Source organism: Eucalyptus grandis, chromosome 7, assembly GCF_016545825.1.
Source record: "Eucalyptus grandis isolate ANBG69807.140 chromosome 7, ASM1654582v1, whole genome shotgun sequence".
NCBI lineage: Eukaryota > Viridiplantae > Streptophyta > Magnoliopsida > Myrtales > Myrtaceae > Eucalyptus > Eucalyptus grandis.
The window spans coordinates 52173474-52312453 of record NC_052618.1 but is presented as its reverse complement, the minus strand read 5'-3'; the positions used below and the strand labels follow the sequence as shown (position 1 = coordinate 52312453).

At 40.3% G+C, this 138980-nt stretch overlaps 13 protein-coding genes across 21 annotated transcripts in view; 8 read left to right on the top strand and 5 right to left on the bottom strand.

Annotated features, from left to right (window-relative positions):
• Positions 1–1979, top strand: part of LOC104454124 (probable phytol kinase 1, chloroplastic) — a 2379-nt gene extending 400 nt beyond the window's left edge. Inside the window, exons 2-6 of the mRNA XM_010068871.3 lie at positions 695–762; positions 864–995; positions 1117–1232; positions 1305–1419; positions 1511–1979. Coding sequence (XP_010067173.1) covers positions 695–762; positions 864–995; positions 1117–1232; positions 1305–1419; positions 1511–1697 — 618 coding nt within the window. The 3' untranslated portion in view covers positions 1698–1979. The remainder of the gene's footprint in view (positions 1–694; positions 763–863; positions 996–1116; positions 1233–1304; positions 1420–1510) is intronic.
• Positions 1980–24105: 22126 nt separating this feature from the next.
• Positions 24106–30547, top strand: LOC104454123 (glucosamine inositolphosphorylceramide transferase 1). Of its 2 annotated transcripts, none has more exons than XM_010068870.3 (4): positions 24106–25049; positions 25810–25932; positions 28078–28245; positions 28396–30547. In XM_010068870.3, the coding sequence occupies exons 1-4, from the start codon at positions 24684–24686 to the stop codon at positions 30076–30078; spliced, it is 2340 nt and encodes a 779-aa protein (XP_010067172.2). In that variant the 5' UTR covers positions 24106–24683; the 3' UTR covers positions 30079–30547. The 2 variants fall into 2 exon arrangements, with proteins under 2 accessions (XP_010067172.2, XP_039173080.1); XM_039317146.1 differs by lacking the exon at positions 24106–25049 and adding an exon at positions 25387–25710.
• Positions 30548–32031: 1484 nt separating this feature from the next.
• Positions 32032–35511, bottom strand: LOC104454122 (uncharacterized protein HI_0077). The gene is made up of 4 exons (XM_010068869.3): positions 35175–35511; positions 34920–35039; positions 34027–34257; positions 32032–32630 (listed from the first exon to the last, which is right to left on the bottom strand). Exons 1-4 carry the CDS (start codon positions 35373–35375, stop codon positions 32265–32267), a joined length of 918 nt encoding a protein of 305 aa, XP_010067171.1. The 5' UTR covers positions 35376–35511; the 3' UTR covers positions 32032–32264.
• Positions 35512–40150: 4639 nt separating this feature from the next.
• Positions 40151–45508, top strand: LOC104454121 (mRNA cap guanine-N7 methyltransferase 2). Of its 2 annotated transcripts, none has more exons than XM_010068866.3 (11): positions 40151–40390; positions 40529–40607; positions 40732–40826; positions 41084–41155; positions 41275–41384; positions 42505–42627; positions 42715–42807; positions 43108–43176; positions 43281–43369; positions 44130–44246; positions 45118–45254. In XM_010068866.3, coding segments are annotated over exons 1-11 (951 nt in total). In that variant the 5' UTR covers positions 40151–40288; the 3' UTR covers positions 45120–45254. The 2 variants fall into 2 exon arrangements, with proteins under 2 accessions (XP_010067168.1, XP_010067165.1); XM_010068863.3 differs by having other exon boundaries at positions 40159–40390; positions 44130–44227; positions 45118–45508.
• Positions 45509–47792: 2284 nt separating this feature from the next.
• LOC104454120 (pyruvate kinase 1, cytosolic) lies at positions 47793–54445 on the bottom strand. Its single transcript, XM_039317318.1, has 16 exons — positions 54227–54445; positions 53425–53521; positions 52838–52935; positions 52484–52639; positions 51933–52010; positions 51610–51741; positions 51040–51120; positions 50775–50846; positions 50551–50640; positions 50295–50439; positions 50022–50110; positions 49266–49361; positions 49045–49112; positions 48784–48883; positions 48300–48359; positions 47793–48119 (listed from the first exon to the last, which is right to left on the bottom strand). The coding sequence occupies exons 1-16, from the start codon at positions 54428–54430 to the stop codon at positions 47967–47969; spliced, it is 1719 nt and encodes a 572-aa protein (XP_039173252.1). The 5' UTR covers positions 54431–54445; the 3' UTR covers positions 47793–47966.
• Positions 54446–57691: 3246 nt separating this feature from the next.
• Positions 57692–60698, bottom strand: LOC104454118 (GABA transporter 1). Of its 2 annotated transcripts, none has more exons than XM_039316820.1 (7): positions 60281–60697; positions 59464–59694; positions 59241–59338; positions 58904–59090; positions 58649–58779; positions 58309–58542; positions 57692–58225 (listed from the first exon to the last, which is right to left on the bottom strand). In XM_039316820.1, the coding sequence occupies exons 1-7, from the start codon at positions 60411–60413 to the stop codon at positions 57845–57847; spliced, it is 1395 nt and encodes a 464-aa protein (XP_039172754.1). In that variant the 5' UTR covers positions 60414–60697; the 3' UTR covers positions 57692–57844. The 2 variants fall into 2 exon arrangements, with proteins under 2 accessions (XP_039172754.1, XP_010067163.2); XM_010068861.3 differs by having other exon boundaries at positions 57894–58225; positions 58612–58779; positions 60281–60698.
• Positions 60699–79651: 18953 nt separating this feature from the next.
• LOC104454117 (GABA transporter 1) lies at positions 79652–82594 on the bottom strand. The gene is made up of 7 exons (XM_010068859.3): positions 82152–82594; positions 81329–81559; positions 81106–81203; positions 80779–80965; positions 80523–80653; positions 80183–80416; positions 79652–80100 (listed from the first exon to the last, which is right to left on the bottom strand). The coding sequence occupies exons 1-7, from the start codon at positions 82282–82284 to the stop codon at positions 79720–79722; spliced, it is 1395 nt and encodes a 464-aa protein (XP_010067161.2). The 5' UTR covers positions 82285–82594; the 3' UTR covers positions 79652–79719.
• A 6426-nt stretch (positions 82595–89020) lies between these two features.
• Positions 89021–93240, top strand: LOC104455806 (probable ATP-dependent RNA helicase ddx5). 4 transcript variants are annotated; one of them, XM_039318254.1, is made up of 6 exons: positions 89021–89290; positions 90001–90603; positions 90859–90947; positions 91113–91212; positions 91541–91786; positions 92889–93240. In XM_039318254.1, exons 1-6 carry the CDS (start codon positions 89135–89137, stop codon positions 92928–92930), a joined length of 1236 nt encoding a protein of 411 aa, XP_039174188.1. In that variant the 5' UTR covers positions 89021–89134; the 3' UTR covers positions 92931–93240. The 4 variants fall into 4 exon arrangements, with proteins under 4 accessions (XP_039174188.1, XP_039174190.1, XP_039174189.1 ...); XM_039318256.1 differs by having other exon boundaries at positions 92783–93240; XM_039318255.1 differs by having other exon boundaries at positions 92724–93240.
• A 1973-nt stretch (positions 93241–95213) lies between these two features.
• LOC104454116 (glucomannan 4-beta-mannosyltransferase 9) lies at positions 95214–99571 on the top strand. The gene is made up of 9 exons (XM_010068858.3): positions 95214–95576; positions 95824–95922; positions 96383–96635; positions 97144–97254; positions 97383–97519; positions 98164–98277; positions 98375–98574; positions 98785–98976; positions 99098–99571. The coding sequence occupies exons 1-9, from the start codon at positions 95262–95264 to the stop codon at positions 99258–99260; spliced, it is 1584 nt and encodes a 527-aa protein (XP_010067160.3). The 5' UTR covers positions 95214–95261; the 3' UTR covers positions 99261–99571.
• An 872-nt stretch (positions 99572–100443) lies between these two features.
• On the top strand, positions 100444–107097 carry LOC104454115 (CWF19-like protein 2). Of its 2 annotated transcripts, none has more exons than XM_039317242.1 (10): positions 100444–100621; positions 100987–101082; positions 101204–101796; positions 102662–102862; positions 102938–103105; positions 103243–103647; positions 104799–104878; positions 105169–105529; positions 105951–106163; positions 106639–107097. In XM_039317242.1, the coding sequence occupies exons 3-10, from the start codon at positions 101701–101703 to the stop codon at positions 106966–106968; spliced, it is 1854 nt and encodes a 617-aa protein (XP_039173176.1). In that variant the 5' UTR covers positions 100444–100621; positions 100987–101082; positions 101204–101700; the 3' UTR covers positions 106969–107097. The 2 variants fall into 2 exon arrangements, with proteins under 2 accessions (XP_039173176.1, XP_010067159.2); XM_010068857.3 differs by having other exon boundaries at positions 101201–101796.
• A 917-nt stretch (positions 107098–108014) lies between these two features.
• Positions 108015–110435, top strand: LOC104455805 (eEF1A lysine and N-terminal methyltransferase). 2 transcript variants are annotated; one of them, XM_039316269.1, is made up of 2 exons: positions 108015–109540; positions 109884–110435. In XM_039316269.1, exon 1 carries the CDS (start codon positions 108019–108021, stop codon positions 109435–109437), a length of 1419 nt encoding a protein of 472 aa, XP_039172203.1. In that variant the 5' UTR covers positions 108015–108018; the 3' UTR covers positions 109438–109540; positions 109884–110435. The 2 variants fall into 2 exon arrangements, with proteins under 2 accessions (XP_039172203.1, XP_039172202.1); XM_039316268.1 differs by having other exon boundaries at positions 108015–109786.
• Positions 110436–112009: 1574 nt separating this feature from the next.
• Positions 112010–114336, top strand: LOC104454114 (uncharacterized RNA-binding protein C1827.05c). Its single transcript, XM_010068856.3, has 9 exons — positions 112010–112168; positions 112528–112635; positions 112743–112857; positions 112964–113019; positions 113301–113348; positions 113442–113539; positions 113696–113765; positions 113863–113973; positions 114175–114336. The coding sequence occupies exons 2-9, from the start codon at positions 112531–112533 to the stop codon at positions 114223–114225; spliced, it is 654 nt and encodes a 217-aa protein (XP_010067158.1). The 5' UTR covers positions 112010–112168; positions 112528–112530; the 3' UTR covers positions 114226–114336.
• Positions 114337–121852: 7516 nt separating this feature from the next.
• LOC104455804 (RING-H2 finger protein ATL38) lies at positions 121853–126680 on the bottom strand. The gene is made up of 3 exons (XM_018859839.2): positions 126061–126680; positions 125218–125315; positions 121853–122953 (listed from the first exon to the last, which is right to left on the bottom strand). Exons 1-3 carry the CDS (start codon positions 126217–126219, stop codon positions 122524–122526), a joined length of 687 nt encoding a protein of 228 aa, XP_018715384.2. The 5' UTR covers positions 126220–126680; the 3' UTR covers positions 121853–122523.
• Positions 126681–138980: the final 12300 nt, after the last annotated feature.

Below are 138980 nucleotides of genomic sequence, written 5' to 3'. Positions count from 1 at the left end.
AATGCATGTGTAGGCAAATTGCGGGATGAATTCATCCGCTGTTTAATTGTACACTCCATCTAGAAGCGCGCTGTGAGTTGATTTCTGCAAGAACTCGGGCAGCTCGTGTGGTACGCTTAGACATTAGAATGGATCGGCGGGACTTAGGATTTGGATATCGCCGATGCCATAACTAGCTGAAGAGCATGAAAATGATCGGGATACTGTCGCTACGATTGACCACTTCATGCGAATGAAAGACGCCCGATGTGCTTCCTTATTTTTTTCCTTTCTCGTCCGTCCGAAATTTGGAAAAGAAAGTCCGGTCTCTGCTTGGTCTGTCCTAAAGTAATGGTTTTTAGCTGCTTTCGTCAACTGCATTCGTGATTTCATGAGTCTGTTTCTATCGAATCCCCTGTAGGATGTCGTCTCACATGCAATGCCCGACAATTGTTGGGTCATGTTTTATAAGTTATGCCGTAGTGTATGAATCGTGGTAGCATACCTTGCAAGATCATCTTCTGCCTGAAAATCCTGACAATTGTCCGGTCATGTTTTATAAATTATGCCATAGTGTATGAATCGTCGTAGCATACCTTGCAAGATCATCTTCTGCCTGAAAATCGCATTCGAGCAATTGAGATAACCCTGTTTCTTATTATCTTTCAAGAATTAGCTCACTGTTTGGCTTTGTTGACCTTTCGAACTGAAGCAGAGTCTGAGCAGAAAATTAGTCCACATATTGTCCGGGTTGCTTTTCATGGCTGCTTGGCCGATCTTCAGGTAATCCTCTTGTTTACAAAGCCACACTCAAATTGATTCTATTGAGCACGCATGATCAAAGCTTCGAAATTTTTCAGCTGATTACTTTAATTCTAGAATAGCAACTCCATGGAGGCTCGCTACTTTGCTTCTTTGGTGCCCCTAGTGAATTGCTTTAGGCTTGTTGTCAACGGGTTATCGCTGGCTGCTGATAAAGGACTTGTGAAGTCCGTCACCCGAGAAGGAAGTCCACAGTAAGCTTTCTCTCATTCATTTTGAGTTCATCATCCCCTTTCCCCCTTTTGATAAGTGAGTTCATCATTGTTTTCTTAGCGATCCTGCCTTAGCTTCTTTTCTGTCATCTGTACCTCTCAGGGAATTGTTAAGAGGCCCGTTATACTATGTTTTGATACTGATTTTATGCGCTATTGTCTACTGGCGTGAATCCCCAACAGGGGTGATCTCATTGGCAATGATGTGTGGTGGGGATGGTAAACATTTCTCTTTATGACAGGAGATTTCATTATTCTTCGTATTACTTGGTTCTAACATCGCCTATGCAGGTATTGCTGATATAATCGGAAGAAGATTTGGATCCCAAAAGCTTCCTTATAACCACAAAAAGAGTTGGGCCGGTAGCATATCCATGTTCGTATGCGGCTTCCTAATATCAATAGGGTGCGTTGACATTGCAGTTTGGCTTTCAATGTTACTTAATTGTCTATATCTATCTCAAATCTGACAGCGGGAAGTTGTCCTCCTGATGTAGGATGCTCTGTTACTTCTCATCTCTCGGGTATTTTCAATTGGACTGGACAATGACGTTGCAGCGGGTTGCGCTGGTCTCGTTGGTGGCAACAGTAGTGGAGTCTCTTCCAATTACGGAGGTGCTCGACGACAACATATCCGTTCCTCTATCGAGCATGCTAATGGCCTTTTGGAGTTTCGGCTATTAGTTTCCCATCCTGCCTTCGTTTAAGAAAATGCGAATCTGAAGTGCCCTCAGGGTCTCTGTGCACCTGTTTTCAAGAGGAATCGGACCTGGTTAATGGGCCGAACATGTCGGATCAGGCCCATCCGAATGTATTAAACGGGTAATCGAGCCCTCTTTGCTTGGGCCCTTTACTGTAGATCTAATGGTCAAACCCCCATATGTTGAAACAATTCAGAATATTGGACAGAGAAGTTTTACAACCGTGGATGAAACATGGTCAACAAAACTCTTAGCACTTTTTTTTTTTTCAAACGGTGATGCAATTGTCACGATACTCTATTCGAACTCATCTCTTCGGTCGAAATTAGAGATTGCCCGGGGAGTCCGCTAGGAATTCCACCGGAGATTTCCTTTCTCAGCGGCTTGACCTTAAGGAAACTACTTGATAGTGGAGCAAACTCGGGTTCTTATTCCATTCGAAAGAAAATCCGATATGGTGTCTGTCAAATCATGACCGCAAACGTAGCCCACACTGCTCCATCTCCGGGTTACGTTACTATGGTCATATTGATATTCTCTCATCGAAGCATCGTTCTCCTTCGATAAAATTTTCAGCATAGCAACGCCGTGGCTCATACGCCAGATGCGGCTATATGTTGGACATGTAGCTGCTGCTAGAAAAGGCAGTACCCGCTCATGCTTTAAGAAGTAGGTATCAGTGCGGTTCAACTTGATTTACAAAATCAGAGCTAGGGGTGGCTCCCATCTTGACACTGCAAGTCAAATTCATCATCGTCATCGATCTGTCCAAATATGCAAAACAAGTCAAAGCGCGGCAGATGACATTGAATCAGACCCACTTACTTAATCCCGAAGAGGTATATCTCAACAATAGGCAAAGAGAACAACCTGAATAGGGAAGATATGCACGACCGGATGAGGCACTATCTAGGCAGGAAAATCTCAGTTAAGCCTCGGCCAGGTCACTCGTTTTCTGCCCCACTTTCCACGTTTTGAATGCATTGTTCCAGTTGGCATATGGCGACCAGATGACCCTGCTGTCCAAAACTGGCGAGATCCATTACGTCGCTCGGCCCCACTTTCACGTTTTCTATGCTTGTTTGAGTCATTATGGCGACGAGACGACCATCCGGATTGTTGCCCAAAACTGACGAGATCCATTACACCGCTCGTTTTTTGCCCACTTTCCACATTTCGCATGCCTAGTTCGAGTCATCATATGGCGATGAGATGACCCTTCGGAGCTATCCAGGACCGATGAGATCCATTATATCACATGACAAACTGAATTTCTATTCCAGCTACCCATTTTGCATCACATCCAATTGAGAAATACGGAATAGAATAAATTATCTTCATGATTTAGAAATGGTATGATCAAGTCCAAATTGTGAGAGGGGCAATGCAAATGTGACTCCCCCCAAACAAGTTCTTCCCCACATGTTGTCACGACCTTGGAAAGACCGAGTCGATGCATGTGGAATCCTGCCTTTCTTTTCTGTCTATCTGTGCCTCTCAGGGAATTGTTAAGAGGCCCGTCATACTATGTCTTGATACTGATTTTATGCGCTATTGTCTACTGGCGTGAATCCCCAACGGGGGTTATCTCATTGGCAATGATGCGTGGTGGTGATGGTAAACATTTCTCTTTAGGACAGTAGATTTCGTCATTCTTCGGATTCCTTGGTTCTATGCGGCTTCCTAATATCAATAGGGTGCGCTGACATTGCACTTTGGCCTTCAATGCTACTTCATTCTGTCTATATCTATCTCGAATCTGACCACGGTAATTTGTCCTCGCGATGTAGGATGCTCCGTCACTTCTCATCTCTCGGGTATTTTCAGTTGGACTGGACAACGACATTGCAGCGGGTTGCGCTGATCTCGTTGGTGGCGACGGTAGTGGAGTCTCTTCCAACTCCGGAGGTGCTCGACGACAACATATCCGTTCCTCTATTGAGCATGCTAATGGCCTTTTGGAGCTTCGGGTATTAGTTTCCATCCAGCTTTCATTTCTCCAATGCGAAACTAAAGTGCTTTCAGGGTAGGGGTAGGAGTGAGTGGTTCCAAATTCCATATAGATTTCGTCTAGAATCTGAAACTTACTCGTTGGAACGCGTTTATCATTTTTTGGAACCTAGAACCTACCCTCTATACCCCCATAACTCATAACTTACCCTATCACAGATTTCAGGGTCGGTTCCAAAATCTATCAATGTTCCACCTATATTATTATGATTAGGGGTGTGCAAAATACTCGAACCACTCGGATTGCACAGGAACCGGACCGGACCGCCCGAACCGGCGGTTCTTGAGGAAACCGGTCCAATTCCCGGTTCCATGGGCGGATCCGCCCACCCACCCACCGGACCGACCGGAACCTTTTTAATATTAAAAAAAATTACTAAAAGAAACCCTAGATCTCATCTCACTCCCTTCGTTTCGGCTCCTAATCCTATCACAATTTCGCTGCGTTTACTTCTCCCGCCATTCGCATTTTCACGTACTTAAATTTAGTTTTTCTTTCTTTGGCTTGCTTTGATGTCACGTAGTCGTTCTATGTTGAAAACCAAAATTATTTCATGTCAAGATTGGTTCCATGGATTCACCCGGGAATCGAACCGAATCCATGCAATAAACGGGTGAATCTCGGTTCCAATTTTTCGGAACTGGTCCTTAGCGGGCAGTTCCCAGTTCTAGGTCGGGAACCACCGCCCGGACCATGCACACCCCTAATTATGATTATAATTCACTAATCATAGCTTGTATTTAGATACACGAAATTATGAACATTAATAAAGTAAAAATCTTAGTTATAAAATGGAAATTTGGACTAGTGCTTCCAAATTATACATTTATTATCGAATGACATGAAATATCGGAAAATCGTACGAAGACATGGAATAAGAAAAACATTAAAACTTATTCGAGATTCTAGATTATATGTTCTAGGTTGCTCCAATTATAAACCTGAAAGCTACTTGTTGAAACAAATTCCTCACTTTTTGGAACTTGAAACCTATTCTACATACCTTGGAACTTGGAACCTATAGGTTCCTACCAATTCGGTTCTCAAATTCCAAGATTGACCCTAAAACTATGCTCACCCCTATCTTAGGGTCCCTATGCGTCCGTTTTCAAGAGGAATTGGACCTGCATAAGGGGCTAAACATGTCGGACTAGGCCCATCTAAATTGTAGTAAGCGGTTAATCGAGCCCATGCCTCTTTGTTTGGGCCCTTTAGTGTAAGATGTCATGGTCAAGCCCTCATACGTAGAAACGAGGGAACATGCCACCAAAAATCTTAAACTTTACTCAATGTGACAAATTTAGCTTAAACAACCAAACTTTACCAACTATGACACTTTTACCATAATTTTTTTTTCGATACAAAAAACCCCAAATTTATATTCACGTGACATACTTACCTCAAACTACAGGGTATTTTCATATTTTACTTTTTAAATTTTTTTCTTTTACTTTTCCTTTTCCTATTTTTTTTTTCTCTCTTCCCTCTGCTAGCCATGACGGAGGGAAGTTGGCCCTTGTCGACATTGGCTGAGGGTCGCCCTCACCTACGTGGGCAAGGATGACCCTCCCTTGGGTCAAGCAAGGACAGCCCTCGCCAAATCTGGCGAGGGCAACCCTCGCTTGACGCAAGTGAGAGCGGCCGTCACCACGCTAGCGTAGGCAAGGCAACCCTCGTTTGGGCTGGATTTGGTGAGGAATGCCCTTGCCGGTGTTAGCTAAGGCCACCCTTGCCGAATCTAGCAAGTCCTGCCCGACCCAAGGTAGGGCCACCCTCTCTTGCCCAGGCAAGGGTGACCCTCCCTCAACGCTGTTGAGGGCCACCCTCCCCCGCCCAGGCAAGCTACTCTCACCCGACGCTGGCGAGGGCCATCCTCGCTTGACGCCGATGAGGGCTACCCTCACTTGAGCCAGTTACCCTCTACTGGCGGTAGAGGGAAGAGAGAAGAAGAAACAGGAAAAAGAAAAAAAGAAATAGGAAATATAGAAAAAAGGAAATAAAAAGAAATTTGACGAAAATGCCCTTCAGCCATAGAATTGAGGTAAATGTGTTACCGTTGGTAAAATTTGGGATTTTTGTATCACAAGAAAAGTTTGAAGTAAATTTATTACATTAGATAAAATTTAGGGTTTTTGGTAGTTTTTTCTCTAGAAACAATTCAGGATATTGAACAGAGAAGTTTTACAACAATGGATCAAACATGGTCAACAAAGCTCATAGCACTTTTGCTTCGGAGGGCGATGCAATCGTCACAATGCCTTGTTCGAACTCATCTCCTCGGTCCAACCGAGCAAGTCCGTTAGGAATTCCGCCGGAGATTTCCTTTCTCAGCTGCCTGACCCTAAGAGAACCACACGGTAGCGGAGCACACTCGAGTTCTAAATCCACTCGAAAGAAAATCCGACGTGGTGTTTATCAAATCGTGACGGCGATTGCGTCTTTGCTCCTCCATCTCCGGGTTACGTTGTTATGGTCATATTGATGTTCTCTCGTTGATGCATCGTTATAGTTCAATGACCTGTTCAGCGGGGTAATGCCGTGGCTCATACGCCCGATGCACGCGAAAGGCAAGACGACGGTTCACGCTCACGCTTTTTAGAAGCAGATATCGGTGCTTTTCAACTTGATTTACAGAATCAGAGCGAGGGGCGGATCCCATCTTGACATCGTGTTAAGTTCATCGTCGTTATCGATTCAAATATGCAGACAAGTCAAAGCGCAGTAGATGACATTGAATCAGACCCACTTGCTTAAACCGAAAGAGAGGTGTATCCCTGCCCAGCGGGGCAAAGAGAGCAAGCTTAATAGGGAAGATATGCACGACCAGGCACGGCATTATCTAGGCAGAAAAATCCCAGATAAGCTTTGGCCAGGTCCATCGTTCTTTGCGCCAGTTTCCACCTTTTATTCTTAGTTCGAGTCGTCATATGGCTACGACGACCCTTCGGATCGCTTTCCAAAACCAACGAGGTCCATTACCATCGCTCATTATCTGCCCAGTTTCCCCATTTTGTATGCTTTGTTCGAGTCGTCATATGGCGACGAGACGATCCTTCATATTGCTTTCCAAAACTGACGAGATCCATGACATCGCCCCTTTTTTGCCTACTTTTCACATTTTGATACTTAGTTTGAGTTGTCATATGGCGATGAAACGATCTTTCGGATCTTTTCCAAAACCGACGAGTTCCATTATATCGTATGACATGCTGAGAAATGCTCACTCACCACACATCACACGAGATTAAGAAAAATTTCTCTATGGAATAAAAGAAATTATCTTCATAATTCAGAAAATGTTATGATTAGGTCCAAATCGAGAGAGAAGGACAATGCAAGTGCGAATCCCCCCAAACAAGCTCTTCCCCACATGTTGTCACGACCTTGGAAAAGACCAAGTCCATGCATGTGGAACGAGCATGCATGAAGTGGTCCGAGGTCAAGCAACGAATGAAGCTTCCCTTGTGAAACCTCAAACACGGCATAAACAAGAGTCCGACGTTCTCACACGATGCCCAGGGAGAAAATTACCAAAAAAGTTATAGATATATTATATAATTGTCAGTTTGGTCCTAAACTTTTTGATTTAGACAATTTAGTCCTACATCTTTTGAGAATTTGTCAATATAATCATTTCAATCAATTTTGGCTGAAAATTATTGATGGTATTGATATGGGCAATTTTGGGAATTTTTTAATTTTTTTTTTTCAAATTTTTTTAACGGAGATGAGGTTTTGCGAAGTGAGACTATCAACAAGCTTAATGTATGCCATAAAAACGTATCGACGTTTGATGCATCGCTGTCTTTAGAAAATGCAACCTTAGATTTTGGTATGCATGAAATGTCTAGGTGGACACATCTCTATAGTTGAAACTATATGAAATTATAATGTCAACGACCCTCTTTCTTTTTTGGTTAGGGTTTTAGGGTATCCATTTCGATGATCATTCACGATCAGTTTTAGTCATTCAAAACCAACTAGCTATAGCTCAGGTAGCTAGCAGAAACGGCCAAAAAAAAAAAAAAGTAGCTAGCAGACGGCATCAAGAAGGGGCGTATATACAATATACGAACGAACATTAATTTGACACCTCTTCTCGGAGTATGATTCTAGATCGTTCACATTATTATTAGGCTATATATATTTTGAAAAAAAAAAGAGAATGATTTTAAAAAATATTTTCTTCAAAATGATCTCTTATCATTTATGAAAATGAATAAAAGGATTTTTTTAATTTCCCAAGAAAATAATTAGACATAAATTATTATCGACTATGAAAGTATTTATTATTGGTTAATCATTTTAAGTGATTATTTTTATAAAAATATTTTTCAAATCCTTTTCTTTTTCTTTTAAAATAAACGAAGTTTCAGTTGATGTAGGTCTTGTAAGAATAAAATAAATATATTTATAAAGAGTCCACAAAACTTAGGCTGATGAACCCTTTGAAGCAGCGAAAGATAAAAATTTATTCGTGTTCTCGAAAACTTCGAAGACAAGGTACCGACCGAAGCGGTTTCGAATCCCACCGGTCAATGGTCAAATCGTGTTGTTGGGAGCAAAGAAAACCCCAGCGGATTAATAATTTAAAAACACAAAAGAGGGGGGAAAAAAACAAAAATAAACAAGGCAGACATTGACCCTTGAAAAGAGCAGTTCCCTATAATAAATTTCCTAGAAATTGCGCTCTAAATAGCGTCCCGTCGTTCTTACGCTTGTAATGTCATTATCCATTCGAATCGGGTTCCTCGAAGAAACTTCAACTCCTCAGACCCTGTCCGAAATAGTCGTTGTCTTTCTTTCGTTTTTTACGCCAACGGTTAAACCCGTCGCACATCATACAGCGCACTCGGTCCATTCGAAGTCATTGGGTCCTTTTCATTATTCACGTTAATTTCGTTTTTGTCCCTTTCCCTCCACAAAAAAATCGCAAATAAACACGACTAATCTCACTTTAGACAAAAGGAACATCATCGTTCATAAGGAAGGTATCATCCTTGAAGGCTACGTTTGGTAGTGAATAAAAGTCATTCGAATGAGTTTTGGTTTTATCCACTTTCCCTCCACAAAAAATCGCAAATAAACACAACTAATCTCACTTCGGAAAAAAGGAGCATCGTTCATAGGAAATGTATCATCCTCGAAGGCTACATTTAATAGTCAATAACATTCAATCGTTGGAATGAGTTTTGGTTTTGTCCACTTTCTCTCCACAAAAGATCGCAAATAAACACAACTAATCTCACTTCAGACAAAAAGAATATTGTTCATAAGGACGATATCATCCTCAAAGTTTACGTTTGGTAGTGAATAAAATTTAGTCATTCGAATGAGTTTTGGTTTTATTCACTTTCCCTCCACAAAAAATTGCAAATAAACACGACTAATCTCACTTCAGACAAAAAGAATATCATTCATAAGGAATATATCATCCTCGAAGGTTAAGTTTGATAGTGAATAAAATTCAGTCGTTCGAATGAGTTTTGGTTTTATTCACTTTCCCTCCACAAAAAATTGTAAATAAACACGGCTAATCTCACTTTAGACAAAAAGAATATCATTCATAAGGAAGATATCATCCTCGAAGGTTACGTTTGGTAGTGGATAAAATTCAGTCGTTCGAATGAGTTTTGGTTTTATTCACTTACCCTTCACAAAAAATCGCAAATAAACACGACTAATCTCACTTCAGACAAAAAGAATATCATTCATAAGGAAGATATCATCCTCAAAGGTTACGTTTGGTAGTGAATAAAATTCAGTCGTTCGAATGAGTTTTGCTTTTATTCACTTTCCCTCCACAAAAAATCGCAAATAAACATGACTAATCTCACTTCAGACAAAAGGAACATCAGTCATAAGGAAGATATCATCCTCGAAGGTTACGTTTGGTAGTGAATAAATGAGTTTTGGTTTTATTCACTTTCCCTCCACAAAAAATCGCAAATAAACACAACTCATCTCACTTCGGAAAAAAAGGAGCATCGTCCATAGGATATGTATCATTCTCGAAGGCTACGTTTAATAGTCAATAAAATTCAATCGTTGGAATGAATTTTGGTTTTGTCCACTTTCCCTCCACAAAAAATCACAAATAAACATGACTAATCTCACTTCGGATAAAAGGAACATCGTTCATAGGAAGGCTACGTTTGGTAGTCAATGAAATTTAGTCATTCGAGTGAGTCTTGGTTTTGTCCCCTTTCCCTTCACAAAAAATCACAAATAAACATGACCAATCTCACTCCGAGAAAAAGGAACGTTGTTCATAGGAAAGGTATCATCCTTGAAGACTACATCTAATAGTTAATAAAATTCATGATAAAATATCCCGTCTTGATGCCTGCTCAGGACAAATAGGATAAAGTCGGATATAAAATAGAAATCATCTGAATAAAATTACCCCATAAAGAAGGTAACATAAATTGTGAATATGGTTTCTAATATTCCTAATATAAAGTTATTTTTCTCGAATAACAAAGTTCTTAGATTAATAAAATTAAAATAATATTTTAATATAATTAATATTTGAATTCTAATTTTTAAAATAACAAAAAAACAATGATTTTATTTATTTATTTATTTATTTTTCATTTATATATTCGCATTTCTTTCTATCTTATAATATATATTTTAGTCATTTTGATATTACTAGTATTCTTCACTATTTAATAAAATTTTATGGAAGATAGATGGAAGGAAAAAAAAAAAAAAAAAGGGAAAATAAAAATGAAGTAGGTAAAAATGTCACGAGAGATCCTTATTATTTTGTTCTATGCAACTCTTAGGCTCATTGATGTTAATATGCCATTCATATCAAATAATAAACATGAGGATGTGAAAATATTTGATTTTACTGTTGCGATTCACCAAACGGTAATAGTATATAACAAAACTCTTGAATTTCATAGAAAATGCATGATGACGGCATACGGAAGAGCTTCAAACTAACTTCAAGTAGCTCATTGCATGACAACCCCCAATATGCCTTGTCGGCCACAGCATACGCATATTATATAAAAGCACTTTGAATCGAAGGCCAGCCTGTTGCCCAAATCACTCTTCCTCTTTTTAGCTCTCTCTCTCTCTCTCTCTCTCTCTCTCTCTCTCTATATATATATATATGTATCTATCTGATTTCTAGGGTTTAACTTGAGCAAAGGATATCTTAAGTGCTTTTCCAAAGCTCCTGATCTACTTTCCCGCTGGAATCATCTCCATTTTGAATAGAATAAGAAGAGATTATTATAGCACACTAAGTGCTGCATCTCCCTTTTGCCCTCGTGCCCTTCTGTGATGAAACTAAAAGGCTGTAAAAGGGTGAGAGTGGGTAAAAGCTAATGTCACTCATCCAACCCTAAGCCAACCAAATTGGATCACGCACGTATTTTATTTGCATTTTTCCATTTTTTCTTTCCCCTTCCCAAATCCTGGATCATCGCCTGGAAAAGGGTAAATTCATTAGATGCTGACCTCGTGAATTGTATTAAAAGTAATGAGATCAACTGGCAGATGCAAGTGACCTGGAGAGGGCAGCTCATTCTTACATTTATTTTATTTTATTTTATTTTTCCTGCATCCTTTTGAAAAAGCCAAAGAATAAAAGATCTTTTCGAGCAAAAATACACTTCAAGTGCCAAAAGTTGGCACAAAAAGATATTTTAAGTGTCAAAAGTTATGAAAGTGATATTTAAGTACCAAAATCAATGAGAAATTGATCATTTAAGTGTCAATCCGGCTAAAACCGACCAAAATATTGACGTGCACAATTTTCGGAGAAGTAACTGCAAAGCGGCGTCATTTTGCATGCTTTGTATGCTGACGTGACTAGATAATGCAAAAGCGACGTCGTTTTGGTGTTGACGTGGTAACAAATTAATATAAAAATTATTAAATTTTATTTAAAACTAAATTTTATTTAAAATATTTAAAAATACAAATATAAATATTAAAAAAAAAATTAAAAAGGGGCTCAGCCCTCGGCCACCCCTTTTTAAATTTTTATTAAATTTTTAATTAATTTTTACTACATTAGCACCAAAACGATGCCGTTTTGCATTTGTTTTGTCGGAAAATTGACACGCCTGCGTTTTGGCTGAATTGATACTTAAGTGATCTATTTTGCTCCGATTTTGACACTAAAGTATTACTTTGTAACTTTTGACATTTAAATATCATTTTGTGCCAACTTTTGGCATTCAAAAATCAGATGTCAATCTTTTCGATCAAATTATGTGTATATAAAAAGTAAATAAATCCCGTGATAACACACGTCCTTACGTGCAGCTGCTATTCAAAAAGATGAGATGAGGAAAACTCGAAACAGGACAAGTGACACGAAAGATTCTATCGCATCAGATCGGCAAAACCTAACATAATAGAATATGAGATAAATACAACCTCGGATATCTTGTGAGATATCCTGTCCAGTTCAGCCTTCCTTAGAGACATAATGCGCACTGTCCCTTTTTTTTTATTTATAAAAATCATTTTTCAACCAAACCTTAATATATTCGAAGTTGAATTGTTTATGTTCGACGTTATTTGGATGACTATTGTCAGAGATATGCATCTGAGGGGTCACGCAATTTTTGTTACTCCATTACTTTATATATATCTCACATGTGCATGTCATGCTACATTCAATAAAATAAGAGCTGCAAGTGTATATCTTATAGAATATGAGACGTCCTCGATTAGTTTACTCACATTTGTACCAAAGGTTTGCGATGTCCAACGAATCAAATCATGTGTTTTGAGATGGTCAAGTGTTGGATGATGCGAAAAGTAAAAATGTCGATAAAGAAAAGGATTCGTGACCTTTCTTTATCCATGTGACTTATTGGAAATATACCATTGATTACGAAATTACCAATCCTTTTTTTTTTAATAGTATGCAAATTAAGAGTTTTTGCAACAACTCACCGATTTTATTTGAGTGACTTATTAGTACTTTGAATTCATTAACTCTTCTATGAACTTACCAATTTGAACTAGGATGTCTTATCACTAGTTTTTGTCCAATTAAGTTATCAACCGATCTTGGGTTATCAACTCTCATTTCGGTTGGGTAGTAGCTCCTTATTATTCACTATTCTCAGAAATTACAAACTTAAATTTGCGTAACTCAACAGCTATTCTCACAATTAATTACCACTTAATAGTTGAGTTACCAGCTCTTACTTATCAACTCTACTTATCTTCGATAACAATTTTTATTTGTCTTTTCTTAACAATGTCTTAAATTTGCCAATTATTATGTAAAAATACTAACTTTTTTTTTAACCAACTTATCAACTTATCTCAGTTTTGACAAAAAGAAATATCTCCAATTAAGTCATCAATTAGTTTCGGGTTTCCAACTTTTATTTTGAGTTAGTTACCTACGTTTATTTGTTTCTGTTAATTGACCAACTTTTCTATCATGTTACTTGATCTGAAGAAAAAAATTGTTGAATGTCTCCATAGGTTGGTGATTTTATATAATAATTGGTTAACACAGAGTTAAGAAAAGATAAATATATTAACGTTGGGTACTCGATAAATTGCATCCCAGGATTCGCAAGTCAATGGATGATACTTCCTTAAATTATATATATCTATCATGTGCATGTCACGCTGCATCACATAAAATAAAAAGCCAAATGCATATTGTCTATATAATAACATAGTCCTCGACTAGATTACTAGCACTTGCACCAAATGGTCTGAGGTTCAACGTCCAATCATGTGTCATGATATGGTTTTTAATTCCAAGTGCGTCACTTGTCTATCTAATCTAATCCCACATATGAAATGATTGGAGCTTTATGTCAACTAGACAGGCTTGCTGCTGAAAAAAAGTCATCAGTTGGTAGAATCTCAGCGAAAACATATGGATTTTTATTTTGCATGGCACTAATTTTCATTAAGTGTTCAATAGCGTCAAGAAATGTGTTGGTAAAGAAAACGACCGGTTACTCTATTTTTTTCAAGATAATTTATTGGTAACCTAGCAGTATCATTCTTTCTCATAGTTTGCAAATTACAAAATTCCATACTAACTCACCATCTTTATTAATAGTGCTGATTAATGTTTCGAATTTTCTAACTCTTCTAGGAAATTACAACTCTAAGAATCCGAGTGAGTTATTATCAACTTTTGTCCAATTAGTCATCGATTAGTTTTGGGTTATCAATTCTTATTCGAGTTAATTACTGATGTTTATATCTTCTCCTTATTTACAAATTTTTTATTTGGCGTTATCAATTTTTACATTGGACATCAGCTCCTTATATTTATTGACTCCTCCTAGAGATTACCGACTAAAAATAGCATAAGCCACGGACTTTTCTTCTATTAAAGTACGAGCACAAAGTAAAGTGCGTCACAATTTAATGATCTTTGTTAGATTTAGGGATACCATAATAAGTCGAACCAGTATTCTTTTTGTATCATTTCAAAAAGGGTGAAATTGACAAGGGAAATGACACGGAATCATCTTAGCAAAATAAAATGAGGGAAAAAAGAAAATAAATAGATGCTCGGGAGGAGCTTATCCGGAAGGAAACAATAGTAAAATCTGCCGACTCGTCGTCTGTCCACATGCAGCACCCGGTTCGACGCACGTGGCTTCGCATGCGGCACAAACCCTAAACTATATGCCAAGTTGAATCCTTAGGAAATCGACACAATAACCAACACATTCGATCCTTCCCCAAATGTCACCCGAGGTTTTTACGTAAGACCCGCTCGGATTCTTCACAACCCAATCGGACGTATAATTCAAATTTGAAAAATTCAAGAGAAGTTACTGGTGATGACGAAGAAGTCGCAGGCAGAAACCATTTCTTCTTTCCCTGCTTTAAATTAAGATGCATTTGATCATAGTTTAAACCTGATCCAGCTAATCCTCCACCGGATAACAGTCAGATGACCAGCTAATCCTCCACCGGGTAACAGTCAGATGACCACAGGCATATGGAGGTCGATAGCTGAAATCAGCATATCAAATTCGATCACGCGATGGATTGCACTCAAATGATGCAGATGAGGGTGCTGCGTGACGATCATCTGATATATACCGTTTTGTTATGTCAATTGTATAATCCATAACACGATTTGTCGTGTCCGGTGTCCGGAGTTTGATATCGAAGCATGTAATTTAAGACATTAATACGTAATCCTTGGCTAATTGATTAATATGCGAGGTTGGTACACACAGTACATGCTGATGGTATATTCTGGATCCAAAAAAACAAAATTTGCAGAAAAGTCAGGTTTCTATTTCTGACTTTATTTATTTTTTTCCTTTTTTGGTCTGATACTTCTGACTTAACCAGCGGCGCTTTTGACTAATATTAAATAAGCTTAATCATAACAACATAAAATACAATATTATATAATACAACATTATATAATATGATATGATAATAAAAGAAAAAACAAGAAATAATGATCACAACCATCGCATAGATGGAGGTTTCGAAGAATTTGCCGGCCTATGACTAGAAGTGTTTTGTACGCAGCCGAATCTTGTAGTTATCTATGCTAAGCAAACAAGTCTCGAGATCTCGATATTACTTTTGTCTTGGCACACTTGTTAACGATATCAGAAGACACTCCCAATTCTCTCGTGAGTCTTTCTTTTTTTATCTGTTTGAAATGATTGTGAAAAGTGATGTCGCCACGATCTAGGAGATGAGAAACATATTTGGCCTGAAAATCTTTCCCTCTTGAAATAGACAATTGAAATTCCCATCACCTTGGTTTAACGTCTCCAACTAGCAAAAGCCATTAATTGGTAATCGGTTATGTTACTTCAAATTTCCAAATCAACTGCTCCTACTTTGGCCCGCTTTCTCTTGACCGCGACATGAAATATTTCAGAGTCGGTAATTTTTTATTTCGTCAAGAAGGTAAAATTTGATAGATGTTTTGATCATTTCTTGTCTCTAATATTATCCCATTTTTTTTCTCCAATCAATGGATTACAAGTTGTTGGCATCATTGACATGTGATATTAATTAGGTATAAATATGATCGGTATTCATAGTTGTATAGCTACCAAGCATATTCCTCTACTTTGACTACAATTGGAGGAAATTATTGAAATATGATATAGCAAATTAGGAAGACCACCAAAGAAGAGGCCTTGGCCTGCCCAAACAAATCTCTTCTCCACCACTATATACCAAATCAAATAGATCCTTTATTATGTCCCAACAAGTAACACAAATGTCCCTAAGTATTTGAATCATTCAAGGGATCTCATAAACATTGGATTAAAGATTAAAATATCCGCAAGCCTATTACAAAACATAATCGCCCTTGAGCACTAAGTATTCGAATTAAAAGTTATAATCACATCTCCACGACTTTAGGCTCTATGATCATGTTTACAATTCTTTAGTTATCACTAAACTCAATTGCATCTCCATGATTTTTTGCTTCATAATCATTCTCCATGATGCAAGGTTGATCTTTTCTACAAGCTGTTATGACTTCTCAATTGTCTTGATTTAACCATCAATCGACATCTTTCTTGTCTTCAATTTTAGCCTCCAGCGCTTATCCAAATTCATCTAAGCACCATTGGACAACTGGCTGTCATTGTATGTCGACATTTGTACTCTTAGTCATCAATGATCCTGGTCATCAATTATTTTCCCTCTTAACAACAACAACTCATTGATAACATAATTGCTTACATGGATTTGCAAAAGCAAAAACATTATGTTGAACAATTTTTAATGGTTATTTTGGACTTGTAGTTTTTTAAGCTTGGTGAATGCCTATTGCCTAGTGATTGAACTAAAGCATAAGTTTTTTTTTTTTTTTTTTTAAATTAATAGGTTATGAATTCTAAGTACTCAATTATTTTCACTAGGGACCCGTAGGTAGTTGGTTCCGTTGGTGCCTCCCCCTCGCATTTGGCTTGTTTGGTAGCCGGCTGTCCATGCCTTGCTTCTCTTTTGACTTTGGTATTGTAGTGTGTGTGCCGCACTTAGTGGCTTTTACATCTCGTCACCCTTCCACTCCCTTTGTTTCTTGCATTAGGAGTGTAAGTTTTTGGTGACGTGAGCTTTTGTACATTTGATCCTTCCTCAATATATTTATTACCTTTTACCAAAAAAAAAAAAAATCAAAGTACTCAAAATAGTCCATTAATTATTTTGAAGTGTGATCGACTCGATTTATGGAAGTATAATACAAATGTCAGCTCCGATATTCAACAACACCATTCTACATGCTCTATAGTCACAATTTTAGCTATTAGGCAATAGTCAACCAAGATTTAGCTTTCCTGTAGAAAACTAGATATGGACCCACCTTCATCGCGAAACAAATAGTGAGTATTGATGTCATGTCAATTTAGAATACTGTCATTTTTTGGTGTCAACACATTGATATAAGCTTTAATATATCCTTATTTGATGGTTGCATCCAAGACTCTTAACTCTACTTTTTATTGATTTCTTCAAGTTGTCGATTTTTCAAGTTCTTGATGATTATGTTCATAAATAACTAAACTCCACTCTTATCGGCTGAGTCCATCACACATCGATAATAACTAAAAGTTTGTCAATTTTTGGCGCTAACATCAGCTTTATATTAGCCAATTCAATTTCTTATAATCTCTATTAAATATTTGTGCAAACGAAAAATAAAATACTATATATATATTTTTAAACTCTCAATGGAAATTTGTAATTACATAATGCCAAAATGGGCCAAAGGATAGTTAGCTTAAAGTTTTTGGAGGACTCTTGATAAACTTTTCATTTACGGCTTTTGGAGCTCGAGGGAGCTACCAACGAAGTGGAATGTTCGATTTCGAGTAGAATCATTCGTTCTTCAAGTTCAAACTATCTTCAAAGGTATCAATCAATAGGAGAACCGGCCCTCGCATACTTGTTTATTGTAATTAAATAAATCGCTTGCCGTTTCGATAATGAAAAAAAAAAACAATTCGTGGGGAAGTTCTAGTTATAGAGGGTCCACATGGAATTTTCGGCACGATAATCATGCGTAGGCATTATTATAATTCATATAAATTAGGTTTTCTAGCCAATCCTAATCATGTTTAGCTGCTGCTTTCTGCTTTTGCATTGGCTGCGGAAGGTAGGAAATGTGTAATTAATCAGCCACGGATTAGAGTCGGCTATTTAATATGCCTATATAACTATACGTCTCAAATTTTATATTTTGCTTTCCCCGGCCGTCCTTCGTTTATTTCTTATTTTTTGTAGTTTTACTTTCCATGTAAGATGAACTTTCACTTATAATTAATTACCACGAGAATGGATTGCATATCTTTTATTCTAAATTGCAAAACTTTTGAAATTTCCTTTTTGACATCCAGAAACTTTTAGAACCTTCTGAATCGACTAAAATAATGTATTTAAGTCATTCTATTACGATAGTTAAATTAATAATAATTTGGGATTGAGAAGCTGTTTTACCAAAGTTTAAAATTATGAGGTAAATGAGATCTTATTGAAAAATACATTTGACATTAGTTAGATTGGACTTTAGAGAGCTGATCTCAGCAGGGATTTACAACTGAAAAGATCCACACGTCCATTTATAAAATAAAATAAAAATATATATTATTTTTTATGCTGTGCTTTATGTTTTTCAATTTAGTTAAAAATAATTAAGGTGCTTTCAATTTAAGCTAAATAAAATCTTACGTTAAAAAAATTAAAAAATTCTTAGAAATTTAATACAGCTCTGATGAGGTTCATGAATCTCGACCAGGTCAAAGATTGTCAGCCCCGTACTTACCACTATACACCCAAGAACAATTTTAATCTATGTCACGAGAAAAAATGAAAAGACAAAGAAACGAGGTTTTCAAACTTCAATGAAGATAGAAAATGAGAAAGGAGTGTCTGATCGTGCGCGTCGATATGGAACCACATTAGCTTTTTGTCCAGTAATATTCCTCTTTTTCTTTCTAAATAATCTTTTGAATATATAAAAGGAGAAGCGTTTTATTAATTTGTTCGTGCTTCAGCGATTCAAGATTGGCTGCTCCGACGAGGACCATTACATAAAGATGAAAGAGCTTCTTTTCCCCTCGGTGCCTTGGCCGCTGGCGAGGATTTATTGATTTGGAGAGGCAGATTCGGATATTTGAATAACTCTTTATCACGATGGAGTTAAAGTATATTTCTTTTCTATAATTCAGGGACACGAGTGCCGAGGCTATGCTACTTAGACGTGTGTGGAATGCTCTATGAACTTCTTGAATCGGTTGAATTTGACCCTTGAGCCTGTGCCAACGATCATGATTCAGAACAGTTTGCGTGCTAAATGTACATTAATTAATGAATTTTCCACGATTAAAATGTTTCTAGATGTTCATTCTTGTCAAAGAAGTAATAGAGTTTAATTCAATTTTGACCTAGATTTTGATGGAGACTTTCTTCGAGGCCAATCAAATGCCAATTTGAATTCCGAGTGGGGTGTCCATTATGTGTTCTTCGTTCTAGATCACTCCATATTAATTGCGTTTTCAGTGCGTATCTCGTGCATCTTGGCCTGTCGACCCCATCACCAATGGCGACGGCTTTGTGGTCAAGCTATCGTCAATTCAACGAGTTCGGCTTTGGGTCCAAATTCAACATAATCAAAGTCCGAACAGAAAGCCAAATCCAGAACAAACTTTGAGAGCCGGATGATGGGTCAAACTTTTGTTCCTATCTAGTACGATGGCCTCGCTCCTGATAATAGTTTATTGCGATCGAGTTTTTCCGAGTGGACTTTTTATTCATTGTAGAAAAATGGTACAACAGAAGGAAAATAAAAATAGTTTCTGATGTCTTTTGTCATGAATATTAGGTACATCTGACAAGCAAAGATTATGTACAATTGTTACTCATGCCGGTATACAAGATCATTTTCCTCGTTATTAACATACGAGACTTCAAAATGTCAAACTACATGGTTTTTTTTTTCTTTTCAAAATCTCTTGGTGGGAAGTGAATAGTTTCTATAGTATGGAATGTAGCATGCATGTAGGAACTGCATTTTCCTTGAATATTTCTTTTTTGTTTTATAGGTAATATAAAAGAGAAGGTAAATTAGTGAATAGGGTATTTTTTATTGGAGGGAATTAGAGATGATCACTTCCTGATCCGATTCAGTTCCAAGGTGGAACTAGGAACTAGGGACTGAGGATGGACCGATTGGTCCCAGGACCAACTGTTCAGTCTAATGGAGCCGGTTACTTTTTATTCCTATAACTTGATACTATATATTATGAAAGGGAAAAAAAGCTGGTTTCTTTTAAAGTATATGTAGTTGGCTTGATCTGATTCCCCTTGGAACCGGAAAATAGGGAAACTTGATCGAACCGTCCGAATACTGGTTCCACTTTTAGGAGTTAGGAACCAGACCCAATCGGCAGGTTCAGTTTGGTTTGGGTGGTTCATTTTGCACACCCCTATACAAAATAAACCCAACTTAGTGAGACTTCTTCCTCCAAAAGAAAAGGAAAGGAAAAACAGCAAATTAATAATAATAATAATAATAATAATAATAATAATAAGATAAGGAGAGTGGGATGGATGACTGGTCAAAAGCAAGCATGATTCAAAATGAGACAAACCCCTTGGTTCAATTCCCACCCCTGGAAATGCCCTCCCCCAAGTTCAACCAGCATTAGATCGACCTCTCCTACTGGTCAACTCAAACCCCAAGACACGCTCATCTCCCTTTGGTGGTCCTCTCCCAAAATCCAATGTCCCATTATTTGCTGTTGTAATGTTTTCTTCACCAATCGGGAGCTACCCAAATCCTCTCTCGTGCATAGTTCAATCGCGCTTAGCGGAGCTAGCTTTTGATCGACTCAGCGTGTTACTGCGAACCTTTTCCCCTTGACTTATACTCATGGTCATATGCAAGTGGCTCAAGCCACGGGGCGTTACCAATGAAAGGACTTCCTTTTGGCGACTCAAAAAATGGGGGGGAAAAGAATTCATGATTGACGTTAAAGCGGTCCCCCTTGAAAGATCACATTTGCTATATAGTGATATTTCATTCTTTGTCATTATATACATTTGCCAGAACATAATGAGATAGATCTCGACGTGACTATACGGACAACATTCCACAATGAACGTATGGTACACGCATTCTCATCACTTGGACCAAAAATTTGCTGGGAAAGCCATTTCCTTTTACCCCTTTGGCAGATGGCGATTGCATGAAATTGTAATGTGAACCATTTTAATGCTCCCTCTCTCTCTCCCTCCAAATATTCTTGTTATTATTTTTGCAAAATAAATAAATAAATAGAGCGTGCGTTGCTCACGGAGACAAAGATGAACTCATCCATCCACGGGTCAAGGATTGTAGCTCCTCATTTACTCTAACTAATAGTATCGGAGATTGCCTAAATAGGTTTTTTTTTTTTTTTTGACAATGCATGCTATAATTACTCTCGTATCATTTATAGGTGATCATCCCGAGAGCCACGCCAATTGAAAAGCCATCACAATGGGTCTCCCCGACTTTTAGAGCCGCTTGGGAAACTTCCTTGAAACCTCCGAATCGGCTTATTTTCCCTTTGGTCTTTAGCGACATGGTCGAACTTTAGCTCAGGAGCAAGGTCCAGCTTTTGTCAGGAAAAGGGAAATTCCTAGCCTTCCGTCTCGTCACACCAAGTTAAAGGCAAAAGTTTAACCCCAAAGATGCTCCTATTTTTTCCCTAATTGATGCTATCGTCTTTATAGGATTCGATTGAATTGATGATTTAATGAGACGCGTAGTTAAAGATATTGCTTTGATAATTTCGGATGAGTTTGTGACAACTTTATAAAGTAACTTCTAATTTTGGGCGAAAGTGGTTAATTTGAGCTTTGACAAAGCAGGGATTCAAGTTAAAAAGAAGTTTCCGGAAGCAAATAGGTAATCCAAATATTCTTTTCAAAGTTCTCGAAAAATCGGTCATTCTTTGAATAGAAGGACGCGGTGGTTTCTTGGTTATTATTACTATTTATGACTACGTTATCTCTTCACATTAAGAATTTGGAATCTATCCTATCGAAGATGGTTCCCCATTAAGGAAACGAAGACCAAGGGAGTAGACCTGACTTTAAGCAATATTACTATAATTATAGGAAAATAAACCATGCAACCAATTCATGACTTGTTGATTGAGGTATTGATAAATTTCCTAGAGTTCCTAGAATAGATATCCGACCTAGATTTGATATTACTTTAAGTGATTTTACTATATGTTTTTAAGGTTGATTCTCTAATAGAATAGAGTATTCATTGTATCGGGAACCAAACTAGTTGAGGCCAATTTTCTAGCATTTCACTTAAAAACCTACCCGGTCCCCACGTGGACCGATCTAGAATTGGTTGAGGCATAAGTTTGGTAATAACTTTCACAAATATTTCCTATGCCTTCGTATTTAAGGTATTTGTGGTAAGAGGAAGTTACTATGATTGTGAAAAAAATCATCAATCTCCATTCAAGTGCCGTGTGAATTGAAAATATATCATAGCGTGTGTTTGTTTGAATGAAAGAGTTTTCCGTAAATTAATTTTTTGAACTTCCACACGTTTATTTTGTTGAAAATCACCGATCAGCAAAAAAATCATTTTTTTATCAAAGGATATAGGTATGCTTAAAATTAGAAAAAACGAATTCCCTAACCTTAAAAAGGGAAATATATTGATAAATTTTCTCCAAAATAAACGCACCCATAATTTCAAGTAATGGGACCATTTTTATTTTTATATTTTACAATTAATTTTTTATCAAACAAAACGATAATGAAGATTCATGGCAAATAACTTTAAGAAAGGTACAAACTTTATGATATATGTATTCTACCATTTGCGTGAAGGGCGTCCCAATTCTTGTCGGTTTTCTAATTGAACTTTTTAGAAGCGAGGAGGGGACTTCCCCACCCCACGTTGCCGATAAACCTTTAACCTTAACATTTTCGAATGGCCCCCCCACGACTAATTCTAGAATGACCAATGGAAGGAGTTAATATAAAAAGAAAATGAATCGGGCATTAAATTAAATCTGACCCCACGGCATAAGACATCTCTGATAAATATATTATTTTTCTTATCTTCCTTAACCAATAAGCATTGCCTTGGTGACCGGCTCTCGTGATGTATCCCATGATGTAACGTAGTGGAAGTGTCCGGCCGAGGAGTTTAAGTTTTTCAAATTCATATTAATCTAGTTCTAAATCTTGGTACAAAATTTCAATAAAATTATTCAAACTAATTTTTTTTTGCGTGAAAATTGCTTATACCATGTGGGATGACGAGCAATGGCTAGACTGCCACGTTAGCAGTTGGACAAAAGGACAATATTGGTATTTTGAGCAAATATTCAGGACAAAATTGGTCAAATGATAAAATTTAGAACCGAATTAGTATTTATATAATAAATTTAGGACGAATTGGACAAATTTTCTAAGTGTTCAAGGTGCCAATTAAATGAGGGACGTAAAGTCAATTTTAATTTGAGGGGCATTGGCTCATCCAGTTATTTGGTAAGTATCAACATCCTGTCACTATCATAAATGTGCATAATTATTAGATCATTAAAGGTACATTGTTCAAATTGTTGAAAAAAAGGGTATTAAGAGGAAGAAAAAGAGAGGGAGAACCTATTCATGGGTAGCGCAGTTGATTGAGAATTTCTCCTTTATTGCTAAGGTCGAGAGTTCGAAACTTTATGTTGCTAGTGATTTAAGTGGGAGGCCATAGCGGTGAATTGCTGTACTAGTTTTCTCCAAGGTATAGGTGTCCGGTCCCATAAGTCGTTTGAGCACAAGAAAGTGAGGAAAAATACGAAGACCGAGATTCTCCTATCAGTAATTTTTCAGGATTGGTTATGGCGGGGCTGCCTACGCTCTCGTAGGAAGCACGCTCTTGCGCTCATTGGCGTGATTAAACTCGACGTGATTTCTTTCGCAATCACAGAAAAAGGCCAAAAAAGAAAAAAAAAAAAAAACAGACCATATCATCAACCTATATACTCTATACAGAGCCCAAAAAAAAACATACGCGACCCCTTTGGGTTCCACTTTTCGTCCGACCCAAAAAAAAAAAAAAAAAAAACCGGCCCTGTAATTCGTCTCCATATAAAAAGAAAATAAAGAAAACCCAGAGATTAATAATGATAATTCGATATATTCGAGCGGCAATTCAATAATTCTTTTTTTTTTTCCTCCGAACGCGGGCCTTCAGCTTTCGATAATTTCCATCTACATATTCTCGTTAAAATCGCCAAAAAATACTTCTTTTTTTTCCTTTTTTTTATTCGGGGGGGCCCACCGGAAATTCCCCCGTCTATGCTCGCTCTCCTCCCCGAGGCGCACGTAGTCAAATCCGGTTTCTCCGACGGCGCAGCACGCACATCGACACCGAGCGCCTCTTCGCCGTTCCACTGTTCACCGTTCCCCTTTTCACATTTCGCGTTCTTCATCGTCACCATCGTCGTCATCGGCCCACTATAAATTCACGTTTCCAGCAAGCCGTAAGCGGGGAAGGAAGATCATCTAGAAACTCGCATTCTCCAGTTCTCATCTGCTGCTACTGTGAGAGAGAGAGAGGTTCTCTCGCCTATATAAATCGTGCCGGCTTCCTCCTCGTGGAAGTGTACTTTCGAGCCTGAACCGGAAAAGCCCACGACTTTTCTGTCACTTTTGAACGAACGAGGGAGAGAGAGAAAGAGAGGGAAGGACTCAGGAGGGGAGGGAGGAAGGAAGGCAAAAAAAAAAAAAAAAAAAGAGACCACCCGAGGCCGTGATCAGTGATTACACAGCGTAAATCACAAAACCCAGAAAGGAGATAACCGAAAGGCGCCGCCTTTGCTGCCCCGAATCTCTCTCTCGAAACCCCCCGAGCCCAGAGGGAGGGGACAGTGAGCGGGAGTGAAATTTTGACGGGAGGGTGCCCAGCCTGAGATCTCCCTGCGCGGCGGAATCATGGGCTCCGGCCAGGTGGTGGGTCCCGCCGGCGGGGGCGGCGGCGGCGGCGGCGGCGACAATGGGGACGGTCGCTGCTGCGACATGAGCCTCAAGTGCTCGTGCAGGTGGAAGTGCGAGCACCAGCACTACCGGGGCTTGTTTCTGAACGGCGGCGGCAGCTACAAGGGGCTGGTCTTCTTCCTGGGCTGCTTCGTCGTGCTGGGCTCGATCGCCACCCTGTACGCGTGGCTCGCCTTCACGCCGCCCTACGCCGTCGCCGCCCGGGCGGCGGCCGGCGGCGGGTGCCGGGAGGACAATGAAGGGTCCTGGTCCATCGGCGTTTTCTACGGCGACTCTCCTTTTTCCCTCAAGCCCATCGAAGCAGTAACCGCTCCCTCCCTCCCCCTCCCTCCCTCCCTCCCTCTCTCTCTCTCTCTCTCTCTCTCTCTCTCTCTCTCTCAACTGTGTAACCATCATCCTGACCAGTTTTTAAACATTTTTTCCTATTGTCTCCAGTGCTTTTAGACGGGTCTTGTGGGCAAATTTCATTTCTTGTCTGCTTGAAGTGGAGCTTGAATTTTGCTGTTGTGTTGAGTTTGTGTTTCGCTGTTTTTCGCTGTTAGATTCGTCATGCCTTTAGAAACAAGTAGTCTTAAACAAGTAGCCTTTTCAGTTCTCTCCTCTTTATGGTTTTTCCTCTCCCTCTCTCTCTCTCTTTCCCGTAGAAGATGAGAATTCTAATTCTAAAGACCCGTGAAACAGTGCATCGCTTTAGTTTTAAAATTTAAGCGTTATTTTGAATCTTTTAACTTTTGCAGCGTATTTCCAGCTTCCTTCATCTTTGCGATTACTATGGGCATCGAGAAAACTTGTCATTTTCATGGTCCTTTTCCTTGTCTTTTGCCCCTGGTGTCAGTTGTTCTTGAAGTAAAGTCAACTCGTCATCTAGCCCTGTTTCTGTCTGTTTTCTCTGTTTCTTCTCCCAAAATTAAATTATGTCTACATTTGCAGTTCCACAATTTCTGCTTTTCTGGTCTGGCCAAAAGTAAAATTTTCACAGCGCACTTAAGTTGTTATTATTCTTTTCAAAGTTAAATGAACATTTCAATGCTTACAGAATTACTATGTTTCAAATCTGGTGCAGATGAATATATGGAGGGATGAGAGTGCAGCATGGCCAGTGGCCAACCCGGTTGTGACCTGCGCTTCTACATCCGAAGCTGGCTTTCCCAGTAATTTCGTAGCTGATCCTTTTCTTTATGTGCAGGTAGTATCTGTTTTACTTCCTTATCTTGATTTTATGTACTTGCATGCTGTATGTGATTGTGTACGTTGGTGGGTAGGTTTGACATGTATGTGTATGTGAATTGTGAGGTAAACCGTGCAGATGTTATGACCACATGATCTGTTCTGTGTGATCATGTGTCTATCTGTAATTTGATGAGTAGATGTTTTGACCACATGGTCTCTCTCAGTATAGCCTGCCATATGTGTTAGGACCACTATCTAGACTGGACGGCAGAATTATATAAAGGCTATTTGGTTTATGTTGCCTTTGGTTTCTAATACAGCCAAACTTGCCTATACTGATTTCGTTGTAATTTTAATTGTATTTCCTGTTTGCAGTTGCAGTTTATTCTCTTTGATCACGGTTAACTACAGCCTAAAGAATTGCAAGAGCTGTGTTACTTGATTGGTTTATTTGAAAGCATGTGGTCCCTCTAGCTATCTCTATCATAGGGAGAAGTATGGAACTTTTAAGTCATACTTTCTGATGGTGTGACCACAGTTGTTTAATGTAGAACTGTCTAGGGGAGAAGCAAGGAACTTTTATTAAGTCATACTTTCTGATGGTGTGACCACGGTCATTTAATGTAGAACTGTCTAGGGGAGAAGCAAGGAACTTTTATTAAGTCATGCTTTCTGATGATGTAACAACAGTTGTTTAATGTAGAACTGCCTGATCAAAAATCAATTTTTTGTACGTTGGAAAATTAAGTTCTTATAAAATTTTGCTGAACTTGGATTACCCATATTTTGAAAAACAAGCTGGTCTTCCTTTTATTTCCTCCATAGCTGACTTTGGAATTTTTTAGGGCCATTCACTTTTATTTACTGACGTCAGAATTTACTGATTTCTACTTGGATATAAATCTATATAAATCAGTGTTCCTGGGCTACTCTCAAGCAGAACTCTTTTTCTCTCGCAGAATGAAAAGGCTAAAATCTTGGTGTAACATTAAAGTATTGGTACAATTGTCATATTCATGTCTAAGATGTTCCCATTACTTGTGAACTCATTATCGTGCAGCCAGGTTTCAGGGGACATTGGCAGATGTTAACCATATCATTTCATAATTCCATTTTACTGAATGTTGGGTTTCTATTTTACGAAAAGCTCTAGGTAATAATTTTTACCAAAAAAAAAAAAAAAAAAGCACTAGGTAATTCTGCTCTTCTGGGGAAGTTCTTGCCTAGAATGAAAAAGAATTGGATCTGGTCTATCACAACTGTTAATCTTGTGGGACCAACATCTGGGGCCCACATGGGACTCACACAATCAACATTTCTGATGGGCCCAGGTCCAGGGAACAAAATTACTGTTCTTTGGCTGTGCTGTTGAGCCAGATATTCCTAGTAAAAATAGAAATATAATTTTATTCCTTGATTTTGATTCCTGTGGACAGAGAACTGGCTGCAGCTTTCAGTTGATGGAACATTTAGGATGGTAGAAGGGGGTTCATATCAAGGCTTCAAGTTTGATCCAAGGCTGGAAATGTTTAATTAGTGAATGGTGGTTTATATGGAGATCATAAGGTTAAAGTAGGGCAGGGCAGATTGGTTGGTGGACTTTTTTTTGCATGCTTCAATTTCCGGGTTTTATGACTAATAAAAAAAATTACGGGTTGAGGATTTTTTCTGACATAGAGAGAGTAATTTTACAGGCAAACCCAGAAAAGTTCTCCCACGACTTATAGCAAAGTGTAAATCGTCTGTGATCTGCTAGCCCTTTCTCTATGATGATTTGTGTATGAAATCACATGCTCCTAAAAATTTGATGCTTCGGTATAAGATGGTTCTTGAGCAAAGAAATATGACAAGAGGATCAGGGTACTTAGCAGTCATATTATGTTCTGGTACTTTCATGGCTGTCCCTTTGCATTAGAATCTATCTACTGGAGAAGGATGTGGTCAAGTCAACCATTGGAGTACTGGCTTGTCATTTGTTGGGAATGATGCTGACACGATGAATAAGCTCTTTCTTAGTTAGTTTTATGCCTGTAGCATTATCTGGACATGACAGATTGCCCATGTTTTATTTGAACTAGGCGTGACTTTGTTTTTCTTTTAGTTAATATGCTTGACCTTGGGCTTGTGCTTATTTTGAACCTAAACTTGCCTTTTGATTCAGGGTGACACTATTTACCTATTTTATGAGATGAAGAATTTAATCACTATGCAAGGTGATATAGCAGTTTCAAGAAGTGTTGATAAGGGAGCAACATGGCAACAATTGGGTATTGCTTTGGATGAGGATTGGCACCTTTCTTATCCCTATGTTTTCAATTATCATGGGCAGGTAAGATTTTGATTTCTTTTGATGCACAATCATATCTTTGAAGTTGTGCTTTCTACCTTTTAGTACTGTAGTGAGTTATAAATGGATTAATGCATCACTGGTGAACAGCAGTGTAATCATTCTAATTTGTTGCTTTTGTCCTTCCTGCAGATATACATGATGCCTGAAAGCAGTGAGAAAGGGCAGCTTCGAGTTTACCGTGCCCTCGACTTTCCATTGCAATGGAAACTTGATAAGGTTGTAATGAAAAAGCCCATGGTGGATAGCTTTGTAATAAACCACAAAGGCAAGTTTTGGCTCTTTGGCTCAGACCACAGCAGTTTCGGTTCCAAAAAGAATGGGCAGCTGGAAATCTGGTATAGCGATTCACCGCTTGGTCCCTGGAAACCGCACAAGAAGAATCCTGTTTATAATACTTACAGGAGCGTGGGGGCTCGTAATGGAGGCAGGCCATTTATACACGATGGAATCCTTTACCGAGTGGGCCAAGATTGTGGAGAAACTTATGGACGACGAGTTCGACTTTTTAAGGTGGAAGTCCTCACCCAAGATGAGTTCAAAGAAGTTGAAGTCCCTCTAGGGGTAGAGGAGCCCAAAAAGGGGAGAAATGCTTGGAATGGTGCTCGGTATCATCATCTTGATGTGCAGCAACTCCCGTCTGGCGAGTGGATTGGGGTTATGGATGGAGATCGAGTACCTTCTGGGTATTCCGTTCGTAGGTTTATTCTCGGGTGTGCTTCCATTGCAGCAGTTGCAGTTATAGTCATTCTAATTGGTGTACTTCTTGGAGCTGTGAAGTGCATTGTCCCTTTGAACTGGTCCAGCCATGGCTTGGGGAAAAAAAGCAATGCATTTTTGGTGTGGGGGCGATCAAATATGCTTTCTTCAAAGGTGAGACGATTCTGCAGCCGTTTAAATAGGGTGCCTCCATTTCTCCGAGGTTGGGTGAAAGTCAACACACGTGTTGGCAGATGCGTTGTTGCTTTTATATTTGCAATTGGAGTAGCTCTAATGTGCACAGGCGTCCATTACATATACGGAGGAAATGGTGCTGATGAACCGTACCTATGGAAGGGTCACTACTCTCAGTTCACCCTATTGACCATGACGTATGATGCTCGGATATGGAACTTGAAAATGTATGTAAAACACTATTCTAGATGTTCTTCGGTGAAGGAGATAGTTGTGGTATGGAATAAGGGGGTGCCTCCTAATTCGAGTGATTTCGATTCGGTGGTCCCTGTGAGAATCAGGGTTGAGGCGAGAAACTCACTGAATAATCGTTTTAGAATGGATCCTTTGATTAAGACCCGAGCTGTTCTGGAGCTAGATGACGATATCATGATGACATGCGATGACGTAGAACGGGGTTTCAAGGTGTGGCGGGAGCATCCGGACAGGATAGTCGGTTTTTATCCTCGTCTAATTAATGGAAACCCATTGAAATACCGTGCTGAAAGGTACGCACGGAAGCATGAGGGATACAATATGATTCTAACTGGGGCGGCTTTTATTGATAGCCAACTTGCCTTCCAGAAATACAATAGCCCGCAAGTTAGGCTCGGGAGAGAATTAGTGGACAAGTATTTTAACTGCGAAGATGTGCTTTTGAATTACTTGTATGCAAATGCCAGTTCATCTAGGACTGTCGAGTATGTGAAGCCGGCGTGGGCCATAGACACCTCAAAATTCTCGGGTGCCGCAATTAGCCGGAACACAAAAGTTCATTACCGGATAAGGAGCAATTGCCTTGCTAAGTTTTCGCAGATGTATGGGGGTTTGGCCGGGCGTAAATGGGCGTTCGATGCAAGGAAGGATGGTTGGGATGTATAGTGGAATCCGGAGCAGTGTGTGAGAGGCAAAGTCGCCTCACTAACTCTTTCCCGTGAAACCTTCAATTTTCGATCTCAATAGGTACATTCTTCTCCTGCATGTCAATACATATTTACCCCTTTTCTTAGTGTGAATCTTGGTTAGTGGGGCTCTGGCTCAGCGTTGGTCTCGGTCGGTGAATTGTACATTGATCTTGTCGTAGAAGGTTTTGTCTTTGGAATTTTTTTCAAGATGCAGAGCTCCCCATTTTCCTTTGGTTTAAACAATATGGTTTGGTTGCTTTTCTCTCTCGTTTGGACAACGTACCATGCAATGGAAATGAAGAAATTGCTTGAAGAATTTTCTCTTAGCACTCCTCCAATCTTGTACTTGTCAACTTTGTTTTTTTTTTTTTGGCCTTCTCTTCGGCTTTCTCGAGAGAAATGTTCCAACTTTTGAAGTTTCTTATGTCATTGTCATGTTGACTGTGCATGGACCCCATCTTCTACCAAATTTCATGGGAGTTTCCTAGTCCATTAACCTGAGGTTTGAAAATGAAAAGCAAAATGGTGTAACATAAAATAGCGCCGTCCCATATGTGCTTGCCATGCACAAGATATCACGCATGCTCTGCCTTACGCAGGGATTCTGTTGCCGTATTGTCCTTTTCGACCTCGGGTCTTGAACCATTCTGACCATGTTTCTTTGGATGTCGCTCTAAACGTCAGCAAATAGTTTTCATGCCGTCGTTATCGGCTTGCATTTTGGGGTGGGCCACGAAATTTCATCTCTAGCTGGAGGATCTTGGCAGGGTTTGCGAGGGGTTGTCTGTCCTGTGCCACTATGTCAGTGCATATGTCATCCAAGCACCAGCGGAGGATAAAGTAGGGTCGCTCATAATGTTGATCAAATTAGGATTGCAATTTGCGCACTTAACCATTCTAAATTTGTTCTTCCTTATCTGCGTTATGACGTCGGAACGCTGCGTTGGGCGTCTGGATGAGATCATCGATCGTCTTCATCTGATGACAGATGAAGTCTTACTAATGACATGTTATGGCTTACTTGACATATAAAATTGATGGAAAGAAACAAGCGAAATCAGCCCACATAAAGAATTCTTAATAATCTATCTTAAGATTTTGGCATATTATATTCTTTTGGCCAATTTGATCGTTACAGCATGATCAGGATCGTAAAGCTTAGACCGAGCAAGACACTAAATGTCTATGACAAGACAGCCGACGCTACACAGTTTCGCCAAATGCCATTAGTAGAAAGGACCAAATCAGATCTTACCCAGTATCATCAAAAGAACTGAAAGGGTGCGTTTGTTTGTGTTTATGTTTAAAAATTATTTCGAGGAATAGAAACAGAATTCTCTAGAATAATTTTTGAACGAAAAACGCGATTTAGTAAACTTGTTAGGAATAAAAAATAAATAGAAACACGTTTAGTAAATTTGTATTTTTTTTTTGTTTATTTTAATTTTTTAATTTTTAATTTTATTTTTCTTTTTTTCTTTTTTTTTTTTTTTCTTTTCGGCCTCGCTGGGGCTGGCGACCGGCCAAAAAAGGAAGAAGAAAAGAAGAAGAAAAAAAAAAAAAAAAGAAAGGAGAGAGAAAATTTGTTCTTCAAAAGTGTTTTGGAACCAAAAATAACTTTTTTTGTTTCTTATTTTGTTTTAATTTTGTTAGAACAAAAAAAGCAGATTTTAAACAAAAACGCAAACAAACACGTTTCTGTTTTTTTTTTTTTTGTTCCCGGAAACAAAAAAACAGAAAATCTGTTCATAAAAAAAAAAGAAACACAAACATGCAGGTCCAAAACGTCCGGCACAATGCTGGATGTGTAACTTCTGCTCATGTGGATGGCAGGTGTTACCAATCATACAGAATTCATGACTCAAAAGCAAAGCAATTGCATCAAAGTGTGTACACGAAATGCCCGGACAGTTCCCGTGCTTGCTCTAGCTGAAAGTAAATCCAACAAGGTAAGTAATCATATCTAACACGATGACATCTTCCATTACAGCCTAAGCCAAGAAAAAACAAAAGAAACTCATTGCAAAATTGTAAGTCATGTTTGTCAATTGTGAGGACTCTGCCAGTCATAAAGGAACAAAAAATGTTCAATAGGAGGAATAATCCAGCTGTTATATAGAAACATAAATGGACCTACAGCCCACAGAAGTAGCATGATTGCAGTCATTCTTGCCTGGCCTCTTTGAAGGCAAGAGGTTCGTACCATTTGGGACCAAACCCTGCAGCTTTCCTTGCATCCTCGTTAAAAGGTGGTTTCAATGGTCCCCTGAAGTGGTTCCTTACTATCTCGTGAAACTTCTGAACAACATTGGCATCTTCCTCGTCTCCCATTTTCCCTTCTCCCACCTCAATCTCTCTAATGGGCGAATTGCGTGACCTCAAACACAGAAACTTGAACCATCTAACTCCAGCAGCACAGTGTGTGATCTCTTCGGGATAAATGACATTTTGCAGCAGATCAGCTGTTTTATCATCACCTCCGCTGCGGAATCGTGATATTGTCGTCGGTAGGACATCAAGTCCTCTAGCCTGATTCCAAGCGAATGTCATCAAAAGGAAGTAAGCATACATAATGTGAATGAGAACTTAAGTGAGCAAATGAGAAACCATGAGAAATGCATTACAGCATGACAGGTAATGTCCTTACAAGGACTTCTGAATTAATCCCAGCACAACTACAGTTGGTGTGCCAAATTTCCAGACTAATGTACTAAGATCCGTGATCATTGCCAGTTTTCAAGAGACAGAAACATATGACTCCAGGAAAAGACGAGGAAAAATTGATCAACATAATTTCCTAAAGAAAAGACATTGGTCAGACCCGGATTCCAACTATGAACCTGTTTCTGACCTTGTTTATGGAAAAGCCGCACCCATAGAGATTCAAACCATGGTCTTAGACCCACTTGACTAAATAGTTTTTGTGTTCAAAAGACAACTTTTATATTTGTACTTATAAAAGTTACCGAAAAAAGAAAACTCGACTGTGTAGAAGTGTTTGTCTTACCCCGGAAGCCCAAATAACCTAACAGGACACAATGCTAGAGCCCTAGTTCACCTAGTTTGCCTAGACAAGCCCCTTGATCCTTTTTCATTTAACTTTGAGCGGGTCTGGACTGTCAGGCTTCAATTGCTCAGACCTGGATTAGCCTAAACCAACATTTTAAAACATAAAGATATTCTTAAAAGTTAAAAAACTTATAAATTATAAGATAATTTATTTATTCTTTATAAACCCAATTAAGCCATCAACAATATGAACCAACTGGTTTCGTTCTCACTTCTGATAATCCAAAACCGGGAATCATTGAGTTGGTTCCCAGTCCTAGGCTGGGATTCAACCCGCCTGGAAATTGATTATCCCCAATTTTAAGTACCGCCTGAGATCAATGACAGAGTCTGCTCATTATCATTCACAAAATTGACTATTTTCATCACCTATCATAACCTTACACTGTGTTAATTTTGTTGTATAGCTGAAGTGCTGTTACCAAGACAGTTTATAGAAAAAACATAATCAACTCCAAAGCCTGATGGCGAAAGTAGCAATAGACTTAACAACAGAAAGAGTAGTACCATCTTAGAATAAAATATAAACATGCAAATGTCCTTTTCACTTCTTCCAGTGCATGGAAATTTTGTCTGTCTGCCACTCCCAATGTGGGATTGTACGGAGTCATAATCATTTCATTCAAACAGAAAACAGAGGAATAAATTCATCACTCCAAGAAACTTACGAGGAATGAACTCATCACTCCAGAAATGCCATGTTATATACCAAAAGGTAGGACTTTATAAAACATAGAACCTTGATCAGCTAAATATGGACCATGTGACGTAAGTTGCAATGACCTAAACAAACATTCTCTGTGCATCCATCAAGGGGCAGGCCAGATACTCAGAGGAAGGGACGCCAAAAACACACCTCATGGACACAGTGTTCAACGGCCAGACGGGGCAGCAGATCCTTGGAAGTAGCAGTGGCAGAATCCCAAAGGCCGTCATGGGCAGGCAATGCGCCATAAAAGGAACCCAATTCCTCCAGCCTAGATGCAAGAAGGGTAAAGTGTCGACCTTCATCTTGGGCCACCTTCACGAAATCAGTGAAGAACTCTCTTGGCATTGATTCTTGCTTACCAAAGCGAGCAATTATATCCTTCAGGAATGAAACTAAAGTTAGCATAGCTATCCAAGGTCAAAAGTAAAATAAGTAGTTCCATTCTTCGTTACATAACCAAGGTACTTTTGACTTTAATCTCGAGCATCAAACGATTCCTAGGAAAAGGGTCCCCTAGTGCAGTGGGAAAGAAGATGAGAAATATGATAAACTAATAATCACAAACTTGACCAGAGTCTTTTAGGCAAAGAACGCTTCCAAAGAAGACACTGATTACACTGCCAAAAGAAGGAAATCATTTGGCAGCACACTGACTTACTAGGCATATCATCACCCCCCCAAAAAAAAAAAAAAAAAACAATCTGGTAAGAAGCTCTACAACTTATTTCCTTCCCTCACCCATTGTACCGAATTAATCCTGTCCCGACTGCACAAATTCTCGGGAAGAAAGTGTCGCAGATCATCATCGAACTTCGCAACGGAGGCGACACTACTCATTGACCCCTGATCCTTGACTAGCCCAGCACTCGCCTCATAGTTTCCAACACTTCATGCGGCAGTATATCGCTAAGCTAAGCAACAGTGAGGTCCATTAAATCTAATGTTAGATACCAAAGCAGTTTCCATTTCTTTAAAGATAAAGAACATGTGCTAAAACGAATGTGTCGAAAAGAAAACCGGGGATTAAAAAGGACAAGTACCCAGGACAAGTCAATAGCCCAGCTCTCGGTGTGCGCCAGACTGTGCACGATGGCCTGCCTGCTCTGCAAGCTGCCCGCCTTCCCGAGCTTGGGCATGAGACCGGGCGGCACGAGCTTAACCTGCACATCCCCACGCAAAGTTCGCATTTTTTCGCTCAGACACTACACCAAACCGAAAACGCGCGGGTACCCAAAAAGGAAAGGCGCCTCCTTGGCACGGAGAGAGCAGAGATCGAGAGCGAGAGGGGCCCCTACATCGGCGAGCCGGGCGGGGCGGTCCGGCACGGGGAGGTCCACCGACGGGTCGTAGGGACGGGGGATGGCGCCCCGGAGCCACCGGGCTGCCGCCGCGTCGCCGAGCCGGGCCTTCTCGAAGGGGTCGGGCGTGCGCAGGACCCTCAGCGCCGCCTCCACCAGGGTCTCCGCTGCTGCTTCGTCTTCCTCCCCCGGCCTCATCGCGGGCTCGTCTCGATGACGGCTGCGCAATCTGCCCTCCAAGGTTATGCAACTTTCCACAAATGGGTTATCTGGGTGTCCCCACACCTCCTGATTTTTGCATGACGTTTCGAGAGAATTCTCCTTTGGTCCTATGGACAAAAAGGTCATTGAAAAGAGTGTCGGTTCTTCTCGTCTTAAGGCTCGGGTTGGGATTTGCCACCCGGACCGACGCGTGGACCCTTGTGCATTCGGTAATTAATTACCCATCCGATAGGAATTAGTCAGGTGTTCGAAAAGTTTTGGACACTTGTGGCATTAAAATATTGGAAGGAGTCATATATATGCATGAATGTGTAAAGAACATGTCTTTTCCGAAAGGTTTTTCTACGTTCAAAAATAGGACTATAATTTAGAAGGCATCGGTCATTTTCAGGGTAGGCAATGAGTGCTTTCCCTGCGCTCTCCACTCATTTTGCTTTCGTGTATGACTTGTGCTTATTTCATTCATTACCATGGGTTTGTTAGAAAAAAAAAAGGTACTAACTTTAATGAGTTTCGGTGCTGCAAGTTAGCAATTGTTAGAAAGTCTTATCTTTTTCTTTTTTTTTAAACACGTTTTACTAAATGTATCTTTGGAATCTTTTTACTATTTTCTACTCAATATCACATTCAAAATATCCCTAAGTGGATTTTTTTTTCTCACGATTTTGTTCAGTATATAAATTCTACTTCATATTTGGATTATTCCTAAATTTTAACTTTTGGTCTATGTTTCGAATATTTTAAAAGCTATTCAACATCTCCATGATGTCCAATTTCTTGTTTCGTTTTTTGTTAATTAAATTAAGCATATTTGAGTTAAAAAAATATAAATAATAATAAATAATAATTCAGCCCTGACTCACTTCGTACGTGAGAGTGGGGGATTATTTTGAGAAGAAAGTTTCTTCTTTAACCACGTTGCAGCCAAGTGGTGCTGAGATGAAAGGGGGAAACGACACTTGTATTATTTTTTTAATCATTTTCCTTCTCTGAACCACTCGACACCCTCTGGCTCACAAACGGACGCGCGTTCTTTTCTTTCCTCTGAGCCGAGACACATCACCTTCCTTTCCTCCCACTTCCGTTCATCTCCGCCGAGCCTGACCCCATCTCGGCCTCTCACGACCGGTGTCTCCGTCCAGCAGCGAAATCGTCACTGCCCTGTTCCTTTCGGAGCCCCGCCACCAGCCGTAAAACCCCACTTCATCCGACGCCTCCTCCCTCTTCCGGTGAAAGATCCAGGCAAGTGCGGCTGTGATTAGTGTCCTGGGTTCGTGTGCCTAGCTGTGCATGTGAAAATCGGGGTAGATTTCGAGGTTGGGTGTGGAAAATCTGAGAACCACAGCTCGGTTTGGAGCTGGAATGTGAGCGGGTCGAAGTTCTTTCCCTCTGCACTAACTGAAATACCTCTTACGTGTTGAATCGTGACCCTGTAAGTGTTTAGCAGCGTTAGAAATTCTCACTAGGTAGCGGTTTTGGTTGCTGTGAGGGTTTGTGAAGCCACGGTGAAGAGAGGGAGTTCGTGAGCTGTTTGCATGGATTGGCAAGAATGCGCCGAGGAGAGGCCGCGAGCTCAGTGTCTTGGTTTGGGTTCCCTGAGCGCTTCGGTGAGACCGTGAGCCTGTAAGATGGATCCCTGAGTTGATTTTTCTTAGTCTGTGTTGCTGGTGTGGGAGAGAGGGAGACCGTGGGTGAGAGAGAGAGTGAAACCACGAACTTGAGGATAGTCCCGTGAGGTTCGGCGTGGCCGTGAGCTGAGATAGTTGGTTCAGGATTCATAGAGGGACGGTAAGACTGCAGCTTGGTAAGTTGGTTCATATCCTTTTGGCTTGGAGAAAGGCTGGTTTGGTTTCATCTAGCCGTGGGTAGAGAATTTGACGCCAACCTCCCGTGCACGTGATTTTAGGGTGCTTGATTTTCGCCATGAACTGGTTTCATTGAGTTTAATTGAAGATGAGCCTTGTATGTGGTCTGGAACTCGTGATTTTAATGTGTTCTTGAGTTAAGATTTGCACGTGGTTGGAGTATTGCAATTTAGTTTGCGATTCAGTATAGATTCCTAGAATTAGACTTACTGGATTCTCTTTGTTTGTTAATTTTATAGCTTTTGCTGTGGTTCGATTTTGAGCAAACTTCCTTCATGAAAGTAGTAGAAGACATGTAGGTGCAGAACATATTAAAATTTCAACACATTATACTGAATTTTGAACTTTGAAATGGACTAAACCTCCTGGTTGTTGATTTTGTTTGGTGGAAGGAAATTTGAACTGCATAGACCATATTGCTGCTCTCTTTACAGGAGGAACTGGACTTGGTTTCCTTTTTGAAAAGTGTTCATTTAGAGCCTTACTATCACTTTGTTTTGGTTATAATTACTGAGACTAGTCGCTTTTGCCTAGTTCTGTCCAGGATAGTAGATTCTGAGTTTTCTGCAAGAAAAGGTTGGACTCTTACTTTGTCGCCTCTAATGGGGTTCCTGTATACTTTGAAATATCTAATAATATATGTTAGACCATGGTATGATTGTTAGTATACTAGAATTGTTGGTGATGTAACAGGTGGAACTACGAATGTGTGTAGTTGGCTAAAGAGCCAATGAGACCCTAGGTGTCGGGATGCCTGGAGAGGGGTGACGAGGAGTAGTGGTTTTCTCTCCAGGGGACTGAGAAGGGTTGAATAGCTTCTTAGGAGACCTCGTGATGTCAGGGTGGGTGCGAAGGGTACAGGGTCGAGTGTCGTCTCTCCTGGGTGATTGTGGATCTCGTGCGAGGGGTTAAAGGGCGGAATGTCGTCTCCCCTGGGTGATTCTTGTAGCTAGATTTCTGTGATTCAACAAATTGACAGTTTGTTTACTTATTTGTCGTGCTATTGGCCAAATCCAAGTTAGAATTAACCATTCACTTGCTGAGTTTTTAATTTAAAACTCACACTTGTTTATTATGTCTTTTCTTCAGATTAGAAGATATCTTCTGCACTGCCTACATCGCGTGCTGCCACTATCCTATATGGCTCCCTCCCTCGCCGATTTTGTATGGCGGCAAGAGGACATTCATGATTGACACTTCCCGGGCGTAGTCTTCGTCAAATGCACATCCTATTTAACGGTAGACACAGGACACCTGTAGGGGCACCTACAGGGTCAGCATACATGGCCTTCGTAGCCCTCTACGCACATGTGGATGGTCGGCTAGTGGGGCCCATGGCGCTGTATGACGACGAACTTAGCCATGGTGGTAGTCCCGCGGAGTAGGAGGTGGTCGAGGAGCGCTCGACATGTGGGAGAATTTTGTTTTTTTTGTTATTCTGACAGCATGTACACACTTGACGGGAGGTCGGATGTTTAGTATTTGTGGCTCCTAGTGTTTTTTTTTTTTTGTAGAAATCTCCTCTGAACCTCATCTCCCTACGTGTAAAGAAATAAAATTTTATGATAAATAGAGCCGAGCGCAGTTCAGTTTCTTATGATTCAGCTTGACTGGAATTTATTTTATAATTCCATAAAAAAACACTAGGAGCCACAAACACTAAACATTCTGTCCTTTATTTTCCATCTCTTCTTCTCCCGTATTAAGACATGGTTCTTCAATCTTCTTCTCTGATCAAGCTTCCAAGAGAGACTCGAGAATTAGGGTTCATGCTGTCAGAACAACCAAAAAAACAAAATCCTCCCACACGTCGAGCGCTCCTCGGCCACTGCCTACACCGCCTGCTGCCACGACGACTATCCTATAGCTCTCCCGTTGATTTTGTACAGCGACAAGAGGACATCCATGACTGACACTTCTCGAGCGTAGTCTTCGTCAAATGCACATCCTATTTGATGGTGGACACGAGGGCACCTGCAAGGCTGGCATACAAGACCTTCATAGCCCTCTACGCACGTGTGGATGGTCAGCTGGTGGAGTCTTGGTGCTGTACGACAATAGATCTCGGTTTCCATGTAGCTTATTCGGGAGGCTAATCCTAGAAATTCATATATGTAGGAGCTATAAATCTTGCTCTTGGACGTTTGAGCATATTAAATGTTTAAATTTGGTCGTGTTCTTTTCCTCTTTTAGTTGCACGAGTTCCAAATCTTTGATATTTTCTGCTTTTTGTGTTTTAGGATTTTTTTTTATATTTATTTTGCGTAAGCTTAAATTATTAGGGGAAAATATGACTGTCAAAAGGTCGATGACAATCGCACGTACCTCTCTAATGAGCTTTACTTATCAAGTTCCATTTTCATCTATGTTTGTAAATTGGAGATTTGTATTTCCTTTATTTGATTAATTGCTAATTTATTAGACGAAAATATATTTGACAAGTTCGTTTTGGAATGAGAAGAAGGTGTTCGATAATACCGTGTAAAGTTGCTTTTTCCTTTTTGCATCAAAAAAATAGATTACCAATTTTTGTTATATTCTACTTCTATCCTTCTGAAAAGATTCTTTTTATTTTTCGTGTAAGTGCGATCTTACTATTATTACTCTACGGAAATCATATCATTAATTGCTATGTAAACTTAAATCACTAAAGTTTTTATGTCAATTTCGAGTAGTTCTTACCGACAATTTTTCTTGATTTCGTGTATAGATCTTTGAAGGACAAAAGATGCGTTCATTCATATCTATGTAAGTTTTTCTTTTTTTGATTTGTATATTATATATCTACATAAGTTAAAAGGGTGAAAAATACACATAATTTCTATATAAGGACGAAATTGAACAAAATAACTCCGAGCAGGGGCAGAAGTATAAACATCATTTTTTTACACTCGAGTCCCTATATACTCTTTCCTCCTTCACTCCATTCGCCCTCTCTCTCGCGATCTCCATCTCCATCGAAGCAGACGAGACGGAGCTGGGAGTTTGCTTCTGCTCTGCAATTCCTGTCGGGGGAATCGCGAGATGAGCCAGGCGGCGATTCCGAGGCCCGACTTGACTCACCACCGCCTCCACGAGTTCGCCCGGAACGCCCTCATCAAGATCTTCGTCCATCCCTACGCCACGGTAACACCTTCCGTCACCCCGTGTCCACGCCGCGAATCGGCGGCCGTACGCCGCGCGCGCTCGCTCGCTTCTTCCGAGTCTGACGTTGTCTCTCTCTCTCTCTTGCTTGCTTGCTTATCTTTCTGATGACGTTTCAAGGTGTGCGAGCTGTATTGCGGAGGTGGGCTCGAGGCGGAGAGGTGGGAAGAGGCTCAGATCGGTCACTACATCGGAATCGGTAATTCGTCCGTGCTTGGTCATTCTCTTGTCGTGGGGAGGCTTGCCTTGCATGGATGGATGTGATGTCGTGTTTACAGTGAGTGGCGTTGAGCAAGTTTGAATTTTTTTTTTTTTTTTGGCAGATGTCACTTCGTCTGGAATAAGCGAAAAGAGAGAAGCTTGGGAGAGCTTGAGGAAAGCTTACACGACGGACTTCTACGAGCTCGACCCTTGCACGGTGAGCTCTCCGCTTGCATCAATTTTCTTGCTTGCCCATCATTAGATGATTCTGCTCGTGTGCTCATCATGCTTGGAGTGGCGGCTTGCTCCGACAGCAGCTTTCTCGTCAACTAGCTTTATGAGTCGATGGGTTTTGTTGTGCGGGAGAGAGCGCTATGTCATAACCAACATTTGGGCGTCTCCCTCTCATAATCTTGTAGTGACATGTTTGGCCATTATCACTGATTTCGTCGGGCTGGTATCTGTTTTGGGCAGGAAGATTTGGAAGCGCATTTGCAAGAGAAGATGAACCAAGCAGATTTGGTTTGCTGCTTGCAGCACTTGCAGGTTGAGAGTTAAATTCAGCACCTTTTAGTTAAACACTGACTTTGGTCGTGTTTCTGATTTCTAGCCCTTCTTTCTGTTTTTATGTGGGATAAGTGGTCAAGTGAAAATTGCTTCTGCAGCTATGTTTCGAGAGCGAGGACAAAGTGAGGAAACTGTTGCATAATGTATCGTCTCTGCTAAAGCCGGGGGGTTATTTTTTCGGTATTACTCCTGACTCATCCACCATATGGTATGAAATAACAATCTGTTAAAGATTCTTGTTTCGATTTGCTTCCTGCACCGGCTGTTCTATTTCTTTAATTCCCATTGTAGCATTGTTTAATGTTCTTTCTATGTATGATACTTTGTGTTACTTGTTAATATTTAATGTCGAAATTTCTGTTAATTGGTTTCATTGGCTACGTCGTTCTTTCCCAAAGAAATGTCCTTTGTCAAATCAGTTGAATAAGTAAATGATTACACTGTATTAATGTTCTTATGCAGATTTTGTGTAACATCTGGCTAACATAGTAGGGGGAAATTTGCTTTCTAATGAGAAGTAAGATGCTTGTTATGCGCGTCTTTAAATGTATAGATATATGCCCTTCTTTTATTGGTTGTTGATCTTTTTCCCATATTCTTTGAGCTTCTACAAAAGATTCTTATGATGATCGAACCATACATGGCTGCCAAATTGGAAAGCTATTTTGGCAGCTAGAGATTTTGTATCTAAATGGATCTAAGCCTTCTTGGATCTCCACACATCAAAGAACTGTTAAATGCATACATTGGTGCATGGCAACCTTCTCGTAGACTATTTGACCAATTTCCAAGTTTGTAAGTAGGGCTCTGCAGCTTTCTAGCCAGGACAAAACTAGAGCTCTGCAGCTTCCCTTCCGTCTCAGTGCCTTGCACAGCTTCCCCATTCTGCCTCATCTCTTTGTTCACTTAAAAAGTTCTTCGGGAACATAGTTACTTCTTTGGGAGGACTACATGTTTGCCTCTATGTTTAGCATTATTCCATGAGATTAAGAATTCTTAAATTCTCATCCACATCATAAGAAGTTCGCCTCAGCTTTCCGATAAACCAGAAGTTTTAAAAGGAAACCCGTTATTTGCTGTTCTGCTTCTTGCTACTGTTATCTAGTCGATGGAGATGAATGTTCCTTCTTGTAGCTATGTTATTTTCACTGCCACTAATGAGCGCCGGGCTCTTATCTTCAAGTGACATTCTTGTCAGCTGATATGACCAATATGAAAAATGCTGCATCATAGTTCTCTGTACATTCAGAAGAGGATTCGGTGCCTTTTTTTATTTTACCCTTGAGAGATATATTGCATGTGAAATATAAGAGTGGCGAACTATACAGGGCAAAATATCAGAAGAATGTTGAAGCATACCACAACAGAAGTGGTAGTATGAAGCCTGGCATTGTTCCTAATTGCATTCGGTCTGAGAGCTACATGATCACCTTTGAAGGAGAGGAAGAGAAGTATGAATAAGTCTCTGATAGTTGCCATGTTGATTATTACATGCTGTTGAACTTACACTGATGATTTGATGTATTGCCTCTTTCCAGGTTTCCATCATTTGGGAAAAGGTACCAGCTTAAACTAGCTGGTGATATGCCTGCTGAAACCCATTGCTTGGTTCACTTTCCAAGCTTGATCAGGTAAAGATAATTGCCATAAGTTTAGGTTCTCTATTTCATCTTCATTACATCACAGGAGACTCCTGGCCTTTTGGACATTCTAAATGTGCATTATGTTGCAATCATTTGGTTTCAGCTGGAATGAGGTGCTTATAAATAGACTACTACTGAGTTTGAGCCATCCTAAGTGCTTATGTGATGATGATGTTAAAAAATGCTTCTCTTTTTAATTCTTAGTCTGAATAATTGTAGCCAACATCTGTGGGATTTTTGTTTATTGTTGGTAAGAATCTATGGAAGTTTCTAATGCAATTTCATCAGATTGGCTAGGGAAGCTGGTCTGGAGTATGTGGAGATTCAAAACCTGACAGAGTTTTATGATGATAACAAGTACGAGCTTTTTGTGATTATCTGGGTGAAGACATTTTATGATTTCTTGAACAGTTGCTTTTGTATAAATCCTGATATTCTGTTGTTTTACACATGGTCCAAAGAGCAATCTTTGCAGGGATGTTAATGGGTTATGGTGCAAGCGTTGTGGATCCTAGAGGAAGGCTTCTACCTCGCTCCTACGATGTGCTAGGTGAACTGCAATCTCTTTCCATTGTGGTGCCAATCCCATTCATCCGACTCACTTTTTCTTAATTTGGTCTATGAAGTTCGCAGAAAACAAACCCTAACAAAACAGACTCTTGACTGACCCAAAAAAAAAAAAAAAAAAAAAAACAGAAAGAAAACAAAAACAAATCAGACTCTGAGTTGGTTAATAGGGGTCTTATTAGTGTGGCCATTCATTTCATATATGACGATTTGCATTTTTGTAGATACTGTTGATCAAATGTTACATATTTTTGGGACTGACCATGCATTTTTTTCCCTTGCTTCTTGAGCTATGCAAGGATCCACAAGGCATGTGCATTCCTAAAACACAGACCCAAACACAGACACGGACACTCAAATTTTAAGCAATGTTCCATTTCGTCACCCAAAATATTGGCATATCATGGATGGCTTCAGCCTGCCAGGGTGCCTTGCAAGTTTGCAAGTCTCAATCCCATGTCTATATTTTGAAAAATAAGAGCTAAATGCTGGGTCCAGAGTAGAACCTCAGGATACAGAAATTGTACTTCTGAGTAGAATTACTTGCTCTCTTCTGTTGATATAAACAACAACGTGGTCAGCAATACCAGTAGTCGTTAACAGTTTTTGTTTGTAGCTGTGTTATTTGATGTCCAACAGTCTTCTAGGTTCAAGTGATTCAGCAAAATGATTATTTGCATAAGACAGATATTGGACTGAGCACCAATGCATCCAGTAAGTAAGAGTGCATTTCCTTTCTGCAGGTTTATACACTATGTTTATCTTTCAGAAGCCTGACCCGGATGCTGCGCCCCCACTTACAACCCCCTTATTGGTGGAAAGTAATCACCATGAAGAGGAGGCAAGTTTTTTAATTCTATGTAAGAAAATCTAACTCAAGCTATCAAGGGGGATCAATCCTTATGCAAGGACTGCAATTGCTTGAAAAATATAAGGAAAAGAAAATATGCCTCACCTAGCTGCATTGCAAAAGTAACACATGGTTCATTTTTTTGGCTGTGTCCTGGAGGTAATCTACCATGGAACCCTTTCTCATTTTGCTTCGTAAGAAAATATGACTACTGTTGAGACCCTAGCGTACTACTGAGGAAAAACTTAAAGATTTCGAACTAGATGAAGGAAGGGAACACGCCATCTTTGCCATCTTCCACCTAGCCCAACAGTCTTGGTGCCTGAGCCATGCAATGTAACTCAGCGACAAACGATCCAAATTTGGACTTCCCATTGCCAGCCATTCTCATGAACTTGTTTTCGTTTTACTCGACCTCATAAGGGGATCAAGAATTGATTATGCCATTTTACTGACGGATGGCTTGCACAAGTCTTGAAAGCTATCTTTCAAGCTTCTCTTAAGCACCTAGCGTGACACTGAAAAGACAAACTATTGGATAGAAGACCTCAGATATTTTGTCAGTCATTTTCTAATCCATATTTGTACACCATTTACGCTTGTGAGTACTAATTTCAGCCATCACCACCGACGGTCAAGTATCATTTCTCCGTTTTTATTAGGAAGAGGTCGGTGTTCTTATGATTTATAACCTCCACCATAACAAAGCACAATCTAGGTTCTTTCATCCTATTTTTCTCACCTATCTTTTGATGAGTGGCATCAAGTGCTGTCGGCTTGAGGAGTGTGACAAATAGAATCTGGTTACACGAGCTTGTCTTCTATTCCAGTAATAACGTGAATTCACGGTTCTGTTGCATGGTTTTGCTTTGATGTTTCAGAGAGAGTGGACCGAATGGACCGACTGGAGAGAGGAAGAAACCATTGTTTCTTCAGAGCCACCTGCTGGACTCGGCAAGATAACGGAACAGAAAGGAATATTAGGTCCAGGCCCTGCAGAGTTACGTTTCCCGGAAGCACTTTAACCTTTAACCCACTTTAACCTGATGAACTGTGGAGGGATGTTCAGAGTAGGCGCTTGTAGATAAAAGTATTTTGTCATGTACCCTTCATGCGTTTGATTGCTAGTTAGACTTCTATCCGATTGCTCAGCGCTTGTGCAAGACAAAACACATCTCAGTGATCCAAAGGAGAGAGAAGTATTTAGGGCCAGTTCGTTTTGTGGAGACGTTCTTGGAAAATGTTTTTTCAAGAAGTCATTTTTTAGGGAAATGTAGAAGTGGAAAATATTTTCTGTTGTTTGGTAAGGAAAAATTGTTTCATGCATACTTTTTCAATAATTTTTTATTATTTTATTTTTAAATATAATTTTTAATTTTTTTATATTTTTAAAATTGACTTTTAAAAATATTTAAATTTTTAATTTTCTTTTCTTTGTTTTTGTCTTCTTCCTAGGCCAGCAGTTGTGGTTGGTGATTGGCTGAAAGCTCGAGTTTCCCGCTTGTGCTCATTGATCTGGCGAGTCTTAGGCTGATCGAGATTGATGAGCCATGAGTGGACTCGTTAAGGTCTCAAGCTTGCAGCCCACTAGATCGGCGACCTAGAGCCTAGAGCCCTAGCTCGCCATTGATTGGGTGAGCGGTGAGCTAGGGCTTGAGCTTGTTGTTGATCGAGTGAGGGACAAGCAAGGGCTTGAGCGAAGCTCAAAGCCCTAGCTTGTCGCTGATCGGGCAAGTGGCAAGCCTCAAGCTTGTGTCACGAGCCGATCGATTGGGATTGTGACTGTGCGCGACTCAGGTACTTTTGGATCGCCTAAGCCAAGCTTTGCTCGATCGAAAGGAGTTTTATATTACTGAAATGATTGGATGGATACAAATTTACTGAAATGATTGGATGGATACAAATGAGGGGGAGAACACTCTTCTTATACTAGGGCTCTCATATTACATCCGTTAATTGGCTTTTTATCCTAACGAGATTTTTATCCAAACGAGATCGCACTGATATATCTACCAACTATCGACCAACATTAATGGCTAGAGATTTTTAGAATTTGGCGTAATGACCGTATCGCCCACCTTGGAAAGTTCTGGAAGAAGTCTTGCTAGGAATCTTAGGCTGCGTTTGGTAGTCCGGATTTGAGTTTGGATAGGATAATTTGTTATCCTATCCAATGTTTGGGAATGTCCACCGGATCGGACAAACTCGGATACATCCGGATAAAATGCCGGATAAAAAATAAAAATCCGGGGAGGGGGTGGGATAAGCCCGGATTGGATAAGAATTTTTTTAAGGAAAGAAAGAACTTAACAAAAAGAGAAGATATCATAAGTATCTCACGTCAAATGGATGCCTCCGTCTCTCCGATTCATTGTCAGTCCCTCTTCTTCCACTTCTTCTCCCATCTTCGCATCTCGCCATTTTCAATGGTGGCCACAATTCCTAGATCTAGGGATTTTCCATGGCATTTAATTAATTGAATTTTCTATTTTTTAATTTTATAATTTAATTGAATATCATATTTATTTTTTAATCTTATCCCGAAGTGCGCCAAACACTTGATAGGATTAGATATGTCCGCCTTATTATCCAGAGGATTTAATATCCTACTTTATCCTATCCTATCCCGATTATTATCCCGACGACCAAACGTAGCCTTAGCTATCGCGATCGCAGGAGGTCCTTCGCGGCAAGACATGGCCTTTTAGCTTCCGAAACCTCTTGGTTGTGACACTTGCTTGAGGTCGGCAAGCTTGAGATTTGTTTGTGGCTGGACATTGGTCACTAATGACATTAATGAACGGCAACTAGCCAAGATAAAAGTGAAAAAAGAAAAAAGAGAAAAAAGAAAAGGAGTTAAAAATTCGATTTTAAAAAAAAATTAAAAAAAAGATGAAAAGGTTAACATAGATGTGAAATAATTGAAATTGAGTGAGGAAAAATGTTGAAAATATTTTCCTTTCTTAAAAATGAAAAACATTTTTCCATATCTTAGAAGACTTCACTCTTCAAGTAAAGTGTTTTTCTTAATTAATTTATTTTCCGTGAAACGAACATAGAAAAATTCAGAAAATATTTTCTTTTTTTAAATTATTTTTCATAAAACGAATAGTCTTAATCTTATGAATTTGACTGATCAAATTTCAGTCAGGTGCCTTTTACTGTATATTTATCGTTCTACTCATACCTTGTTTCGCCGAAAGATTAAAAAAACTAAACCAGCAAGTACGCGTACTTTCTGCAGGATTTTGGGCATGTCCATCTCTAGTCAAGCTGAAAAACATCATGTCAATTAGGAGAATTACTCTTGTAATATACTGACTCGCCCTTTCCCCCATACATTCTTGTTTGCATCAATAGCTCCAGCAGGCCATAGCAATGATGAGCCCAGGGTCGCGAGTTACAGGATCAGTATATCAATTCGATCCTATAGTTATGAACAGAGGGCACTTTGATCCTACTCTACATCATGTCCAATTCAAGCAAATGACATTTTGCTGAGTGTAGGGGGACAATAGCGTTAAATTTCGTGAACGTCGAAGGTGGTAAGAGAGAAGAACACAAGTCATTATCTCATAAAGCATGGGCTTGCATATAGGCCACGATCCATATCGGTACTATATTTGAAAAATGTGTTCCTCCCTCTCTCTCTATATGTAATAACATTAGATTAAACAAAAAGCCCGAAAGGAGCAGAGGGAAAAGATCCAGTTAAGAAAAGGGGGCGATTCTAATCGTCAAGCTCAATGATCTTGACCACAGAGGCATCGCCAACTTTTTGACAGACAACTACACGATCATGAGGCTTTATAAGACCTGATGCCTTCCCATGGTCCAGAGCCACCTTCAAAATTGTTTCATTCGTCCCACTTGTGGACTCGGCCTACAAAAAGATGGAAATGTTATAGGCTACATTTTGTAGACAATTGAACTGTCTATCGTACACATGCAATGTTTTACACGCCTAGACTAATGAGAGAGGACCAGGAATTGTTTTGTAACACAGTTTAATAGTCTTTTAAAGCAGGAGATACTAAAGCCGGCAAAGGACTCGGAAACTTACAGGATGTCGAGGATCAGCGAGCATGGGAAATAGGCCTCGGACAACAAGAGATTGCCTTGCCTGCATCATAAAATTGTAAAGGAAATTGCAAAGAAATGAATGTCAAGTCTCGTACAAACAGGATGTCGAATAGAAATGAAGATGCCTGCAAGACAAGAATACACTTTAAACCAGTCTCCTGTTGCTCACAAAAGTGACAGGTCTCCTTGACGTTCTAAATTGGTACATCTCCATGGGAAAAATTTACAAGGATGACTATAGAAACCAACATTTGCAACAACTTAAAGGCAAACCAACACAGCTAAAACCGTCCTCCATATGCACAATTTTTCAGAGTCAACAATTACTAATGGGGGAAGAGATAAGAAGCGTTGTGTCTGGTTGCTTTCAGTTGTGTATGCACGACCACTTGACAAATTTTAGGGATACAGATCTTCCATAATGCAGGCTCATATATCAATTAAGTTAAGACTGTGGTCCCTACCTCGAAGGCACCGCTAAAAGTCCATCGCAGTTGATTTGTCTTGAGCTGAGGAACGACCACAGAGATCACTGGCATTGTGGGCCTATACTTTGCAAGTAGCCTAAAAAACACCCAAAAAAAGAGAGGAGCTCATTAGGCTCTTATGGAAAATCTCATGGACCTGAAGCTGCTGTCCATGACAAGAATGAAAAAAGGATATCTAGACAGGACTAGGCATATCTACAAGCATACGTAAGTTAATAAATGTGCAGAAAAATTAACCTCGCAGCTCTTCCTGAAGAAGTGAAGCATATAATTACTGAGGCCTTCACCTTGATGGCAGCACGCACCTACATCACATGAAGAATATAATCAGATAGTCTGTGCTTTGTATAAACTGCTACAAGAACAATCCCCTGTGAGCAGTCGAATATGGGAGAGCTCTCAGAATTTGATACACGAAAGAAATAAAATGAAACAATTCAGAGGATAAGAGGACGTACTGCAGAGGAAGCAATGGATTCTAAGTGGCTCATTGGCTCTCCCACATATTTGACAGTCTTCTTGAAATACAAATCTTGATTGAAGACCTTCTCTGCCTATAGCATCAAACAGACAAAGTGAAGAAACCATGTCAATAGTTCTGGCAAGTACAAGTGGCCTAGGTTTGGTTTCACAATAGAGGTGATTGTGGTGATTGGCGCCAAAATTATTCCCAAGGTTCAACATGTGAACAAGGCTTGGAATGAAACAATATAATGGGAATTTTCGCCTTTAATACCCCATGTAGAGCCATTATGCCACCCTTTTTCTGAAGACTTAAAAGAATAACTTAATCAATGCATCTGAATATGCTCAGTGGTTTTTATTGATGGCAATACCATCAGAATGATATACACGCTTGAGGCCTCAGAGCATTGCATACTCCAACATTTGTTCCATTCAGTCATGCATGAATCACCAGGGTTGACCCAAAAGTTCACTTTATAGGGTGGCTAGGATTTGCACACCAACAAAAAAGCCATTGTTTAAACATTACAAATTTCTTTGCTTTAATAGATCCGCAAAACTTCTACATATCAATTCTCCGAATTACCTCAGAAGCATAGATAGTTATTATAGGTTGGATAAGTCGATATAACTCTGGTATTCCAACTGAGCACTATACTAAAAGAGCGGAGAAGAGTGTTTAAATAGCTTTGAATGACATTCCCATGCATATAATCAACTTTGCTGTTCCAATTGAATGGGTAACTGACCTCAGCACAGATCTTTCCGACAATTGAAATGGTCTCAACAGGGTATAATCCTCGCAGTGTCTCCGCACCAAGAAGAATAGCATCACTTCCTGAAGCAACAAAGAAATAATCAGAGAACTTAAGAGTGACGATATATGCATGGTACAACTAATGCTGTACATTTTCACTTGGGTAAAGAAAATGGAAGAGCAAAGGAGGAAGAGTTCAAAAAGTGGTAAAAATCTGGCAGCGGTTTCTAGAAGCAATGATTCTAAATTAATGACCAGAAATTACCATCCAAAATGGCATTGGCAACATCAGTCGCTTCAGCACGGGTAGGCCTCAGGTTATCAGTCATGCTGTCAACAACACGAGTGACGACCGCCGGCTTCCCAGCCATGTTACACTTGTAAACAGCGGCCTTCTGAAAGAGAAATACCTGGATCAACGTAAAAACTGTTAGTAGATTTATGGACGATGTGCATTAGAAAGAAACCATTTTTATTTCCATGAAATAATCCAAGTGTGCTAAAATGGGAAGTGTAATCACCTTCTCTGGTGGTAGATCAATCCCTAAATTTCCACGAGATATTATGATGCCATCAGCTTCTTGGAGGATCTCATCAAAGTGATTTAGACCCTATGTTATCAGGAAAAATCAAGTTATGCACAATCAGACAAACAGATATTCTACAAAATCCCATTGGGCCAGGTCATTTCGGAGCAAGCAGATCATTTATGACGAAAAGGAGGAGAAGTTTCTAAGTTAGTCACCTCAACGTTCTCTATCTTAGCAAAAATCTGAGTCTGACGGAGCTCACCCAATTTAGACAGGAACTCACGAGCCTGCAGGACAACATCACAAGCCAAGGTAGTTTGAGATTAACATAGGTATAATGATGACACTGATGGAAAATTACCAAAGAACAAATCCAAAACCAGTATGACAAGTACATTGAACAGTAAATAATTTTATCAATGATAAGTTTGACAGAAATGAAATTTGTCTAGATCAGCTTCCAAGTAGATGAGTCCTTACATGACGAATATCTTCAGCATGTCGAGTATATGAAAGCGAGAGAAAGTCTATGTTGTTCCGGACACCCCATGTGCTAATAACCTGAAATTTTTCAATGAGAAACCAGCAGAGCAATTTCACAAGACACTATAAGAGCAATACCATGAAGACATCTGCTTGGTTGGCCCTAAATAAAGCATCAGGGTAAACAATACCTTCCCTGAATTTGGGGCAGCCAGGGATGGAGGTAGGGAAGGAGGAGAGGAGGAATATAAAATTCACTAATAGACAGATAAATAAGAAGTACAAATGATAAATCCGGACTTATGTGAGAATGGCCGCTAGCATGCACATCTCTTCTTGAGAGCCATGAGGAAGAGAAATGCAACATTGAAAACTATGTACATAAGCATGGGATAATTGCCATGGAAGTCAAATAAATGCAGAGAAGCAATTGCCTATTTCCCTAAAATGCATGACAAGTACTGATTATTATTTTTTCTTCACCAAAAAGTCATTTTGCTCCAAGTAGTGTTGGCAGTACACTCAAAAGATGACATTGATCTTCTAACTTCAACAAGAATAATTTACCTTCTTATCATCATCAGTAAGTGTAGGCAAATCTATGCGAATTTGAGAGACATGGAGAGTGTATAGAGACCCTGACAACACAGCAGAGTTCTTCACGAGGCAAACCACATCTTCACCATTGACCTCTGTGACCTGTGTAGGAAGATAAAATATTTTAAGTAGGTAATAACAGTTAATTTAGTTAAGGCAAGATAAACAGCGAGATCTGAAATACAGGTAATGTGAGACCCCTAATTGTTGAGTATGTCATAACATATCTATGAACTGGGAAAATGGAATTATTCTTAGCCACAATAAATCACTGCACTCGACCACCACTTTACCTCTAACCACACAGAAGTGGTTTCACTTCCTGTGAATAGATACTGGCCAATAAATATAGTGTCTCCCTTCTTCACTGCCTGAAATGATACAAGTTCAGTTTAGCAAGGTGATGACAAATAAAAGTACCTTTGCCAGAAATCAACAGTAGTATAATGAGAATATCAGGGTATATCGTGTTTATCAATGGACATAGCAGTAGGCTATCTTTATTCAATGGGATAAAAGCACTTGATGTGGTAAAATTAAAGCACCATCACTTCCACTAATAAAGAAATACAGCAACCAGCATTACATCCATAGATAAGAGACTGAATGGATGATAGCTAAAGTGAGTTGCAATGGAGATAGAATTAAGCCTTCTTTTTCTAGGTGGGATCGGTACATGGATCTGAAATTATGATCCACTGAGGAAAAAGTTAATTTTGTCATAACAGTCTCAATTTGCATTATGGATCACGATTGGATCAGGTTTGCAGGAGTCAAGTTACATGAATGGCTACAATTCTCTCCAACCAAGCCACACAGAAAGCACATGAAGAAAGCTGCTAACCTTTGAGAGTCCACTGAAGTTGATTGGTAATAGATTTGAAGTGGCTTCTTTGTCTTGATCTGGTGTTAGGACGAGTAATGTATCTGCCTCAAGGGGAATGGGACCCTCTGTTTTATTCACTACCTGCAACTCTGGGCCGATTGTATCGAGCATAACCTATGACAGAGAACAAGACCAATCGACAAATTAAGCTAAAATTTGCGAGGAATCAGAAAGCACTCAACATGTTCATGCCTATTCATTAAAGCACTGCATGTGGATGAACAAGAAAACCCTCACATCAAGCGCACGGTCAATGTCAACCTTCTAAGAACTTCACTGATTCAGCTTTGAATGAGATAAATGAGAACTTACTGCACATAGCTTTTTTGTGCTTTTAACAGCTGCCTTCATATTTTCCAATGTTTCTTGGTGGAATTCAGCATCGCCCCAGGAGAAATCAAATCGTGCCACTGTTCCAGATTACAACACTAATTAAATAAAACTACATGTAGGGTATTTATTTACTTGATTGAGTTGGAATCCATTATGTTAAACACACAATTGTTTCCATAAAAAGCCTTGTTATATAAAACTAACAGAATCAAAGGTAGAACTCCCTCATTAAAGATAATCGAGAATCAAGGCCCAAATAAAGTGATGTAATTAGATTATCAAGTTATCTTACATATGCTGATGTCTGCTTAGAGGTTCCTATTAAAAGAACCTCTGTGAATATGTTGTTTGTCAGAATCAGACTTGATACTAAACCTCAACATTCCCAATCTATTCCTTCCATAGTGTGCTAAACATCATACGCCAAAAGGCTTTGGGTAACTCATACATATATACAAACTAAATTTTGAAGATCATTGGCAGATGGCCAAAGTGTTCCTCTCTATACAAAAATAAAAAATAAAAATGCAGTAAAATTACTCAAAGCATGATGGATTGAAAAATACCAGACATTCCAGCATTCAAGCAGCGAGAGATTATATCAGCTGATCGTGATTTTGGACCGAGAGTCCCCACTATCTTCGTCATTGCAGGAAAGAATGTCTGCCACATTCAAGACCACATTAAATTAACATGAGAACTCTAGTTATTCATTTCTATAAACAGCTCGATAAAAATCCTCAGAATCGCAAGTACTTCCACATAAACCAAGTTCACACCCATTAACTTTTCTCAAAGATTCCACTCAACTAGTCTAAATAACAGGAATCTGCCCCCAACATGAAATCATGCATCTCGATCGAGCCCCCTCGGTACTAGCATATAAGTGCATGAAATCTTTCCAAACAACGCATCCACCTCTATATACACCGTCGCCTCCGTTCCGTTTTCGTCCCAACGGCAATCAACACTTCAAACCAAAACCGAACTATCACAAAACCTGCATCAGACCGTATAACTAAACCACAAATCAAAGTCGGAGAATCGATCTCGCAAAAAATCCAAACCGCCACCTTTTCTACCGGCGCATGAAATTTCTGATGCGCCTCATGTCGAATCCAAACCTCCCCCACAGTCAAAAACAGTAGCAACAAAAAAAAAAAAAATCTCAAAAACCAGGCCCTACAACCCCGCCAATGCGGCTCCGAAACCACCAAGCCAAAACGCAATCGGAGGTCGAGACGGAAAGACAGCCGCTCCCTCTCTCGGAAAAAAGCAAGAAAACGCGAAGCGGACGCAGCTCGGAGGCAACAAAACTATCGGAAAACGCTCCACAGTCCACTCTCTCAGTCCGGCGAGTATACTCACCGGCTTCGACGGCTCCAGGATCGAAGCCATCCTTATAGGCTCCTCGAGAAGCAAGTTGTTGGCCTGCATTTTCTCCCCGGCTGTCTTCTCCGGTGGCGGCAAGGGGGATCGGCGGCGGCGAAGCGGCGGAGGATGATCGGAGATGAAGGCCGAAGCTTTGTTCGCGTGTGATCGCGCGCACTCTTCGAATGGAACTGCCACCATGATCGCCGATCGCGTACGTTATAAAAGGTAGGCTCATCAATTATTATTATTTTTTTATTATTTTTGGCGTACGATATATCGTCGATTTGTTAATGGCTAGTGGCGGTGGAGGGGAGGGCACGTGCGGATCGACGTCTCACGGGGCGAAACGTGTCGTGCCGTGAGTAGGGGGTTGGGAAATCGTGGGGCTGCGCCGCTGGCTTTTTACCGATGGCGCCCTGCCGCCGTCCGATGCGGCTTTGACGGGTTTGAATCCTGACCGTGGAAGCGGAGCCCACCGGTACGCAAACGGTGGCTGGTTTTGGAATTTGGCGGGTTTGGTTTTCTCTTGCCCGAAGAAACGGTTTTGAGCCTTTCGACAATGACTATTGCTGGATTCTCGCTTTATTCTTGTCCGAGAAGAATAGCGAAATGATTTAGGACAGCTTTCGATGTTTTCCGCCCTGGGAATAGGACCGAACATAAAGAACCCGTCAAGAAGAACGTGGTACTCTAAGAAATGAACCAAAAAAAAAAAAAAAAAAATATATATATAAAATTTCAAATCAAATCATGTCTACTACAATACAAATTCCAAAAACTTTTCAAACCCTAAACTTGCTTATTGTGATACAAATACCTTAACTTTGTTTACACAAGACATATATACCTTTTATTTAATTTCATAGAGTGTATATATGTTATGTATGTACAGGTTTAGGTGACACAAAAAAAGTTGAGGGTATTCATATCACGGTAGATAAATTTAGGATTTTTGATAATACAAGAAAAGTCTTGGGAATTTGTGTTATAATGGGCATATTTTGAAATTTTTTGTAGTAATGATCCAAATAAAAATTTAAGAGAGGATCACATATAAAGTAATTAGATATTTGCTCAAATTGAGGTAAAGTCATTCCGAACACGATGAAACAAAAAAAGGACAAATGTTTCTAGCACGGAAATTACATGTTCCTCCTAGGATGATAAAACTCCTAACTTTTCTAGATGTATTTTGTCAAGACGCTATATGGGCCTTCTAGAACACACGCGTAACTCTACCCATGATTTGGTTCCATCCCACGCCCATTGCTAGAAAAGATACTTCGTGCGTAATCACCATTCAATTTTTTTTTTCCGAAGTACTTAGTTTGCCATTTCTAACCCACCATCTTGCTTACCAGCACACTGAAAATGAAAAAATATATATTTTTAAATATATTTGACCAAAAATTCGTTAATAAAATTCTTTTTATTCTATCGACGACCAAATTGAAATACAATAGGAAAGTTTATTCCTCTCGATTAACGCCCAAAGTCGAGTCAAGAAAGGGGAAAATGGAGACAGTTCGTACTGATTATGAATGAGAATCCGACAAGGTCCTTTTGAAAGGTGGATTCAGCATCCGTTTTCATCATTTCATGGTTTATTCCACGGATTATCCGGAGAGCTCGGGTAAAAGGTCCATTTTCCCACTTGTGTGCTGGAAAACCATGTCCGGAATTCGGTTGGATCATCGGACCGGCCCAGGGATTTGTGGCTCCGCTTTTGAGGGGGGCCGAAAACGGTGGTCCATTTCCACGTGCCATGTCGTCCTTGCATGGCAAGATTTAGACAGTTGCTCACTCGAATAGTCCGCCTCAATCATACTACATTTCTATTCCCTTCCAAGTTGCTTTTTTTTTTTTAACAGTTAATATTACAAGAAACTCTAAATTAATAAATTTTATAATAAATTTATTTCAAATTAATTTTTTCATTATAAAAATCTCAAATTAGTGTATTCTTAATAAATTTACCCTTAATTACTTTTCGTTTAATTTTACAATTGAATTATCCAGGTTGAATGACATGTAATAGTTAAGTTCACTGATACCATCAGCCGTGGTGGCTCAAGTTGGGTAGGCTCCTGTGATCATTTCGCCCAAAGGAGAGGAGTTCGAAGCCCTTGCGAAGCAAGGAGGCTGACTGAGTTACTTGGTGACTTACCTAGTGGCATGGGGTGGTGATTTCCCCATGTTGCCCCTAGGTTCTACCCGCTGGCTATCGACTTTCGGGGTTTCCTGGGTCACAAAAAAAAAGTTATGTTCACTGATATGTTAGTTTGGAGTTTTATTCTCCATTTGTTACAAATATACTGGTTGAGGTTTTTTGTGATATTAATCTACAAACGAAAATAAATTGGTGGATAAATTTATTAGAAATGTATCAATTTGAGAGGTTTTTTTTTTTTGGTAAAAAAATTAGTTTTGAGTAAATTTATTACAGATGTATTAATTTAAAATTCCTCATGGTATTATTAATTTGAAATTCGAAGCAACTCGACATGATACCACATTGTACAACGTAAATGCCATGTTTAGATACAAGAATGCTTCAGCTTCACTAACTTTCAAGAAATAAGAAAGAACTTGTTCACGTAGATGAGTAATCTAGGAAAAGACAAAGAAAGTATGTTGTTGAGGAGACTAGCAACAATAAAAAAAAAAAAAAAAAAAAAAAAAAAAAAAAAACCTGGAAAAAAAAAGACAAAAAAAATCCTTCCATAAATGTCTATGACTTTACTTAAGATGGGGTCGTGTAAACGTGGGTTTCTAGTCGATGACTTGTTAAAAACACATAATAAGGAAATCTTAAAGCATTCACTGCGCATATCAGCAGAGCAGCCACAGTCAATGCATCAATTACAGTCGCTACACGTTAGCAAACAAGTGAAAAGTCTTGGCATCGAGAGCCATCTGCCTGACCGACGCAACCGCGCCGATGGCCACCAACACCGATGGCCAATTCTTTTGGACCGGATCGGAACCGATGGTCCGGTCCAGTTCTCGGTCCTAAGACCAATGGTCCGGTCCACGGTTCCCAAAATTGGGAACCGATTCTCCCGGTCCGGTTCCCGGTTCCCGGTTCCACCTTGGAACCGGACCGAACCGGGAACTGATCACCCCTAGATAAATTTGTTGGAAATGTATCAATTTTAGAAATTTTTTTTTTGGCAAAAAATTAGTTTGCAGTAAATTTGTCACAGATGTACCAATTTAAAATTCTTCATGGTATTATTAATTTGAAATTCAAAGCAACTCAACATGATACCACATTATACAGCATAAATGCCATGTTTAGGTACACGAATGCTTCACTAACTTTCAAGAAATAAGAAAGAACTTGTTCACGTAGATGAGTATTCCAGGAAAAGACAAAGAAAGTATGTTGTTGAGGAGACTAGCAACGATAAAAAAAAAAAAAAAAAAAGACCCGGAATAAAAAGACAAAAAAAATCCTTCCATAAATGTCTATGACTTTACTTAAAATGGGGTCGTGTAAACGTGGGTTTCTAGTCGATGGACTTGTTAAAAACACATAATAAGGAAATTTCAAAGTACTCACTGCGCATATCATCAGAGCAGCCACGGCCAATGCATCAATTACAGTCGCTACATGTTAGCAAACAAGTGATAACTCTTGGCATCGAGAGCCATCTGCCTGATCGACGCAACCGCGCCGATGGCCACCAACACCGAGGACGCGGCAATGATCATCGTGTTCACCCAAAACACAAAGCGCCTCCTTGAAGGCTTGAAGGCCACGTTATAGAAAATCATGGGCAATATGAAGTCCAGGGGGACGACTCCGAACACGCCGATCAGCGCCATGATGTCCCCGAAGAAGGGCAGCATCGCGGCGATCGTGGTCGCCACCACCACCGACAGCGACCGTGCGATCAGCCTGGGCACGACATTGCGTGTCGAGAACTGGTCCATCTTCGGGTCCGCCAGTTTCTTCTCCAAAATTTCGTTGGTCGGTTGCATATATTCCTATATTCATTTCAGTAGAGACCCTGATGAACTTGTAATTAGTTGAAGAATTAGATAGGAAGATAACAAATTCTAATTCTCACCACAGTGACAGCTGATATTTGGAGGAGGCAGAAAATATTGGTCATCAATAGGAACCAAGTGGGAAGGAGTGGCTTGGTCTCGCCCATGAAATTGGTGAGAATAGTTCCTTTGGATTGATTCCCAAACGCCCAATACCCAGAGATTCCAACGCTGAAATATGTGGTCACTACGACCGAATAACATACGCACAGGCCCTTGAACATCTTGCCCTTCACCGGAGGAGCTAGAGTTGCCTATAAACCATGGCAAAAATTTTACATTATTGATTGATCCAGGTAAAGGCAAAATTCGAAAAGACGAACCTAAGAGATGATTAAATCGAGCGGTGCTCTGGAGGACCTGGATCTCGGGGATAATTCCGCTGCCGTAAGTGGTGGCGATGATGGAGATCCCATTGAAGACGCCGAAAAGGCGGTCGACCCGGCTACCAACCAAGGAGTAGTCCTTCGGCGGTGCACTCACGGAGTTTCCTGAGGGGTTGTCGAAAAAGTTGCATGATGGTCAACCTCGATTCTCATCTTAAGTGTTATAAATCATGATGTGATATGAGTATGAAATCGCAATTCATCGATACGCGCTACGCGGTTTTCTTACCGACGTCGATGGAGCCACCCAAGGCACAAGCGCTGTAAGCGAGGCAGAGGACGAGAGAGACGAGATTGATGTGCCTGAGGGAGTGGAAGGAGGGGACTTGTGCCAAGAACAGAGTTAGGCCGCCAAACATGGAGATGAATTGGTAGAGCTGCATTTTCCCATCTGGTTTATAAAGCAAGTATATGAACTGCCCAAGCAAGCATGGCAAAGGAAAAAGAACTGTGAATAAAATTAATAGAGAGAAGCCACATTAAACAAAAAAAAAATCAAATTGTATACAAGTCTATAATTAGAACCATTTTTTCTGTGTTAATTCAGGCGGAGAAGAGTTACCGACCTTGAGACTCTGTCCACCTAAAAGAGTGCAGGCAACGACAGCACCATAGCAGATAGCAAACTGTAGGGGTCCCACAAAATACTTTCCCCATGCGGGTCCTGTTAAATAACAAGCCATAGCATATAAGTTGAGCTGGGAACTCACCAATTCATACAAGAATTTAGTCGTACAATGAGGTTAATTAGTAGCCAAATTGATAGATTAATCGATCCAGGAGAGTAACCTAGAATATCGCGGGCCATGTCACGGAATCGGAGCTGGCGTTGGCCTAGATGGGCTTGCCACTCTAGGACGAGTGAGAGGAGGTTGTAAGAGTAAAATGTGACCACGGCCCCAAGAGCCAGGCACACAGTCCCGCCTGCCCAACCCAACAGGCTCATCGCAAAAGGCAGGCTTAACAGCACCGGTGCTACAATCGATGTGGTTAAGTGATAACCGCAATGCCACCATGACCCTGTCAGTGATTGCAAAACCCGTTACTTCTAGAAATAAGGATATATACTCTCTTTTAATTTAAGAAGACATGCATATTACATCTGAAACGGTTTGTGCATATTGACATGTGTAGATCATGTGCGAAAGAAAGATTATTAACGTATTTCTCCACGAAAATCTCTTCTTCCTTGTTTCCCCTTCCGCTAATATTTTATAGGCCTCTTGATTAGGATCATCGATAATCAAGAGACAGATCATGCAAAATTGTACAGACCTCGCTGGACAGCATGTTACGCGATGAATTAGAAAATGCTTGTATGAAAAGTTACAATGCAGATGAAAAGCGACTGTTTCTTTAGGGTTTTGACTATTTATTCAGTTGCCTCTTCTAGATCGGCAGGCCAATTGTCTGATCAAGCAATGGACAGTTTCACGAGCTCATTCTAAGCTCACCCCCAAAGGACATCGGAGAGTGTAATGACAGGCTTCGGACTCATTTGCTTTCCCTACAACAATGTCTTCTTGCATCACTACTAGAGAGAGAGAGAGAGAGAGAGAGAGTCCGTGTTACAAGCTAGTCTACAGAAAGGGACGAGTGCACTGACCCCGTGATTTGAGGACGAAGAGAGCTCCAGCGTCCAAGTCTTTCGGGTTCGGGCCGCCAATGAAGCCGTCGTCTTTCTGATCACCCTGCGGGATGGAGACTTTCATGGAGCTTGGAACCACCGTTGTCCCCATTCTCTCTCTCTCTCTCAGACAAACAGATTTCTTACGTAAGTACCCGGAAGAACATCATAAACACCCAGGTTTCCTTCCAAGAACACGGCACGCCATACCATCAGAACACAGAAAGAGAGCAAAAAAGCAGGGGAACTGACGATTAAGGATAGAGATGACTGAAGAAGAAGAAGAGCACGACGACGGGGATAAAAATAATGGGATCATCATATATACACGCGGGTGTGGCTCTGGCTCTGGCTCTGGTCAATCCCATCGCCTCCGACTGGTCCAGGTTCAAAGAATTCAACCCTCGTTCGCAATCCCAAGATTCGAAAAGCATGAAAGAGCGACTCCACGGCGAGTTTCCGTAGTATTATAAAGAGTAGATCCCACCGCTTTTTATGGGGTCATCTGTCGCGGTCAACCAAAAGCCTATCAATCTTTTGCGTCGGAAGTCTTTGACCAAAGTGTTGCGTGCGAGCCCGTAGAGGACCGTGAGTTTCGCAATCAAAATGACTATTCCAGCTTAAATGTGGCAGTCCCTCCGTTACATGTTCGGAAAGACCCTGATTTTGAGAGTGGCAATGGAAATGTGGATGTGCAATGAATCTTGTCTCGACCCCGACCTTGACCAAGCTCTCCAAATTAACTTAGGTTGGGTTTAATTCAACCTAAAAGAAAAGAAAAAAGAAAGAACAAAGATTACATCTAAAGAAATGCATATAACTTTTTGAAGAAAGTTTTTACAGTCTCTATATTTTATGCATTGTTTGTTTTACAATGCTTTTGCATATATATAAAGAAGAGAATCAATCCTAACAATTCTTCTAATCAAGAGACAAACTAGGAAGTTGATTGATTTAGATTTATTTATTATCTCTAATTGACAGCTTATACCAAGGATTGACTTGGCTTCCCATATTATTTGTAATTGACAGCTCATGTCAACACTGCCTCTTAAGTGGGTGGTAAGATATCTTTGATATCCTACTTAACAAATGATTGTTAAAGGCTATGCTTAACACAACCTTATTAATTATGTCCACCAACTAATCTTCAAACCGAAACCGAACCACCTTAGCCTCTAAATTTTGCTTGACACGACAAGTTTTCATAGTGTTATAAAAAGTACATCCAATCGCTTTTTATGGGGTCATCCGTCAATGTTGACCGAAAGCCCATCAATCTTTTGCGTTGGAGGCTTTTGACCAAAGTTCTACGTGCGAGCCTGTAGAGGATGGTAAGTTTCGCAATCAAAATGACTATTTCCGTTTAAATGTGGTAGTCCCTCCGTCACGTGTACGGAAGGACCCTGATTTTGAGGGTGGCAATGGAAATGTGGATGTGCAATGAATCTTGTCTTGACTCTGACCTCGACCAAGCTCTCCAGATATACTTAGGTTAGGTTTAATTCAACTTAAAAGAATAAAGAAAGAAAGAAAGAAAACATTTAAATAAACGCATATACCTTTGCGAAGAAAGTTTTTATATTCTCTGTATTTTTTTATACATCGTTTGTTTTACAATGCTTTTGCATATATATAAAGAAGAGAATCAATCCTAACAATCCTTCTAATCAAGAGACAAACTAGGAAGTTGATTGACCTAGATTCATATATTATCTCTAATTGACAGCTTATATCAAATATTGACTTGGCTTCCTATATTATTTGTAATTGATAGCTCATGCCAACACTGCCCCTCACGTGGGTGGAAAGATATCTTTGATACCCAATTTAACAAATGTGCTGTGAAAGACCCTGCTTAACACAACCTTAGTAATTATGTCCACCAACTAATCTTCAGACCTGACAAAAGGAAATCGAATCAGTTTAGCCTCTAAATTTTGCTTGACAAGATGTTTGTCAGCCTCTAAATTTTGCTTAACACAACGAGTTTCCATAATGTTATAAAGAGTACATCCCACCGCTTTTTATGGGGTCATTTGTCGCCGTTGACCGAAAGCCTATCAATCTTTTTTATTGGAGGTTTTTGACCAAAGTGTTGTGTGCAAACCTGTAGACGACGGTGAGTTTCGCAATCAAAATGACTATTCTCACTTAAATGTGATAGTCCCTCTGTTACGTGTTTGGAAGGACCCTAATTTTGAGAGTGGCAATGGAAATGTGGATGTGCAATGAATCTCGTCTCGACCTAACTTTGACCAAGCTCTCCAGATTAAATTAGGTTGGGTTTAATTCAACTTAAAAGAAAAACGAAAGAAATAAAGAAAGAAAGAAAACATCTAAAGAAACGCATATAGCTTTTTGAAGAAAGTTGTTATATTCTCTATATTTTATACATCGTTTGTTTTACAATGCTTTTGATATATATATATATATAAAGAACAGAATCGGTCCTAACAATCATTCTAATCAAGAGACAAACTAGGAAGTTGATTGACTTAGATTCATATAATATCTCTAATTGATAGCTTATACCAAAGATTGATTTGGATTTCCATATTTTTTGTAATTGATAGCTCATGCTATCGTTGCCTCTCAAGTGGGTGGAAAGATATCTTTGATACCCAACTTAACAAATGAGTTGTGAAAAGGCCTTGCTTGACACAACCTTAGTAATTTTGTCTACCAACTAATCTTCGGACCTGACAAAAGAAATCCGAAGCACCTTAGCCTCTAAATTTTGCTTGATAAGATGTTTGTTAGCCTCTAATTTTGCTTGACATGGCGAGTTTCCATAGTGTTATAAAAAGTACATACCACCGCTTTTTATGGGGTCATTCGTCATCGTTGACCGAAAGCCTATCAATATTTTGTGTCAAAGGTCTTTGACCAAAGTGCTGCATGCAAGCCCGTAGAGGACGGTGAGTTTCGTAATCAGAATGACCATTCCCACTTAAATGTGGTAGTCCCTCCGTCACGTGTTCGGAAGGACCCTGATTTTGAGAGTGACAATGAAAATGTGGATGTACAATTAATCTCGTTTCGACCCTGACCTTGACCAAGCTCTCCAGATTAACTTAGGTTGGGTTCAATTCTACTTAAAAGAAAGAAAAAAGGAAAGGAAGAAAACATTTAAAGAAACACATAGTTTTTTGAAGAAAGTTTTTATATTCTCTGTATTTTATACATTGTTTGGTTTACAATACTTTTGCATATATACAAGGAGGAGAATCAATTCTAACAGTCCTTCTAATCATGAGACAAACTAGGAAGTTGATTGACTTAGATTCATATATTATCTCTAATTGACAGCTTATACCAAAGATTGACTTGGATTCCCATATTATTTGTAATTAACTGCTCATGCCAACACCAGTCCTCAAGTGAGTGGAAAGATATCTTTGAAATCCAACTTAACAGATGAGCTGTGAAAGACCCTGCTTGACACAACCTTAGTAATTATGTCCACCAACTAATCTTCAGACCTGACAAAAGAAAACCGAACCACCCTAGCCTCTAAATTTTGCTTGACAAGATGTCTGTGAACCTAAATGTGTTTGGTTCGATCATGCTGAACTTGATTATGGAAAATATCAATTGCTGCTTTATTATTACTGAACAATCTCATATCAAACTTTGGTGGGAAATCTAGTATGGTAGCTCACATAACCCTTTAGTCACCCCTCAAAACTCCGTCTTAGTACTAGATAATACTACTACCTTCTGCTTCTTTCTCCTCGATATAACCAAGTTTCTTCTCACATGTGAAATACCCCGATGTAGACCTCCTATCCGAGATGCTACCTGCCTAATTCACATCCATAAATCCCTCCCACCTCAAGATGACTATTCTTCACAAAAAAACTGACCTTTTCCTAAAGTCGACTTCAAGTAGCGTAAAATTTGACTCACTGCATTCATGTGATCTTTACTTGGAGCATGCATAAATTGACTCACGATGCTTACAACATATGCGATATCAAGGCGAAAATGTGACAAATAGATCAGTTTCCCTATTAACCTTTGATATCTATCCTTATTGGTCGGCATCTAACCCGGATACTCCTAAAATCTATGATTTTAAATTATAAGGGTGTCAACAGACTTACACTCTAACATTCCAATTTCGGCTAACAAGTCCAGCATATAATTTCTTTGAGACAAAAAAAATACCTCATTTCGATCTAGCCACTTCAATGCCCAAGAAATACTTCAACCCTCCTAGATTCTTCATCTCAAACTCTTATGCTAGCTTCTCTTGGGGTTTTGAAATCTCTTCACGATCATCTCCTTTGATAATCATATTATCCATATATATGATTAAAGCCGTTACCTTTCCTTGATGTCGCCTTAGGAACCATGTATGATCTGACTTGCCTTGAAAATATTCATATGTTCTCATTGTTAAGCTAAAACGACCAAACCAATCACGGGGTGATTGCTTTAACCCATATAATGAACGTTCTAGCTTGCACACTATATTGGGTTTTGAGTGGCATAATAATACCTAGGTGGAACTTCCATATAGATTTCTTCATTCAAATCCTCATGAAGAAACACACTTTTCACATCAAAATGATGCAGCGACTAGTCCAAATTCATTGCAAGAGACAACAAAACAGTCACAGTATTAAGCTTTGTCACGGGGGAAAGCGTTTCTTAGTAGTCTACACCATAAGTCTGTGTATATATTTTTGCTACCAACCGCGCCTTGTATCTCTCAATAGAGCCATATGCTTTATATTTGATAGTAAAAACCCACTTATAACCCACTGCTATCTTCCCCTTTCGTAACTTGACAAGTTTCCAAGTCCTTTTGTATTTTTATTTTTATGTAATGCTTCCATCTCCTCTTTCATTGTCTGAACCCACTTGGGTTCCCTTAAAGCCTCTTGCACCCCATTAGGAATTCGGGTTGCAGAAACATTTGATACAAATGCCTTCAATGGTTCTGACAATCTCCCTATTGAAACATAATTTGCAATAGGGTACTTTGATTTCCGTTCCTCCATGTCTAATGAGTACCGACTAGGGGGCTTGCCATGATTATGCCGTCAAGTAATTTATATCCAACAACCACATCAAAATCATTACAAGAGTCACGTGTGGTAGGAGATATTACCTCAGAAGTATTCTCGAGAGAATGGTCAAGTATTGAAGAAGGAATAATTTCGAGAGAATGCTGTTCTTGAAACCGTTTATGTGCACCTTATACTAGTACAAACTGCTAACTACCTTCTATTAGAATGTGAATATCATCTCGCACAACTCTTGTCATCGACCTTGTCACAGCCCAATCTGCTACATTTTCTATTGACGGCACCATTGCTGGGGCTTATTGTGAATCAAACACAGTTCCAGCCCTGCTAAAACACCACCCTCCCACCAATTTTCCCTTTCTCGATGTATCTCCCCCTAAAAGGGATAATTGGTGTCAAGGTAGAAGAATTCAAACTTAACAAATCTCACATCCATAGTAATATGTGTCATCTTAATGATTGGGTCATAACAACGATAGCTCTTTTGATGGGTTCTATAGCCAATAAAAGCACATCGCACAGCACAAGGATAAAGTTTGGTTCGTTGGTTCGTTGGTTCTTGTTAAGATAAACATAAGCTACACACCACCACCCACCTGGGTGGCGTTGCTAACTTTGGGCCCTCTCCCCTCGTGAAGGGGAGGGGTTCGAATCTCCGGTGCGTCGCAGGGTGACTTAACCGCTGGCGTGAGTGTGGTGGCCAACTTGCGTTAGCCCCAGGTTCTTCCCGCCGGTTGTCGGCTTTCGGGGTTTCCTGGGTCACCAAAAAAAAAAAAACATAAGCTACACACCCGAATACTTTATGAGACAACATCAAGACTAGGGAAGAGAAACTTGTTCTGAAAGAACTTGCAACATGATTTCAAATTTTAGCACATAAGATGATATTCGGTTCATCAAGTGGACTGTAGCAACAATGGCAGCATCCCAAAAACGATTGGGAACATGACCACCCACTAAGAGAGCCTGCGCTATCTAAAGAACATGGTGGTTCTTCCTTTTCTATAACACAGTTCTGCTAAGGGTTCTAGGTACACGACGTCTCATGGATAAGACCATATTTTTGAAAGTAAGCCGTGAGATATTAATTAACATATTCGCCTCAATTATCAATACGAAGAACATGTAGTTGCGTCCCAAATTGTGTTAGAACACACGAAATATTTTAGAAACCTAATTTTTGTGCTTCATCAAATACAATCATGTCATATGTATATAGTCATCCACAAAAGTTGCAAACCAGCGAATTCTCAAAAGGGTGGTAATGGCTGAGCACCTCACACATCAAAGTAAATTAATGAAGAAGATGTTGCATTTTTATTGAAACTCAATGGAAAATAAACACGATGATTCTTTGTTAAGATGCATGTTTTACACTAGAATACAAAATCTAATAAACTACTGAACAACCTAGGAAATAAATGCTTCAAATATCTAAAAGGTGGGTGCCCTAATAGACAGTGCCATGGCTAGCAGTCTTTCTCTTTACTAGTAGATTGACCTCGAGTGTGGTTCACTCTACTAGTATTAAAATCATTTATGTAGTACAGCCTCTCCCTCTTAGTACCATGTTCAATAATCTCATTCATGAGGATATCATGAAATAAACAAAAATTGGGATATATAAGAACACTGCAATTTAATTCATTAGCAATTTGCCCAACAGACAACAATCGGTTAGATAAATAGGGCATGAGCAAAGTGTGCGATAAGGAGAGGGAAGGTGTGAGAACAACATTTCCAGCCCTGGTCACTGGATAGCTATGGCTATTTGCATTATAGATACTTTGTTGACATAGAGTGGTATGGCATGTGAGATCATCGGGAGTAGATGTCATGTGATCAGTAGTGCCATAATTAACAATCCACCCACTGCCTTCACCCTGATAAATACTAACAAAATCATAACTATATTTACCTTTAGAAGTTGAGATGGAAATACTAGTGGAGTCTACCTACGGAACCAAGGAGAGAGGTGAGTCCCTAGTTGCCAATGACGCCTATCCTTTTGTGACATCCTAGATTTTCGACTCTATTTTCTATTGAATAAATCGAGCATTTCATTAACGCTCCTGTAGGGCTGTTCTCAGAGCTGATCACTCTTGAGATAACTAGGTTAGCTAGGGAAAACAATAAGGATTTTTAGGCAAATAGACTTGAGAATTCGACTATGGATCGGCTTCTCGACCGTGTCTATCTTTAGAGACCATTGCGGCACAGTATAAAATCAATTAAAGATTAGAGATAGGTCGGTTCGACTAAGATGCGTGGCTAATCGTGGGTGACACCACTAAATTAGAAAATTCTCGTCGATCGGCACTAGACTGATTTTCTTATTGTTTTGGTACCATGTGTCCGTATTTGAATTCTCGAGATTTTCACGACAATCGAGAGTCGTCAATAAGTCGAGTGGGTTCATTATGGCTAGAAAAAAATCGACCACGGGTCATTTGCACTAAAAATGCCCGAAAGTTACTGGTAGCCTAGATCACGCTAAAAACGCGTCGAATGGAAATTAACCATGAATTCAAGTCTGATTTCAAAAATGGAAAGTTCTGTGGTGTCACGAATTATTTTAGGAACATTGACTCAGTCTCAGAAAATTTTTCGAAGATTCCAAGATTTTTACGGAAAATGGATTTGGACGTCATGGAAAATTTACGAAAATTCGGATGGGCTAAATTGAAGAAAAGTTGGACTTCCAAGCCGAGCCTTTGGGTGTCGGGGACTTATAGAAAATTGTACGGGATTTTCCTTCAACGAAATCGAACCCGATTTGGAGAGTCGGTGAAGAAATTGGAGAGTATTGAGTGAAATTTGGAATCTTGGCTAAGAGGGCTGCAATTTTGGCTTCAATTAATTTAATTATAGATTATCTCTCTAGAAAGTATTAGGGGACAAAGCTATTAATGCAATGGATAACAATTGTGGACTTTAAGCTTTGATCTAATCTATTTGAGCATGCAAGACCAGCTGCCCTCCACGGACGCCGCTTCTTGTTCATTTCCCTCGGTGTAACTCACTCCACGTGGGTCTCTCTCTTTTCTTTCCTTCGAAGACCGTCTGCAACTTCTCTCTCTCTTGCTGCCCTTCTCCTCCACCGTTCGAACTCCAGCGCTCATCTCACGCTGCTGCTCCACTAAGTCTTGTCTTCATGCTGGTTTGTTGACTCCAAAATCAAGCCGTGCGTCCTCCTTCAACTTCAGCAACTTCGGTCACATGCTCGCGTGTCTTCATCAGCTTCTTCAATCCACGAGTCCTCTGAGTCAATCATCTTTCACTAGAACCCCCATGGTGATCGCCAGCTGCCACACGTCCAGCAAGATCGGGCTCATCCCATCGAAGGCCAAAACCCACGATCGTCTGCTCCTTTGCTGCACGAATCCAGTCAACCGAAGCTCCTCCTTCGAAGACCTGCAACCACGCCAGCTTCCTCGCCAAATTGATTCCTCCAAGCTCGGTCAACCCAACACCGTGAAGCCCCCGTAGGATACCACGTCATCCCACCAAAATCACTTGACCAGCAAATCGCTCGAAGCCTCCACCGCTTCTTTCATTCGATCGCTGTCTCCCCAGTCAATAACAACACACCGAAACCCACCTTTGACCGACAACCCAATAGAAGCCCAGCATCTCCACTCCATCGTTAAGCGCCAGCGAAGCCAAACTCCAGTGAATCTTCAACGTTACTGCCTCAATCTGCTCAGCTTGCCGTCTCCATCTTGCCGTGCGATTCGCACGAAGCAAGCTCATGAATTCCCGACAGTCCTCAGCCCAACTATTGTCAACGGCCCAACTTCTTCAATCGATGCCGCACAAATCCACCGAGCTTTGCCGACCACCTCCACTCACGCTGGTCAACGACGCCACTCATGGAAGCCCTCATTTGACCGAAGAAATTCCAGTGTGTAGCCCATCATTTTGCATTGAAGGCAGGCCCACGTCCACGAAGCCAGCGAATTGAGTGCCACTTGAAGCTCAAAAGCTTGCAGCAGTTGGCCCAAGCTTCAGCTATTTCAGCACAACATTTTAGTCTTTCGGGCCCAGCAAATTGGCCTAGTCCAGCAATCTTCAGTCCACAATTTCAGCCCAGCGAAGAGGGCAAGCCAGCCCAAGTGAATGTCATCTTGAAGCCCAATTCAGTTTAGTTTCAAGCCCAACATCATTTGTATTTCAGCAAGGCCCAGCAAGTTTAGCCCATCTTGGGCTCGTGAAGCAAGTCGGCCCAAGTTCAGCGGCCGTTGCATTGCCATCGTGGTTTTCGATCTTCACATTTATCAAGTGAGTTTTACTCACTAATGCTTTCTTAGTATGCTAATAATGCTTAGGGTTGGTTAGATTTAATTAAGTGCAATTAGGTGGTTAGATTATGTTAGAACAATTAAATTAGTGACTTAAGGATGCATGGGGATAAGTACACTAATGGTGCCATAAGTTGTGTACGGCGCTCACTTTGGTGCCAAAAGTTTCCGTCGAATCACTTAAGTGCCAAAAAATTTGAAAAACGCTCACTTTGGTGCCAACTCAGACGAAATTGGCCGGAAATCCGACGTGGCCTTTTTTATTAATTTTTGACGCCGACGTGGCTCGTCGGAGAGCCGAAGTCAGCATCCAAACACCAAAACGACGCCGTTTGGTGTCTCCCCAATTCAAAACCCTAATCTCCGGCCGTCGCCGTCCTCGACGGTCCTCGCGCTCGCGGCCACGGCTTCGACCTCGACCTCAACCCCAACCGCGACGATGGCCACTCAACGGCAGCGGCTCGACCTCGACCCCGACCCCGACCCCGACGATGGCCACTCGGCGGCCGTAGCTCCGACCTCGACCTCGACCCCGACCGCTGCGGACGATGGCCACTCGATGGCCGCGGCTCAAACCCCGACCCCGACCCCGACGATGGCCACTCGACGGTCGTAGCTTCACCCGACCTCGACCCCGACCTCGATGATGGCCACTCGGCGGCCGCAGCTTTCAACCCCGACGACGGCCACGACTTCAACCTCGCCGAAACCCTAATTTCTTCCCTATGTGAGCTAAACGGCGTCGTTTCCATGAAGCCATCCACGTAGGACGGCAAATGACGTCGTTTTCTTAAGGAGGACCGAAACGACGTCATTTAAAGGCTTATCAATTTTTTTTTAAAAAAAAAATCATTTTGGCCGGAATCTTTCGCCGGAGGCCGGAATCTTTCTGCCGGTGGCACCAAAGTGAGCGTTTTCCTCCGATTTGGCACTTAAGTGATCCGACAAAACTTTTGGCACTAAAGTGAGCGCCGTACACAACTTTTGGCACCATTAGTGTACTTATCCCAGGATGCATGTTAGGTGGTTAGCTATAGCCATTAGGGAGTAGAGATGCTCTATTATTTATTGAATGCATCTCAGGATTTTTACCGACCCGTTTCAGGTTCCAATAAGGCAATACGGACCTAAATTGGATTTTTAATATTTATTTATTTAATTTTCGAAATTAATTATTTAATTATTTATTTTTCCGGAAATTCAATTGAGATAGTCGGTGATCGAATTTCGTGCCGATTGTCATGGTGCATCTGTTTATTTAATTGAGCTTCAATTTATATTAAATTGATTTAAATTGTGAAATTTGAGGAATTGTCATAAATTGTTTGTTATTGAATATTTGATTGGTAGATGGCCGAGTATGGGTATATAGCGCCAGTACGTTGATGAGTTATATAGTAGGGAGAATGGTGAGAGCTAACTGAGAACACTATTGGCTGAGACCAATCAGGTACAATATTATTGGACATACGTGGTTCGGTAATTGGAAGTATCGCTGGCAAAAACGGCGCCTTAAAGAACGCACATGATGACTTATAGACAAACGTGATTCGGTGATTAAGAAAATATCACTGGTGAAAACGACGCCTTAAAGAACTCACGATGTTGTCTATTGCCGATGTCACCTTGGCGAAAACGGCGCCCTAGAAAGGACACGTGGTTCGATGATCGAGGATATCATTGGTGAAAACGGCGCCTTAAAGAACGCACGGTGTTGATAATTGGTATATCATTGGCGAAAATGACGCCCGAGAAACACATGTGATTTGGTGAATGAGTACACCATTTGGGAATCATAGTATGAGTGAGAATGACCTAGAGATGGTCCGATTGACATGTAATTGACTAAGTCGATTGATCAATACTTGATCGATTGTGATGAATTGTTTGAATATCTGTGTTTAACCTTGAATTGCAGATTGGAAATGAGGCCAAGGTAAGTCCTCTGACTCGTGCTATACTTAGGCAACTGAGTAGCATATTGGTTTACTAATCGGGTCTTAGGGGGTAGAACTCGCTGAGACGTGATCTCATTGGTTATTGAATAACCATTTCAAGTCCGTAGAGGGACCGGAGGAGGATTACCTATTGGATGACCCTAATGACGAGCCAGCAGAGGATGAAGAGCTTGAAGAAAACGAAGTTAGTGAAGAAGAGCTTGAGGAGGATCGGGATGATGATCCTGAGTACAACCCGGATGAGGATCGAGATCCCATCCCTTTTGTGAACCTTGTCTGAGTGTAGATAAGTGTGAGACAAGTATGTTATGAATAGTATTGTAAATATACTATGAGTCGTGCTGTTAATGAAAGTGTGGTCGTAAGTTTCAATATGAAGAATATGGCATGCTTTTCTATCCCATTGTTTTATTGTCTAGGGATTTTATAACTACTTTCGCATGCATATAAAAATGAAAGGGTCGGCGATACATAATCCTGGGATATCGCATTCTAAAATCGACCAAGGTAAGGGATGGGTGCATGCCCGAGGGTCGAGGCGTGACACCTTTACCCTTACTTGTTGCAATCTCAGTCTTAGTCTTTTTCTTGGCTTGAAAATCTTTCCACTAATCGGGGTACCCATGTAACTTAAAACAAGTCTCTTTGGAATATTTAAGATTCCCACAATGGATGCATCCTTTGCTGGTTGTGGCTTGTACTTTGAACTTGCGTTGGACTTGCCCCCTCCTATCATAGCACTTGTGGAGGCCATACGTAGAGTCTGCTATTTTGGACCAGCCCTCAAGAAATCGTGAGCCCATCTTCTCCCCACGTGACATCATTGCAATAGCAATGGGAGCGTTCATATTAGTCAATACCACAACTTGATGCACGCCCTCTTGCCAGACTTGTGCGTAAGCTTGTTTAACTGTAGGAAGCAGTTGCATCTATAAAACATCCACCATGACCTTATCAAGTCGATTATCCTGACCACTAAGGAATGTGTAGACACGATCTTTTTGAATAGCTGTATTGTAGTGTCCGATATCATTGGGACACACCACGGGGTTAGGATGGCAAAAATCAATCTCTTGCCAAAGTCCTTGAAGATCATTGTAGTATTTTTTGATAAGGCCTCTTGCCTGCTTCAACCAAGTAACTCAATGCTTCAAATCATACACCTAAAAGACATCATTGTCGTCAAAAAATGCAGTAGCCACAGAATCCCAAACTACTTTTACAGTTAGGAATCGAATAAAATTGTTAATTAACGTTGAGTCCATGAAGTTGATTATCCATCCTTTCATTGTGGGATCCTTGGTTTTCCACTTCCAAAAGCTAGGATCGGTCGAATGAGGTTGGGGAAGATCCCAATTAATATATCCCAACTTGTCTTTGCCTAAGATGTACATCTTGACAATTTGGGACCAAAGACCATAGTTGTTGCCATCCAACTTGATAGCAATAGGTGGAGCCGGTGCCTCAACTTGGGAAGGCGATGCATGATGCTAGGTCAGAAGTTGCTTCATCGCTGTTGTTAGATCTTCAAGTATCGCCATTGCCAAAGAGCCCTCACTGGTTGATTGTAAATCAATGCATTCAGCCATGGTGAGATCAAGTCCTAGGGTTGAGTTGCTCTAATACCATAAAGAAACACATAGTTTTCTAGAGAAAGTTTTTATATTCTTTGTATTTTGTACACTGCTTGTTTTACAATACTTTTGAGTATATATACACAAAGAAAAAGAGTCAATCCTACCAGTGCTCCTAATCGGGAGACAAATAGGAAGTAGATTCACTTGGATTTCTATATTATCTCTAATTGACAACTCATGTCAACAACATATACCTTTTTGCTGGTCGTCTAAACTTTTTTAAAATATACATAAAGATTGTGAGAAAATCATGTGAATTCATATGCTATCAATATTTATCATTCGTGAAGGATGCTTTTTATAATTATTTCATGAAGGTTTTAAGTGTTTTGGATTAAAAAAAGTTAGAGCATGCGAATCTCATGAGTCCTTCAAAGTGGGAAAGAATGTTCTATGTATTAGTCACATTAGCCATATCGGTTGCCGTGTTGGTCCTTTCCTCCTCAAAATATAACCGATGGTCATGTTTGTCCCTCAAACAAGAGTTTGCACTAGTTAGGGAAATTTGATTGCTAATAAATATAGAGAAGTAGTGATAAATCCTTAAAGCTTTGATGTGTGATGATGATCACTATCTTTAAGGTATAATTTGCCCCCACTATTATTGTTGTCAGATTTAGAACAAATACACGTTTAGGATATATACCAAAACTGCAGAAAAACGAGTTCAACAATTACTCAATTCACTCTTGGAATTTCACCTTGAATGTGTTAAAAGTTGCCTGTATGAAAAGAAAAGGAGAGTTCTCATAAAAAACATTTATGAATAGTTGTGGTTATTATAAATAATATGCAAATTGGTCTCTTTTCATAGACAACCCATTAATACATCTCTTGGGAATAGGTATCTTATCCCCAACCATCACCACTTCATATCAAGAATAACTTCCTTTCATAACTACCGATAACCTTCTTTTAGGAAGAAAGGTCGCCTCTTTTCATAACCAAGAGTCACGTCTTCTTTTGATCAAGAGTCACATCTTATCTTAACCAATAGTCACGTATACTCTTAACCAAGATACATCTTTTTTTATGATAATAAACTATTTCAAGAGGGCTTTCTTTTAAGATGTTTGAAAAGTGAGGCTAACCTTGTCTTGAGGGCATAAATATGTGATTTTCATTGGGATTGAGCCAGTAATGATTGAACATGATTAGATGATCCGATGCATGTGAATTCAGTTCCACATCAATTGTTTGATGAGACGTGCCCTTATCTGATTGCTCATTGAGTTCTCTATTTGGTACAACCTTGGAAGTGGTATATATGTTCATGGGTTTCTTATTCTCAGTGAGAAAAGTAGCAAGTGGCAAACTCGTGATCCCCTTAAAAGAAAAGGAAAGACAACATTTCAAATCATTTGACCACCCGCTTAGGTTGATATGTATTCATGAGTCCAACTTGAGTGCCACGCGTGTCTTGGTGAGAAGATCAATCAAAATGCTAGATTTGGCCAAATTGTTCAACTACCCACCTATTGTCTTGCTAAGAAATTCAACACTCTTTGAGAGCTTACGTGTAGTGCCAAATACTTTGATACATGTGCCACACGAGATTAACAGGTATTGGAAAATTCAACACATGGTCAACTCTTCTGACATGCTAGTTCGAAATTTCGACACGCCATTCCAATATGCATGGGATTAATTTTAAAAGATTTCAATAAATGATTGGTCAAAATATAAATAAATAAAAATAGTAAAGGGGGAAATAAAGACTTTTTGTTATATTTGATGATGAAATATGGATTTTTTCAACTTCTTGTTAAATTTAAATTTAATAGTGGAATGTTTATCGCTTGTTTTTTTTTTTTTCATCCGAGTTCTATGGATTATTAGAATGGAATGTAGTTGAAGTTGTCAAATTGAAACGATGAATGATATAAAAAATGTTGGATTAATTTTTTTAGTGTAAATTTGTTCTAGGCTCTTTTTTTATTTATTTATTTGTGAATTTGAATCAAATTAATTTAATTGAAATAATCATAAAAATGATAATTTATCATATATATACACACACACATTTAATATACAACGTGTTCCAATGTGTTGGTGTTGACACCTAAATTTTGACGATTTAATTAATTAATTTATTGCATAGGAAATTAGGGGTTAATTTTATTACTTGCATAGCATATAGATTTAGATTGCATTTATTTTGTTATTTGCATTTTTGCATTTTATTGGACTGGTGGTAGATGGTTTCAAATTAATTGGATTAAGCCCACGAAATGAGCAAAAGCAACCCGAGCCCATTTTCGAAATTGAGATTTGAAATAATGATTTTTGGAATTTAAGAAAATCGGATTGTGATCTTATCTTTAAAAAATCAGTAGAAAATATTTAGGAGATAAGGAGAATATTATGAGATAAAAGGATTTTGTGATCCGGAGGTTATAAGCAATTTTCGAAATATTCTAAGAAGATCGCATTATACTTGCTTATAAAAAGGCAGTGTACTGCATGAGAAATGGGGGGTTTTTTCTAAGGGATTCTCTTCGTCGAAGGCTTCAAAAAGAAAAGAGAGAGAAAAAAAAAAGGTAAAAAGAAAAGGCAGAGAGAGAAGACAGAGACAAAGAGGGAGTGATTTGACCCTTACTGTTCATCGTCTTCCCAAATTCGCTGCCCCACCTCTGCAATTAACCGGCCGGCTCTTCTTCAAACACGCTGCTCTCGCCTCGCTGTTCGACCCCAGCAACGGAGCTACACCTCACCGGCGACCCAGCGTCAATCCGTCGCCCTGCCGGCCTTGCCCGCAACACCATCGCCGTTCGTCCGCCCACCGCCTGCACCTTGCTGCTTTCGCCTAGCCCAGCACCTGAAGCTTCGCCGCTGGCCCCGTTGAAGCCTGACGCCGTTGCCCCGAGGTCTAGCGATCCGACGCTCTTGCTGCCCAAGTGCTGACACCTGAGTTGCTCTGCCGTGCCGCGACCCGGAGTCCTCTGCTCGTGGCCCACTGTCCAGATCTCGCGATCCCGGCGGCCTGCTGCCACCCAAGTCCTTGCGACGACCTACGACGCCTGTAGCAGCCCTCCGCCGAGTCGGTCTCCGCCCCTGCACGCCGTTCCGAGCTTGCTCCCCATCCGAGTGACGCCGCTGTAGCACCCGTGACCAGCTGCTGCAGCTGTGTCCACCAGCCACCGAGTCCCTTCGCCGGAACTCCGACCACCGTGACTTCCTTTGACGGTGACCCACCACACAGCCACCGCCTTTGCCGGAGTTTCCCCTGCCGGACCTCTGATCCTCTGCTTTGGTGACTTGCCACGAACACGAAGCTTGGAAGAAAAAAAAAGGAAAAAGGAAAATTAGGTAGTTTTTATTTATTTATTTACTTACCGTTTTCTTTTTCTTTCCTTTTTATTTTATTCTTTTAGTGAAATTGTTCCCTTTAAATATGTGATTGAGATCCCACATGAAATAAATCCGTTTGAGATTGACAAATCCGATTTTCGCGCCAAACCGACTCGCAATCACTTCTAAAATCGATAATCCAATCTCAGTTCCTCATTTGATTCTCGATTTAATTTAAAATTGGCTAACCCAATCTTTTACGCGAGATATGGTTCGTCAATTTTTGGATATCAATCTTATCTTTTATTTGATTTGCTATTGTCAAGTTGGTTGAGTCAAATCTTATTTTCGTAAAATAAAAAAAAAAATCTTAATTAGGATTAGGTTTGCATATTTAGGATTGCAATCTTATTATGAATTTTTAAATAAAAAAATCCGAAAAAGAAAGTGCATTCATTTAGGTTGTTAGTTTTTTATTTGAATTGCATGTTTAATTATGTGTTAGTTTTAATTTCGAATTTCTTAAAGAAAAACACAAAAAAAATCATTGTGCATATTAGATTAGAATTGCATGTTTCATTTTAAATTTAGATCATCTTTTTAGATAAATTACATTTTAGATTTAGATAATATCTTAGTTTAAATTAGGATTTAATATGACTTAATCCTAGTTTAAATTAGATAGAATCTTAATCTAGCTAGATCATTTCAAATTTCATAAAATTTGTCTTAGGATAAATTAGTTGCAATTTCTAGGATAGATTGCATTTTTAAAAATAAAAAATGTCATTTGCATGTCATATAGAATTAGGTTCATGAAATGCATGTCATTTTAGTGATTATTGTTAGGTTCATTTCTAATTAGAAATTGTCCATCATTAGATTATGTCATTTAATAAATGTCGCGTGACATATGTTGCATGTCATTTTAGTTAAAATAATTTTGTACGTCATTGCATTGCATTGCACGTAATTAGAATTAAGTCATTTTGGTTAATTTAAATTGCATATTTAACAATTGCATGTTCATTAAGAGATCATAAAAATTTTATTCATATGTTTAGGACATGTTGCCATGCCATATATTTTTTTTTTTTTTTTTTTTTGACGACCTGAGGGAACTCTGTGACGCGCTCGCGACTGAGATAAACCCTGGGGAGGACCCGGCCCACCACCGCTGACCCGGCCCCCATTTGAATCGCGCAGCTGTACATTGAAATACCCGGCTCTGCTGAGTCTCGAACTCCTCCCCTTGGCGGAAAGGGTACTAAGCCTTAACTAGCGCGGCCACCGCGGGCAGTGGTCATGCCATATCATTTCATATTAGATTAAAAGCATTGCATTGCATATGGACTATATTTTCATTGAAAAAGAGGAAATAAAAATTGAGTAATTGCTTGTTAATTAGAAACCATATCTAGGGTTGTTGATATGGATTTTAATTTAACATTGCGTATGCTTTCGTAGCTTCGAGGTAAGTCCCGCATTATTTAATTGCTTTTTGGGTGTTAAATTGGTGGTTTGCGCACCTTCACGAACACCCTGGCATGTTAGGGAGATAGTTAAAATCAATTCAAGCCGCCCGGGCAAACATTTTTTCAAAATAAGAAAGAAAGGTACCGAAAGGGCGTTAGAGAAATCTAACGTAACCAAGTCCCCGTACCCAAATCTATGGTTCGTAGGAGTAAAGTAAATCTCCCGTTACTTTACTAGGGGTTTCTAATCGACCCACCAAAAATAGATTAGTGGCGACTCCTAGTTAAAATTCAATTGCATGTTAACAATTCAAACCTAAGTCGTGAATTGGTATGGAGGCTGAGAGCCCGAGTTAAGTTTTCAGGCTAATAATCCATTAGCCAAACCCTAGGTGGTTCAAACCCCAAAAATTTGGTCGCGACAGTTGGAAATCTTTATTTTTTGAGAAATAACGTGTCAGTATGTCGTGTTATATTGTGTGTCACGTGTCGGTGATAGTGCTACTTAGTTTTCTTGCGTGCCTTGGTCAATGAAATTGTTTAGAACGGAGAACCACAGAACGGTCAATGCTCTATAGGTTTTTCCTTTCGTTTTTCCATACATCACAGTTGATTTTGACTAGAAATGCATTGTTTATACATGTCTTGTACATACTAAACGCTGATATCTTCTTTGGTCTCGTTTGCATACGAAACTCTCCCTTTGCGTCGGCTAGCGACTCTCGGATTTTCTATTGGTCTCTTTTGCATTTGCTGTAAGTCTAGACGACGATGTCAATTCGCTTCCTCCTTGATGCTTCCTCCTCTGGGTTTTGACATGGCTATTCCTCTTGCGAATTTTTCAAGGCCGGTCATGCAAATCCAACCGACTGAACAAGACATCATTCGGGACGAATCAAGACAATTTCATCTACCACATCATACGAGGATCACGCCCACGCCGCTCGACTACCCGCCCGATTTCGTTCAATTTAAGTGTCGAGTGTTGACTCCATTATATATTAAGAAATCATAAGTTGTGATTAGTAGATATGTATAGTGTCACGTGATGATCTAACGAGGTTTAGGGGGGCGTGATGCGTGGAGTTATAATAATTTCCGGTATATTCTTATCTCATTATAAAATTAGGAGTCCAACTTTTTATGCTTGAGCTAGTGCGTTTTTACTAATAAATTGCTTGGCATTTAAAATATATAAAAAAAAAATAAAACTTACAAGACTTTTCTTGTCAAGCCTCTCATGATTCAAATTCGAAAATGTCGAAGATGGAGACGAGTTCAAAACTCGAGCAACGAGATTTCTCAATACAAACATTACACCCGAGCTTCCCAAGTCAAAAAATTTGCAGAGTTCAGCGGACTAGTTAACTCTAGATACCCGGATTTGGAGCGGGAGGGACTTGATTACAGAGATTTTGCAAGTGTAAGGTCTTGATTAGACAGATTAGAAGATTTAGATGTTAAATCTCTCAAGTCCGCCTAACCATACTAGTCCCTTTCCAAGTCCATTCCCTTTGATTAATTTGAAATTCAACTCGATTTGACATGAAGCCGTATCATACGGCATACGCGCCATTTTTAGATGACCCAATGCTTCATTATATTTCTAGAAATAAATAAGATAGTTGATGGACTTGCTAAACACACTCGATAAGGAAATGTGAAAACACTTTAATTGCGCGTATCATTATAGCAACTAGTGCGTCAATTATAATCGCTACACGTTAGCAAACAAGCGATAAGCCTTGGCATCGATAGCTATCTGCCTAACCGATGCCACTCCGCCGATGACCACCAGCACCGAGAACACGGCGATGATCGTCGTGTTCACCCAGAATATCAAGCTCCTCTTGGAGGGCTTGAAGGCCACGTTATAGAGAACCATGGGCAATATGAAGTCTATGGGGATGCACCCGAACGCACCGAACAGCGCCATGATGTCCCCGAAGAAGGGCAACATCGTGGCTACCGTGGTTGCGACCACCACCGACAGTGACCGAGCGATCAGCCTGGGCACGACGTTGCGCGCCGAGAACTGGTCCATCTTTGGGTCCGCCAGTTTCTTCTCAAACCTTTCATTGGTCGGTTGCATATACACCTGTATACATTTCATTAGAGATCCAAATTGATGAACTTGTAATTAGTTGAAATATTAGCCAGAAAGATGAACATATTCTCACCACAGCGACGGCTGATAATTGGAGGAGGCAGAAAATGTTGGTCATCAAGAGGAACCAAGTGGGAAGGAGTGGCTTGGTCTCACCCATGAAATTGGTGAGAACAGTTCCTTTGGATTGATTCCCAAACGCCCAATACCCAGAGATTCCAACGCTGAAATATGTGGTCACTATGACCGAATAACATACGGACAGGCCCTTGAACATCTTGCCCTTCACCGGAGGAGCTAGTGTCGCCTAAAAGCCATAGTAAAAATTTGACATTATTGATCAATCTAGGTAAAGCCGAAATTCGAAAAGGCCAACCTAAGAGATGGTTAAAACCAGCGGCACTCTGGAACACCTGGATCTCAGGGATAATTCCGCTGGCGTAAGTGGTGGAGATGATGGAGATCCCGTTGAAGGCACCGAGAAGGCGGTCAACCCGGCTACCGACCAAGGAGTAGTCCTTTGGCGGTGCGTTCGCCGAGTTGCCTGAGGGTTGTCAAAACAATTGCATAATGGTCAACCTCGATTCTCATCTTAAGTGTTGTTATTAATCATGATGTGATGTGATTATGAGATCGACATTATCGACACACGCTATGCGAATTTCTTACCGACGTTGATGGAGCCGCCCAAGGCGCAAGCGCTGTAGGCAAGGCAGAGGACGAGGGAGACGAGATTGATGTGCCTGAGGGAGTGGAAGGAGGGGAGTTGTGCCAAGAAGAGAGTTAGGCCACCAAACATGGAGATGAATTGGTAGAGCTGCATTTTTCCATCTGGTCTATACAGCAAGTATATGAACTGCACAGGCGAGCATGGCAAAGGGAAAAGAACTCTGAATAAAATTAATAGAGAGAAGCCACATTAAAAAAAAAAAGAAAAAGATCAAATTGTTTGATTAGTGAATACAAGTCTACAATTAGAACTGAAAAGTTACTGACCTTGAGACTCTGTCCACCTAAAAGAGTGCAGGCAACAACAGCACCATAACATATGGCGAACTGTAGAGGTCCCACAAAATACTTTCCCCATGCGGGTCCTGTTAAATGACAAGCCGTAACATATAAGTTGAGTTGGGAATTCACCAATTCATACAAGAACTTAGTTGTACGATGAGGTTAACTAGTAGCCAAATTGATAGATTTATTGCTCAAGGAAAGTAACCTAGAATATCGTGGGCCATGTCACGGAATCGGAGTTGGCGTTGACCAAGATGAGCTTGTTGCTCCAAGACAAGTGAGAGGAGGTTGTAAGAGTAAAACGTGACTGCAGCCCCAACAGCCAGGCACATGGTCCCGGCCACCCAACCCAATAGGCTCATTGCAAAGGGTATGCTCAATAGCACTGGCGCCACTATCGACGTGGTCAAGTGGTACCCACAGTGCCACCACGATCCTGTGAATGTGATCGTACACCTGTTACTTCTAGAAATAACCATATATACTCATTTCTAATTTAAGAAGACATGTATATCATATCTAAAACGGTTTGTGCATGTCGACATGTGTAGATCATGTGCAAAAGAAAGATCATTCACATATTTCTCCACGAAAATCTCTTCTTCCTTGTTTGCCCTTTTGCTACTATTCTATTGACCTATTGATTAGGATCATAGTTTGAAAAATCAAGAGATAAATCATGCAAAATTGTACAGACCTGACTGGACAACATGTTACGCGATGAATTAGAAAATGCTTGTATAAAGAATTACACTGCTGATGAAAATCATGCGCTTTTTCTTTAGGGTTTTGACTGTTTATTAAAGTTGCCTCTTCTAGATTGGCAGGCCAGTTGTCTGATCAAGCAATGGATCGTTCCACGAGCTCGTTCTAAGCTCACAACCCAGTGAACATTAAGAGCGAAATGACAAGCTTCGGACTCATTTGCTTTCCCTACAACAATGTCTTCCTGCTTCACTACTAGAGAGAGAGAGAGAGAGAGAGCCTGTGTTACAAGCTAGTCCACAGAAAGGGACGAGTGCACTGACCTTGTGATTTGAGAACAAAGAGAGCTCCGGCGTCCAAGCCTTTGGGGTTCGGGCGGCCGACGAAGCTGCCGTCTTTCTGATCACCCAGCGGGATTGAGACTTCCATGGAGCTTGGAACCACCGCTGTCCCCATTGTCTCTCTCTCAGACAAACAGGATTCTTACATGAGTACCCGGAAGAACATCATTAACACCCAGGTTTCCTTCCAAGAACACGGCACGCCACACCATCAGAAAGCAAAAGGAGGGGGAGGAAAAAAGCAGAGAGAACTGACGATTATGGATGGAGATGACTGAAGAAGAAGAGCACGACGACGGGATAATAATAATAATAATGGGATCATCATATGTATGTGTGGCTCTGGTCAACCGGTCGCCTCCGACTGCTCCAGATTCACATCATTCAAACCTCGTGCATCATCCCAAGATTAGAAAAGCATCAAAGAGCGACTCCACGACGAATTTAAATAGTGTTAAAAAGTAGATCCCCACCGCTTTCCATGGGGACCTATCAATTTTTTTGCGTCGGAGATCTTGGACCACAGTGCTGCGCACAAACCAGTAGAGGACGGCGAGTTTCGCAATCAAAATGACTACTCTCCACTCAGATGTGGTGTCCCTCCGTCCCGTGTTAATGTCGAAAGGACCCTGATTTTGAGAGTGTCACGGAAATGTAGATGTGCAATGACCTCAACTCGAGCCCCCAGCTTGACCAAGCTCTCCAGATTACATTAGGTCGGGTTAAATTCAAATTAAAAGTAAAGGAAAGGAAAAAAGACACAATTTTGCTGGTTGTTTAAATTTTTTTAAAATATACGAAAGATTATGAGAAGAACATGTGAACTCATATGCTTTCAATATTTATATTTACGTGAATTTTTATTTTTATTTTTTATATATAATTATTCTGCGAAGGTGTTAAGTGTTTTAGATTTAAAAAGTTGGAGCATGCGAATCTCAAGGCTTGATCGGATAAATTCAAAAGGCAAAAAGTCAAATGTGGATGCCGCCGGATGTCTTCCACTTCCAGCTTGAGATAGTGACTTCTAACAGCTAGTGCTGAATTCTGCTTTGCTTTCTTCTAGAAGAGGAAGAACGTGTTATGATGCTGCGCCTGGTTGTTGGTGCATTAAGCTTTTAAATTGGGCGGGCTGCTTCGTTTGTTTCATTCTTTATTCGATGCCACTTTAGATCCTTCACTGATTTTGCGAAAATAATAATGGGTCCTTCGAAGTGGTTAAAAGTTATTGTATGTACTGGCCACGTTAGTGATATCATTTGCTGCGCTGGCCTATTCCTTCTCAAAAGATGATCGGTGGTCATGTTTATCTTTCAAATAAGAGTTTGTGCTTTCTTTTTAAGACGTCTGAAAAGCGGGATTAACCTTGTCCAACCGTTGACATGCTCATGGGCTCTTTTAATTCTCGGTGAGAAAGGTGGCGAGTGGCAAAGTGTGAACTCATGCTCGTCAAAAGAAAGATGGGATTTAAAATTATTTGGCCAACCGCTTGGGTTCGGTATGTATTCATGGGTCCAACCCGAGAATCGGTGAGAAGATCAATCAGGATGCTTGGATTTGGCCAAACTGTTCAACAACCCACTTGTTGTTCCACGTGCCTTGGTCAATGAAATTATCCCTTTCTTTTTCCATACATCACCCTGGATTTTGACTGGGAAATGCGTTGTTTATTGTGCACGCCACCGGGATATCCCGATGTATTTCCTTAACGAGGATTCCATTGACTATCTTCTTCTTCTTTTTCTCGGATGTCAATTGGGGATTTTGACTTACTTTCTTCTTTGATTTTTCATCTCGATGCGAAATTGTCTTTTGCGCCGAAAAACGACTGTTGGGATTTTATTTTAGGTTTTTCTTTTGTTTTTTTGCATCTATTTTAATTCTAGACGACAACGCCCAATTTGCTTCCCTTCTTTGCGTTGGTCAAAATGCATCTTTGACTTGGCCGATTTCTCTACTAAAAATATCCAAGACCAATCTGCAAAGCTGACTAGCCTGAGTGACATGTTCGTTTTTGGAAGGATCGAGTCCATTTTGCAACAGCTAACAGGTCATGCGAGCATCCCAAACCGTGTCATTGATTAATGTGTCATGCGACTACCGATCAAAGTTCGCCATCTATGCTCGACTATTCGTTGGCTTTGATAAACGATTGCGGATTATGATTAATCGTTATACAATGTGTCATGTCTGGTGATGATCTAGTGAGGTTTAGAGGTGCATAGTGCGTGAGCTTATGATAATTAAAGCTTTGAATTACGTGAGGTTATTTTACATATATGATTAATGAAGTAAAAATTCACTTTTAATCCTTATAGCTCATGCTTTTTTTCCAATTAAGTCCTTGAAATTTCAATTTGCATAAACAAATCCTTGAAGTTTTACAACTTCTCTCATCTCATGATCCAAATTATGACTTAATTGGAACTCGACATATTCATTAATGTGTCGAGAGAGTTTGATGAGGATTAACTTTTTGCCAAATACAAACGCTACAATCAAGCTTTTCACATCAAAATCCTCCTTGGACTTAACAAATCGATAACTCCATTAACCGGATTTGCAGTGGGAGGGACCTGATTGGAGAAGTTATGCAAATTTAAGGATTTGATTAGACATATTAAAAGTTGAGGACTTGCTTGGAAAAATTGCATAACTTCATGGACCAAAAGTGAGATTTTACCCATCATAAACCCAAAACTTGAAAGGAATAGGCCTCTGCTGCTCCTTTCTTTGGTCCGACTCACCTAACATTTTATGTATCAATCACGGTAGCCATGCGTCGGCTTGTTCCTTCTCGAAAGGTGACCAGTGGTCATGGTTGTCCCCTTAATAAGAGTTTGCGCTTTCTTTAAGATATTTGAGAAGCAAGGTTAACCTTGTCTGAAGGCACAAATGGGCGATCTTCATCGGGATTGAGCCATTGATGATAGAACATCATTAGATGATCTGATGCACGTGATCAGGTGCTGGGTACAAGCACTAAATACTCCGTTCTGAAATAACTGTTAAAGCGTTATATGTATCCGTGAGTTCCTTATTATGTTGGAAAAAATAGCGATTGGCGTAATGCGAACTCATGATCCCAAAAAGAATATTGTACTTCAAATCATATGTCCAACAACTCAGGGCGATATGTCTCTGCGGGCTTGCCCTCGAGCACCACGTGGAGTCCTGGCGAGAAGATCAATCGGAGTGTTTGGATTTGGCCAACCTGTTGAACTACCCACCTGCTGTTGTCCAGTGTGCTTTGGTCAACGTTCCATAGATTAGACTACCATCCCTTTCGTTTTTCCTTACATCGCACGTGATTTTGACTGGAAATGCATTGCTTATATATGTCTCGTGCATAATAAAACGTTTTGTGCTTGATTTTTTTCTTTGGTTTCATTTCCACAAGAAACTCTCATTTTGCGTCGGTGGGGGACTCTCGGTGAGGACACTTGGAGTGCCATAACTTGGCACGCCGGGACACTTAAGTGCCATAACTTTAAAATGGTACACTTAAATGCCATCATCGAAGTAAAATGGACACTTAAGTGCCACTCCGACGAAAATCTGGCCAAATAGCTGACGTGGCAATTTTCCGGCGAGTTTTAGTCCAAAACGGCGTCGTTTTGCACGCTAACGTGGCGGAGAAAACGCAAAAACGACGCCGTTTTATGTCTACGTGTAAATAATAATATAAAAATTAATTAAATTATAAAGTATTCAAAAATTAAAAAAAAATTTAAAAATTTAAAAATTAAGAAAAATTAAGAAAAATTTAAAAGTTTTAAAAAATTAAGAAGATTAAAAAAAAAAAAAAAGGGGGAGGTCGAATGGGCGGTGAGGGCTGAGCCCTGCATCGCCACCGCCTCCCCGCCGTCGCCGGGAAGGGCCGGCGACGGAGGGGGAGAGTCGGCGGGGTCGCCGCCCTCGGCCGACCAGACGGCGAGGGCTGCGAGCCCTCGCCGGATCACGGCGAGGCCGCGACCCGCCCCGCATCTGGCGAGGGCTCGCCGCCCTCGCCGGCCCCCCGGCCGGCCCGGCGACCTCGGCCGACCCTCCCCACTTCGTCGCCGGCCCTTCCCGGCGGCGGCGGGAGGCGGCGAGGGCTCACGAGCCTCGCTGAATCGGCGAGCCGCGACCTCGCCCTAGATCCGTGGGCGCGACCCTCGGGGTCCGGCGCGCGGCCCCGCCGCCTCCCCACCGCCGCCAAGAAGGGCCGGCGACGGAGTGGGAGGGTCGGCGGGGCCCGCGAGCCTCGCCCAGATGCGGGGCGAGGGTCGCGGCCCTCACCGCGATCCGACGAGGGCTCGTAGCCCTCGCCGTCGGTCGGCCGAGGGCCGGCGACCCGGCCACCCTCCCCCTCCGTCGCCGGCCCTTCCCGGCGACGGCGGGAGGCGGCGCGGCGAGGGCTCAACCCTTAGCCGCCCGTTCGACCTCCCCCCCCCTTCACCTTTTTTTTTTTTAATTTTTAAAATTTTCTTATTTTTTTTAAATTTTTTAAAATTTTCTTATTTTTTAAATTTTTTAAAAATTAAAATTTTTAAAATTTTCTTTTTCTTTTTAAATTTTTTTAATTTTTATGCTAATTTGGAGCTTCATGAGCCACGTAAGCAAAAAATAATAATAAAATATTGCCACGTAGGATTTCCGGCAGGGTCGCCGGAGTGGCACTTAAGTGTCCCACTAGAAAAAAAAAAAGTGGCACTTTTAAAGTGTCCCCTTTTCTGTCCTCTCCTAAGATTATGGCATTTGTCTTTGGACTTCTACCCGGATTTTTATATTGGTTTATTTTGCATCTATTATGAGTCTAGACCACGATGTCAATGTGCTTCCTTCTTGATGATGCTTCTTCCTCTGGGTTTTGTCTTGGCCATTCCTCTATGAATTTTTCAAGGCCAGTTATACAATTTTGTCTATGACATATGAGCATCACGCACCACGTCATTGGTTAGTATGCGGGGTGACCAACGACAACAACTTGCCATCTACGCCCGCATGGCTTTGTTTTATTCAAGTTTTTGAGTGTTGACCCCATTATTTATTAAGCAATTATAAGTTATAATTAGAAGTTATGTACCATGTCGCATGATGATCTAATAAGGTATGGAGGTGCACGATGCGTGAACTTATGATGATTAGTAGTTACAATAATCAAAACTCAAGCAACAAAACTTCTGAATTGTCCCTCGGCCTAAGTTTTGCTTTTGGGCTCATAAGAAATTGCTTGATCTTCGGCCTTTTTTCCAGAAGCAACTCCTTTGGCGTATTGGAAACGGAACTTCGGTCTCCTTCTGGTTTGATCCCTAACACCCGCGTGGACCGCTCAACAATTTCTTCTCTGATCGGGAAATTTTTTGTTCTAGAATCTCACGACTTGCCTTGGTAGCGGATGGGCTTTCTGCCTTGACACTCCCTTCCCGTGTCGCGACCACCATTGCGGACTGGGATGACCCCCTCCCGACCCTCAATCTAGACAATGACCGCCTCTTATGGCTTGGTCAGTCTTCAGGTGTTTTCTCTACCGCCTCTTTGGCTGCCCAAAAACGGGTAGTTTTGCGCTTTATTGGGCGGCTAAATACAACATCGCTTGGCAAAATCATTCCTAGGGGGAAAATCTGGAGTGGGCTATGAAGCACCTATCCGATAAAAGTTTTCACCAACCTCTAGCCCACTTTGCTTTTGGCGTCTTATGCTACCTTATTTGGAAAGCAAGGAACAACTTTATCTTTCACATTCAAAGGTTCTTCCTACCAAATTTAAAGCCACACCTCGATAAAGTTGTTAAGGACAAGGCTTTAACTTTCAAAGGGATTCCGGACACCCCCAGAAATAAAAGACTCAAACTGAGCTGGGGATTGCATCCTTCTATTTTTGAATGATCATGCTGTCTCTCTATCTCATCTAGCTAGGTCGTGGTTACCTATTCATCGGGAGTGCTTTCTACGTTTACAATAGAGGGCTAGCCATCTCGTTCTTTCCCTTGGAGGATCTATTAGGTGTTGCAGGCTTGGTCTCATCGAAGATGGAACTGCTCGCGGCCAATAGAGATGCGATTGGGGATGGATTCGTCTCTTTGGAAGTTGTTGCCGACTGCTCATCCTCTGTGCTGGGTCATCACTACCTAGTCACTATTAGCACGCTCTTTGAAGATGGAGGCTTGGATTTTTGTTATTCATGTCCTTGCTTTGTCTTGTTTTGCTTAGGGTAGTCCTGTGTTGTTTGCTGGATATTCCCTCCCCCTCCGTTTGGTTGTGACCACTGTTTGGCTGCTTGCTTTTTGCTGGTTGTTTTCCTTCTCATTTTCTGCTCTTCCCTCCTTGTCTCACCACCCTTCCACTTGGTTTGACTACTTTGTCACATTGAGTGTAAGTTTTAGTGTCGGATTGCCTTACTATATAGTTGTATAGTTTATTGGTTTAAAGTTAATATATATCTTACCTTTTACCCAAAAAAAAAAATTCTCACTATAGACACCACACTTGAGCTTCCCAAAGTCAAAAAATTTGCCGAGCTCAATGGATTAGTTAACTCCAGATACCCGGATTTGAGAGGGACTTGATTAGAGAGGTTTTGCAAGTGTAAGGATTTGATTACACGGATTAAAAGTATGAGGACTTGATTGGAAAAATCGCACAAATTCATGGACCCAAAGTGGGATTTTCTACCCATCGCAAAACCAAAACTCGAAATGAATGGGCCTCCGCCCTTTCCTTTCTTAGGCCCGAATTGCCCAGGCCCAATTAAATATAAAGAGAGTCGACACAAAGCCCAGCCCAACTTCAATCGACGACTCCCGTGGCGAGTCGACGGAATTACCCCCGGGTCCATGTTATATTCCCAACCCGCCCAGTCTCCGCCACTGTATCGCAGGAGGCAGCAGCTAAAAAACCGCCGACTCCGCCCAGCAGCCGCAAGCCGCCGCCCCCCCTCTCGCTCCCTCGCTCGTCCGCCGCGAACTTCGAGCCTGCGCTGCAATGGCGAAAGGCGACGACGCGGTCCAGAGGAAGAAGAACAAGACCAACCGGAAGAAGCTCCAGAAGAAGCAGGACTCGTCGACCGTCTCCGCCCGCGTCGCCGCCATCATCGCCGCCAAGAAGCGGCGCAAGTCCGGCAAGCGCCGCGCCTGCCAGGTAGAAAACTCGATTTCTCACGATCCCGCGACGCTCGTGCTATGCTATCTGTTCGGCCGGATGCCTCGTGAATGGAGGACGCCGGGGAAGTTCGCTTTCCGAGCGCGCGAGCTTTGTTTCCTGGAAGCGTTGTTTCTCTTTTTCTTATGGGAGCGAGTTTTGTTGCTCGAGGATGCTTCGCGATTATTAGATGCGAGTGTCGATGTCGCGGCGAATGGATGACTGCGCTTGCGTTGGTTTCGCTGCGGAAATTGTGAATTTAGCGTAGTATTCAGGAGAGCTAGGTGATGATTCTGATGGTTGTTAGTGAGTTCGATTCGATTTGGATATCTAGGTTTTCTGAGCTGCTCTGCTCTTCTAGCTGCAGTCAAAAAGGCAGTGCGCGAAATGTTGGGAGCTTGTACAAATTTTCAGTTTGTTTCTACTGTCATGTGCTCAATTTTCTTTGAGACTCGAGAATGATTTGACCTCAGTTATCGAGCTTTTTCCCACCAATGCATATTGACTTCAGAGTCATGTAATCTTCTTTGATAAAACTCGGTAAGCCATGAGGAATATGAAAATATGTTGGCGCTTTTCGTTTTAAATTCTCGTGACTGAGCAACTTTTTCTTTCATAATGTTGCTGTTCATGCTTATTGTTGCGTTGGTAATGTTGATTGATTCCTGAACTGGTAAAATTTGTTTTGTTGTGCCGTCACGGTGAGACAGGGTATGTGTTTCAGTCTTCCTACTCCAGATAATCCATTCAATGACCAACATGGTAAGGACGGTTTGAGTAAAGATATCAAAAATGGAAAGAGCGCTAAATCAAGGAAAGCAGCTTCGGAAAGGAATGATAATGGTGCTGATCCTGTACCAAATACGGGAAATAACACAAAACGTCTCAAGAAAGAGCAGGAGAGAGAACTAACTTCTGATGGTAAGCCTATGAAAAGATGTAATACAGACGGCAAGGTGATTAAGAAGAACGATTCTCAAGGCCAACAAGGTCCTGCTTGGCAGAACTCTTGCTCGTCTAAGTTTCTTACACTGTGCCTGAAGACGTTGGAGGATGCGTTGTGGCATGAAAATGCTCAGAATGGTGACACAATCAACCCTTTGTTTGTTAATGCCTGGGGAATCGAATTCTGGAAACTTTATGCATCTGGCAAAGATATTCTAGAGACGAGTGGTGTTTGTTCTTCGGCTAAACAAATTGCCTGGATTGTGTCCATTGCTGCTGATACTTTTGCAAGGAAGGAGAAAGAAGGTCTATCCTTAACCAGCCCTTTCCTTTTATATCTTGTGCCAACAGCTGAGAAAGCTGCTGAGGTGAGTGTTTTTTCTTTCATTTACTTCTGCTCAAGTTTAATTTACTTTCTTTTCCCTGCTTGAATTGACAACAGACAAGCTAATGTTTTTAACTGTCTGTTTGTAAACCTGAAAAATCAGGTTTTTCTCGAATGGTCATATGAAATATCTTCTTATTTTCTATGATTAAACTTCACTGGTTAATTGTTAGAAAATTAGAAGCCGCAGATTACACCAATTCTCATTTCCTGATGTTGACTATTCCTTCATGGTTAGGTACGTGCTATTTGCAAGCCCTTAAAGGCTCTTGGTATACATACTGTGAGTATACATTGCGGCACCTCTATAGATCATCAAATTCACGGGTACTTTTTTCTCCTAACATGGTTTCGAAATTACTAGTCCTATTTGAAAGTTATGCTGTATCACAAAATCCAATGTGATGTATGAAATGGATGGTCGATATACGTGTGTTGTGAAGAAGAGTTCTGTTCTTCCATTTCTCTACTGAAAATAACTTTTTTTAACAGGTTGACAAGCTGTGAGCCTGAGTTTCTTGTGTCGACACCTGAGAGACTTTTGGAGCTTATTACCTTGAAGGCCATTGATATATCTCAAACCTCCTTGCTGGTACAAAGTCCACTTCTATCATTCCCTACCCCCAAACCAACCCCCAAATAAAAGAAGAAGAAGAATAAACAAGGAACAAAATTTTGCTTTTGGTGGTTCCTCTCATAAAAGCTTTTATGTTGCATGTCGTGAGGAACTTTCTGATCTTCTTGGTTATTATGCCTTCACACAAGTTTTAGCTGGTTGATCTCTGGTATATGTGTATTTTCTGTTGCTTCCTTTTCATGGAAGTTGAATATATCCCTGTAGTCCTTCAACTACAAGTTGCCTTAATTTTCTTGTTACATTTTTTTTTTTAACAGAAATTACTCTCTTACCTTTTGAGCAGGTTGTTGACGGGGTCAAAACTCTTTCTGAAGGTGCTTATCTTGATGTGATCAAATCTGTGAGACAATTCATTTCTGGAAATCCTCGAACAGTGGCTTTCAATGATTGCCTTGATGGTCCATGCACTGCAACTTTGCAAAATCTTATGAATGGACCTATTGAAAGATTGTCTCTTAATGATACCATCACTCCGTGCATCGTCCAGTCTGCAAACATCTGCACCTCAGAAGGAGAAAAGCCATTAAAGGTTTGTGCAGCTTGAAGTTTGAACATCTTTTGCATGAGATGCTGCTTTTCTCTAGGACTTGTGAAGTGATTGTGTTAGGAAGTCATACTAATGTGTTGTGTACGTTTGATATATGCCAATGATAATGGTCCATTTTATGGTCGCTTTTATGGCGTACCTTTTCAACTGAAATTACTATCATAAAGGAGTGCTACGCCTAAGGGTGGAGTGTTGATAATAATGATAGCCTGTTTACAGGTAGTTCTCAAATTAGGAGTTGATCACTTTGCTAGGAAAAGGAAGACAAAAGAAGAGAGGACTTTCAAGATCAAAGTTTGAGATCCTCTGAAACATTTTGTACAAATTTAGTTGCTCAAATTTCCATATGATGGCAAAATATTGGCTACTAAATGTCATCCGTGTCATCTTTCCTTTTTCCATTCATCTGAAGAATTTAATCCTTTGGCTATCTATAGAAGGAAATGCGGAGCATTTGCTCTTATGGTTTTCATCTAGAAACGGGCTATAGGTTAGTTTTCTTCACTGATCCATTATGTCAGCACCTTTACCTTGAGTTTCAGCTTAGAAAAGTATTGTATGCTGTTGGGAATGATAACAAGCTTGAAAAATTAGTTGGAGCAACTTGAAGTGAAAAGTTTTATGATCTCAAGCCATCTAATATGTGTAACATCATAATTTGAAGAAAGGTAAGTTGACATGCCCTTTGGCTAATTGCCCTTGAGTGTATACTTCTATGGCATGAGTGTCTTCCATCGTGCGGATGGAGACTAATGATTTCCACGCTAACAACTGACTAATGTGTAAACATATGAAGCTGGGTTTATAACTAAACTCAATTTTTTCATTTAAGTAATTTTCGCATGTCAATTTATGTGTGGACTCTTTTTTAGAGTTCTATGGATCTTTTCTTAGTTTGGCTTTATGTGAATTCTGGCAGCAAGAGGAAGCCCGTAATTCCTGTTGTCTCAATTGAGCAACTCGTGACTGTTGATGCAGGACACTTTGAGGCGGTAGTATTGCCCGACGTTGTGCCATTGATTGATACTTTTGTCAGTGTTTTGACGAGAATGGCTCTAACTTCTGTCAACGGGATGTTTCACAGTTTCCTCATGGAAGAAAATGCACTGACTCTTGGAACCATTGATCAAAATGCTTGAGCAGTTTCGTCAAGTTGTACCTGAAACCTTGAGAGACTTGGCTCTATTGTCTTCAAGAATGGATGAGTAGAGTCAGTTCCAACCTTCAAACCTTACTGTCATATCTTGATGCAGCTTGATGAATTGAGAAGCACATTAGTTTTTTTTTTTTTTTTTTTTTTCTTTGGGGGGGGCGGCTTGGGGCGGCTTGGGTTCATGTGAGGCACATCATTGTAACTGTAAACCATACGACCAATTCGTTCGATTTTTACTTTTAACTATTTATTGAAGCGCCTTCTGATTGAACTTGACACCAAACTGGTGAAATGTGTTCTTGCAGAAAATACTTATCCTTGGATTCTTGCATTGTATTTCTTGAAACGGTTCGGCCTTTGTTCAAGTGGCCGCATTGGACGAGCGAGTAAAAAGAGAAGAAGAGAGACGACAACCGAGGCGATAACACTGAATTGGGCCAGTAAATTGAGAAGTGAACCACATGAATGAATATGAGCTAATAAAAGGAGCGTGGATAGTTTGGTGAAGTGCCCTGAAAGTCGACATGAATGATGAATCTTAGCCCTTATAACCCTTGAAGCGCACCTTAAAAAGGCTGTCTTGGTCGCGTATGGTGTGACCAGATATAATCAAAAGCCCCTCGTTCTTTCTCCGTTGTGAAAGGACGGGGGAGACACGCCTCGCCTGTTCTAAGCGGCCTGCCCATACAGTTGAGCCGTTCATGTCATCGAGTTCTATAGAGGCTCGGCGTATCTCTTCCCAATTTGCAGTTTTTTTTGTTATGAGGAAGTATCAAGAAATTTGTGGCGACACATTCTTCACTTGGAACCCGTGGGAACGTGTGGATGCCAAGTACCAAAAAATGACCGGATCCAGTAGATTTTGACTTCGAGTAAGCATCTTAGCCCACAGAATAAACGTCTTTAATGAAAATTCAAGAGCATTCAGGTGATTTATCCTTTCTCTCCATTAGGGAAAATGTATCTAGAGTAATTGAATTATGAACGGAAATTTGCCTAGCAAAAGTATCGTGAAGAGTGTTTTGCATGAATTTGATCCCAATTTGTAACGACTTGGTCTGACGAGGGTAGGGAATGGGTGCCGGGGCTAGAGGATCTGGATAAGGAGCGATTTCGGGCGAGCTTCTAGGATGGCAAAGAGGGTAAGAATGAATCGAACTATGTAGCGAATAGGGGAAGAGCAATTTTAAAATATATATGTGAAAACTCAAATCAACTTATGAAGGTGTCTTTTGATGTAACGGCAAACTTTGCTTTGGAACTCCAAAGTTAAGTGAGCACAAGTTAAAGCACTATTAAGATTGGTAACCTCATAGAAAAGTGTTTGCCTTTATGCCAAATGACAAAACCGTGAAGTTTCATATGGGATGGGTCAAAATGGACAATATCTCAAATGAGTTAATATGAGGATGTGACACAATCATTCCACATTATTCCACATTTTTCTGAGCAAGACATTCCACCCCATTCTCCATCTAACACTTCATTGCAAAATTGAATTTTAACGGTTGGCTCAAATGGTCCTCTTGCTCGCTGCCCAAATTACAACGCCTTTGATGCCTTTATAGCCATTCCCTCTCTCGTTTGCATTTGCATGACCATTCGGAAAATCGTCTCATGCATATTTCAGTCGAAAATTGACCATCGAGTACTCATTCTGTCTGGCACTTGAAAACTCTATTCCAATATGTAAGATCAACGAAAAACCAGCGATGTCGGATCACTTCACTCGAAGATGAACAATAACGAAGACCCGATGAGACCATACGAGGGCTATTTGCATTCAGTCCAACCTTCGATCGGCTCACGACGACGATCATTCGTGCGCCTAGCTGGACCGAGACGGATGTACAAACTGGGATGTACAAACTCCCCCTTTCTCTCTGTCTCTTTGGATCTCAAGTTGGGTTTCTGTTCTAGTGGGTGTTGTTGTGATCAGACATCATGTGGCTCTCAGCTTTTTTCTTTTTTTGGCAATCCTGAGTTATCATGCAAAATTCACGTATACTTCTTCCATAAGGCCTTGCGTTTACTTTCTTTGCTTTTGTTCTTGCTTACCCTCACTCTACCAGTCCAGCTCTTGCCCATTTGTCCAAACGTAACTCAGAAGCAAAAGCCACTCCAGTTACACCACCACAAAGCCAAAAAAGGAGGAGGAGAAGATAGAAAAACAGCAACGTTTTGGGGGTACAGAATCCAGCACTTCATTATATAAGTGCTGATATACCTCACCGTTCTCTTTGTCCATCAAAGTATATCCCGCTTCTTCGCGCTCTCTCCCCTGAGCAGCTCATATATATTGTGATGGACCGCCTCTCATCACCGCCGATATTTTCAGTCCCAGAAGACATCTCGGGCCTAATCAGGCTGGTCTGGCAACAGGCTAGACAACCTCTGATAGTTCCATTGCTGAAGGTCTTGGTGGCGGCGTGCTTGGTGATGTCGACAATGCTGTTTGTGGAGAGAGTTTACATGGGGATCGTTATCTTCTTCATCAAGCTGCTTCGGCGGCGACCCGAGAAGCAGTACAAGTGGGAGGCGATGGGGGAGGACATTGAGGCTGGGAGCTCGGCTTATCCCATGGTGCTAGTGCAAATCCCCATGTACAACGAGAAAGAGGTACGCGACAATTTTTTTTTCATTGGATCTCTTTATTTTCTTCTTGTAATGATTCAACCTTTCCTCAAATTTTCTTATGTGTGTCCATAAAGAGATGTTCTTTTTCATGCAAATTTAAGGCCTTGAAGCCTTGTTGCTACTTTCCAATCTCTCCATGCATACATGATTAGTGCCTGTTCTGCAAAAGAATTAGTGTCTGGTTTTTAAATGGTTTTTTTAAATGATTAATAGTTGGTTTTCTTGGCAGGTTTACCAGCTATCCATTGGAGCTGCATGCGGGCTTTCATGGCCGGCTGATCGGATCATAATACAAGTTCTCGACGATTCAACGGACCCGACAATTAAGGTCCTGCTAGGCTAATAAGCAACTCATTCTTTCGTCAACTGTTGTTCTTATTTTCTTTTGGGTTTATATGAGCACGATGGTGACCAGTTATCCTACAAGAATGTTCACAAAAAAGCTCCAAAGACTTCACAAAATATGTGTCAATTCATATGGCCCTGGTCCTTCCACTTGATGTATTGCACATTTACCTCAAAATTGCCCCTATCCCCAAGTAATGGTAAAAAAAAGAGTCACGTCGTTACAAGTAAATATGCTTAATTTCCCACAATCAAAGAGATGAAAGATCATTGAAGTTTTTTTCCAGTGCTGATCCTGCATGGGCCCCAAAAAAGTTGTTCTGAATTAGATCCTGAAATTATATCGTCGATCTACTTCTCCAAAAGCAAAATGACGCCTTTCGTGATTGGTTGACATCTGAGTTTTGTTTTTCGCCTTTTTGGTTAAACTAAAAATTGTGCAGGAGTTAAAGAAATTAGAGTGCCAAAGATGGGCGAGCAAAGGCATCAACATAAAGTATGAGATTCGAGACAACAGGAAAGGGTACAAAGCCGGGGCACTCAAAGAAGGCATGAAGCACAGCTATGTCAAACAATGTGACTACGTCGCCATCTTCGATGCCGATTTCCAACCCGAGCCTGATTTTCTGTGGCGAACCATACCTTTCTTAGTCCATAACCCCGAAATCGGGCTTGTCCAAGCTCGGTGGAAGTTTGGTAAGCTACGCATTTTCTCTTCTTTCTTGATGTCTCTTGCCCATGAATGGCTATGTACGTACATGAATGCAGTTGGTGACTTATGTATCGGAAGTAACATTGATGTCATAGCCATCGTCACTGATTAGTCATCGAAGAAAGGATAGTTTATGTAAAAGTGACCTTTGAAGCAAATATATTCAATAACAAGAAAAAGTAGACTTTTAAGACAGCATGATTGAGAACTTGTTCTTCTAGAGGAAGCTTTGCCGCACAGATAGACCAATAGTAGAGGAACAGAGAAGGATAGCCTTGAGTTAACAGATCTCACGTCATTCTGCTAGTATGAAATCGATTTTTCGCCTCTTATCATTTCACTGCTTTGCAGCTGACAGTGTTCTCTTCTTCCTCTCAAACAACTTTTCACTGCATAGCGATAAGGGCTATTACATTACATGAATACATTTCATCCAACTCTGCAACATTTGAAGGATTTGTAATGGCGACATTATTCTTGATGGTGTTGCAGTGAATTCTGATGAATGCTTAATGACGAGGATGCAAGAAATGTCACTGGACTACCATTTTACTGTGGAACAGGAAGTGGGCTCTGCAACCTATGCCTTCTTTGGCTTCAACGGTTAGTCCATTTTTAAGTTGGCATTATGTAACCTCTAATGGAAATGCATCACGTTATTGTAGTGTTGGTTTTAGTATTAAGCTATTTGGTGTTAAGTTTTGAGATGTTTGACTGCGCCGTAAATCCAGGGACAGCGGGCGTGTGGAGGATCTCCGCTCTGAATGAGGCCGGAGGATGGAAAGACCGAACGACCGTCGAGGACATGGATTTGGCTGTGCGGGCTAGTCTCAAAGGATGGAAATTCGTCTATGTCAGTGACCTCAAGGTGCCATTTCGCCAGTAATTAAGCATTTATTTGGGAGATCATCCAGAAAATTTTAGCAGCCTACTAAAGAGGTGACAATTAGTACAATTAGGATCACTAAACATAACAAAAGTTCTCGGTAAAAATTTCACAAGAAGGAGCTAATAGGGTCAGGTTTTTCATTTGGGGAAGTGAAAAATAGTGGATGAGTGACTTGCCATTAATCGGATTCATCAGTGCAATCCAATTTGTCCGGAAAACCATACTGAAATTGGAGAACTTTCTGGTACATTGGCACAAGAAAAGCACGAGAGAGCAAATGATTTTGAATTGTCCATCTGGTGGCTGTCACTGCACTGTATGCTGGGCCACAATGAGTGACCTGCTCACTGCTTGAACAAGCAAACCATATGCATCTGGGGAGTGTTTTCCAAGCAAATTCTATTGCTGTCATAACAAAAAGCATGTGCATCTTTCACACTTTCTTTTACTTTCCGTTTCTGGACCACACTGTTCTGTCTACATCTATCATTCAATTATCCCCATACAAGGAACTTAAATTGGGTTCATTTACAGTTAATTTCGTCCGTTCAGCATGAGTCACCTGCTAATTTTGTCTTGAGTTCAGAGTAAGATTGTTATCTTAGTTGATTTTTCGACTGCAGGTGAAGAGTGAATTGCCAAGTACCTTCAAGGCATACCGCTACCAGCAGCACCGGTGGTCTTGCGGCCCGGCCAATCTCTTTCGGAAAATGGTGGTGGAAATCATCCAAAACAAGGTTAAGTTTTACACGCCTTCCTTAATCTTTTGATCCGAGGATTCGCTATGAATGACTTAATTAAGACTTGCTGCTTTTTTCTTTTCTGCTTCCACAGAAAGTGTCCATGTGGAAGAAGTTCTACGTGATATACAGCTTTTTCTTCGTCCGGAAGATCGTGGCCCACGTCGTCACGTTCGTGTTCTATTGCATCGTCATGCCAGCGACCGTGCTAGTTCCAGAAGTAGAAGTCTCCAAATGGGGGGCTGTTTATATCCCCTGCACTGTTACTCTCCTCAATTCAGTTGGTACTCCAAGGTCACTACTACCCACAGCCCTTCGTTGGTTTTGCGCATTAGTATTAGATCCAAACTCGATGAAACCATTTGACAACTGTGATGCTAGAGGCTGCGAAAAAACATCCGGCTGTCGACTTTATGGCCATTACATCAGCGCACGATCGATTATTCCATCAATTAGATAAATCGAGTTCGAGAACATGACGGGTGTGCACAACATGTTTGGCAGGTCACTCCATCTGCTGGTGTTCTGGGTCCTGTTCGAGAACGTGATGGCGCTGCACCGGACCAAGGCGACCTTCATCGGGCTGCTGGAGGCAGGCCGAGTGAACGAGTGGGTCGTCACCCAGAAGCTAGGCGACGCCCTCAAGACGAAGCCGGGGAAAGCTCACAGGAGGCTTCGCATCTGGATCGGACAAAGGTGATCACTTCACCGGCCATACCACCCCAAGAGCCAGACCCATTCATATACATCAGTAGATATTTGAGTAACACTAGATTCATTATGCATTCATTCATCTTGTTCTTTGGTGATTGAACAGAGTCCATGTGGTGGAGCTTTGCGTTGGCGCCTATCTCTTCGTCTGCGGATGCTACGACTTGGCTCACGGCAAGAACCGCTACTTCCTCTACCTCTTCCTGCAGTCCTTCGCCTTCTTTGTTGCTGGGATTGGCTATGTGGGCACGTTCATTCCCAGCTCTTAGTCTTACCACAAAGAATAAAAATTAAATATAAAAAACGATATCGCCGCCGTCGCCGTCGCCGCCGTCGTGATTATTATTATTACAATTGAATTTATAGTTATTATTCATTTGGAGGGGTTTTTCCTCTCAAACTGTTGTATTCAGATGTGATTAAGACGAGGAAGGGACACTGCCATTCCATTCTTTTGTGTAGAGCACGAAGATGCTGCTATTGTACTCTGTTGATCTACAAAGGCAAAGTAGATTACAATTATTGTGCTATTACTTTTGCTGAAATTATATATGAGTCACATCAAACGTTTTTGGCTCAAGTTATCTGTCTCCATCAATTCATTAAATCATTCGACTTTTCGTCAAATATCATCAGTTTATGTCGAATCACCAACATGACAAGAATGGGTGTGCAATTGTCATATTTAAGACACAAATGTCACTGGAAATGATAATTGAGCAAGCCCCATCTAAACTTGAAACATGAGGTAAGTCTTAACTTTGTTACCATGCCTATCCATAACAAAAAAGCAAACTATAGAGAATTTATGACATCATATGGTGTCACAGAAATTAATTTGCCTAATTATGATCAATTGATTAATCTTCCAGACAATTTTCCAAGGCAGTACTATAAAAGAAAAGCTTGTAGTTTTCAATTTGGATATATTTTACATCATCTAACTTACATTTTCAACAAGGAAAAAGTTATTATATTGCTAGAAAATACATAAGTATGGAGATTCCCAAATAGGTCCACCTTCCAAACTATCTCGAACTTAATTGATTACAAGAGAGTTACAGTATGAAAAGTTTCAAGAAGTTTCAAGCAAGCGAGCCATCTTTCTAAGCATCCCTCAATCGAATTGGCTCTTGAAATTGGGTTTTAATGACTTGTTGAAGTCAAAATACAAGTAGAACGCACTCTATATTAAGATCACCGATTAACTCGAATCGACATGAACTTAAAAATTAAATCTTATTTTATTCAAACACTAAGCCGATCTGATATCTAATATCACCTCATTTTAAATTCCCGTCAATCATTAAAAATAATATTTTTAACTCTTAAAATTTTCATAACCTTAAAAATTTCATATTCGATTTTAATTGGTTGCTGTTTTGATTTTAGAATCCTTTTAAATAAAAAAAAAAGTCACAAAATCAACGCCCGGGTTCTCAAACCGACTTGCGTAGCTAGTAAAACAATTCCGAGCATCGAAACGCGGACTCGGCTCTCGCCGTTTTGGCAGCGATACTACGCGCGGCTCTCCGAACGCCTACTTCTCCGGCCCGCCACCGCCGCCGCCGCCTTTTCTTCCATCTTCCGCCTTCCGCTTCGACGTGCAGCAACCTTCGCGGAGCGCCAGGTATTCGATTCGATTGCTCTCCGGCTTCCGCTTCCTCTTCCCCTGTTTTCGACTGATTTCCGGCGAAATTGAGCTTCGGGACGGTTTCGCATTGAATTCGATCGGGGCTTGAATGATGGGAGCTTGATAGGCGATTGCGAGGCGCTCTAGGGTTCGTCTGGTTTTGGTCGTGTTTCCTCGATGTTTCGCCGTCGCGATGTGCTTTTTGCGCGTCCGTTTCGATTGCTTTTGTTTTTTCAGTATTCGAAATGATTGACCTTCTGTGCAGCAGATAAGTGAACAAAAGGAGAAGAAAGAAGGGTGTATGATGTCTAACAAGCGCCGGTTTTCTTATTTTATTTTATTTTATTTTTTTGGTTGCGCAGTTTGAATTGATTTGGACGAATTTAGAGTGCTGCGGGTAGGAACCGGAAGCGATGCTTTCCGGAGTCAAATTCGTTCCTCGTGACCAGATTGATGAGGTCTTTGCCTCTCTATCCTTTCGATTTTTTTTTTTCTTGATTTTTGAGTTTCGGTGTTTTGTGCCTAGAAGGAGACTGATTGTTCGTTGTTGTCGTCTGTTTTATTGGCAATTTGCAGCAGAGGCGAGGCAAAAGCTCGGATTCTGGAGCGGGGGATCGGGGGAGATCCGGTGGTCGGAAGGAGAAATATAGTAGAAAGAAGAAAGCTTCTCGGTACGAGAGTTCAGATGATGAGGAGCTCCAGCAAATAAGGAAGACGCCTAGGAGGAAGAAGTGGTACTCGTCCGAGGAGTATTCTTCTTCTCATTCAAGCGGAAGTGACGATGACGACTCCCCACGAGATGAAAGAAGGCGTCGTAAAAGAAGAAGAGGAAGAGTGATGCTAAAGAATCGGATGGTGGGTCCAGAAGGAAGAGGAAAGGCAAAAGTGGTAGGAAGAATTCTGAGGATCTTTCTTCTCCTTCAGGTTCTGAAAAATCTGATAGCTTTGAGGGTGATGCTAGGAAAGAGAAACATTGGAAAGGTAGTAAGAAAGATGGACAGAAGAGGGGGAAGGAAGGAGCTCATCAGGGCGCGGTCGAGGGTGATTTTGATGACCAGAAAATTGTGAGGAGAGAAATGGGGTTAGAATGGATGCTGAGGCCTGAACAAAAGACCGAGAGAAGCCCACCAATAAGTGTTGATAAAGTGCCATTGGAAACTGAAAATGAAGAGGTACCTAAAACAGATTTTAACCTACTGTCTAAATTAAGAGATAGTGTGGGTTGTCTCATCTATAGAACTTAGCTATCTGCATTTCCACCATAATATCGCAACATTTGCATTAACCGTTTTCTTCAACCTGACCATAATCCACATTCGGCATCTCTTAAACACTGCCCTTAACATGTAATGCTCGGTTTGCATGTGAAACATTGAATGTGAAGGGCACCACATCCAACAGATAACTGGAGACTAGAGCACAATGCCATGAAAATAGACAGAATAACAATTTGACGGGTATAAAGAATTGCACTTTTGCTTGTGCTTTGTTACTATGAGCCCGTCCCTGATACCATTTGATTTAACCATTTTCCAAAATAATTTTAAGAAATGGGCCACAGTGTCTATCCAGCCTAACTATTTAGAATTTCTGCCTTTGTAATTCTATCACTTTTGGTTTGTCCTGAGGAGGGCAGGAAATGACTTGATCATGAGAAGTTCTTTGTAAGTGAGAATCATCAATTGGCTGGGTAGAAGAATTTCAGTTTAATTTGGAATGAGCTTCGGTTTATTCTACAGCAATCAAACATTCACTAGTGGGGATGGTCCAGCATATTGCATTGCCTCCCTCTTCTTTTGCTCTCCTTTATCATTTTAGAAGATGGTTCTTTGTTCTGATATATGGGTGTTTTATAGATTGTGGTAATGCAATTCTATTTATTTTTCAGTTGGTTGTTCATCTAGATCCTATTCATTTTGCAATGACGAACCCACTTATGCATATGTCTATTTATCTGATGCATCTGTTCACTTGTTACCTGGGTATGCTGGTTAAAGTTTTTATTTTCTAATGCGTACGATTTTGCTGCTCCACCAGGCAATGAAGGTAAATCCAAGGGAGTTAAATCCTTTTTTTAAGAATAATGGAAGCGGCTATCCAGAAGAAGATGGACCAAAATCTGGTGGAGACCGGCTTATGCCTCCAACAGTTGTCGGGGATGGAGGTGCGAGTTGGAGGCTGAAAGCCTTAAAACGAGCGAAAGAGCAGGCAGCTAGGGACGGACGAAATATTAAGGAGGTATCCACCTGTTGCAAGCATACGTCTTAACTTTAGAAACAAGTTTTGGACTTCTCATCCAATTTCATGGTGCAGGTTGTGGCCGAACGTTGGGGGTCCCTGGGTCATCTGGCGGTTTCTGCTGCATCTCATAGAGCTGCTCCTTCTCGTGCTCATTTGGATTCTATAAGAAACCGAAAGAGAGGGTTAATGGAAGAGCAACAAACAGCTGGCCAGGATGAAGAAGATGGCCACACTAAGAAGGTATCTGCCATAAATGAAGAGCAGGATTGCTTTCCTGTTCTTCTTTTCAGTATTATCTTTTTTGAATTTTCAATTAGAATTACAAGTTATAAGAGCCATTTGAAGCATGTTAAGAACAGTTTCATAATCTGTTTTAGGGGGATTATCAGAATAAGCGAAACTATTTGAAGGATGTCTCTCTTCGCAATCCTGACATGCGGGTACCGAAAGTTGATGACTCGTTATCATGGAGAAAGCGAAGAGGTCAAAATCTATCTGCCAGGGATGCTGATGCCGAGCTCATCTCTTCCGCCATGTCCAATTTAAACAAATATTCTAATGATGGAAGCTTCTTGCATACAACTCTTGGTCAACAGAGAAACGTATCTGGTGATTCTTCATCTTCACAACCTGCACATGACAGGAAAGTGGATATGTCAGAAGAAAATAAGCCTCGCGAAGTAATTACACAGGTGAATGACGGGTTAAGTGCAAACCAGTTGGCAGCTAAGGCTTTGCAGCTTCGCTTGAAAGGAAAGCATGACGAAGCTGAAAAACTATTGGTTAGTTGACATTTCCAAATTCTGATAGTGTATTTTCACTCTTAGCTCTTTTAACTGAATGTTGCGTGTGGTCTCTTCTCTTTCTCTGTTTGCTTTTTCATAAGTGTGCTCATGCAATTTTAAATGTGTGGAGACAATTGTGCTGTATAGATGTAATGACTTGGGAGTCCACGGTTGCTCGCTTGATATTTGTCATGTGAGCAGGGATGGGGAGAAACGTGAATGAGTTGTGTGTGTCTCACCATGATTGTTTTACGCACAGCACTGCTTTGTGCTTGCTATTTCTTTGAAACTAAATGTTGGAAACAGTATCCAGGACTTATTTTGGACGAAAGAAGACCTAGAGACTCCTGCATGTTTATTTTCCTAATTCACTAGCAAGGACTGTCTTATGACTAACATATAAGATTGACAGCTTTTGTCCATTAATTTTCTTCTCTTCTGTTGCTTGTTACTTGAATTGTCAGATGCACGGGTGTGAAGTTCTAGAGGACTTAGTCAATGGATTGACAAGGTTGCATGTAGACTGTCTTATAACTAACATATAAGATTGACAGCTTTCATCCATTAATTTTCTTCTCTTCTGTTGCTTGTTACTTGAATTGTCAGATGCACGGGTGTGAAGTTCTAGAGGACTTAGTCAATAGGTTGACAAGGTTGCATGGAGATCATCTATGATTTTTGTGTATTTACTGTGTAGTTATTAGATAATCGATTTTTGTAAATTTCCTCTTTTGCAAAGTCAATAGCCTGCAAGTCATTGCTTATTCTCAGAAAGCCTGCTGCATTCTTTCAAAGATAACTACATGACGGTTTTTCTCATGATGAATGTGGTAACTTGTGAAACGGATTAGAAATTGTCTTGTTTTTCAATCATTTAGGGGGATCCTGATGTTTAATGTTCTTCTGTAAGTTTCATTTGAGTTCCTGCAGTTAACCAAATCATTGTTGCCATCTTGATTTTATATTAGAGCCTTCTCTAGGGTGGTTTGTTATATTGCAGTCTGGTGAGTGGTAAACAATGACTGGATCTACTGATCTATACAATAAACATGCCTTAAGAGGGTATCAAAAGATTGCATTTCTTCTTTTTTCCCAGTCAGACCAGTGGAGACTAACATGCATTTGTTTCGATTTTCCCTCTATGCCAGCAAGAAGTGGAGAACTTGAGAAATAAGCAGCTTACTAGTGATTCTTCAGTCAAATCACAGAATAAGGAAGGCACAAACAGGTATCACGGTTTTGCCTGATCTTGGTTTGCTCTCTACTTTAAATTTGAGGTCCATCCTGCTGTCTTTCTTATATTTTGGGTACCAAAGGAAAAGCAAAAGCAAAAAGTGGTTGATGAAATTAATGGGAGTGGGATTTTATTAGCTGAAGTGGAGAAAGATTTTTTTGTCTTGCCACCACACCTTTCTTCCTCTTTTTATGTATGGATATTTTTTTGGTATCATATTTTGGATCAATTAATGCTGTCGTTCATGTATATGATTTGTCTTACCTGCTTTGATTTGTGTCCAGGAATGTTTTATATGATGTATCTCATCGGCGGAAGGAGGAGGAGGATGCTGACAGGCATCTAGCTAAAACAATAATGCAAAATAGCCGTTATAGTACTTCAGGCCAAGCGGATGATGAATATGATTTTGATGGTCCCCCAAGGAAAAGGTCTCAGAAGAAAGGAGCTAGCAATGACCAGAAGTCCACTCAGAGTAGCATTTTGGCAAAGCGCATCTTGACTCAGCAGGAGCGCTGCTTTTACTGCTTTGAGAATCCAAAAAGGCCAAGACACCTAGTTGTTTCAATTGCGAACTTTACATATTTGATGTTACCACCGCAGCAGCCTGTTGTGCCCGGCCATTGCTGCATAGTCACAATGCAGGTGTGCTTTCCTTTGCACTTTGATCACAGTTTCTACATTTTGTTAAGATTTGGTGGTGCTTTCTATTGCAATTAGAGCCTGTACATGTATTATGTCGAAATGTTGTTGCTCCTCATGGAGGACGATTCATTTACCAACATGGACCTCTAGATAGTAATCATGGAGTCGTGAATGGAATTGAAATATTGTTGCTAGTCATCAAATGCATGTCAGGTGCAACACCTCTAGGACTTGCTTTATCAGCATTTGGGCATAGTCAGAGTAATTCATTTCATAATCCTGGTGAATTTATTGCCGGTGGATGCATTACCTCAAATTGCCTAAATCACTTCTTCTAATGTATAATTTGCTTGTCAAGCTCTTTTGTTCACAACAATTTCTTTTAATTTGAGTCCTTACTGATATATCGATATTATTTCAGCATGAATCATCCACAAGAACTGTTGATGATAATGTGTGGGAAGAGATTCGGAATTTTAAGAAGTGCCTGATTATGATGTTTGCAAAGCAAGAGAAGGATCTTGTGTTTCTTGAGACGGTGAAGGGGTTGGCACAGCAACGACACCATTGTTTGATCGAGTGCCTCCCGTTACCAAGAGAAGTCGCAAATGATGCTCCTCTTTACTTCAAAAAGGTAATTGACAATTGGCATGCTGCTTCTAATTATATCTGCAATGCTGTTTTGATGCTCTCTTTATTTCTTTGCCCTTGGTCCCTTTTGTATTAGACCCAGCTAGAAATTGCAGGATGCAGATCTGGCTTAGAAATTCTTGTGTTTGTAAACGACCTACTGTGTTGATGAATGAAAGCATCGGTCACATATCGTCATTGAGATCGATCCAGCAAAGATCAAAGCAATTGTAGAGATGCCTCCTCCCCAGAATCTTAGGCAGTGGTATTTGAGATTGACTTGCATGTAAACCATACATATGCTCGGAGCCTTTCTGTCCATTTTCATTCAATCCTACTTCAGTTGGGTCTCATGCTCATACCGATCCCGCTTAAAAGCTTGCACTTGATACGGATAAACTCGTGTTTCTTTGTTGCTGAGACACGGACGATAATCATCTGAGTGCTCATTCTCGTCCCTAACCACGGCTTTATTTCAGGCAATTGACGAAGCTGAAGATGAGTGGAGCCAGCACAACGCCAAGAAACTCATCGACACCAGCGTGAAGGGATTGCGGGCTTCCATTCCAAAGGACTTCCCATACTTTCACGTGGAGTTCGGCTTGAACAAGGGCTTCGTTCACGTGATCGACGATGAGAAGGATTTCAAGAGCAGCCTCGGCCTTGACGTGATCAGGGGGATGATGCGTCTGCCTGAGGAAGACATGCACCGGCGTCGTAGGTCCGAATCCATAGACACACAGAAGCAAGCGGTCGCAAGTTTCATGCAAGATTGGGAACCATTCGACTGGACAAAACAACTAGATTAGTGTTTGCCCGGAGTTTTGTGTAACATTCGGATCAAGCTGAATAGTTATGTAGTTAAGAAGCATTCTTGCTCTTATTTGTAAGATGCAATATGAGGGAAAATTCAAGTAATCTTCACGCCAACAGCTAAATAGATTGTTTAACGAAAACTGGTTTTCTTAATTGCTTAAATTAAACTGAAGACTGATTTTGGTTAGATGGGATTCACTAGCTTACAGATGGATTAGACTGAATATTGATGAGGCCTTAAACCTAGGAACCTACGACTCGCGGGTTTTATTCAAAAACGAACGGATGGATGGTTTTGCCACATTTGTAAAGGCGTATTACTCGACACAAGTAGAATTTTGGACTTTGTAATCGGGACTCATCTTTACAATAACTTGTTTCACATAAGATAATCGTTAGATTTATTCCAAAGCTATCATTGATCTTGGTAGTTTATTGATCTTGGTAGTTTAGAATTTATAATTGACAATGCTAGACTTCACTTTGCACAAAAATATTATAAGATTGTTGTACTCTCATTTTGAGTTTAGAAAGTAATTGAAATTTCCCTTTATCAGAAGATTATTGTACTCTCACTTTGAGTTTAAAAACGCATCAAAATTGAAATTTTCCTCTTGACTAGTTATGTTGACTTGGTTTGCTTATTTCAGAATCAATAGGTGAGCAGTCGACTAGAAGTAGAAGACTGCTGGCCTGAGAGAAGGCATCCCCTTGAAGAATGGGTTTGCCTGCGAGTTTTTTTTTAATTCATGATGGAGAGACAGGGAAGATTAAAACAATAGATGTCGAATACTAATTTCTTTTCATTATCTCCTAGAAAGTTATTTCATAGGTTTAATAATTATTATCGAATAATAATTTCAAGTGATGATCATTTATTATTCACGAATCGTGCCGAGCCTTCGAATTAAAAAAAAAAAAAAAAAAAAATCTGATATTTATTATACCCAGTCCACAATGTGAAAATAAAAAAATAAAAAAGAAGAGAAATCCGGTTTTTAAAGGCGCGAACGACTTGTGCCGAAACGACACTCGCAGTCGCAATGGCTCTGGAGGAGTCCACGTTCGAAACCCTCGTCCCTTCCCGCTTCATCACCTTCACATTCCCCGATCCTCCTCCTCCCTCCGCCTCCGCCTCCGGCGACCGCCGCCGCCTCCTCCGTGTCGCCGTCCTCGACTCCCCCGTCCAACCACCAGCCGCCCCGCCGTGGGTCGCCGCCATGCTCGTCCCCTCCCGTCGCGAGCGCGACTGGATCTTCTCCACCGAGCCCGGCCACTTCCAGCTCCTCCTCGGCACGCCGGGCCTCTCCCGCCTCGTTCTCATCGGCGAGGATCCGGTCGACGGACGCGGCTCGGGTCTCGGATTCCGCCGTCGGACCGAATGCGATCGATCGCGTCGGGATGGTCGTGAAGAGAGCTTGGGGCGTCTGGTTTTAGCTTTGTCTCCGAGGGTTTGCTTCGAAAGCGGAGTTCCGGAGGTAACGTTCTTAAGCTATGAAGACGATTTGGTTGCTAGTGTGGTGCTTGAAGTGTGCATTGGTGAGTTTGTCGGCGAAATGTTAGTCGAAGATGTGGAGATAGAGAGGGGCGGTGGTTGCGGAGAGAGAGAGTTTCGAAGGAGGTTGAGGTTCAAAAGAATGCCGAATTTGGTTCAGACTCAAGTCCGTATCGTACCGCGAGAGGATCGTGGTGAGACGGAGGGAGGTTTTGGAATCGAGGATATGCAATTCAGGATTGATGCTGGAGTCTTGGTGCATCCGTATTTGGCTCCCATGGTGGCGAGCTTATCACTGATTGGTTTTCACATCGATGAACGGATTCGGAAGGGGTCAAGGCCGAAAGCATTTTGTGCTGGCGTCGGAGGTGGTGCTTTGCTTGCTTTCTTGAGGGGTCAGTTGGGTTTTGAGGTCTTGGGAGTAGATGTTGATGAGGTGGTTTTGAGGATTGCGAGACAGTATTTTGGGCTTGAAGATGGTGACTTTTTGCGTGTTGTAGTTGGGGATGCAATAGAATGGATGGAAAGACTTGCAAGCTGGAAAGCCGAGGGCACTTTGGGTGCCGTGTGTAGTCATGATTTGAGTGTTGTTGATGGTATTGGTGGTAAATTTGATGTTATTATGGTGGATTTAGACTCAAGTGATGTTTGTACTGGTATGGTGGCTCCACCTTTAGAATTTGTGAGGAAGCCCGTTCTGCTGGCTGCCAGATCACTCCTTTGCGAGTTTGGAATTCTTGTAATTAATGTGATTCCTCCTGATAGGTTGTTTTATGAGACAATGATTAATGAAGTGAGGGATGTCTTTCATGATCTGTATGAAATTGATGTGGGGAATGGGGAAAATTTTGTGCTTATTGCCACAGTGGCATCTACTAGGGATTGTTCTGGGAATGATGTTTCATTTATCATGAGGTTGAACTCAGTACTTTCTGGTGCTTACATGGACTCCATTAGGAAAATCTAAAGTCCTAAGGAAATGCAAGTTTACTCTAGGAGAAAATAAGAAATTCTCAAATCATTCCCATCAAGCATAACTGGAGAAAGGATTACTGTACCTTTGGCACACGGTAAGAGCTTAATAGTTTTTCTCAACAGATTTTTTGGCCTTGGTTATCATCCTTGAACCCTCATTTCCTGGGAGCTGTGGGTTCGTTACTTTGGCGGTGCTAGTTCTAAGGGTTCATGAGTTTGTTGGTGCATGAGTGTGGTTTTCGAGATACCCTGAACAGACCACAACATAACTTGGAGAGGTCACTGTGGTTTTGAGATTGAGACTGATTATTAGCTATGGTGGTTGTCTTTGGACTAATGTTGTAAGACTGGCTTGCTTTTGGAAAGCTGTCTGTTGCTTGTTTTTTCCCTGGAAAGTTCTCTTCCTGATGTGATTCAAATTCATTTGATGATCTGCAGGTTGTTACAAGAAAGCCTTGGGGAAGGAATTGTTTCCATCACCGCAGATAACCAGAAGTGGAAGTTGTCATTTGGTTAGGAATGTTGAATCCGTAGAATGTAGAGCTCCATTTGGCTGTGGAGAGATGAATGGCTAGTGCCAAGCACACTTATATGGAGGTCAGCAAATGCAAAGTAACAGATGGTATTCCCTATTAATGTGGAGCGCCCATTCGGAAAACAAAAGCACTGTTCAGGGTTAGCAATTCCCTCGGCAATCTGCATGAGAAAGAATTCATTGATGATGAACAAGATGCAGGGAAGACACGGATTGATTTACTCTGATGGTTTCCTTCCGGAAGTGATGCAGAATCTGTTTCTGCTTCATTGTGTTAATCCAAAAAGCCTGCTGGAGTTATGGAATAGCCACTAATGGAAGTTAAATGGGGCCGTTGCTGTTCAATTGAAAGAGGAGGTTCGAGTGCTGGTAGAACGCCCTTCTTGTTACAGTCGATAGTTGGGACATTTTGAAGGAAAAGATGCAGTCGAGCTTTTGAGGATGGTGAAGCCACCCCCCCCTCTTCGATATACAGCCTTCCTACCATGTTGGAGAAAGCGTTCTTGGAACATCATACTCTTATGCAACGTGCAGTCATGTTGAAGAATATGTTGCTGTTTATGTATGGAAAAAGAAATGTTTTGGTGGCTTGACCATCCGGGCCAATTAGATGTCGCTTTTGAGTCAACGATCCGAATGTATATATTCCTGAGATCATGTCGCATTTTCCCTTGAATTATATTTGGTCCACAGCCTACTCCAAATTTCGTTCAATCCATGAAAGGTTGCACTTCACCATAGCTAGCAAGGATGTAAAAATTTGCTCCAAGCCTCTCAACATATGAAGAATTGAATTCGAAAGATGTGTTGAAGCCCCCAACAAATTGACCCTTCTTTCGTCGCGCCCGGAACTTCGAACTGCAACCTTGAGTGCCATGCCTATTGCCCCGGTAAGCCCGAGAAGCGACCTTGCGAAAGATGAAAGACTTCCCCCTTCCTCTTTTCTTAAGAAGACAACCGATCAAATCATTGAGAACAAATTCTGCGGCCATTTACGAAATCTTTGCTTTTTACACGGGCTTTTACACGGGTAGCAAGTTACCTGGTAGCAAGTTACCTAGGGCTGTCCTTAGTAATCCCCTTGTCTAGTTTATTTTAACATGTCGATGCTCACATGCCTCATATCATCCAATTGGTTATGAAAATTTTTCTTTCTCACTAATTAGGGAATACCAACAATTTCACCCTAAAAAAGAGCTGTCTATTAAAATATCGGTGCCCACACGCCTCACATCCTCCAATTGATTGTAAATATTTTTCTTCCCTACTAACTAGGGAATACCAACGATTGCACACTAAAGAAAAGTTAGACGATTGCAACTCTTACCTTCAAATCATTTTTACACCAGGTTCTCTCTAAAGAGTTATTAAAGGTTCTCTTTAGAGAGTCATTGAATATATGGCGTAATCTACTACATTGAAAACAAGAAATTTTTGCTTTTTACAATAAAAAAAAGGTAATTATGTTTATCTCGCGATTGTACAACTTTTTTAATTTTCTCCTTTTAATATTGTCATATATGTACATACCTAATAAATAACATATTATTCATTGCACTATTTCATATTTGACAATGAAGTTAATATTATGGAAAATCATAAATTGATATACATATAATAAATTTACATCAAACTAGCAAAAATAACAAATTAATACATTTGTGACAAATTTATCCTTCGATATTTTCCATTAAATTTTACTGTCATATTACTAAATTAAATTATACATGATGGTTGATAGGTGTACCGCTTTTGACTTTTGTCTTTTATTTATCAATAAATATATCAATTTATGATTGAAGTAAATTTATTATAAGTATATTAGCATGGATGCTTTTTGGTCAAAAAAATAATTTTTGACAAATTTATCTTAAATATATTAGTTTAAATTTTTTTCATGATATTAACTCATAAAAATATTATTAGAAGGCTCCAAGGAGTCAAGGACTATAGAAATTACGGACAAATCAATTTTCGTTTAATTAACCTTTTCTTCGTTTATCTTTTCCCGAGCTCAACAGACACAGTCCCAAAACCCTTTCTCCAACAAAAACCTAAGTATCTCCCCCACCGCCAGCCTCTGCTCACCCCCGCCACCGCCACCACCTCTCTCTCTCTCTCTCTCTCTCTCTAAGCTGCCGGCGGAGAGTGCGCGCGCGTGCCCGGCCGCTTCCTCCGCCTCGCCAAGGTACGGCCTTGTCCTCGCTTCACTACGTTTCGGTCGAGACTCGGGAGTCGGTTCTCGGAAGAACCGTCGCAGAACCGTCCGATCTGTATCGTTTTGCATCTCACCGTCTAGCTTTCGAGTTTCATAGTCGAATCATTCGATCGGGCTTTTCTGAACCACCCCCCCCCGGCCGGGGCGGCGGCCGGTGTTTTCTCCCTATTACCTCGTAAAATTGGCGAATCTTAGGTCGACCGTGTTGTTTGGTCTGCTGTAGGAGCTACCCGAGCTGCTTCTCTGTTGCTTAAACGATGCGAGGGTGAGCCCCTTCGGCGCGTCGTGTGGAAATATTAATGCTTTCTTTTTGGGTGTTGTGATTCCAGAGAATGGGGGTGAAGGCCAAGAAAGCGATGAAGAAGTCGCTGAAGAAGGCCTCCGCGCAGCCGCCGGCGCTGCTTTCGGGTAGTAAGACGGAAGATGTCGATTTCTTGGTATGCCGAAATTTGACTTCTTTTTGGTGCTTGTGCTTTGTGAGTTGAAATCTCTGGGTTTTCTTTTTTTTTTTTGTCGTTGAAAATGATTCCTTTTTGCATTGAAGCCGTTGGAAGGCGGTCCGGGGCATAAGCTTCCTGTGGAGAAACCTTCCGAGAGTGCTTCGACAGTTCTTTACATCGGTCGTATACCGCATGGTTTCTATGAGAAGGAAATCGAAGGTAATTCTTGCTCTCGTCTACCGTGTTGGTTTGTTTAAAGGAATGCTGTGGCTGTCGATGATGTCGGGGGGATAACTTGTTTGCCCTCATTGCTTGCTTGCTACAGGTTACTTCAGCCAGTTTGGTACTATCAAGAGGTTGAGAATTGCCAGGAACAAGAGGGTGAGGCTCTAAAAACTTGTGACTATTACTCTTTGTGAGCGAGGATAATCTAATATGTGGAGGCTTGCTCCTTTGGCATTTCTGTGATAGTTCCAAGAAGGATGCTGGCAAAAGTCTTAGGCTATCATTTTCCTTTTTTCATTTGCTGTAGTTTTGCTTTCTGGAAGCTATCAATTTTTAGCCTTTTGATACTGTTGGAAAGCCTTTTCCGCAGTTATTTATCTACATCCTTATGAAGACTACTTTGACATATGCTTAGTGTTTGATTTGTTATCTTGCAGACTGGAAAGTCAAAGCATTTTGGTTTCATTCAATTTGAGTCTCCAGAGGTTTGGCTTGTCTGGACAATTACATATATCCGGCGGTGCCTTCATGGACCCATCTGAGGGATGATTTGTAAAGTTGCTTTTTCTAATTTGCAGGTGGCAAAGATTGTTGCTGAAACAATGCATAATTATCTACTGTTTGAGCACTTATTGCAGGTTCATCTTATCCCTCCAGAGCATGTTCATCCCAAAATGTAAGTTCTGTGCACTATTTTGTTTCTGGATTCCTCTGTTTCCCTGTGTACCGTCAGCACAAATGGATGCCCATCTTTCTTGAAAGAACGTTGATCATGCATGTTCATTTTTGTTGGGATTTTTTCCATATTTATCACCTGCTTTGCTGCACGCAGATGGAAAGGTTTTAATTACCGATATAAACCCCTGGATCGAGTCCAAGTTCAGCGAAAAAACCACAACAAGGTAGCTGGAAGATTAGTTAAAAATCATGGTGTTTTCATCTTTTACAAATGAAAGTTAAGTCCAATTGGTGAATCCATCTTTGGTTATAACTGTGCAGGAAAGAACACTGGAAGAACATAAGAAGTTGGTCAACGGAATTATGCAACGTGATAAAAAAAGAAGGAAAAAGATAGAGGCAGCTGGTATCGATTATGAATGTCCAGATATTGTAAGAAGCAACTGCTTTTCTTTTACTTGGATATTTTAAGGGTTTCATGCTTTGGCTTCATGGTTCTTTATGATGAGTTGAGTGATTTTGCATGTATAGGCAGAAGTAGTCTCTCTCTCTCACACTCTTGCACAGATTGATTGATACTTGTGTTGGTTTCATAGGATCTGCTTCTTATTGGTGTGTTCTTTTCATTTTTAGGTCGGTGACACCCAGGCAGTTCCCAAGAAGATCAGGTTTGATGAAGAGTAGCCCTGGTGCGAAACATGCTTTCTTGTTTTCTGTTTTCATTTTTCTTGTAAACGATGGAAGAGTTATAATGGTAATCTCAGCTTAATCCTTTATGTGATTGCAATTCCTTTCTACCTCGTTCTTGTTAATTCCGTCAGCTTTTGGGATACGTGAGCTAGGGGGTGTTTTCTTTTTTCCTTTTTTTAATGGGAAAAGCAGAAAGGTTGAAGCAAATTAAGAGATGCTTTGAGTTATATTTTCCATGCCTTCGACAGTTGAGATGCTTCGGAAGGAATAGTCCTGGAGCATCTAATTGAAGCCCCGTTTATTAGTTCTGGCTACTTCTAAATTTCCGTTACCGTAAAATTAGGTTGGAACAGGTTTTCAAAATGTCTATACTGATTGTTGTTGAAGTATTCGGCTATCAAGACATCGTCTTTTGTAGCTTAAAGCTTTTGTGTATTGACACGGTCTCAAGTGAAAACTATACAATATCAAAGCTGCAGAGTATGCTCGAATCTTCATGTTACGCATGCTCTGCCTTACAAAAATTGTGCTTTGCGTTTCTAAGATTAGGATTTGGATACCACCTTTCAGTCACTAGCATTGTTAATTAAGCTCAGCAAGCATATATATATACCTTTGACCAATTTGCAGTGTTTTGTATCAGCGGCGAGGGTATTGGAAAATATATGATATATGCATGTGTTATCAGATTTTCTTCCTAGCAACATTCTCACTCAAATCGCTGTCTCTGTCTCATTCAAATGGAGGATCAACAGTGGATATGCGACTATCCTTTTCTGAAGCCAATTTAGGAGACTTTGAGCATTAAACTATGCACAGCTCCTCAAGTCAAAGGGCTGTTAAGTTTTCAAGTTAAAAAGCGACTTCTTATGAAGTGTTTTTTGTATATCAATAGCAAATTGTGTTTCACTTCGATCATTAAAGCTCGACAAGCAAACATGCGAACCAGCTAACTAATTGTCGTGTCACTCTGGTCATGCACGTTATTTTCATTTCGGCTACATGTCATAATTCATGGATTCAGTGTCGTATGATCATTTGTTAACTTGAGGCCAGTTATGAAGCAAGAAAACGCAGGGATGCGAGTTAGTTATCTAATTTTTAAGAGAATCGTGGCTCAATTTATTGTCAAATTTCTACGCCAGAACTAAAAGAACAGAAAGAAATCTAGCAAATCTATGATTTAGGGTCGAACATTTGTTATGCATTGTTCATAATCCCGAACCTCTTATAACTTTCACTTGATGTTTCTGCTTCTCCTGAAGCAGCTTCATGAGGTACCTCAGATTCGTCAAACCTGCATGTAGAGCATATTATGACCGAGCCTCATTTTGAATTACAGTGCACTATCTCTCGGCACAAAAACCAACCAAAGTCAAGATGTTATGGTATATTTGCATGAGGACTCGATCGATTCTTACCGGTTGGATCATAAAGCTCAAAATGCCATGCGGACCAACCATCCTCCGCATCATTTAGAGCCCAGCAATGGATTCCTTGTCGCGGCGGCAATTTGGGCACAACCAGGCTTCAGGAACCGGAAACGGGACATATCTAGATGGTTTCTTAGTACAACGCACTGGTGCATAGCTGGTGTGTAACACCAGACTAGCAGTCCATTCCCCGCGATGACATCTCAGTGGCCTCGGAAGACTTCTTAGGTAGTAGCTCGAGAATACCGTGAGGACCAACCCTCTGATAATTTCATAGCTTGACAACTTCTTCCTAAGGGGAAATGTCAGTTCCCCATTTTGCGGGTAGTTGACAATCTTATCAGGCCGAGGGTTTGAAACATCAGCCATCGCTATCGTCTGTTCCCAGGTAGCATTATTTCGGAATATGAGGCGATATGTGACGGGGCTCGGCTCTTCTATGAGGAAGAAAGAGTTGCCATCTGTGGGAGCTTGCCTTGAGCATGAAGACAGTGGAGTGGAACCACGAAATCAGAATGCATGAGAAGGTAGGACTGACTCGGAGGCAAATGCACGAGGCAGTTTTAGCAAACTGCTGTGGCTTCGGTCCATACGCTGATCAAAAATATCCTTGGTTTATATCTTGTCGCGGAGTGTGCCTGACCGGGTCCGTCGGATCCCAACAGCGATGACCTCGCCGGGCAGAGTGGGAACGCATACAATCAATAACTGTCATAAAGCCTGTCAAATTAGGTATATGAGAATCTTACGTAAATGTCATAAGAGCGAAACAGTAATTCGTTACAACAACGGCAGTGCTATCGAAATACCACAAATAATGTCTTCTATGATCTCACCTAATACATTGAAATAGACCGTCATTTAATTTGATATCACATTCTCCGCGGCACCGTTTGCCTTGTCTCTACTTCGTCCGCTAACTAAACTGTGGATGTCTTCACCAAGACACACCTTATTAGAGATAACTGAAAGATATCAAGAGATTTTCCATTTATTCCCTTATTAATAGAAATTGATATTGTATCATTCTATTACCTTAAATAGTCACCTATAATTAGCCTCACGTACTCTACATTAAAATATAGTGAAATTACTCAATTTTCTTTTCTGCTTTACTCTTATCTGGGATTGTCAGTGATTAGGATGGAAAGAGAGAACAAACAGCTGATATTTGAATCTTAGGTGCAGTATTTGCCTTATGAAGGGTTCTGATGTGTGACCGAAAAAAATGGGAAAGACAGAACCCACAATAGGTAAACTGTTCCGAAACAATTTAGTTGATTCTGTCGTAGATTCAATGGCTAAAATCAACAGTTTTGCTCTTGCTTTAGTCTTCGAACCGTTTTTAAGAGATTCAAATTTACTAAAAACTAAGGTGATCAAAAACTTCTTGACAAAATCTGAGCCCGATCAAGAATTTCCAGAGTATGATGACACAGGGTCCGAACAAATCCAAGAAACTGTCCAAGTCCATGGTCTGCATAAGGGCATAACAGCATGCTGATACTCCAGAGCTAACTGCTGCACAAGTAGGGGACCTTTCTAAACTGATGACATGGTTGAGAAGTAGGGGAGCCCAGACTGGGGAGTAAAAGTGTGTTCTGACAAGAGAAACCTTTCTGTAGAAACAAAGTGGTAGGCAAGCGGAGGTTGGCAGAAGCATAAGATCCATTTAATCCTAAATGAGTATGCTGTGGAAGGGACTTCATCTAAAGTTTCGTCCTGAAGCAAAATAATGGAACTTTACTTTCCAGAAGTGAAGAAAAAGAGATGCCCATCTTTCTTGAAATAATGTTGATGATGAGTATTCTTTTCTATTGGGGTATTTTCATTTTTTACGTGATAAAAAGAAAAAAGGAAAACTCAGGGATGCGATACCAATGCTTCGCACGCTTGAAGCAATTTATGAAGCAGGAAAACTCAGGGGTGCAAGTCAGTAGTCTAATTCTTCAGATAATCAGGCTTAATTTATCATCAACTTTCAAAGCCAAGGACCCACAAACCGAAAGAACAGAAAGAAAACTAGCAATCTATCATTCAGCGTCAAATATATTCTAGCATTATTCAGAATCCTGATCCTGTTTAACTTTGACTTGATGTTGCTGTTTCTCCTGAAGTAGCTTCCTGAGGTACCACATGGTCGCCAACCTGTATGCAGGGCATAGTATGACTCGGCCTCGTTTTGAATTACAGTGCATTAAATCCCGGGAGAAAAACCACCCTAGTCAAGATCTTATGGTATATTCGCATGAAAACTAACTCGATTCTTACCGGTTGGATCAGAAGCCTCAAATTTCCATGCAGACCATCCTCCGCATCATATAGACACCAGCAATCGATTTCCTGTCCAACGTGGAATTGATTCGCGACGACAATTTCGTCCCAAGCAGATTTCTGGAACCGGAAACTGGTCATATCTGGATTGTCTTTTAATACGATGCCGCTGTGGTGGACAGCTGGTGTGTAACACCAGACCATCAGTCCATCCCTGGCGATGACATCGAGCAGTGGCCTTGGAAGATTTCTCAGGTGGTAGTTCGAATATGCGGTGAGGGCTAACCCTCTCTTAACGTCACTGCCTGTCAACTTCTTCCTGAAGAGATATTTCAGCTCCCCATTTTGCGGGTAGTTGAGAATCTTGTCAGGTTGAGGGAGGGGAACACCCGCCATCACTAGCATCTTATCTCAAGAAGTATTGTCTCTGAATACGAGACGATATGTTACGAGGCTCGGCTCTTCTAAAGGAAGAAAGAGTTGCCATCTGTGTGAGCTTGCATTGCGCATGAAGACACTGGAGTCGAAACACGAAATCAGAATGCATGAGAAGGTGGACGGACTCAGAAGCAAATGCATGAGGCAGTTTTAACAACTATTCTGTCTTTGGTTTATACGCTGATCAAAGAAAATGTCTTTCGTTTATGTTCTGTCATAGAGCGGGCATGGTCAGGTCCAGTCCAGTCCAATCCAGTCCCAGTGGCAATGACCGGGCTAGGGAGATTATAGATGAAGCCAAATATTTGTTTTTAGAGGCTTTTTTTGTCTTTTCTATTAGATTTGCTTTTAAGTTAAAAAAGTGATACCTTTATATTAGCGATGGCAAGACCCTGAAAAAGGAAATAGAAAGGCAAGAAAAAGAGAGAAGAAAAAAATGAGTTTTTTCTTGATGGGTGTTCTCAATCTCTTTGTGTCTTAATCTTGAGTGTCGTCGTTGTATTCCAACTTTTTCGAAGTCTAGTGGATTCGCAGAGTGCCTCTACACGGAGATGTAGCCCAGATTTGGGTGAACTTCGATAACAAATTTTCTGACGTGTTCATCTAATTCTGTTATTTTATTATTATATTCTGCTTGGTGAATTGTTTGCTAGCGTTATTTTTCTGAAATCGACGTGCGATTTCGTAACGGGAGATTGGTCCCGAGTGCAATTTTCATGATAACTTCACGTATAAAGTAAAGAGATATGTTTCCTAGAGCTGTATAATTGCAAGAGATGTCACTCTCGGTTGCTTATCCACGTATGGTTACATTAAGCAGGATCATACATTTGATCTTGGGGTTGTCTTTTGGGAAAGGGATTCTGCGGTGGCAACATAAATTGATTAAAATAGTCGGTAGCATCATGTCAAATAGTAGTTTAATCGGTTATAGGTATATCGTGATCTTCGACTGATTTAACTGTCCAGCACTGTTTGCTACAATTTTGAGGCAAATCTTGATTTTCATTCTTGATTAGTCGGTGTAAGATATGCTACCCTGTCCGAATAAAACACTGATTGTGAAATTATCATCTAGAATATTAATATAAATTAAATAGGTTGTATGTGAAGCTTTGTCTTATGGAGAACAATAAAATTATTTCGTACATGAAGGCTCCACTTATTTTATGAAAAATGAATAATTTGAAAAACATTTTCCTGAAAATAATCAATTGTACTGCTTGAAATAATTAACAAATAAAAATTATATCATTATCGATAACAATCTATATCTAAACATTTTTGTAGATAATAAAAAATAATAATTTGTTTGCTCATTTTTTGTAAGTGATTGTTTTCAAGAAAATGTTTTCCAAATCATTAATTTTTCACGAAACAAATGCACTCAAAATTAAAGAAAATTTTCCTCATTATCTCCTTATTAAGGTAATGGTGTTGGCCGACGTAAGGTAATAATATTCACATTGATTTAGTGTGAGTACTTAATAGAACAACTATCTTTGAACAATAAAGGTAGCTTCAAAAATAAAAAGGAAAAAAAAAAAAAGAAGAAGAAGAAAATAAGAGAGGAGGCTAACTATCTCAGGTTAAGGTATTCAACTTTTGTTGTACGCTCCAACTATTTATTTTGACTTCATGAACTACTTAGATTGGGTTTTGGCGACTTTTGAATTTCCTCAGTACCATTAAATTCTTGAACTACTCAGGTTGGACACTATTTGCAAAATGTCAATACTTATTTTTGTTGAAGTATTAGATTATGAAGACATCATCTTTTTGTAGCTTAAAACTTTGGTGTATAGACATGTCTCACATGGAATCTCTGCGATATCAAAGCAGCAGATTTTGTGCTCAAATCTTCATGTCACGCTTGTTTCACCTCACCAAAATCGTGCTTCGTGTTTCTAAGATTAGGATTTGAACACCAACTTTTGAGCACTCGCACTTTTAACTAAGCTTGGGGATCATCTTCTACCCTCGACTGATTCGGAGTATTTTGTATCAGCGTCGAGGGCAAGTGAAAATGTACGACGCACGTATGTCATTCCTAGAAGTCCAAACTCAAGAAGAAAGAGCTTTCTTACCAGATTTTCTGCCTATTAACATTCTCACCCAAAACGCTGTCTTTGTCTCAATCAAATGGTAGTGAAGGATCAACACAAACTGAAAGAACAGAAAGAAAACTAGCAATCTATCGCGTCAAATATTATCTGGCATTGTTCAGAATGCTGATCCTCTTTTAGCTTTGACTTGATGTTGCCGTTCCTCCTGAAGCAGCTTCATGAGGTACCACAGAGTCGCCAACCTGCATGCAGCGCATGTCATGACGAGAACCAACCCAGTCAAGATGTTTTGTTACGTTTGCATGGAAATTTGCCTGACTTTATTCTTACTGGTCGGATCAGAAAGCTCAACTTGCCATGCGTACCGTCCTCTGGATCATACAGATACCAGCAATCGATTTCTTGTCCAACGAGAAATCGATTCTCGGCCACAATTTGGTCCCAACCCAGTTTCCGGAACCGGAAGTAACGGGTCATATCTGGGTTGTTTCTCAGTACAATGCCGCTGTGGTGTATAGCTGGTGTGGAACACCAGACTATCAGTCCGTCCCCGGCGATGGCATCGAGCAGAGGCCTCGGAAGATTTCTGAGGTGGAAGTTCGACAGCTCGGTGAGGATTAGCCCTCTCTCTACATCACTGCCTGTCAACTCCTTCCTAAAGAGGTATACCAGTTCCCCATTTTGCGGGTAGTCAAGAATCTTATCAGGCTGAGGGAGTGCGAACACCCCCACGGCAATCCTCTGATTTCGAGTATTATTATCTCTGAATGTGAGACGATATGTGACGGGGCTCGGCTCTCATATAGGGAGAAAGAGTTGCCATCTGTGTGAAGCCTGCATTGCGCATGAAGACACTGAAGTGGAAACACGAAATCAGAATGCATGGAGGAGGTGGACCGACTTAGAAGCAAATGCATGAAGCAGTTTTAGCAACTATTCTTTGGTTTATACGCTGATCAAAGAAAATGTCTTCCGTTATATTCTGTCATAGAGCGAATAGTTCCTTCATTTTGGCTCAGTGGTTATTGTTCTTTTCGTCGTCAAGGAAAATAAAAGAGGATTGCTATTGGTGTGATCTCACACGTTATCTGAATTTAAAATCAATCTTAAGTCGGAGGAATCATTCCTTTTTCTGAGATGCGAAATAGAGAATTTCTCAAGTCAATTCTTAGGAAACCTCAAATCAGACCGTTGGTACTTACTCCAACAACGGAAGGTATCAGGCAATCCAACTTAAATTCGGAAGTGGCAGTAGAAATTTCATATTGGAGTGGTGGCAAAATGCCATTCGACTTTCTCCAACAAGGCACATATAAGCACTGTTTACCATAAAAGAATTGCCTTTCATATGCCCAGTGCCCCCAACATGGAATCGCGTACAATAAAAGAATTGTCATGAAGCCTGTCAAATAAGGGTACATGAGAGTCCCACACAAATGTCTACTATAAACGAAAGCTCGTCCTGGAGATAGAAACAAACGATAGTGCTTTACAAATGGAAGAGAACATAGAATCAATCATCCAGTGTCTGCTTTCTCTCAGGTAAAGAGAAAAGGCGGCTAGGTACACCGGAAAACCGAATCTGACTTCTCCGAAGATCGTAATCATATTTTGGGTGGAGCCACATCAAGATTTACATGGATAGAAAATACTGTAGCAAGCTGCTGAAAACATCGAGACTTAGCACAACCAAAAAGGAGGTGATACAGCGCTCTTGTCGAGTAAAAGAGCAAGGCCCACTGATGATACAGCTGTTGTGGAGATTATGGAGTAAATCAGAGGTAATTGGGAAAGTCAGAAGAGTGGACCCAATGAGAGGAAAGAAAATCACCAGTCCACCACTGATAGAAACCACCATGTTCTACAACTGAGCTAAACAAAACTGCCCCACCAATTAACTAATAATGCTAAGGGAGATCAACAAATATTAGGAAAAAGACTTTTTACCATATTTACAACATATGTGAGAACCCTCGAGAGACAGCAGCAACGAAGTTTCGAGAATGATCCTTTCTTGGGTGGACCTATATCTTATAGTTTTCGGTCTAAGAGAGTCTGGCTAGCTCTTCATCCCAAGATTGTCATGCATTAGATTGGCTTTCTGTGTGCGCATTTCCTTTATCTTTTGAAAACTGACCAGGCTCATCCAATGTGTGGATGCTCTCTCCAGGTTCTGATCTACCTTCCATGGTTGCAAATCGATCCTCTCGTATGGGGTCCATCCTATGGGCGTAGTTGGCTCTTGACGTGAAGTTGTGAGCAGCCAATGGACAATGAGGGGAGTGCACACGCACAGTCTCCATGCCTCGATGAGGTCGAAGAGCTGAACTAAATAAAGGTTGCATTGAACGCTTCTTGTCCGAAAACTCTCTTAATGAAATTCGGCAGACCGGACACGTGGAATGCTGCTGAAGCCATATGTCTATACAAGTAGCATGGAAAGAATGCCCACAACTGGGAAGGATACGCAGCATGTCTTCGTGATGGTATTCAGCCAAACAAACAGTGCATCTGCATTACAATTTCAAACCAACACGTGCAATAGTGAGAACATGTTAATGCAACCATATAAACATCAAGAATGTCAGTGATTAGCATGGAAAGAGAGAACAAACAGCTGGTATTTAAATTCCAAATGCAGTATCATTTTGTCAGGGTTCTGATGTGTGACTGGAAAGAATGGTCAACACTAATGTACAGCAAAAGAAAGGGAGCCAGCTGCTTGCTTGCCACCAATTAATATTTAGCAATACCTCGAGCGATTCACTTCTCATCGACTTGTTAATGACCTTAAAACTTAGAAGAGGTTTAAAGGGTGACAACATCAATTCCCCACATACTACGAGCAAACTACAAAGCAATGGGCTATACCAACAACGTGATAAGCTACCACAATGACACCTATGACATTGTAAGAATCACAATTGCAATCACCACAGTTGCCACAACATACTGAGATAGCGAGACACAGAATTGCCTTACAATTGTAATATCGTCTACCTGGCTACAAGAACAACCAAACTCAAAGATCTAAGGCATAACACATATGGCTTTTTGACCCACATGTGGCAGTACAAGCCAACTAAATCCAACCATTTAGCAGCTAAAAGGAGAAGGTGTGAGTACAAGCTACATCCCTCCAAAAAAGAGAAAAAGGGTCTGAAAGATGCAACACGACAGCCAGTTTAAACATGCAAAATCAAAATTTCTCGACGTGCCATGTTCATATGAGTTTCTAGATGCCTAAAGACACTAATGTTTTCCACAGATCTTTCCAAAGAGCTTTAGTATTGAGTTATATAAATGCCTCTCTTATCAAATATATACCTTCTAAAGAAGTAGATATCGTATCATCTTGCAATTTCATGGTTCGCCAAAATAAATGAGTATTGTGAAGAAAATGTTAGCTTTATGAACCAGTATGTAACAACAGAAAAGTCATAAACAAGCCTGGCTCTTGAACAGGGCAATTAGAACAATATGTTGCACCAAAGAAGCATTAGTTGATTCATTTTCTTTCCGATCTCACTGAACTGTCTGTGATAAATTATTTCTATTAGTTGCTTAGAATGACAACATATTACATTTGCTTTTCATCCGGCAAAGGAAAAGTTGGTTTAATCTCCACAAAATTCTATTATTCCTTGCTCAATTTTATGAAGAGGAATTCGAGTTTTATATTCTTCACATGGCCAAACTATTCAAAAATTCTTGAATTGATATTTTGAGGTAAAGTAGTCTTTCATTTTCCTAATCCTCCAATTCACAGTCCCATTCAGGTCTTTCAGTAATTGTTATTTCAACCTCAAAATACTTAGCCAAACTAACATTAGCAATGGCTTCCTAATGGCCATACTTCACAACCGATAGAGCCATTAATTTCAAACCTAAAGAAAGCCTTAGTATGTGACAAGCATCATCATCCTAATAATGCTCAAAAAGTTTGAAGTGTTCTGAGATGAACAATAGCAAATGGGAAGACAGAATCCACAATGAATAAACTGTCATAAAACAATATAATAATTCAGTTGTAGAGTCAACAGTGTGGATAAACAAATTTGCTCTTGCTCTAGTACTTAGTATCTTTTTCAAGAAATTCAAATTTACTTGCAAGCAAAGTTGATCTAAAACGTCTAAACTAAATTTGAGCCCAATGAAGAATGTATAGAGTATGATGAACCAGTTCCGGAAAAATGCAAGAAACTGTCCAAGTCCATGATCTGCTTAGGGGCATAAGAGCATGCTGTTGCTGCAGAGCTAGCTTGGCTGCGAGGACCTTGCTAAACTATAACCTGGTTGAAAAGTTGGGGAGCCCAGACTCCTTGATTAAAAGTGATTTCTGACAAAAGAAACCTATCTATTGAAACAAAGTAGTGGGCAAGCAGGGATTGGCAGAACCATGAGATCCATGTGATCCTATGCTACGGAAGGAACTTTATGCCAAAGGTTTGTCCCGAAGCAAAATCATGGAACTTTACTTTCCAGAACATCAGGTACAATATTCTCAAGGTCCCACGCAGTTCTGTCCCTCAGAACGAATAAAGCTCCTCAGAAATCATTCTCTAAATGCCATGGTAATAGCACTATGACAATCCCCGCAAAATGTTCCTGACGCCTTATCTAAAAGGAACTAGTTGGACCCTAATCATGAACCGAGTAAACTTCGCAACATTTCTACTGTAGAAGAAATAGACAAGCTTTGAAGACTAGAGATCCATAAAAGTTATCTACTACCCAAGAACAGAAGAAATCAAATAATCAAGAAAGCAACGTACTGAGAATTGTCGACCTCGGAGAAGAACTCGTCGCTGTATCTCTTCGTCGGGAATTTAGACACCACTACAGGTTCAAGACCATGTAAACCCCGCTCTAGCTGTTCAGAGAAGGAGACGAGGCTTTAGTTACAAACATCAGCTTTAATCTCTAGATCCAAAAGCTTAGATTTTTCACGTATCAACAAATAAAGGGCTGAATTTTGTCATTCATAGCCTCATTACGGACAGATCAAGGTACACAGATGCAAGGAAAACCAAAACGACAGGTAACTTTTGGTCCGAAAAGAAGCAAAGTAGTTGAAAAGGACGATAACAAGCGGAATTTCATTATTAAAATTCAAATTAGCGTGAAATAGTAAAATGCTCAAAAACCAACACCACGGCGAACGAAAATTGAGAAAGAATAACCGGAAAGAAGAAGAAGAAGAAGAAAATAAAAAGGGGAAGATTGCGTTGAAGCTCCACATTCTGCAAGTCGGCGCAGAAGAATTGTCTAGGAGCAATGCATGAGGAACAATTTAAGAATCCACCTCAGGAACATCAGTAGAGTATAAGAGAATCACCAAATCTCGAAGCAATAAGAATCACCAGTTCGAAAAGAAAAGCTTCTGCACGAAAAGATTCGGTCAAAGAAGCACTAAGAAAAAAGGCTTCTTGCGTAATCTAGAGACAGCGGAAGAGAAAGTGGAGTACGGAAACCGAGTCAGGCTCGAAAGGAAAAGGAGCAAATAACAAATCGGTGGGAAGTACAAGACCCATCGTGGCGAAATCGACGGGAAGAATCGAACACCGCCGAGTTCAAACGAAGATAGCGGGAAGAGAGAGAGAGATGGAAGCGCGTACAATGCCAAGATCGGATCGGCCGGCGAGTGCGAAGGAGCGGCGAGAGGCGTTGAGCTGAATCCGAGCGCAGATGAGGCGCGTGCAGACGAAGACGATGAACATGGTGCTCACCGCGAACCCGATCACCGTCATCACCAGGTTTATCCCCGAAGATATCATCCTCTCCCCCACCCTCTCCCGGAACCAAAAAGAAACCAAACTTCGAAGAACTTGTCTGCGATTTCAGCACCTGAACATCATCAGTTCCCTCCGCCTCTTCTTTACCCTTTTCACACCCGGCGCGTGGCTGCGCCGCGTGACGTCGCCGCCGCCGCCGTCGCCGCCGCCGCAGTCCGCTTCGAGATTCGGCCCGCCGGCGAGGGGTCGCGGGCGACGCTCGGCATGATTCGCGGGCGGGGAGGAAGGAAAGCCGGAAGCCGAGGCGCGATACCGGCGGGAGGCGAGATTCTCAGGCGAAAAGGAGGAGGCTTTCCGGTCGGCGACGCCGAGAGGAGGAGGAGGAGGAGGAGGAGGAGGAAGTGGAAGAAGAGACTGGCGGAATTCGGCAGTTGCAGAGAAAGCGGTGGAGAGAGAGAGAGAGAGAGAGATGGAGTGGGGGAGGGAGGGGGTTCCAAATTCGGATCCGGGATTAAGGCGAGCGCTTTGGGAAAGACCGGGTACGGAGGGTCCAATTTAAATAAAATCGGGGATGATGATTACCCGATTAATGTGGAGGGATTAATTTCAATTAACTGAGAATTGATCATTATCGTTTTGCAGCTTTTCCCACACTTTCCCGTTTGGCTTTAGTCCTATTTCTTCTTCTTCTTCTTCTTCTTCTTCTTCTTTTAACGTGTTCCTTTTTCTTTTTTGTAATAGCCAATGATAAAGTAAAGATCGAGTTCCAAGTGGTGAGATTAAATTCAGACAGTTGGCTCGTCTAATAAAGTGTTCATAAGTATTGAGTGTTTCGCAAACCAACTGTAGACGGGAAGACGAGAGTTTCTTGCAATCTCATCTATTCTAATGATGGGAATTGTTCATCGCACTTGTCCTGGAAGCTAAATCATATTGATTATCCAGGACCGTATAACTTGTCCTAGGCCAAATTAATCTCCTCCCTTAATTATCAAAAGTTCAAGCACATGCGCACTTTGATTGAAAGAGATGAGAGAGAACAGAAAATGGTCAGAGATGAGAGGACGGACATGATAGAATTGACTAATGAGTAGCATGTGATTTCGTGGTGAGTGAACGGTCCATGTGGAAGTAAAAGAGTTGGGCTATTACTATTTCAATATTAGACTAATGCAAGCAAGCAAGACTGTTTCTGGGTTTTAAACAGGATAATCAAAGAGTAGGTGATCTGACACCAGTGGAATATCTAGGGCATTGGGCTTTCCTAGGTTCTTGAAATGAGTCCCCCCTGTCCTTTTTCATGTAGACAATGGAAAAGGAATCCTAAAATTAATATAAGATGACCAACTCAATTATAAATTTTTTATTTATATTAATTTAATCTTTAAATCTTCCGACAATTTATCAATATAGTCCTTAATATCAATTTTGGCCAAACATTACCAAAGTTGACTTCGGCTACATCACATGATTGGCCAACCATCGCTAGTCATCTTACATTAACGTAAACAATTTTTTACAATTTCTATCAAAATTTATGAATCATTTTTTCTTCTCATTTATTTTTTCCTTTTTTTTTTTTTTTTATCTATGGTTGGTCGCCAGTCACCATCAAGTATCAAACACAAGCAAAGAGAAAAGAAAATGGAAAAAAAATGAAAATTAAAAAAATTCCAAAAAAAATCCACATTAGCATTGACCATGATAACAGGGTTTACGTCAATAATTTTTGAACAAAATTGACTATAAGGACTAAATTCGTAAATCGTAAAAAATATTTAAAACTAAATTGACACGATTAATAAATTTAAAACTAAACTGACCTCCATACAATAAGCATAGGACTTATTGATTATTCAATCGGCGTGTGGGAAGATTTTCACGTAGGTCACGATAGGCGATTTGCTCTTTCAAATAGTCTTCTAATCGAACGACGGAACTTTTTCAAAAGAAGAATGAATGGATGAAGGTGTCCTTGATCTCGACGCAGCAAGATTCAGCATCTGATGAGTTTTCTGCAGCATTTTCCTAAATGAATGACCACTTTTGAGAGCGTTGCTTGATTTTTATATTGTTTTTGGAAACCAAAGGGGAATGGGGCATGCTGCTAAGTGCTTGAAGGCATGATGGATCCTCAGGGACTTTGAGACACCGAGTACTTATCCAGAAACTAATCAATGTAACAATGCCCACCTACTCATGTGTAATCCAAGTGCGGGTCATCTTCACAAAGTCGTATGCAAGGATTGATGGACCACTTGGGCCTTGGACATTATTTTAATACAAAGGATCCTTCTTCACTCATCCAGATCGTCAACTCTCTCTCTCTCTCTCTAGAGTCCTTTTCTTTCCAAATAGAAAAAAGAAAAAGAAAAAGAAAAGTAAGGCTACATAATTTATTAATCATGGAGATGATAGGTGTTACTCGAAATAATTAGTCGGTAGAATATGTTTTCATTATCCATAACAAGACATTATAATGGATGAAATGAAAATGTTTTTTGTTCATTCATTCTTGTAAACTATGTAAATGATCATTTTAAGGAATATGTTTTGCAAATCATTCATTTTCCGTGAAACGCGCGTAGTCTTAAACTGTTGGAATTGACGACTAAAATATTTTTTTTTTTTTAGTGATCATCCGATGATATTCTAGAGGGAGCATGTTTAAGATGGAAGCGACATATATGTTAAATTTTTGAAAAAGTGGAAGGTGGGAGTGACTTTATGAAATTTAAGATTCGTTTCTAAGTTGGTGACATGACCCAAGTAAGCAATTGGTGCTAGGTTACATCCCAAACGAAATATAATATATTACAAGACTAAAAGAAAATATTATGGTATTACTGTTTGCATTTTTGTAGCGACCTTGGTGGATAATAATCTTTTAAACCGACATAATATATCTGGCCACTTGAGGAGAAATAATTAGAACATTGCGTGTTCACTTCTATCCACGTAGAAGCATCACTTGTCCCCTTTTTCTATAATATTAGGCACCCATCATTTCCTGCCAACATGCTTCGATTTTGATCTATAATTACTGCATATTATTAATTTTGATTTCTTTCGAAAGAAACCTATGTCATCAGAGTGCACTTTATGATGCAATTTCACAATAAAAAATTGTTAACGTTAGATTTTCACTCGTTATCAATGTTGATCAAAAAGCCGATAGCGATCACTAACGTTGTCTTACTAGGTGCCTAGTTAAATTTTTAGTAAATATGTGCTGTAATTTAATAAAATTTTATGTAAATTTTCAGTGTTTCACCTTCTCTAACACGAGATACCATAAAATTTGCTCACTCCCCTCAAATATAGTGACTTTACACTTTGCAAGATATCACTGAGAGTTTAAGTCAACTGGGGACTCTTTAATTTCCAGGAATCTAACCCTTCAAAAAATTCCAGGAAGGAAAGGGACAGAAAAATTTTGCAACAAGAATGTGATGGGAATATAATAAAAAAGTGCATAAAAAACATGGAAAAAAAAAGTCAAATAGTTGCGTCATGGATGATGCGATCGCGCACCATTTGAGTAATTACATTGCAAAAAAATGAGTAATTTATCATATACTTTGAAGATTATATGGGCTGCTTATTCTAAATTTATTGCTATTGTGGATAAGCATTGACCTATAATTGAGGGCTCCTTTTTTTTTTTTTAAATCCCTATTAAATGTTACCTTCATGGACAACCCAAATTTTCCCGTGGGCATCTCAATCTGCAACTCAAAATAATTTGGGGAAATTCGAAGAAATGGTTTTTTTTTTTTTATAATGACAAAATGACGAAAACGATCCCTCAACTCTAATGCAATGTCTAATGTCATTTATGTACTTTTAAATCATTTAATATAATCTCTAAATTATTGATAAATATTCAATATAATCCATCGACTATATGGAAAATATTCATTATCGCCCTTCCATTAATTCAAATTAACGGAATCTGTTGATATCGCGTTCAATTCATAATAATCAAGAAAAGATAAAGTTGCGTGTGAATTATCCGAATAATATGATATAACAATCCACGTCATGAGAAAATGATGGACACGTTCATGTCCTAATTTTTGCTTTCATTTTCTATTTTAGATAGATTAAAGAAAAATGAATATGTTGGCTTATCATTTAAACCAAAAAAAAAAAAAAAAACCAACTCAATGGGTAATAATCCGTGTCATCAGAAATGCCTAATTTGGTATTTAAGTAAAACAAGGGCTGCATTGACTAATAAATCAATGACTATACCGAATAAATTAGAAATATGAAGATGACATTCTCTATTAAAGCCAAAAAATCAAGAGCCATTCACGTCGTTTTCTCCAGGAAGAGATGAAAGGGATAAAGTGCGGACCTTCGTGAAAAGACTAATTTATCCTCGAGGACACGTCAATCTCCCGACCACAAAGAGCACATGACAACCTATAGATAGTGCCAAGTTCCCTTTCTTTTTCTTTTTTTTTTCAATTATCTAAAAAAGTTGTCCGGCGGCCCCAAAAAAGGATTAGTTTGAAACCTTAATTAGACCCGCTTTAATTAGTGGGGTAATTGTTAATTAGTGGCGTTGCGTGTCCGTGCTTGGCCGTATCGCAGGAAGGAGATCGAGATCTAGGTTTAAATTACACCGCCCCTGAATTGGACCTACTCTTATTAAGGGGTTAACATAAGTGCAAATCGTCATCGATAAGACTGGAATTATCTTCCGAAATGGCATGTGCCACACTTGCAAAGGTCTCCAAGAGATCCTCGAGATTTCCATAATATCCTCCACAAGCTTCAAAACATGTGCACAATCATGGTTGGATGGACACGAGGTCAAGTGGGCAACACGCTCGATGATAATTGTGCATTTTGTCAAAGGTTTATCGTCAGCAACCTATCAAAATTTATTTTGCACTTATTATAGCCTCTCAAAAGAAAATATCGTGTTGACGGCTTATGCGTTATCGAACCCACATGGTAACTACAGTATTTTTTTTTCATTTTCAGTTTTAAATTTATCCTCAATAATCTTAGCTAAGCTAGGACCACATCTTGTACTTCTGCTTATAGATATATATATATATATATATATATATATATATATATATATATTGCAGTACTTTTTTCATTTTCAGTTTTTGATTTAACCTCGATAATCTTAGCTAAGCCAGGACCACAACATCTTGTACTTCTGCTTAAATGTATATGTGGATGGCAAAAGCACAGATGACTAAGCTTTAAACTAGTAAGTACCGATTTTCAATTGATAAAAGGACGTTCTAGGTAAACTTTTTAAATATCTGACGCAAATGTAAACTGCACGAATTATCACTGCACCAAGCACTTTGACCCTGACGATATGGCCCGTGACATCATCTCATGTTGGGTCAAATCTAGTAGGTTTCGAAGGTTTGGGAATAGCATGGTTTTTGTTTTTTTTTTCAAAGGTATTCTTGCAATTGGCACGAAAGCAACATCTCCACGGCTTCCGGTTATTTAGTAGTGACTCCAAGAGTTGCTGCCACTATATAAATTGATTAAGAACCACATTGAATAAACTAAAAATATGTACACGACATTACACATTAAATCAAAATTAAACAATTATTTGTATAATTATTTTTAATTAATACGGCGAAAATTATCCAATTGTTACGGAAAGTGGTTTGTATTTGTCTTTTGACGTGCCCTTCCAAAAAGATGTCATTGGTTAGATTCTCTATCTAGGCAGTGTCATTGGTCAAAAAGACAAGTTCACACATTTCAGATTGCTCCCTCTATTTTTTGTGAGAAAATTCAAATGCGGATGACTCAGATTCATGTCCCGCGAATTTCCTGCCTCCGAAATTCAAAATTTCAGTTTGAAAAAGAAAAGGAAATTTATTACTTAAAACAAATTAAACGAAAGAGGAGGGGAAAAAAAGGCAGCAGATTCGAACTTTTCTTTTTTCAATCACTTTTTCTATTGATTAGTCTTTTTCTCTACAATGGAAATGGAATATCCACGGTTTGAGGCCTTGGGGAGCTTTTCCTCATTGACCAACAACTTTTGCCATATTCTTGAATTGATGTACTAAATACCATAAATATGTCATGTGAATTATGAAGGGTTTGTTTCACGCAAATGTAACGACTTGAAAAAAAAAAATCTTAAAAATAACTGTTTATGCTTCAACAATTTTGTTGGTGATTTAATTATTATTCATTGGCTAATATTTTCCAACGGGATAAACAATCATTTCTAATAAATTATTTACCAAATCATTACTTTTTTATGAAGCAAACACCCCTCAATATTCCATTTTTATAGAATAGCCTGAACATATTTACCTGTTTGTATATTAAAGTCAAAACTAACTTTCAACTCTTTTTTTCTTTTTTTAGGTGTTCCATTATCATCCTTGAATTAATTTACATAAAATTATCCACTACTTTCTCTTGATAAAACAGCCATCCGATCCACAAATGTTAATAAATGCCCATTACATGCACCCGAATAAATAATCAGTCCAATTCTCTTTAAACATAATCCATCCACGATCAACACCTCAAGATTAGTATATAATCACTTCTTCTTTTTTTTGTGGTTGGAAGTATATTATCATTTTCGCGAGACTATACATAGGAATTATATCTCTAAGCCCATATCAACTAGAAAATTACTTAAGACTCTATTTGTTTTACGGAAAATAATTTCCTGAAAAACGTTTTTCAGATTTCCCAACATTCGTTTCATAGAAAATGAATTAGTCAAAGAAAAGGTTTGCCATTGGAAAAAACACCTTCAAAAGTAAGGAAAATGTTTTTTACTTTAAAAAGAAAATCATAAGTTCTTCCATCTCACTTTCTTTCATCAAACTAATTCTCATTTTATTTTTATATTATCTTTATCTTTTTATTTTTTTAAAAAACTCAAAAGTTAATTTCCTTTTCTTTTCTTTTATTTCTTTGCTTTTCTTCTTCCTCCTTGACTTTGGCCAATTGCTGGCCACAAGTGAGCTGGAGCCTTGCTACAAGTAGGTGAGGCTTCGCCGCCAAATTCCAACAAGGTTGAGACTTGTTAGCCTGTGGCGAGGCTGAGCTCACCCGATGCATCCAAGCTCAAGCCCCACCAAATCCAATCACTTAGGCAAGGCTCGAGCCTCATCGGAGGTCGCCAAATGTTGTCAAGACCCCAGCTTGCTCGATTGGCCTCAAGCGAGCTCAAGCCTGATATTGCTAGTATGAGTACCTAGAGGGGGGTGAATAGGTATATAAAGAATTTTTCTCAAGCAATTGCACAATACTAGACAGGTTGGAGGAAACGATAATCAAAGTAAGATTGAGAGAAGAGAAAATTTAACACGCGGTTTATAGTGGTTCGGCTTATATCAAGCCTACGTCCACTCTTCTTCACCGATTTATTGGGTGGATTCCACTATGAACAAGAGAGAGGTTACAACACGCTTTGCCTTGATTCCATAGTGTAGATGTTCTACCACACCTCCTCAAGATTTCTCACAAATATAGACTCTCTCTTTCGTATACAAGTATTCGCTCAAAGGATTTGTCTAAACAAAAAAAAAGCTTCGACTTTGGAATTCTTCTATCGCGCACACCTTGAACAACTAAGACAGTCTTCCTTATATACTCCTTTATGCCATCATACCCGTTGGCACTTACCAAAGGAATTCCTCCAATCTACCCGTTGGACGGAATTAATTAGGAAGATTGTTCAAGCTATGAAAGGAACGTGTTGATAGCCCATCAATCCTGTTCGCCCATACAATCAGGATCTCGGTTTTCATAAGCAGAACATTCCAATAATATTTAGGCAATCACCGGATCTTTAATTATCGAATCAATCTTCGATCAATCAAAGGACTCCGTTTATGTCTTCTCCAGCCATGAGATCCTCAACGAAACATCCAGTTATGGATAACCTTTCTTCAACGGATTAGTGACTGTCAATGAGGATAGACTTTGAGTCTTGAGTTTGGCTGTCCCAAGGTCTTCGGACTTTAAATAGCGAGTCTCGCAAGCCTTCGACTAGATCGATAGAAACGATTTGTCAACTTCAAAACACTTCAAGAAGATTTCTCCAACAATCTCCCTTTTTGATGGTGACAAAACTTTCCCCGCAGATTGGATATCTTTGACCCGCAAAACATTTCTCAAACACATATGCATATCTTATAGAGGTAAATGGCTTAATGTAGAATAATACTAGAATCTGCAACCACGTAAAATATGTTAGTCCAAAAGATATGATGAAGCCATCCATAAGATATCAATATTAGTTAATAGAAGCAAGTCAAGTCCAAGTCTAGTTCGGTTCTCATCCGTACACAAACCAAAGTCAAATAGATTCAAACCACAAAACAATCCAACAAACAATTAAAAGTTGAATGAAAGGTTTTTGATCAAATCTTGCATCTCTCCCCCTTTTGTCATCATTAAAAAGGATGAGATGAAGTTAAGATTGCTTGGGAACGCGGACAAGCTGGAAATCTTCCATAGATCGAACGATGCCTTCCAAATTTTTAAAGTCTTCCTTTAGCAGTGCAATCTCCTCACTCTTGGCATTGGCCGATTCTCAACAGAGAGGGCTTGCATTTTATCATTCAATGAACAGGAAGAAGCTTGACCTTCATTCTTCAAGCTTTGAACTTCGCATCCCAAGGCATAAATCGACCTCTCATCTCCAAAAGAATATCCATGATTCTGCGAAAATCTGCTCCATTATCGGTTTGAGTACTTGCTTCGCTCGATCGATGGAGTAAATGCGGATGATGGTAGATCGATAATCTTGCAGGTTTGGCGATGAAACTTCATGATCTTCTTCTGGAAATTGAGATGCATAAACATCCTCTAGGTCTGCTGGTGAGCGACTGACTCCTTCACTTGCATCAGGACATGAAGACTTCACTCCTTTCTCCTAATCTCCCCCTGTTTCCATGCCTACAGGTGGAGAAGAGTGTTCTTCGGTTCTCCTTCTTCTCTTCTTTCTTCTTCAGTCTTTCCTCCTCTCGTTTCTTTTTCAACTTCTATTTCTTTTTCTTCCTTCTCCTCTGCTTCTTTCGTCATTTGCTCCGATTCTTTCTGTGGAACAGGACGACTTAAATTCTTCAAAGCCAATGTAGAGATGGTGATGTCTTCCTCATCATCTTCATCCTCAACAAGGAGAGCTCTTCTTCTCTTGGATGGAGCAACCATGGGCTCCTTCCCTTTTCTTTTAGCTGCGAAGATATTTGATGAGATTTTGCAGGAGTCTTCTCTTGAATTTCTCCAACTCCTTGCTCGGTTCCTTCGGACGCATTTTGGTCACCATTTTCAGACCTACCACCATATGATCGCATGGTCGAACACAAAAGATTTGTGGAGGCTGAATATTCGATGTCCGAATAACTTCGTAACAAGGCTTGGGTAAGGGAGTTGACCTCTGTCCTTCATCATTGCTCTATACATGTGAAACATCACAGTGTGAGGGAGAGAAAACCTTTTTCCAAAGAGAATGGCATACATCAGCTTGGCCTCTGAACTTGAAACATCAGTCTTGGAAGTTGATTTCGGTCGGAGGCAATTAATCACAATCTTGTGAAGCAAGATGTTGAATGCACCCATCCTTAAGTAGGTGATCTTTTCATCTGTTCTCCCGTCCTTCACCGCTTCAAGAGTGGCCCGAGCAATGGAAACTTTGATTGGCCGATATCTTCCTCTTTCGACTTCTAACACATCTCGCCAAGATATTCATATCCACAACATAATCTTGGTCTTTAACGCTGAACGAGAATCTATTCGCATCCAAAAGCTTAGATTTGAATAGAAATATGCAGTTAATTCAAAGATAGGCCTCGTAGAGTCGAGCGTAACTTTTCAAGTTGAAGATAACGAACTTTTCCTCAAGTTCATATTCACAAGATCCGGAAAATCAAAATCTACACTCCTAGGTTTATTACCCCACGCTTCAGCAATTTTGAGTACAGATCCTTTTGCTCCTTTGATCCGAACAAATCTCCCTTTTTCCTTGATTATCAACAAATGACACACCCATTTTCGGTTGGAATTGATCGTATAATTTATCATCATCATTCCCATCAACAGATTCGGCCCCCCTCCACGAGGATCACTTGGGATATTTGCAAGGGTTTCCTCACCACCCATTTTCGAGCAATTCCCAAACTTTCCATTTTTTTAGAAAGATATATTCGTTCCCATGTCCTTTGTCTTTAAGAAAATCATCAATGTAGTTTAAAGGAGTACGAATTCCTTTTAGGGCACGATATAATCAAAATATAAGCGGGCTTTTGAACTCTTACGGTCTCGCATCCTCGATGATTTCTTCCTCGTTGTTGATGATCAACGCCTTGAGGACTAGATGGAGGAGAATGACGTTGTTGAGAATGTTGTGGGCTCGCTTGCTGCTCGGGAGTCACTTCATCTTCGCAAGATTGAAGTGCGTAGGCCCCTCACTCATCCGCCGTGGTCCCCGCTTGCAATTTTCGAAGACTTTCTTGAAGATGACATCTTTCTCGCTTTTTTGGAATATTCCTTGCTTGACTTTCCTAGGAAAGATGACAACTTTTGAGGATTAAACGAAGAAGACAAACGGGAATGGAGGATCGATGCTTTCTAGGGGTTTTGAGAGAAAAGTGAAGAGGAATCGACGCTCACGATCGGTTAAAAAGAGGGATAAACGAACCGTCATAAAGGAAATAAAAATATGCCTTTTTAAAATAACTGTTTTTTTCCGCAAAAATAGCCATTTCAAAAATAACTTCCCTTTTGAAAATGAAACGATGCAATATTTACGTCAATTAAATATAGCAACAAGTTAAACACAATCGACAATCGTACCTTTTCAAGATGAGATTCAAGAGAGAAAGACTTACAGTCTGACGGACGTACCAAGACTACCTTTCGGATAAAGTCTTGTAAGTCCGAGTCCGAAAGTCTTTAGACTTTGATATCCTCATACCTCAAAATGTTAAGTCTGGAGCGTATAGACTCAAATTGATTTTTCTCCAAAAGCTTTGTGAATATATCCGCCAGTTGATTCTTTGAGTCAACAAATTGAATTGAAACATCTCCATTTTGAACATGGTCTCTTATAAAGTGATGTCGAATCTCTATATGCTTTGCTCTTGAGTGGAGAATTGGATTTTGGTGAGGTTGATAGCGCTGGTGTTGTCGCAATTAATCTCCGTGCATGAGTCTTCAATTTCAAAGTCTCTTAGCCGTTGTTTTATCCATAGAATTTGCGAACAACGCTTCCTGTGGCTACATACTCGCTTCGTTGTTGAAAGAGACACAGTACTTTGTTTTCTTGAAAACCAAGACACCGTCCCCGCTTCCAAGCAACCGGCAAGTTCCCGAAGTGCTCTTTCTATCAACTCGCAACCGGCCGATCTGCGTCTCGAATATCCCCGGAAGATTAAAGTCTCCTTCTTAGGATACCAAAGACCGATGCTTGATGATGAAGCAACATATTTAATGATGCGTTTCGCAAAGACCGAGATGGGATTTTCTAGGATCCGATTGAAACCTAGCACGAGATGCAAACACTCAACAAGATGTCGGGTTTAGAAGCGGTAAGATAAAGGAGTGAACCAATGATGCTCATGTACAGCTTTTGATCAACTTTCTTCCCTTCTTCATCTTTGTCTATCTTCAAAGAACTTGACATCGGTATGTCGGTCTTTTTGCACTTTTCCAATCCAAATCTTTTGACAAGATCATTAACATATTTTTCTTGATAAATAAAAGTTCATTCCTTCAATTGTTTTACTTGAAGACCAAGAAAGAATGTTAACTCTCCCATCATACTCATTTCAAATTCATCCCGCATAGACTTAGAAAATTTCTTGCACATATTTTCATTAGAAGATCCGAAAATAATGTCGTCCACATATATTTGAACAAGTAAGAAACTTTTGTTCTCCTTTTTGATAAATAAAGTAGTATCCACTTTACCTTTGACAAAACCATTTTGTATTAAAAACTTACTTAATCTGTCGTACCAAGCTCGAGGTGCTTGCTTTAAACCATACAGAGCCTTCTTCACCAAGACCGAGTCCGCTTCTTTGGGTCTTCAAACCCCGTGGTTGTTCCACATAAACTTCCTCTTGGATGACTCCATTTAGGAAGGCGCTTTTGACGTCCATTTGGAATAACCTGAAATTCTTATAACAAGCAAACGCAAGTAATAGTCGAATAGCTTCTAACCTTGCTACTCTTTGGAGCGTAAGTCTCATCATAGTCTATTCCTTCTTCTTGCGTATATCCCTTGGCCACGAGTCTTGCTTTGTTTCGTACGACTTTTCATTTCTCATTCATCTTGTTTCGAACACCCATTTAGCTCCAATAACGGTTTTACCTTTTGGTTTGGATGTCAATTTCCGACATCATTAATGCTAAACTGCTCGAGCTCTTCTTGCATAGCTTCAATCCAGCTTTCATCGATAAAGCTTCTTCTATGCTTTTGGTTCAATTTCGAAACGAGAGCCACATCACTAGACTCTTCTCGCCTTTTGGATCTCGTGCGAATTCCTTCATTCATTTCGCCGATTATAAGATCTTTGGGATGACTGGACTTATGCTTCCAGTTACTCGTTGATCTGTCTGGTTGATGATCTCTTTCTTTGTTTGGATCTTCATGAACATCTTGAAGCTGGTTTTCCAGAGTTTGAGATGCTTCTTGAGTTATAAGCTTTGGAAGATCTGGAGCAGGTTCAAACTCTTCTTGATGAGTCTAACTTGATTCATCTTGCGTTGAGTCTTGAAATTTGACATTCATTGACTCCTCCACAGACTGGCTCTTCTTGTTATAGACT

What these genes read in the sequence shown, in the direction of transcription:
- LOC104454123 (XM_010068870.3), top strand. Translation starts at nt 24,684, where the DNA reads ATGGGCTCCGGCCAGGTGGTGGGTCCCGCCGGCGGGGGCGGCGGCGGC. An exon ending in ATCCTTTTCTTTATGTGCAG is followed by an intron (nt 25,933 to 28,077) that starts GTAGTATCTGTT and finishes CTTTTGATTCAG; the next exon opens with GGTGACACTATTTACCTATT. An exon ending in TTTTCAATTATCATGGGCAG is followed by an intron (nt 28,246 to 28,395) that starts GTAAGATTTTGA and finishes TCCTTCCTGCAG; the next exon opens with ATATACATGATGCCTGAAAG.
- LOC104454122 (XM_010068869.3), bottom strand. Translation starts at nt 35,375, where the DNA reads ATGAGGCCGGGGGAGGAAGACGAAGCAGCAGCGGAGACCCTGGTGGAG. An exon ending in GCCCCGCCCGGCTCGCCGAT is followed by an intron (nt 35,040 to 35,174) that starts GTAGGGGCCCCT and finishes GGGGATGTGCAG; the next exon opens with GTTAAGCTCGTGCCGCCCGG. An exon ending in TTGAACACTGTGTCCATGAG is followed by an intron (nt 32,631 to 34,026) that starts GTGTGTTTTTGG and finishes GCTTGGAATCAG; the next exon opens with GCTAGAGGACTTGATGTCCT.
- LOC104454121 (XM_010068863.3), top strand. Translation starts at nt 40,289, where the DNA reads ATGAGCCAGGCGGCGATTCCGAGGCCCGACTTGACTCACCACCGCCTC. An exon ending in GAGTTTTATGATGATAACAA is followed by an intron (nt 43,177 to 43,280) that starts GTACGAGCTTTT and finishes CATGGTCCAAAG; the next exon opens with AGCAATCTTTGCAGGGATGT. An exon ending in GTAATCACCATGAAGAGGAG is followed by an intron (nt 44,228 to 45,117) that starts GCAAGTTTTTTA and finishes TTGATGTTTCAG; the next exon opens with AGAGAGTGGACCGAATGGAC.
- LOC104454120 (XM_039317318.1), bottom strand. Translation starts at nt 54,430, where the DNA reads ATGGTGGCAGTTCCATTCGAAGAGTGCGCGCGATCACACGCGAACAAA. An exon ending in CCACTTCTGTGTGGTTAGAG is followed by an intron (nt 51,742 to 51,932) that starts GTAAAGTGGTGG and finishes CTTCCTACACAG; the next exon opens with GTCACAGAGGTCAATGGTGA. An exon ending in AATCCATTGCTTCCTCTGCA is followed by an intron (nt 49,113 to 49,265) that starts GTACGTCCTCTT and finishes CATGTGATGTAG; the next exon opens with GTGCGTGCTGCCATCAAGGT.
- LOC104454118 (XM_039316820.1), bottom strand. Translation starts at nt 60,413, where the DNA reads ATGGGGACAACGGTGGTTCCAAGCTCCATGAAAGTCTCCATCCCGCAG. An exon ending in CTTCGTCCTCAAATCACGGG is followed by an intron (nt 59,695 to 60,280) that starts GTCAGTGCACTC and finishes AATCACTGACAG; the next exon opens with GGTCATGGTGGCATTGCGGT. An exon ending in GAATTATCCCCGAGATCCAG is followed by an intron (nt 58,543 to 58,648) that starts GTCCTCCAGAGC and finishes CATGGTTTATAG; the next exon opens with GCAACTCTAGCTCCTCCGGT.
- LOC104454117 (XM_010068859.3), bottom strand. Translation starts at nt 82,284, where the DNA reads ATGGGGACAGCGGTGGTTCCAAGCTCCATGGAAGTCTCAATCCCGCTG. An exon ending in CATGGCCCACGATATTCTAG is followed by an intron (nt 81,204 to 81,328) that starts GTTACTTTCCTT and finishes GTCATTTAACAG; the next exon opens with GACCCGCATGGGGAAAGTAT. An exon ending in GGGCGGCTCCATCAACGTCG is followed by an intron (nt 80,654 to 80,778) that starts GTAAGAAATTCG and finishes GACAACCCTCAG; the next exon opens with GCAACTCGGCGAACGCACCG.
- LOC104455806 (XM_039318253.1), top strand. Translation starts at nt 89,135, where the DNA reads ATGGCGAAAGGCGACGACGCGGTCCAGAGGAAGAAGAACAAGACCAAC. An exon ending in ATAGATCATCAAATTCACGG is followed by an intron (nt 90,948 to 91,112) that starts GTACTTTTTTCT and finishes TTTTTTTAACAG; the next exon opens with GTTGACAAGCTGTGAGCCTG. An exon ending in TATCTCAAACCTCCTTGCTG is followed by an intron (nt 91,213 to 91,540) that starts GTACAAAGTCCA and finishes CCTTTTGAGCAG; the next exon opens with GTTGTTGACGGGGTCAAAAC.
- LOC104454116 (XM_010068858.3), top strand. Translation starts at nt 95,262, where the DNA reads ATGGACCGCCTCTCATCACCGCCGATATTTTCAGTCCCAGAAGACATC. An exon ending in CCATGTACAACGAGAAAGAG is followed by an intron (nt 95,577 to 95,823) that starts GTACGCGACAAT and finishes TTTTCTTGGCAG; the next exon opens with GTTTACCAGCTATCCATTGG. An exon ending in CAACGGACCCGACAATTAAG is followed by an intron (nt 95,923 to 96,382) that starts GTCCTGCTAGGC and finishes AAAATTGTGCAG; the next exon opens with GAGTTAAAGAAATTAGAGTG.
- LOC104454115 (XM_039317242.1), top strand. Translation starts at nt 101,701, where the DNA reads ATGGGGTTAGAATGGATGCTGAGGCCTGAACAAAAGACCGAGAGAAGC. An exon ending in TGGAAACTGAAAATGAAGAG is followed by an intron (nt 101,797 to 102,661) that starts GTACCTAAAACA and finishes CTGCTCCACCAG; the next exon opens with GCAATGAAGGTAAATCCAAG. An exon ending in CTCCTCTTTACTTCAAAAAG is followed by an intron (nt 106,164 to 106,638) that starts GTAATTGACAAT and finishes GCTTTATTTCAG; the next exon opens with GCAATTGACGAAGCTGAAGA.
- LOC104455805 (XM_039316269.1), top strand. Translation starts at nt 108,019, where the DNA reads ATGGCTCTGGAGGAGTCCACGTTCGAAACCCTCGTCCCTTCCCGCTTC.
- LOC104454114 (XM_010068856.3), top strand. Translation starts at nt 112,531, where the DNA reads ATGGGGGTGAAGGCCAAGAAAGCGATGAAGAAGTCGCTGAAGAAGGCC. An exon ending in CGGAAGATGTCGATTTCTTG is followed by an intron (nt 112,636 to 112,742) that starts GTATGCCGAAAT and finishes TTTGCATTGAAG; the next exon opens with CCGTTGGAAGGCGGTCCGGG. An exon ending in TTCAATTTGAGTCTCCAGAG is followed by an intron (nt 113,349 to 113,441) that starts GTTTGGCTTGTC and finishes TCTAATTTGCAG; the next exon opens with GTGGCAAAGATTGTTGCTGA.
- LOC104455804 (XM_018859839.2), bottom strand. Translation starts at nt 126,219, where the DNA reads ATGATATCTTCGGGGATAAACCTGGTGATGACGGTGATCGGGTTCGCG. An exon ending in GCCGATCCGATCTTGGCATT is followed by an intron (nt 125,316 to 126,060) that starts GTACGCGCTTCC and finishes TTCTCTGAACAG; the next exon opens with CTAGAGCGGGGTTTACATGG. An exon ending in TCCGAGGTCGACAATTCTCA is followed by an intron (nt 122,954 to 125,217) that starts GTACGTTGCTTT and finishes ATTGTAATGCAG; the next exon opens with ATGCACTGTTTGTTTGGCTG.